We start from the raw sequence: 138001 nt of genomic DNA on the forward strand, positions 1-138001 counted from the left end.
GAATGGATACCCAAGGTTCCAGGAATACTCGTAACGAGATGTTCGAGGAAAGGAGTGGAGGAATCTCAAGTCTTAAATTGAATAAAAATTGAAAGTTGATTGCTCGTTTGAATAGACGTCACTTAACCCGTCTGAGAACTCGCCTGTTTTTTCCAGTCGAGTGTTAATAAATCGTAAAGTTCTTCAATCAAGATTTACACACACATGCATACACATGTACATGTGTATGAATCAGAGTGGGGAAAAGGGAAAAGGAAGAATCGTCACAGCTGTCTGTTTTATCGTTAGGGAATCCGCGCCGCCGCATTACTCACGCAATGCCCCCTCTTCCGTCTCGTCTTTACCATTATTCAACATTTTATTATTTACTCATAATACATTTATCTCTATCTTTCCACATGATCCGTGCCAGAGGCTGGCTATGACGTGAGTTCGGAATTTCTACCTTCGCCCGAGAGAGTCAAGTCGAAAGCGCCTTAAGCTCAAGTTCACTGCCAGCAAGCGGCAAAAAGCGCGAACGCGAGAGAGATAAAGAAACGAGAAAAGCTTGGGGCAAGCAAGCTTTTGCATCAACTGTTTTTACACCCAAAAGCACCAAAATGAGTAACGAATCTTCCGTTAGCGAGACAACACCGCTCCGGCGGCCGCCCAGTCAATTGAGTGCCGATACAGAAGCTAACGTGGCCGACACCAGACAGTCGACGGTTTCGGTTGTTAACAACAATAATCATAGCAACAATAACAACCACTACAGCAACTTGGTCGAGGTGCGTCTCCAGGAGGCAGAAGAGAACCAGCAGCAGCAGCAGCAGCAACAGCAAGAGCAACGCGAAAACATGGACACAAATAAGAGAATCTTGTGCCGCGTGGGTCTGGACATTTTAATTTTACTCTGCGGTAAGCTTGTAGCAGTAGCATAATCCACCTGATCCCACATGTACACAATGTATGTATCACATTTCGACTTGATTGCCCTGAAATTCAATGGGAACGTCTTCAAGTAAATACGGAATGTTTATTTGCTGCCGCAATGTTTATTTTTCTTTCGTTTCGTTTAGTTTTCGTGTTCTCTTGATGTGTATGTAATTGAGCGCAAAAGCTCTCTTCGGCAAAGCAATGCTCTCCTCGCTCTTTTGAACTGCCGTCTCGTGCGGCAATTTTTGTTTTTGTTGTTCGATTTCTTTACATAATTTATAGATTAGCAGTTAAAAATGTGACTCAATATTAATGCGTATTCAACCGCATGTTTAGTAAATATCTATCTTTTTCTGTATTTAAATCATTTGTCACGTCAAACGCAACAATTTTTATTGCTGACTTATGTTTCATTTCCCTGTTTGCACACCGCTGAAGAGCTTCACCTACCTTTTGTTTAAACAAAGCGCAAGTAAACTGTGTCAGCCAAAAGGTGGACAACCTGCAGTGGGGCTGTCTCTTGGTCCGGGGGAGGGGAGCTGGGAGCTCTGTGGCGGAAACGCTGGCGGAGGAGTTGTTGTGCATTTCACAATCAGCAGTTCTCTTCAGCTCAAACATTATCAGCATTTTGTGTTTTAAAATCTAAAAGAAAACGAATATAAAAGACTCGATTTTGGGGCCACGAAGATGTAGACACCCTGCCCATCAATCGTTTCGGATAAATATAAGATGTAGCTTCAGAAGTTACGCCAAATCTGCTGATCAGGAATATACATACATACTCCATGGTCTAAGTATAAGAGTGGCTTGCACTCCACGATTACGGGGTATAAAAAGCAACGACAGCAATGAAAATAAGAGGCAAGAGCCAGAGCTATCAATAGCTTGCATTGTACCGCAACCGGTTTGACTGAGAGCTTACCTGAGAACACGTTCGACCGTCCGTTCGCTCTCCTGATTACCTCCAAGGCGGGGTGGTGGATGGATGATTCACCGCTTACCCAAAACAGATCTGTAGACTTTTGCAGTTGGCACTACATCACATACAAAGTCAGTCGCCATATTTGTCTAACTGATATGCAGCATACACACGAGTACGAGTTGTCGATCGTTCCAATCAGCCATAGACCTCGGCCCGAATTTATGGCCTTATTGTGTTAACCAACCGATCGTGCCCCTGCGTGACACATGTGGCAGGTAGCAGCAAAACTTTCGCAAAGCTTGACTCATAATAAGAGCCTTTAAGAGATCCCGTGAATAAATCCAGGTCCCCAAATGAATCATCCGCATAAGTATTTTGCTCATAAAACAAAAGGAGACGGGGACAATAAAGCCTTCTCTGGGCTATCAAAATAGATTACCCAAAAAAAGTGCAAACACGAATACGAATAGATAAGCTCCAGACAACCGGGGCAATAGCGTCCATGATTTCGTTTCGTTTATAGCATTTTTTTTTTTTTTTTTTTTTGGAGTCTCGTAATCTGAAAAACTCTTGCCGTGCGCATATTGAATTAATCTATAATCGAAAATTCAATTTCCGTTATCGATTTGTTAACTTAAAAGCTAATGGAAAACCTCCGACAAGAGTTCTTAAAATAAATTAATAGAAACCATGGAAACAGTCAACAAACAACAAACACGATACACGATACACGATACACGAAACACTTTGATTCGTTTTGGTTTCCAAATAAATTCCAATTAGTTTAATCTGTTACAAAATACCAAAATATCTGGCCGAAAGTATGCCGGACTGCATTTTGTGGGCCATTTGGAAATCTGGTTTTTAGTGGGTCGACGAAGATGCTTTTCTATCTTCTGTCGTCGAATGATCTTCGGGTGTAAATTGATTCTGACGCTGATAAAGTGATCCGAGACATAGGGAGAGTGTCGGTGGCACTTAGCAAAACAATCCCCAACCACAACCACAACCTCAACCTCAAGACGAACCAAACCCAAAGCGACGACTCCCTTTGACGTTAATTGAATGCGAACGAGCGGTGGCACACACTTTTCCCGTCTCCACCACCTTTCTCCCGGGGGTTGGGGGAGTCATTAAACCCATAAAATATACAGAAATCCATTTTGGGGGTCGTCTATGCCTCTCAGCCGCTTCAATAATTTATTGAGCGTGATTGTGTGGTTCGGTGGGGAAAATTCCTTCATTTCATTTGACCAAAAACTAAGTAGAAAGAATAATATTTATGCAAGGCATTTTGGGCTGCATTTTAGGCATGAGGCAATTGTTGTTTCATTGTTGGTGTTTACCTTCCATGCAACAACAAACAGACACGCACGGATACAGATACAGATGCAGATGCAGGGCAACAATAGATGCACCACAGCACCGATTTAGAGATACAAAAATATCGGATGATGTTGATTTTTCATTGGTTTTTTCGCTACAGTTTTCTTGGACAGAAAAGTAATGAACATTTAATTGCCAGCAAGCCCATGGCCGACCCATGACTCATGGCCTGTCAGAGAAGGGCACTGTCTTCTGTACCTGTGCAGCGGGTGCAGCGGGGGTGCGGGTGTATGGATGTGCCCTGGGAAAACGAGTGTTCCTGGTAATTCCAAAAAACTGCATTGATAGCCAACGGTGTGGCAGTCATGCGGGAAATCGTCTGCAGAACCCAAATCAATATTTCTCATACCTGTCGTCTGTCGGCCTGGGTTCGGGGCTCTGGCTTCTTGATCGATCAGAAGTTATTGTTTCTGCTGAAGGAATAATCATATTTCTTGGAGCTTCTTTCATTGTCCTTTACCCGCCCAATCGAATCAATTAAGGCGGGTAGGGCATGATTCTGAGGTCTGTTGTCCGTCATCTTGAAGCCAATCCGCTGGCCCAGAGTATGCTGTTAGTTTGTCTTCTTTTTTTGCATTAATTGTCTTTAATTTGACTTCCGTCATGTCTAATTAGTCCGACGACTGTGGCAAGTGCAAGTCAGACGCTTTAATTAGACATTTGTCCCCGCTATTGGGGGTCAGATTTGGAGTGGAAAGTGAAAATCGGAGTGGGCGGAGAAGGAGCCACATGCTCAGTCTGATAAGACTCTCGTCAGTGGGTAAACATTTGGCAACTTGAAAGCAAAGTGTGCGGCAAAGCAGCATCTTAAAGATACACAAATGGGGGGCGGCGTACGACGGTGGCTCCTTACATGAAGATGGATGCCGCCATGGGATGGGATGGGAAAGGGGTGGTGCGGCGGGGTTCTAAGCAGGCGGCAAAATGATCTTTTGGTGAAGATTATCCCAAATCTGGATGGGGCTGAGTGGGGCTCAGCTCTACCTCTTTGTTTAACAAACAATTTGTTTATGCCTTGCTCTTATATGTGCTTATATATTTGTTGCTATTGTTGGTTCAATTAGACGGTAAATGTTGTGTGTTGTGTGCTGTGTGCTTTGGCTGTGGCGGCGTCTTTATTATTGAAATGAACTTGACACCAAATGGACAGCAGCGTACCGTTTGTTTGCTATCAAAATGCGGCCTAGGTGAGTTACAATTCGGTTGAATGCAACACACGGGACGCCTCGCATGGTTTCCACTCCACGAATTAAATTAAGCATTTCCGCTGGAGGTGGAAGAGTCACCACCAGCAGGGGAATGAACATGACTGGAAAGGGAGCAGAGTGGGCCCCCCCTATAATCATTTTTAAACGTTTTATGTCACCCTCATAAAAAATGAAGAACGAGAGAAAAAGCATCAACCAAACTATTCTCTAGAGTTTTTCTCTTCCATTTCACACAATTTTCCATAGTTTTACCCCATTTCTCCTTTTTGAAGAATGGTTTTATCAACGGTGCACTGGTTAATCCAGATTATGGAGATGTATCTGGGAAATATCGGCCAGACACTTTCGTTTTCTATGCCGCAAAAGTCATAAAAACATTTTAGTGCTACCGGGTGGCAAGAGCACAGGATTACAGACAGCGAAAGAGATAGGGAGAGAGCATTCCCTCTGGCCAACAATGGGCCACTTGCTGTGTGTAATATGACGCTAATCTCTGCAATAATCCATCCGTATATTGTAATATTCCCAGCAGCAGAAGCAACAGCAACAGAACCATCCCAGAGATCGTTAAATATCTTCAGACAATGCGCCTGATCTAGATTTAGGGACCTGATGATGCAGCTGCAGGCTGAAGAATGGGAAGAAAGACTGCGACAGGGACAGGGACAGGGGGTCATTGTGTCACCCACCTTTGTTGCCTCTTCGATTGGGTTCGGTTCGGGGGTTTTGGACCACAAAGATCGGCATGGCGAAAAGAGAAGAAACCAATTAAAAAAAAAAAGAGAGAGGGGACAAGTTGTCGTCTGCCTCAAGTGCTGGTGGCCAAAGCGTCGCCAACTCTGCACTCGAGATGTCTCCCGACTGCAATTGCAACTGCAACTGCAGTCCATTCCTCCTGGCACTCCATGCCACTCTATGGTTCTGTTTCTCTGCCTAATGAGCACTCGGCGGGACCAAGAACTTTCTCATTTTCCATGCCTCAGTGACTTATGCCAGGGAGGATGAAGCAGAGCAGACCCGAGCAGAGCATTGCTCGTGGCAGGTAGCATGTTGCATGCATCATTAAGAGCTGGAACTAGAGCAACCACAACTACAGCTCCTAATGCAATTTTAATGTAGCTCTCCACCCAAAACGTAAAACAAACATAGAGCAGGGACTCCACTGAGCTGAACGTCTAATCAATCCATCAATCGGGCCCCTCCATCTCCATCTCCGTTGGCCATTTGTCAGCTTGCACGACTCACAATTTGTATGCCCCGTTGATGAGTTATTATTAATGGCAACGAATTTTTAATTGGACAACCGAAGAACCCCAAACATAACTCCTCCCTTTCAATAGTTTATGATCCACATTAAAACCCCACGCACGTTCGGGCTGTCAATCGAGGAGGGGACTCTTCGTTATCAATAGCTTAGGACATATCAGCCATAAGGCAGCTGTCAGCAGGGCCCCCCGCCATAGATATGTGACACCCGACGATGACCTACTAAATATTGATAAATTGATAAATATTCTCTACTACTATATTTTTCTTACGCTTTCAGTTGGCTTTCCCATTCTATTGTTTTTCCTGCTGGGAGATCCCTACAAGCGAGGTTTCTTCTGCGACGATGAATCGCTCAAGCACCCGTTCCACGACTCCACAGTGCGAAACTGGATGTTGTACTTCATTGGAGTGGTGATACCCGTTGGTGTGGTAAGTCGAGGAAACCCAATTGTGGGGGGAGTGAGAGTTAGAGTGGGAGTTGGATGGAGTGGAAATTGTGTCAAGCAGCTATCAGAGATACTTGAGCGAATATTGCGCCATCATTTCAAGTTCAGTTGTCAGCAGTGGAATGGATCTGATGCAAGAACCCCGCGCCATCTGGATAGATGGATAGACGGGCGTCTGTTTACTGTCCACATGTCAGCAATTAAAACTAGAGCAACATGTGTCTGGCCCTAATGCGACTAGATACGGGTCACAGCCCATTCCATGCCAGACGCCATAAATATTTGCATGCGCGCATTTTAATGATTTCCAGAAAACCAAAAAAACAAAGAAAGGGTTTTACGAGGTGTTAACAGGAAACTCTGACAACTGAAAGACCCTCACTCCCACTCCCATTCCCACTCCCATCTTGTTTCTCAATAGTTTCTCACTACCATCAATCTTTCTCTTTCTCTGTATCTAGATCCTCACGGTTGAGGTACTGATATCGCGGTGCAAGGCGAAGCGGGACAATGGCAATGCCACCAGTCGGCGGTATGTCTTCATGAAGTACGAGCTGCCCGACTGGCTGATCGAGTGCTACAAGAAGGTCGGCATCTACGGCTTTGGGGCCGCCGTCAGTCAGCTAACGACGGACATAGCCAAGTACTCCATCGGTCGACTGCGTCCACACTTCATTGCGGTAAGTCGCGTTCTTTCTGGAATTGGAATGGGTTAGCAATTGGTTAGCAATTTTGACATTGCCAATTAATTTTAATCTGCCACATGTGCGACACTCTGACGGGGGGACAACGAAGACAGATTCAATCTCGAGTGCTGGGGACAAAGTCAAAAAGACTCTAAAGATGTGGCGGGGGCAAGGGTTATTAATAGACTGGTCCAAAAGGGGAGTGACTGCAGTTGGTGTGACAAAACTCCAAATGGAATACATACTCTATCAAAGGAGCAGTTCGAAAACGTTAAAAAGGAAAGAGAGATATCTTGAGGGATCTTCGAGTGCAACTCCAAATGAAATACCCTCTCGAAAGCTGAGAGTATCTTCAGGGTATTTCCAATTCAACTTCAACTCCAATTCAATATTGAATCTGCCATTCCCAGTGGTTTTGTTTATTTATGATATTTTGACTGCTTGTCAGGCTATTTCATAAACATTTCTCTTGCGGCAAGTGGCTTGTTAGCTTATCGTTGGGATCGTTTTGGGGGGATCGGATCGAGGGTGCTCTGGTCGGGCTTGGTCTGGTCCCCCCTTCTAAGAGGAGTCGCACAGAGCCGCCCTATTGTTTAGTGAAGTGCGGCAACAGTTGAGCAGCAAAATGCAATGCAGATGCAGCTGTTGGCTCATTTCCATCTCTAATTTGCAGCACATGTGGCAGAGATCCATCCGCAGGGGAAGTCTCTCACAAAGACAAATACTCCACCCATAAGCAGCTTAAGTCGGTGTCAAACTCGTACTCATTTCCGTTGCGATTCGATTACAGGTGTGCCAGCCCATCCTCGCAGACGGTACCACATGCAACGATGCCCAGAATGCCGGCAAATACATCCAGGAGTTTACTTGCCAGGGACTCGGCTCGTCGGCGCGCATGCTCAAAGAGATGCGCCTCTCGTTCCCCAGCGGACACTCCAGCTTTACCTTCTTTGCCATGGTCTACATGGCGGTAAGTTGTCTTTCTTCTTGGCTTTGTCCTCTAGGCCTCATCCTCTTCTCTCCTTTCCACTTGCAGCTGTATCTGCAGGCACGCATGACCTGGCACGGCTCCAAGCTGCTGCGTCACCTTCTCCAGTTTGTGTTCATCATGATTGCATGGTATACGGCTCTGAGCCGCGTCTCGGACTACAAGCATCACTGGTCCGATGTGCTGGCCGGAGCCCTGATTGGCTCCACGTGTGCCTTAGTTGTGGTAAGTAAATGATATTCTTGTGTCCCTTCCCCCACCACCTCAAAAACCCACGGCATGATCCCAGTGAGGGTGATAGTTCACCTCGTTCTTTGGGTAGATTCATTGATGCATCACTTCCATCATCTTTTTAGAGCTACTGTTTGCCCAAGAATTGGTTCGATTGGCATACAGTGTGGCCCTCCAAGGGCAAGGAACAGTAAGACAGAGAGACATCCTACCACTTGCTCGGACATTGTAACGAAGAATTGCAATTAAACCATCACAAATCCAGCATACCCCCGACTATTCATTATCCTCTGGTGGTGGCTATTGGCACTTTAATTGGTGAACGGGAAACATTTTCCAAATTGGCATAACTCAACACCTTCCCGGGGTCATGCGATTGCGTGTGGTTCTGCTGGCAATCAATCCAATCGATGGCACGAAACCGCTTTCGGGTTGACTTTTAATATCCCATCCAATGCAAGCACCAGCTGTGGCATGCAGCTGTCCGGCTGTAATTTCACGCTTCATCAGAGGGGGGGATAAATCGAGCTATGGAGGGAAAAGCGCCCACATTCCATAACGATTCAATTAAACAGATAAGAAGGAAGGAAGCAAAGGCTTTAGAATCATCGCATACTTTTAGGAGCATTTATTTATTAGAAATTCCGTTATTGCAACATGAAGTTTATTTAATTTCCTTTACTTGCAGGCCAACTACGTCTCGGACCTGTTCCAGACGTCCAGCACGAAGCCTTACCTGCCTCGGACCGCCCAAGATATGGGTGCCACGACAATAACAACGCAGTCGCCGCCGCTGGGGATCACCGTGACGACGAATTAACCCCCAGTGGAGGTCCACAACTACCACAAATTCCATATGCTGTAGCTGAAACAGGGATCTGATTTCGCGCATGCTTTTTAGAAAGATGACGAAGCCAAGCTTTCGTGTTTTAATTTATTCTTGAGTTTGCATTTTATGTAGTACCGTGAGAGTTACGTTGCAAGTGCACTTAAATGTCTTCCCCGGAAGGTTGATTTTAATCTTAAGTTAGCGCAATGGAAAGATATCTTTGTGATGATATTTATTGTATTATTCGCTAAGGAATTTTAATACAAATTAGTCTTAAATACGACATAAACTAATTTCACAAACAAGTGACCTTCTGTGGAGCAGCACAAAAGAGTGACTCAAAATGCGAAAAGTATTACTTTAAATTAGGACTAAGAATTCAATGCATAAAGTATTTTATTTATTTGTAAGATGACCATGAAAAAAAAACAATAAATTAGACTATTACTTGAAACTTTTTAAATATCTAATTGCGGGCAGCTGCGAACGTTTTCCAGCACTAATTTGTAATGTGGCAGCAGTCGATAGTATCGAAAGCCAAACAGTTTTCTTCGAATCGGTTTTTGGATCTCGTTTTCGAGACACAATCCAATAAAACGGAGTCTTTACAATTATTCGGTCATGTAGAAAATTGATTCATCAATTGGATAAAATTATGGGTTTAGCTCTGAGGGTTCTAGCTAGCTAGTAATATCAAATGGAATATCAACATCGAGGAATTTGATTGATGCTCATGGACAGAGAATGATTAACCCATTGTCGACTACTGGGTATTCAAATACTCCCAACGAAATAATAAATATTGCTGAATTTTACAGTTTATTGAAAGATTTAATTTAATATTTGTCATTTAATAGGAAGGATAGGATGGATCTACAAGAAGAATTTACAAACAGTTTTATTTGTAGTTGTTCAAGTTTATTAGAGGGGGTTACGTGGGCTAAGTGTGTTTTTCATCGTCCGATAAATCCAATACAAAACCCGGCCTCTTCGCTCGTTTTTCGCCGACAAAAAGGTAAAAACTAACTTAAATAAACCAAATTTCTTGTATTAACTAGTGAATAGTGATAGCCACGACCCCTTGCAACATATTTACCAAAAGACTTTCTCGTGAATTTATCAAATTAGATGTTTCCGCATCCATGACGTGTCACTGTTGATAGGCGTTCTCATCAATTTTCGTGTTTACAACATTTCTTTCAGAATCAAAATGATTACCGACGTGCAATTGGCGATTTTCTCCAACGTTCTGGGAGTGTTTCTGTTTCTCCTGGTGGTGGCTTATCACTACATCAACGCCAACACGGGAAAGTAAGTGTTAATTAAAGGAAATCAAAGAACATGCCGGCATCAACAATAAATTCAATTTTATTTTCAGGTCTAGCCCAAAGGCGAAATGATCGATCATGTTCACGGAAATTACCTATACTTTTATCTTATAATGCTGCTTCATTCGCAAAATAAATAGTTATGTAAATCTAATCCAGGATGTCGTCGATGGCGTCCTTCATGTCCTGCACGTCCTCCAGGGTGTCGCCGGACTGCCTCTCCTTTCGCGTGTTGAACGTACGCATCGTGTGGTGGCCGAAACAGAAGGCTTTGATGTATGGCACAGTCTTTCGCGCTTCCGGCACCTCGTCCACCTCCATGGAGGCGTCGCTCTTCTTGCCACTGCCACTGCCCTTGGGCTTGGTCTTGCCGTGGTCCTGGTCGAATCGATAGTTGGCCGGAAACTTGTGCGTCGTGATGCAGTGGTCCTTGCGCTGTCGCGGCGTGTGGAATTTGGTGCCGCACTCCTCCAGGTAGCAGGCGAACATGGGCTTATCGCCGCGTTCCACGCTGGCAGCAAAGTAGAAATCGTGCTGCTCGGTGATGTGGAGATCCAACAGGTGGGCGGTAGGCAGTGTCCGTCGGCACTCGGCACATAGATAGGATTGTGTGCTGTTTATGTAGTTGTTGTTGTTGCTGCTGCTGTTGCCAGTAGCTTCCTTTGCGTCGATAATGTCATCCGCGTCAACGAGAACTCCCAGCTTCTTGAATGGCGGTAGAACAGGTGAAGGTGGCACCGCCGGCTTCATAAATCCCGCAGCAGGCAGTTCACTGAGCATTTGCAGGATTTGTTCGCTTGTGAAAAAAGAAGACGATGCTGCTTCCGAATCCATTTTGTTTGTGTTTTGAATTTGGCAATGCATGTTTCCACTGACATGCATTTCGGACTTTTTTTTCTTTTTTTTTTTTTTGGTTGCAACTATACATTTTTTTAAATGATTTATTTATGATCAGAAGTATAGAAAATATATATTTTTAATATTAATGTTTTGAATTTGACAATGCATGTTTCCACTGACATGCATTTCGGATTTTTTTTTGTTCTGCTTTTTTGTTTGACCATTTTCGCGAAAACCTCTTTTTACGCCACTGCAATATAAGCAAATGCTTAAAATAAACGCTTGAATTAGAAAATAGATTCACTAATCGGATAAAATTATGTGGGCATGGCTAAATGCTCTATATAGTTAGTAATATTCCACGGAATATAAAAATCGAGAAATATGTATGATGAAACTTGAATTCGTTAGTATATATACGGTATATTTAGGTATATTTCTGAGGTTCGGTCGGTATCTTTTAACGATAAATCCACGGTCACTCTTTCTCTCATCAACTGCAGGCACCGCGTGGTGTTTTTGCTTGAGATTCGCGTTTATTTTCCTTTTTTACGCGTGGAAAATAAATAAAACCATACAAAATGAGTTTGTACAACTTTAAGAAGATAATGGTGGTTCCGCCAGCCAAGGTAAGTGAGGATGCAGCCTTCTTTTGTTGTTATGTCCAGCGCAGCACCCCCGTGGGATGCGACCTAACCTCACCGAATGTGTTTACAAATGCGCAACAAGTAAATAATGGTATAATGTTCCCCATTTAGGACTTTATCGACATTATGCTGTCGAAGACACAGCGCAAGACGCCCACTGTGGTCCATAAGGGCTACAAAATCTCGAGGATTCGAGCGTTTTATACGCGGAAGGTGAAGTACACGCAACAGAATTTCCATGACCGTCTGTCGCAGATCATACAGGACTTCCCCAAGCTGGACGATGTGCATCCCTTCTATGCGGATCTGATGAACGTTCTGTACGACAAGGACCATTACAAACTGGCTTTGGGCCAGCTCAACACAGCCAGGCATTTGGTTGACACGTAAGTACCATATTAAGTCCCCGTTCTAATGGAACTCATTATAACATTGCATGAAACTTCCTCCTTAGCGTGGCCAAGGACTATGTGCGTCTGCTGAAGTACGGCGACTCGCTGTATCGCTGCAAGCAGCTGAAGAAGGCTGCTCTTGGTCGCATGGCCACCATTCTGAAGCGTCAGGCGTCCAACCTCCAGTACCTGGAGCAGGTCCGTCAGCATTTGTCGCGTATGCCCACGATTGATCCCTACTCGCGGACGATCATCATCTGCGGCTTCCCCAACGTGGGCAAGTCCTCGTTCATCAACAAGATCACACGCGCCGACGTCGAGGTGCAGCCGTATGCGTTCACCACCAAGTCCCTGTACGTGGGCCACACAGACTACAAATACCTGCGCTGGCAGGTGATCGACACGCCCGGAATTCTGGACCATCCGCTCGAGGAGCGTAACGTCATCGAGATGCAGGCCATTACGGCGCTAGCCCATTTGAGGGCCTGTGTGCTGTACTTCATGGACATTTCGGAACAGTGCGGACACTCGCTGGAGGAGCAGGTGGCGCTGTTCGAAAGCATCAAGCCCTTGTTCACCAACAAGCCCTTGATTCTGGCCATTAATAAGGTCGACATTCTGATGCCAGAGGATCTGCCCAAGGAGCGGCAGGAGATAATCACAAAGCTGCAGGAAGACAAGAACGTTCCGGTCATACTGATGTCCACTGTCCAAGAGACGGGCGTCATGGAGGTCAAGACCGAGGCCTGCGAGCGTCTACTATCCTATCGTGTGGACCAGAAGATGCGCACCAAGAAGGTGGACAACATTCTCAATCGCCTGCACGTGGCCATGCCTGCGCCGCGCGACGAGAAGGTGCGAGCTCCCTGCATTCCCGAGCAGGCTCTGACCCGCCTTGAAAAGAACGCCGAGAAGGCGGAGCGCAAGCGTAAGCTGGAGAAGGAGATCGAAGAGGAGATGGGCGACGACTACACGCTCGACCTGAAGAAGAACTACAGCGAGATCCCCGAGGAGGAGCGCTACGATGTGATACCCGAGTTCTGGCAGGGTCGCAACATTGCCGACTACATCGATCCCGACATCTTCGAGAAGCTGGAGGAACTGGAGCGCGAGGAGGGCTTACGGGAGGAGAGCGGCATCTACGCCGTACCAGACATGTCCATGGACGAGACCCTCAAGGAGATCCGCGAAATGGCCAAGCAGATCCGCGGCAAGCGTTTCGAGCTGCGCGACGAGAAGCGTCTCACTGCCAGAAAGAACAAGCCGATCATCCCACGCAACAAGCAGCCCAAGGTTCGTGACCGTTCCGTCAACAAACTGGTGCAGACCATGGAGGGCCTGGGCGTGGACATGTCCGGCAGCAAGACAGCCAACTTTACCAAATCTGTGGTGGATCTGCGTCGCGGCGTTGTGGCCGTTGGCTCCAAGAAGAACCCCAAGGTGCCGCTGCTCGACAAGGAGGAATCGGCGATTGTCAAATCGACCGGCCTGCCCCTGAAACGTGCTCCGACGCGCGACACCCTGGGCATCAAGAACCTGGCTATCCGCAAGAAGGCTCAGTTGAAGGCCAGACACGACATTGCCAAGAAGGTCACCAAGGGATGGGGACTCAAGGGCGAGGCAGATCGCTTCATTGGCACCAAGAAGCCGCGCCATCTCTTTTCCGGCAAGCGTGGCACGGGCAAGACCGACCGTCGTTAAGCGATTATCCCATTGCTGGATGATCCAGCCTGGCGTACAAACTCCTCTTCTGTATAAACTAATGAATGTATCGTAATAATCACGTATCCTTCAAATACACGATTGTATTTCCCCCAACACTTCATTGAGTAAATTTTGTAGGGTATGTGGAAACCTTTCTCGTTTCCCCTGGCAACTAAATAGATTGTTTATTTGCCAAAATTTCCTATTCCACTCGGTGGAAAAGTGAAAATCTGTAAGGTGTAGGATCAAACCATGTCCAAAGCAACAACAATTAAGGAGGCTCTGAAGCGCTGGGAGGACCGTGAGCAGCAGAATTCCCTCACCGCCAAGGACATTGACTTGCAGTTCCAGTGGCCGCCCATCGAGAAAATGGACGCCACCCTGGGCACCCTGGTGCAGTGCGAGTGAGATTAGATTGGACATAGGAACTATTGGAATATTACGAAACGTATCTGTTTTCCAGGCGCATTAGCATGTCCACGAATATGATTGAGAAGATCTTTGGTTTGTCCGGGATGAAGTGCCTCAAAGTGTTGTCGCTGTCCCGCAATTATATCAAGCAAATATCGGGTCTGGTAGGTGAAACTTGAATCTATTACTTATGTATACACATGTACCCTCAACATTCAAGGAAGCCGTGGCCGAGACCCTGGAGGAGCTCTGGCTCAGCTACAATCTGATAGAGAAAATCAAGGGTCTCACCACGCTCAAGTGCCTGAAGGTGCTCTATATAAGCAACAATTTGATCAAGGATTGGTCCGAGTTCAATCGCCTGGCCGAAATAGAGTCGCTGGAGGATCTGGTTGTCGTGGGCAATCCCCTCTCCGAGGGTCTGGACGATCCCTCGTGGCGGGCGGAGTGCATCAAACGACTGCCTACCATACGGAAACTGGATGGCGAGCCCGTCGTCAACGAGGAGCCCCAGCTATAATGGAATCCGCTTTGGGGAATAAACTAAACTATTTCTGTCAGTGTCTGTTAATGAAAATGAATTTTTAACAGGGGAAAAACTGTAGTAGCGCTGCGTCAAATGCCAGAACTCGTTGGTGGTGCGCTGGGCGGCACTGCAGTGTAACTGACCTATTGGCCAACTTTTTGGGCCGTCTCTGTTAACGGCAGTGCTCTGTTAGCCGCCAGTTTCAAGGCTGCCCTGTTCTGCTCTTAGCAGCGGCATTCTCCAGTTTCAGCCACACGTGGCGGCATTCTTCGGTGTACGGGGCTCAGTCGCAGTCGCAGTCTGGACGCGTTCGCAGCTCCAACGCTGCCAGCTAACGTTAAAGGTTCTTATCTAGTAGAAGCTCGGTAGAAACGAATCCTATGATATCTGTAGCGGGCAATTAGACGATTGTCGCACGTTGTAATTGCCAATTGCCCTCCAAGAAGCCTCCAAAAGGAAAGTTGGTCGAATGACACCTCATCCGGTTACGGTGCATAAACGTGATGATGGGCTCCGTGGCAATGTGGATGTTGTATGTTGTATTCGTATTCCCTGGATAGTCGGCAGAGAGCCCGCCATTACCAAAACTGAGCCAGACCGTTACTGTGCCGTGTCCCTTCCCCTTTGTGTCCCTCTGTGTGTGTGTGTGTGTGTGTGGGCCTCCATTTTTAGAACACTCCTTGGATCCTTTACCCCAGAGACTGGCTGGAACTCTCGGGCAACATGTGCTTAGGAAGTGCGGCATATTTCCTTATAGTTTTTATGGTTTCTTTAAATAAACGCATAAAAAGCAGATCCCCTCTCCCCCCACGCACGCTGCGCGCCATGCATGCGGTTGCCTATAATAACATAAGCAAACGTTTTGCATATTCCCTCTGTATCTTAGTGTGTATGTGGGTGGGCTGATGTGTGCAAAATCTGAAGTTAGATTTTTACGCTTGGGTGGCGGAAGCAGGACCCATAAAACGCTCGCCGCACACACCCACGAATAAACTACTACAGGACTACTTAGCAACAAGCTCGTAAACAGTTTGCGGCACACATTCCCAGTGCCACAACACACACACACATAACCTCATGCGTATGACTGAAAACAGATGCTGATGCTCCCCCCAGTGTGCGGGGGCGGTTGGCTTCAAATATGCAACAGCATCATATAAATAAGAGACTTAAGGCTAGCCAGATTGGATAAAGGTTGCTCGTAATGCAGTTGCTGTTAACATTGACCTAATGCCAGAGCGTAACAGAGCACTGTTAACGCGAACAGCGAGAGAGTGACAATAACAGCAGAGACAAAGGTGAGGTGAGGCATTCCCTGGTCTTTGCGTAACATATTTCTCTCTGTTGGTGCCGTTTTGCCTGCACAGAGCAGCACAACGGTAACGAAATATGCTACTATCCTGCGAGTGCTGCCTGCGAATGCCTCAGACACCTAGCAGAGACAGACAGTAGTACTGGGCGCATAGCATGCTTCTGCTTTCTGCTGGATCTGGCGTGTTCAGTGTTTGGCGAGCTTTCAGACACGACGCAGGCTCCCCCCATAAATTCCACCGTGAAAAAAGACAACCATGTGTATGTGTTTGAGTGTTTGAGTGTGTGAGTTTGTGTCTGTGTGGCAGAGAGAGAGAGTTCATCAAAGATTCAACAACCTGCCCGACAACAACAACAAAAAATAGTTGAATAAATATATAAGAAAATCAAAATAAAATAAAAAAGTTTAATCAAAATTCTTAATAAATAGCCTAAAGGTGGAAAAGCGTATTAAAAATGGCAGCAAAAAGAAGGTGAATATATGAAAAACAATAAAATTTTTGCGATGAAACAATTAACGGCATAAAAATTGACCAAAGCAGAATAATACTAGTGAAAGGAAAGCAACAGCCATACAGAGCTCCTCTGTCGCCACACCACCGTCTCGGGGTGGAGTATTTTCCGGAGTATTCCCCGAATGTGCCATGCCACTTTGGCTCGTTTGAAATAGTCCCCGAGTGTCCCGTCCCGTCCCGTCCCGTTCTGTCCCGTCCTGACTCTTTCGGAGTATTATGGTAGTACCCGAAATGTAACCGTAACAGGCACAGCCATGTTTTACTTTGAGCACCGCCATGCAAACGTATGTATGTATTTATTTATATGAGCATGTCTGTACATGGAGTTTGCGGCTCTTTTTAGCCCCTCTCAGACCGTGTCGTCAGCCCAGACTCAGCCTCTCAGCCGCTCAGCCTCTCTGCTTCATCTTTTTCGTTTTGTTTGCCTCGAGACATTTATTTGCTCTTTAACGTTTCAGCAGGCCCGTGTTTCGTTCCGGTATTCTTTCAGTCTCTCCTTTTCCTTTACGCACGCTGTTTCGTTCCCTGTATTCCAGCGGAGGTCCCATCTCCCTAGCACCAGGCACACTGGGGTCGAGCACCAGGCTCTGGCTCTGGCTCTGGCTCTGGCAAGGGGTGTGCTAATAATAAGGTATGTCAGCGGCCTCATCTTAAACGAATACACGGTGGCAGCTGCGATTTCAGAGCGATAGAGAGATGCGAGGAAGCTGGCAGCCCAATTATGCTACCTTTACCCTATTATGAATATACCTTGGACCTTGGGTTCTGGCATGTCATGCCGCAAAACAGTTAGTCCAACACTCGAAAGTCTCTCATTCTGGCCGCTGTGTTGCTTTCTGCCAAGTAAAATGCGATGGAGGGAAAATGTAATATAAATTCGCCCACACACACAGAGAAAGAGAGAGTGAGAGTGTCAGAAGGAGAGAGAAGGATGGTATATATGTACATTCAACAATTTGTTGAGCCCCAATGCCTTTTTTTGGTTTTTTTTTTGCTCCACCCACCACTTGGGGGAGTGCCAGGGATGCTGAGGCCAACGTCAACAAGTTGAAGCTGTTGCCGCTGCCCATCTCGGCCCTGTTCCTGTGTCTGTGTCTGTATGTGTGAGTGTGTGTTAGAGTCGGGCTGTGTGAGTGGTGGCGCCCCAAAGTATGTCCGATTTTTGGCAGCTCAGATAAATCATAAGCATAGACGGTCGGACTGTCGCCCGATAAGTACATTTCGATGTATCTCCAACAACAAAATTGATGCCACTCTCTCAGGGGCTAATTGAAAGATTTACCCCGAAAGGGATCCAACCCTGCAGGACCTCTTCTGGAATTAATCGGCAACTGAAAGATGGACTTAATTAGAATTAATGCACAATTAATTGTCAGCTACAGCCACCAGTAATCCTGCTACCACAAAACTATAAACAAAATCCAGTACGAATGTAGTTTATGCATATATATGGTGCGAATAGGTATACGTGTACAGATATATGTATGTACATGCAGATAAACAAATGTTTGGCCAGAGCATAAGCACAGCAGCAGGTCAATTGTTGGTCTTTGAAGTGAAATGTGATTAAGGTGTTTACACAAAGAATCACCTCAGATCGGGGCTAAGTACTACTCGCATTTACTTATCGAATACCCACTTGGCCCCAATTTGTCTCTCGAAAGAATGAAAAATAAATTTACCCACCCACACACACACACACATACACACACACACACAAAATGGAGCTTAAAAGGAATTAGAAGGATGAAAATAATAAATAAAGGCAATTCCGAATACGGTCGATTTCATTTTCCCATTTTCCCTTTTGTGGGGTGTACCTTCCCCTTTGTGGAAAAACTTCAATCGGAGTTCTCCCAGTTGCCATTACACGCATTTTTAATTTGCTTATTGAGCAAAGTCAAGCGAGTTTTTCCGGACTCCAGTCCACTTTAGGCTCCACTTTAAGCCTGTTTGGGACAGGCACTTCGTCTGGGCTAACCATTCATTTAATGCTTGGAGGGAATTCGTGTGGAGAATGACGAAGATGGACATGTCATGGGCAGCTTTTGGAATACTCCTTCTGGAGGGCTCCTTTTTTTTTGGGCTTACGGTATCTCTTTCTGGCACATCAATCTCCTCCGCATACGAATTCGTGTGTACATCCTAGCTGTTGGTAGTCGAAAAAACCACTTGCCGAGTGACTCGAAGCCAACATGTCGTATGGGTAACTTTCCACCAAAAAACCAAAAAATACTCGTACAAAAAAGAACTTGAAACTTTTTCCGATGGATTGGATGCTTAAGCTGGTTGGCTCGTTCATTATAAGCTGCTCGTTCTTTGTCCGTCCGTCTGTTCTTTTTTGCAGGAATTTTCCGGCTTCTCCTGCGTGCTAGGGTGTGTCTGTGAGTGGGTGTGGGTGTGTGCATGTGACATGTCTGACGTCTCATTTTCTGCCATATAAACCTGATGATGGTTTCGGTCCAGCACCAGACGGCAGGCGGTGCAAAACGGTGCAGGCGGCGGCATGCCTTAATTTGGCATTAGGGCGTTACAATGGAAACTCATTTGAAAGTTTTCTTTATGAAAATCTGTGCATAGGCACATCAGCATTTGGGCTTCCAAAATAAATATTTACGTGTGTGTGTGAATGCTGTGTGTGGTGTGTGTGCGTTTGATTCCGGCTGACGGCTGCTGCTGTTGTTTTGTGGGCCTTGAAGCTGGCGAACGCGCCTGACCGAGCAGCAATGCTCCTCAAATGTGGAGACGGTTTTTGTGTGTGGGAATACGGCAGATGTTTAACGGAGCGGCATATACGGAGCGGAATATGTATGTACATACACCCACACTGAGGCATGTATTTGGCAACATATTGTTGTGTTGGCAGGATAAATAATACATAAATATGTACATACACATATACATGCGATACAAAAACATATATCGAAATAAATCTGTATATGGCACCCGGCTTATGCGAATTTTCTGCTACTCGCGAGGAACTTCTTTCACGCACGAACAAAGGAGGACACCGGACGGACTCCTTAATCATCGATATATGTCGCAGCGCAATATATCAGAGGAAAGGGATGTGCCACTGCCACTGACACTGCCTCTACCTCTGCAGCATGCCACAGATTATATGTAGATTGAAAATATACAAGTTTCCCATTGATTTGCCAAGCAAGGCTTTGGGCCAAATGAAATATGAACAGCATTCCGGGATCTTGCCCACCTTCGGTCTAGTCTGGTCTCCCTCTGGCCTTATGCTGATTTTTAAAAAGTGCTTTTAAGCCGACATTGACATTTTCCATTTTCCCAGTGATTTGCAGGCGCATTTCGGCTGCCTAATTGATGAGAGCCAGTGGATGATGCTGATACCTTATGCAGGTTATGCAGGATATGCAGGCCATACAGGATATCGGTCAATAAATCATGGAGGACTTGCATATTAAATGCAAATTGCGGCAGGCCAATAAATCGCATGACCTGCATTGATCTTTGGCGCCCCCCACTGCAGCATTCTCCAGACAACTGCACAAAAAGCCGGAAAATGAGCGGAAAATTGTGCCACATTAAATTAGCCGACCGACAAGTAGCTCTCGTCCTCGGCTTCGGCTATGGCTACGGCTTCGGCCCTTGTCTTTGCCAACTATTTTTTTGTGTGTAATTCAATTGGCTCCGAGCAGGCTGGCAGACAAAATGCAATTAGCATTAACGGGGGAAAACCTCTCAAGGCCTCCGTCCCGCCCCACTTTTGCGGAGAAAGGAAGAGGGAAGGGCGTAAAATGTAGCCGCAATTTAAGCAAATATTTAATCAAACAAAAAGCCACAGCAAACACCCCGAGAAACGCTTAAATCAACATGAATTTAACTGCAGTTTAAAATGTGTTCGAACTAGAATTTTAATTAAACAAAATCAACAGAAAGGAAAGTGAAATTTCCACAATGAAAGTCAAATATGGAAAGAGTGGAGTGGACTAGATATTCATTTCTTGGACTTTTTGAATGGAGTAACATTTCCGGCCATCGAGAAAGGCTATTTCGAACAGGTAGAGAGAGGAAGAGTATTTGGATGAATACCAAAAATGAAGAATGAACAAGGAAAAAGAAAACATGGGAGCTTCGCCACTTCTTTGGGGCCTTTATCGTGGTCGTAGGACCTTTATGGAATTTATGGAAACTTGTACAATTTTGTGGCAATGGAAAGAGGGATGTTCTTAATTTTTATTTTATTAAATTTAGCAAAATTTCAATGAGTGGAGAATACCTTAGTATTAAATTCCGTAGGCATGCAAGGAATGCGCTTTTCATAAACTTTGGTCTTCTGAGGGGGCTGGCCTTGTTCTGAAGTTTTTTGGCCTCCAGCGGAAGTTACCGCAACGCAACACACAATTTAAGGTATGACCCAGTTGCAGGACATTGCCATCCAGGCAGTTTGATGCTTTCATCTGGGAAGAGCACTCAAGAATTCTCTGACGCGACCGCCAAAGTGCGAAGTGGAACCAGAACCAACCGCAGGAGCGATAGTGGAAATAGGTGTCCGACCAGGCTGTCCTTCCCGTCAGGATTCCATGTCATTAGGCATTCATAAAGGCATTCCCTCGTATTCTTTGCGTGTTTGCGGCTTAAAGAGTGCGCTCCAAGTGCTCCGTTCGAGTGCCGGACAGCATTCGCTGTTTAGGTAATTGCAGCAAGCACCGAGCACCTGAAATGGCCTCCCCTCCTGCTATGAATATGCATAAAGTAGTTGCCTCTTTAAAAGTGGATGCTGCTGCTCATTCTCGGCATTCTAAAGGCCAAATACACAGCCAGAGAGAGCGACAGAGTGGCCAACAGAATTCCTCACACATATGTACATACCTGCCAACCTGCCGCCGTGTGGCACATATGCGGAGACACAACAGGCCACAAAATGGTGTCCGAGTGTGGGGAGCGGGAGCGGATGGGTACGTGACGGCAGGTGACATTGACTAACATGCAACATGGGGGACTACATGCACACATGCAGCACAGAGGGGAAGAAGGAGACGCATGCTGGCCAACAATTTGTGGCAGTGAAATTTAGCACGAACAATTTAATTTCAATAAAAACGCAGCAGCAGCAACCAGCAACCAGCAACCAGCAGCGATAACATTCACACGACGCAAGATAAAACAAGTGCTCGTAAAACACACATGTTTGCCTCCCTTTTACTCTCCCTCACTCGCCCTCTCTCCCTACCTCTCTCTCTCTGACTGTGTGCGTGTATTACATGCATAAATGCAATTTAATTTAATTGCTCAACATTTTGAATGCGGACAGTTTAGTTGGGGATTGCCGTGTTGATTTAGCTGTTGATTTGCCTTGCCACACGCGCCACACGCTAATCTGCGGCGCGTAATTCAGGATTAAAATAATATTTAAAGGGATTTGCCCATTGTTTTTGACTCTCACACGGGTTTACCATTAGTCTTCTTTCATTTCCATTTCTATCTCTTAATAGTCGAAAAATGTCCCATAAGCGAAAGGATACCTTCGTTACCGCGAATGTTAATGTCTGTGGCCTTAGTAGAGACTATCTTTGGCATCTGCTGTCCCTGCTCCCTTATTAGTGGTCTTCCTTCATCGACAGCTCTCTTCCCTATTCCCTCAATAGTCGTTTAAGCCATCTCTAGTCAATGCAATTGACTGAAAAACATACATGGCAACGTACAAAACTGGGCAAAGAGGTGTGGAGTGAAATGTCTCTGATGGGAAACGCATGCTGCAAGGTTGCACCATGTTTGTGTTTGTGTTTGTGTTTGTGTTTCCCCTTTGTGCCAGTGTGTAGTGTGTGTGTGAGTGTGAGTGCTATGCATACGCCCGAGTTGTTGCTTGAATGTCAGTTTATATCTCAAGGATAAGCGGCACCCTCCCCTGGCTTGGGGTTAGCCAAGGGGTAACCAATGCTCTGACTTTTCCTCATTTTGGCCACACACATATGTAGATTACTTGTGTCGCTTTCACACATTACGTACACCATATGTACACATGCATATACAGAGCATGTATGTTCATGCGATTCTCGCGTGAGATTTGTGGCCCTTGGCATGTGGCTCTCCCTAATAAATGGCCACTTTAAAGTTTAAACAGAGGCAGGCAAGGGCAAGGAGCGGTGGAAAGTGAAAGCGCGAATATGAAGCACAGAAATTGGATTTTCATTGGGTTCACTTCTGCATTGGCCAGCAATTGGGGCTACCAGACTCTGGACGAAACCCCAATCGATATTTCCCTTTCCTTTCCTTTCCCTTCGATACGCATTTGTGATTGCCTTCGAGCAGAGTTGGCCACAACATCATTAATTTCCACTGAAAAAGTGTCAGATTCGCTCTCACCTGAAATGCGAATTCCCATTTGTCTTTTTTCACATGTCAACATGTCGTATATTAGAGCGGGGGCCAACATGAATTCAATCAATTGGAAAACTGAATTAGGTAATAATTTCCATTGCAAAAGGGATGTCCCTCTTTCGCTGTGTCTCTCATTCTCAAGGAAATATCGAAAAACTACACGGTAGCAACAGTGCCACTCCCTCTCTCTCTCATTCTCCAATTTACCGACACTTTTCTTTGAACAAGAAACATCTAGAAATGAGGCAAACATCTGTTCAAAATCATAATACCCATGCCAAAGGTATACAAATTGTTGGACGAACAAAGAATCGATTAGAATTGTAATTCCCGCAAATGGAATTGCGAAAGGAATTATGAAATTACTAAAAAAAGAGGGCGAACGTTTGGGAGGCGCAGCCACGGCTGCGTTTTTGGTTTATTCGTATCTCCAGAATTGTGGATGGATTATCAAAGGAGTGTGGATGCGAAATTTCGTTGCTCTAGCTCCTATAGTCTCTAAAAACTAGGCCACAAGACGGTCGGATGGTCAGTCAGACAAACAGACGTGGCTGGGGTCAGAAAGGCTTCTTTCACATCCACTTTCCCCAAAAATCTCTACACTCTTTTTGAGTGTTAAAGATTAGATATACAATTTATTAGAGCGCAATATCCTGTTCCATCAAGCCAAGAACAAATATTTTCCCTTGAATTTTAATGTAAATTCCAATGAACAATAAAATGCCAAACAGCAAATGCGATAAAATTGCAGTCCAGAAATGAATTTAAATTGAATAATGCATATTGCTTAGAAAATGCACCAGCTGAGAGTCAGTATCCTTCGGTGTGCTCTCAATTAGTGGCTGGTATTTTATCCCTCGAATGTTAACTGGTAGCTCGTCCCCAAAACCTGGCCAAAACCTACATGTCTCCACCCCACAATTTGGCCAAAAAAAAAACGAAGAAGAAGATGAAGAAGAATGTTGTTTACTCTCGGCTGAGTGAATATTTTGTGCGCAGTCAGCAGTCGACAACAAAGTGGGGGGCGTCATCGTCTCCTCCATGGATTCATTTTGGGGTCGTAATGAGCGTCCGTTAGCAGGAAGACGAGATAAACTTGTTGCAGCGATAAAAAGCCATAAATTTGCGAGTCTCGCGTGGGCATGTGGGTGTGTGGTGTGAGTGTGTCTGTGCCCCTGTATCTCTGTCTCAGTATCTGTATCGGTGAGAGCGTGTGCGAGCGCTCTAATTAATAGCATAACGGATGGGAAGCCACACACATACATAAGCTTCCCTCCTGCCACCATCTGCCACATGGCACTGCCTCTGGCCGTGTCCGCCGCTAAACGCCAGCAATTAAATTCTACTAAAAATGCGTGAGAAACTTTCCACACCAGATGTTGGCGTCTTTCCGCTCCTAGATGTTCTTCCTCCCCGTGCTGCCCGTGTTCCTCGTGTTTTTAGCCAAGTCAAAAACGATGTTAGCCATTACAACACAAATTTTTGGGGCTAATAAGTAACAGAACCCAGCAGAAACAGAACGGAGTAACTTTCTCTGGGCTATGCGAACCGAAGGAAAAGTTCAGCTGTTTTCCACTGTGGGGCCAAGGCCTGTGCACTCCAGTAGACCGAAAGGAGACCAGTGCCCGGTCAGGAGCAGGAGCAGGAGCTGGAGCGTAGCCGACGAGGAGGCCAATTGTGTAATGCATATTTGATTTGTATTTACGCTCTTTGCGTTCGCAAATCGATTGTCATTTGAGTGCTGCCACCCTGCCACACGCTGCCGCCCTACCGACCTGCATCCCTGGCCCCCCAGGCCCTTCTCTGACTGTACTCCTGCGTGAACAAATGCGGCGCCATTACCAACACCAACACCAACACCATGACTGTACCCAACGTCCGAGCAGCGCCAACAGAAACACTTTAAAGCAACAAAAACAACAATATATAGTAAATATTGCACAGTCAGGCATTTTCCCCGCTACGTAGCGAAAGTGTGTTGCTCTTGTAGATGCAATAAAAATTATTGTGTAATTTATTTACCCAGAATTGTTTAGTCGGAGAAGTGGGACGGCCTGGGGCACGATGGGCATGTTGTTGCTATGAAGTGGCATAGGATTTGAGGTGCACCATTTGTTGAGGTTTGTTTTGAGTAGTGTTGTTTTTTTTTTGTGCGACAGGAATATTTAAGCCGTATTTCCCACTATTTGGAGAATTTTCAGACCCTTAACGAGGCACCTAATGAATGTTCTATGAATATCTGAGGAGCCTTCAAAGGTCTGGCTGTGGTATGCTAATGAAATGTATCTGAGTCTTCCAACTTCCCAACAATGGCCAATATTGAATCATCGTGATGCCCGAAAAGTTTTGAAGAGTATCGGAAATCGAAGGCACTCATGACTTTCATTGGAAATTAATGGAAACGATTCTCATTTTTTGCCTCTCTCTCTCTCTCTCTCTGTAGCTCTCTCTGCTGACCTTTCCCTTTCACTGGGCAAGGACATGCCTCCGATTCTGTTACTGCCACTGGGATCCCAATTATGTGTGCCTCCATGCGTATACGCAATATTTCCCCGCCTGATTTCACCCACTCCACTGCTTCCTGCTCACCCTCTCCCGTCACCCTATCCCGTCCGCTTGTTGTTTGTATACAGAAGTATTTGCTGTGTGCACGTATCTGGTGCGAGTACGACAGCGAGTAAATTAAACAAAAAAATTAACCGGAAAAGTTAAAGGTATTTAATTGCTTTTGATTGTTGTTGTTTTGAGGCTGCCTAGACAATGGCACACCCGACGGCCATTCATAAAAATGCCAAACGCATGAACACAGTCGAATCGATGCGGTTCGAATTGGAATTGGAATTGGTATTGAATGGGTCAGAACAAAAGAAGAAGAAAACCGGCGGCAGGGAACGGCAGTAGAGGCCAGCTAGCCACAAGGCGAAGCGGCAAACAAATACCAAGCGAAAACAGCAATGCGACGTGTAAATATTTAGTCCCAGACACCATGTTTATATCGAACCTTCGAAACCAAAAAGAAAAAACAACACCCGAACCATTTGATAGTTTGATTTGTGCCGCAGAACCAGGCTAGAATAGGCAGCTGTTGATGAGGCCAGGGAAGGGATGGGGTGCATGGAGGGGAATCACAGAACAGACTGATTGATGTGCCTGCTGATCCGATTGTGAAAAGTCCATAAATACGAGCTGGCGACTTTGATAAATAAACAAAACCGCGTGCGACTCGGTCCCCCATGGGGGCCATTCGCATAACTCACTCCGCCAATGATCCGAAATTGATCCAATTCGTGTTGGGTCAAAGTTCAAGGCCAAACGATGGCTGTTGTGGCGTGGTGCGAGTACGAGTACGATGGCAGACGCCCGAGAAGATCCCTCGCCAGCCAGCAGACAGCTCATATTTGAACTTGAGCCACAGCATCCACACGAGGCAGCAGAAACGACAGCGACAGCGACAAACCAGTACCAGTAGTAACAACTGCATGCCACAGCACACTCACACACACGCCAGAAAAACACAGATGCGCAGGCAGGGTCCTGAATATGCATGCGTATGGGTATGGTACGGGTATGTGTGTGTCGTCAAACTGTCATCCTGCATTTCAGACGGCGTCTCATCTGGGCCAAAGGCACAGTATGTCGCACCATGGGATCGCAGCATACAATGAGTGCTTAAAATTTGTCCTGTTAGAAAAGAAAGAACGGCAAGGAAAATCTTTCTTTCAAAAGATAGTCTAGGCATGCAAAATTATATTTATTGATGAATTATCGATATGAAGAGATGACAAGATTCGTTGGCTACTGCCACCCATTGTGCATGGCTTCGGTTTACACAGCGTGGCAGTGCCACTGGACGTGGGACGTGGGATGTGGGATGTGGCTGTGAATGCAGATGTTGGTGCCGACCCTTGGACCTGGCGACAGACAGACATTTCTTCACAGACAGTTTTCACTAATTATCTGACACGTTGATGGCTGCTGGGCTGCTGGACTGCTGGGCTGTTCGGATGCCACGGTGCTCCTTCTGTTGCTGTCTTTGCTGCACTTTTCTGAGGTCGCGTACAGCCGAGAGGCAGGGAGCAGGAGCAGGCCCACAGCAGAGCTCGTTGCGGCCAAGGACTCATTTGAATGTGTGTCGTTCTTGTACACACCGATGGACAAACTCTACAAGGAAAAAAAACAACATTTCAGAACTCTAATTTCAAAGGTCGTGCCAGTGCCAAATGAGACACGGAACTGTGGAGCGGAGCAAAAAAAGGAACACTTCTCGGTTTTCAGCTTTCGGACCAGCTCTCGTTCGGTGTCATGTGCTTTAAGCCATGTGCATGTTTTATTTGCCACTCCGGCTTTTGTGTGTGTGTTCGGGTTTGGTCTGTTGTTATGTTGCTCTGCCTTTTATTTTGTGGGCCAGCATACAAACATACATACGAGCATCTGCGAAGGACAGCGGCAACAGCGAGTGGGGGCGTCAATAATTGAACAGCCCCCTTTCCCCCCTCCCAGGCCGAAAACATTGGGCATCTGTGTCGGTGTCGGTGTCGGTGTGGAAGCTGGTGTCGACCAACGGAAAGTTGATTAAATTCAAGCATTCGCCGCCCCGAATGTGCCGCTGAATTCAGTTCTCCTCTCCGCCCCTCCGCCTTTCCCCCTCTCCAGTTCCGTCTCTGACTGCAGCCCGGGGCATTTGCATTTACGATTCCATTCTTGATTTGAGCGCGGGTAATTGTACTGCGAAATTATTAACAATTATATATGTATGTACATATTTATGGGGGGAATACTGTGTGGACTGTGGCACCGTTCTGAATGTGGCATGAAAACGCGGCCTGGCCAGCGCGGCGGATGCGGAATTTTGTGCTTTATTATCACGTCTACGACATGGGTGTCCGGGATATAGCGATAACTTTGTAGCTGTTATTGCATGTCCGGAATGTTAAGTGACATAGTTCTAAATGAAGTTCAACCTTGAAACCTTATCTAAAGGATATATTTCTGCATACCATACATACATTACATATTTTCATGGTATAAATTAAACAAAAGGATGTGCCTGATAAAGTTTTAAAGCCATTAGCCAAATAGCATCCCCCCAATTACGAGACATCTGTTCTGCCTGTCATTGACACCAGGAGAAACACCACTATAAGTTTAGAGGGAAAACTACGAGGACTCGCAAAAACTACAAAATACAATCGCATAAGTTTAATGGAGAAAAAAACTGTCAACTACTTGGCTGAAAAGTTCCCCCGAACCACGCACACACACAAACACACAGAATGAGAAAAAGGCACACAGACACGAGATAACATGTTTACAGTAAGCAACAAGCAGCAGCAATAACATTAACATGCAGCTTAACAGGGTAGATAGGCCTATGTTAACAGAATTTGCGCAGCTCTCTCTCAGTCTCTCTGTTGCGCTCTCTGCCTCTGCTTCTGCACAACTGTTGAGCATTGGTTCTCTGTCGTTGCCGCCTCAGTTGACGGCAGCAGAGAAACGACAGCTGTTGCCGCTGTTAACTATTATTTACATTTGCGGCTGCGGCGGCGGCAGCAGCAACAGTTATAATTTTTGCCTGGCTTCTCTTTATGTCCTCGAATGATTTATTTTGGGATTCGCTGAGAGAGTAGCACGGCCCTGGCTGCCGGCAAGGTGTATTTAATCAAGGTGAGCGCACCTCAGTCTCTGATTAAAAATGTAAAAATATCATCGGTTAATATTCTGGGAATGCCTGCCCTTAAATAAATTTACAATACCCCTTGGACTAATGTTTATGTGAATTTATGCGTGTATGACCTTTCTCCTTCTGCTTTCTCTGCTCTTTCGCTTGTCTAGAGTTTGCTGGGGCGCCTGATGCTCTGTTCGGAGTAGAGATAAGACGCTTATGGCATCCGCTTTTCAAAAACTATTATTATTACAGGAATTTGCTCTGTCAACAAACACACACCACTCTTGTCTTCAGTTTCAATCGGTCCAGATTGCTCTCTGGCTAGAAAATGGCTTACAGCTTAAAGCTGTAAATTGGCTAAACCTCAGAATGGGATCAACTATGAATATTAGATTTCCGCTCGTGTATTTCTCTCTGTGTTCGTTCTGTGTGCAGATGTGCGTGTGAGGAGGGTCGGACTGGAGGAGTCCTTCGGAGGATGGGCCTGCGGCTGGAACTTGGGCCGTTAATACTGTTAACTGAAATTTATGCAAAACTGGCGACTTCAAAAGTTTTTACATTATTCAGCCATATCATTTAATTAGCCCGTGCCACATGGTATTTAGAGGGGCGACACGCCACGAGGCCCCGCCTTGGACATGTTCTTTGCTATTTTTATTTGTTCATATTTTCCATTTAATCATCTCTCTCCTTTGCTGTTGTTGATGGCAGCACCGGCACCCATTGTCACGACCCTTTTGTGTGTCATTTGCATGAAATTCATGAACATGACTGCGCCTGCAACAACGGGCACGACAACGACAACGACAACGTTTACGGCACACCACGCAATGGCGACTACAACGGCTGTGACTATGAACTGCGGAAATGAAAACAATATCCATTTCCATTGTAGGTTTTTATTCGGAATCTACGTAGATATATGTATGTATGGAGGTACTATATATCGCGTATGAAGAGCCGTAGAAAGCGCAATGGAGGCCATAAGGGAGACCGCGACCTGTCGCCGGCACACGTTCTCCCTAGGCCCTCAGCACCAGAATACACAGACACAGACAAACACACACACACTGGGAGAGTGGTGGTAGTAAGCCCAGTTTCAGCTTCGGCTTCGTTATTGATACTACCACTGCCCCCCGCTGGCAGTCCGACCCCTTTTTCGCTCAGTGATGCCCGTTTAGCTTTCGCTTTACTCTCAGAAATTTAAATTTACTTAAATTCATCTCTTTGTATCGCTTTGATTTGTGTTTGGTGAATATTTAGTGCCTGCTCGATAGCCATTTGATTCAAGTTTGAAGGATAGTGAATTTCGAAGTAGTTTCAGACATGACTACATGATATGTAAAAAAAAAAGGAAAATCTTATGTTAAGAATCAGATAAAAAGTAATTTAAAACACGTTTAGATCTCATGGGGAAGAATTTCAATGCCTTAAATATGAATTTTCCAGCAAAAATCTGCTGGAAAAATGCCAAGAAAAGTCGGACAGCACTGAGGCACGGCACTCAACGGAGAATGGCTTTTATGCGTACATATTGTATGACTGTGTGTGCGGGGGAGTGCTTCTGCCTCCCTCTATGTGTGTGCGTGGGCGAGGGGTGTGCGTGCAACAAGTAGAAATCTGTTACACTCATGAATAATGGAGGCAGGCGCGAGCCCGAACCAGGAGCCAGAGACAGAACCAGAGACAGAGAAGTGAGCATAAACTATTGGCAAACTTTTCTCGCCCCTCGCCTCGTCGGTTGCGCCAGTTGTGCGGCCTTGACTATTGATGGGATGGAAGGTGGCTGTGGAAGAGTGGCATGGGATGGTATGGGATGGTATGGGATGGGTATTGGATGGGTATTGGATGGGATGATTGTCTATTGAGTCGTTGAATTGGTGAATCTAATATCTTGTTGCCGTTGTTGCAGGTTCCAGGTGCCGTGTTGCAGCCGCTGCCGGTAAGCGCCACTTGTGAAGCCATCGTGACACACAAAAGGACTGCTCCATTGAAAAGGCAATTGACGAAAAAAAATACGAAAAAAGCAAGAGGTAAACTGCCATAGATAGAAGGGAAACACTGGAACACGAGGAGGAGATGCGACGCTGCCGACGGTGACAGTGGCGCCACACCTGGACACCATCTAGACACCATTCCTCAGCTAGATGACGGGCAGCAGCAGGAGCAGTCAAAGGCACGGCTCGAGGACAAACCGATCAACGTGTCAACGAGAACGTCAACGTCAACGCGTCGAGGAGGATGCAAATTGTCGCAAACAAGTGCCACAGCTACAGCGACGACACCAGCAGCAGCAGCCAGAGAGAGCGCCAACCCATTGAGGAGACGGAGACCCAACGCAGGGGCGCCCACCCCCACCCGCAACATGGCGGACGCGGAGGATAGCAACAGTGGGGCGAGTGGGAAGGGGGGACAGGAGTCGATGCGTCTCCTAACAAAAATAGACAAGGCAGTCTCCACCAACGACATCCTGCTGGACCTGCAGCGCGCCCTCACCTATGAGGCGGTGTTCAGCACTTTGGTGGAGCACAAGATGCAGGCCCTGAAGCGCGACTACGAGGAGCACAAGAGGGCCAAGCGGGCTAAGAAACGGAAGTCCATTGGCCGCATCTTTCTGCCCCGCAAGCTCTTCGGTGGCGGTCGCCGTGGCAGCCGGGAAGAGGACTCAGCCGCAGCGCCCGCGGAGGAGCCACAAACGCCATCTGCCAAAACCATAGCCAAGGCAAAAACAAAACCCAAGGGCAGGGGCAAGGCTCAGGATGACATCGAAGTGGCTTCGGGTTCGGTGGACGCCTCGCTGTGCTTCCACGGGAAGAGCGCAGAACCGCTGGAGGATAGCCTGGCCAGCAACTCGCTGAGCAACTCGTCGGGCCCGGGGCCGGGCCGCCAAGCCATACACAGCCACAGCCTCCTGGTCCACGCCCAGACCCATACCCCGGCCAAGACGGACCTGCCACGACGATCCGGCAGTTCAGAGGAGGAAAACGACGAGGAGGATAGGGTACGCCCGGCCCCCCCGGCCAAACATTCCACAACGACGACCAACGGCGAGTCGACCTCGACGACTGCCACAGCAACTGCCACGGTGATAACTGCGGAGCGCGGTGGCGTCCTGCACAGCTCAACACTGGCGGACGACAGTCTGACCGCCTCGTTGCGCGGCAGCATTGAGAGCCTCTCCTACTCCAGCTCCCGCTGCACCGTCAGCTTTGGGGGCGCGGAGATCATCGCCGTTGCCGGCCTCGATGCGGACACACGGGAGCGGGTGCGACTGGCCAAGCGACTGCGCATCCTGGAGGCCAAGTCGATCAGTGCCCAGTGCAGTCCCATCTTTCCGAGGCACGTGGTGCGCTCGTTCCCGCTACAAGCACCCCAGCAAGCGGTGAGTAATGGTCCACATGTTGCTGCTTCTCCTCTCCCATCTCTGGTATCCGTTCTGAATTCACAGCGCCTGCACATCAATGTTCCCTCCAGTCTGGCCAAGCAGCCTTCGCCGCCACCTCCACCGCCGCATGTGGCCGTGGAGATTGAGACGCCTTCCGCAGCTGCTGCCGCTCCGACTCCTGTTTTGCTGCCACAACGCAAGCGACTGCTGCGCAAGCAAATCTCCTGCACGGATAGCGCCGGCATGGGCGGTGGAGCCAGCGAATTCGAGGGGGCGGCCTACTCGCGCTACTTTTCCCGCCAAAACACCTCGGAGGACAGCGCCAACGTGACCGTGAGCACGGTGCTGGCCCAGAGCGATTCGCAGTCCCTGCACGCCACGCCCAGCTACGCGAACACGCCCACGTCTACGGCCGGAAGGGAACAGGAGCGCCTCAAGTCGCGCAGCACCGGACTGCTGGCCGTTCGCCCACCAGCCATGGGGCTCGACACAGACGCAGTGATCATTCCCATTGAGAACGAGGGGGAGAACAGAGGGGCCAAGGCAGGACCTGCACCGGCTCTGGCCCAGGAGAGGCTGAACCGGATGACCTCCACCTCCACGGGCTCCAGTGTGGCACCCACGGGATGCTGCAGTGCGGCCAAGACGGCGGCATCGCGGGCAAAAGAGAAGCCCAGAGAAGGCCAGAGTCAGAACCACGGCTATGGTCAAGGACAGGGACAGAGGCAGGGATTCAAACCCACGCTGCCATCCTCCGCTGCGACCGCGTCTGCGATGGCGGCTCAGAGCACTGGCAGCGACGACGAATACCGACGACGGAAGCGGAAGTACAGTAAGTGGCAAAGAGCACTTCACTCCCGAAAAGGTTCTTCAATCATTCACCATTCCTCTCTGCTCCTTTGCCCCTCTTAGAGCGCCATCATCGCTGCTCGGATCCTGCACTGGTGTACCCCACGCCCAGTGGTCTCCAGCAATATGTGCACGTCCTCGGCCTCACCCCAGGCTCACAGGCCATGTAAGTTCATGGCGCGCACTAAAGGGAATCGAGTCTCTGTTCCGTTCCGCCTGCTAATGTCATTTATTATCCTCCGCAGACAATGCCCGTACGGTGAGGACTCGCCGTGCGACCTGCAGCTGGACATGGAGTTGGATCTGGACACAGATGCTGATAAAATCGACGACCTTGAACAGATGGTCCCCGGCGGTCATCAGCGGCATCGACGCAAGCATCGGTGAGTCCATGGGGTCCTGTTTGTCCGTCCGGCCGTACCACTTGCCAGTCCAGCTCGGAAATCTCTTTGATTACTCTCCCTCTTTGCCACCCCCTCCTTCTCTCTGGTTAGTCTTTAAATCCTTTCAAGACCCAGGACAAAGAGCTGGCGTCCTTGACAGCCCAAGCTGTCCCACACTCGTACCACCTGCTGCCCCTTCGCATTGCCAATCAGCTTGATTTGAGAAATGATCTGAGAGCATATAAATAATTGTCCCCTTTTTGGGGGACAGGTGCAACAACAACAAATGGCCGATGCCGATGTCCTTGATCTGCACTAATAAATGTCCTGCCGATTGGCCATTGGCCAAATATGCCCCGTAATGTGGCAGCTTCCCTTGGGAGAAAGGGCGGGAGGTAGCTTCGCCCCCGTCCGCGTGATACTGAGCAGGCAAAAATTGATTGACAAGCTTTTGTGCGAACAGTTAAAGGACAGCCGTGCCATGCATGGGCATGGGAATGGGCAAGTGGGTGGGACAATGGCATTGACTGCCAACCCAACTTACAGCCTGCCACCGCCTGCCGCCAGATGTTATTTCTGCTGCTGCCGCTGCTGCTGCTGCTTCGCTTGTTCTCTTTTTCTGTTGCTCCATTGCCAGGAGGCAACTTCCGTTGCAAAAATCCAGCAATGGTTGTCGGCATGTTGTTCGTCGTTATGGGAAGGTGCTGAAGGGGGGAGGAGGAGGGATGGGGGCTGGCTTGGGTTGGGGCAGGTAGAGGGGAAATTGCGGCAGCTTTGTAATGCGGAAGTTTTGCAAAACCCAAACGGAAATAGAGCAAATATGTTTAAGCTTCTGTTGCACATACTCGCATGTGTATGCGTGTGTGTGTGTGTGTGTGGATAAACCGGAGCAGGGATGATTGAGGGTAGCAGGAGGAGGATGTTAACGTGAACTGATTAATTTGAAAATTCTACCCGAAATAACCATTAAGTGATATCTGTTTCTGAGAAAGCTTTTTAAAGCTACCAGTTTTAGTAAACGAATGATTAACCAATACCTACTGTACTTTCAATCACAGGCATCGCCACAAAAAGCGTCATCGGCACAAAAAACCCAAAATACTTGTACAGGACTTGGACACGGAGGTTATTAAGGTAAATGGTAACTGATCTTAATTAAAACAGATGCTAAAGATGGTTTATTTGGTTCAGGTGATTGATCCACACGATTTGTCGAAGCGCGCACGATGGACAATCATTGCCACCGCCTGTTTGCTTTTGCTCATGTGCCTCATGCTGATTGGGGTCACGCTGCGCATGGCGCCGATCATCGATGATATGGGTAAGTGGAAGAACTAGATGACGAACCCAACCCGTAAAGTGTTGCTTAATACTGCCATGTGAATCCCCCTTGAAGACTTTATATTATATTTATACATATATCCCTGCTTGCCGCAATCAATCCCCATTTCTAAGTAGAAACTAAGTAAATGCGATTCTAATGGAACAAGTTACAGTACAATACAATATATAGATACCTTCTTTTGAAGCGCGCATCGTTATTATCCTTGAAACTCGACGCAGAACACGGCATTGTAAATATACATACCTACTTTACTGCTATACTATATAATCGTACTGGTATTCGTATTCGTACATGCATACAAAGACACAGACATACACATACACATACAGATACATAGATATATCCAATATTCGATATTCCTTCCATGCGATACGATCACATATCTAATGCCGTGTGTATTGTATTTTGTTTCGTTATATTTCAAATATAGAATACAAAACGAAATGTAAGTACAAGCACAAACAACAAATCTACCAAAAACCACAACAAAAAGTATTTTACAAAAAACAACGTAGTTTTCTAGATGTAATCCTGAAATCCTGCGACAAAATCTGCAGAATGTTTCGATTCGTAAGGGTTCGTAAGGGTCCCCTCCTATAGGGACTTCTATGTAAAAGCTTTCGAATGTTAATAAAGCTCTCTGCGAAAAGCTGATTTAGTTTTGTAAGCTTCTGTTATACTGTTATATTAAGCACACTGGCCCTGAGCTTTTCAGCTTGCTGGGCTTTTGAGGGCAGCTTTCACTCAAACGCAATCAGGCCTCCTGCCCTCCACCTCTGCGAGCCATTGCCTGCATTTATGTGTGCCATTGTGTTGCATAACAACACAGTAACGGATGCGGAACTAGGACACATGTATCACATGTTGCATCTCACACAAAAACCAATACCAACAGCCACACCAACACCGATACGATACAAACACAGAGACTACTACTATTTTCTGTGGCAGCTTAATATGATAGCCCATTCGATGTGTTTGCTCGATAATTTTGGTTGCGTGGCGAGTGGATTTAAATGCCCCTCCCCAATTATCAACCATCAATCATGCATTTCCCCCCAACTCTCTGTACCTTCATTAAGAGCTGGCGTGAAAATTAATTAGACGTTGATTAGAGCTGGTAGCCGCAACCGCCCCCCGTTCTCTAACCCTTTGCTGAGAACACACCCACATGAGACTGGGCGCCCACTGATTCAGGTCCACGTCAGCTAGCTGCTAGCAGAGGGAAACTTTTGTCGGAAAGGTGTAGTTAAACGTCAACACGCAGCAGCTGCGACTGCTCCCAAGACCAGGTCCTGCCGCTGCCAGATGGATGCCAGAGAGTGCTCCCTTTTCCAAGGCGACGCACTTAATCGGCAGCCCCACTCTGGCTGCAGCACAATGGGGTCCACGTTCACCGCCACAGCGTGACAATGGCTGGTTAAAACTAATTTGCGTGTTGGCTATGGCAGGCCGCGCGCCGCATGTCGCACTGTGGGCCCAAAAGCGCGAAAATACCAGCAAAATGGTAGGGAAACCCAAGAGGTACAGCTGCTGAACGACTCTGATGGAACCTTGACCTTGAGATCACGCAAGAGGGACCAAGCAGGGCGGAAACGGAACTTAAGAAAGGAAGACTTTGCCCCACAGAAACCCCTGCCATATTGTTTTTAGCCAGAATTGTAATTTAAGTTAACAAATATAAGCCGATTATTTCCTGGTACTGTCTGTTAAGATAATTACCTTCGCTTGCTATGGTTTTGCAGCACTGCAAAGCGGATTGATTGAACATGTCCGTCCGATGTTCAATGAAGATTTCTCTTCCTGGAATTCCAATTCCGTGAAGATTCGAGTTTCAACACTTCCCACCCATAGTTGGCTCTGAGTTGGCGTCCCGCCCCCTACAACAATGAATGCACGAGCGCGCTCGCATTCTTCGAAAAATGGCGGCCAGGCGAGGTTTCCGGTTCCTGTTCCTGCTGTACTTCTTCTGCTCCTGCTGGTACCCCGTTCTTAGGCGAGTACATTCATGGTGTGCGCAACATGGAAAATGTGAAATGCAGCTATGAATTTCTTGAGCTAAATCTGCGGCAATGACAAAGCAGCTCCGAGTTACATCCCCGCCCGGTGGGGCGGAGGTTCTGATGACGTCGACGGGCCGCTCAGAAAACTTTTTCCACTATGCACGCAATTTCCTTAGTTTGTTGCTGTTGTTCTGTGGCAGATGTTGCTGTTGTTGCAGTAGAGTCCTGCTGCCGTGCCCGTGCCCGTGCCCGCGGCACTCGCGCTCTGTAGCGTTGTCATTTTTTGGGTTCGCCTGTGTGGCTGGGCTGTTGTTTCATTACTTTGCCGCAAAAAACAAATGCGCATAGTTGCCGTCAGTTATTATCCACTTGCAGCTACACTTTGAGGCTGCCTCGCTGCTCCTGCTGTCATCAGGCGGAGGGAATACCATCCCGAAGAGGAACAATGTGCCCCCTGTATTCCTCAGAGCCAGCAAGTACAGACTTCCCCTCCATTCCGCTACCCTATTTTTGCCCGTGCTTAATCAACACGCCGTCGTCAACGATGTTACTGCGGACCACAAAAGGCATTCCAATTGCCCATGCCCCATGCCCATGGCCAGACCCTTCTCATCCTCCAGCTCATCTCCATTGCTGAGCCGCAAGTATTTCAGGGACCAAATTATTATCATAGCTTTAGCTTAAAAGCTGAAAATGCCGCTGGCCCTCTGGCGCTGGCAAAGAATTAAAAATATTTACAGTATTTTCCAAGTGAGCCACACGGTTCAGCTGAAAAGAAAAGGGCAGGAAAGGAAAGGAAAACTTGGACGAGCCAAGAGACAAAGGAAATGTCCTCTTTCTATGCGCGCGTGTGTGTGTGTGTACCATCTCTGTGTGTGCGTGTGTTGTTAACCACAATTTGAAAAAATGCAAAGCATTCCAAACAAATATGATAAAACATATTTGCACGCAGCCAGAGACAGAGCCATAGCCCAGCACCAGAGTGAGAGTCAGAGCCAGAGCCAGAGCCAGATCCACAGATAGACAGATGGAGGAGTATTGGGATGGGATAAGGAAGAGGGGTAGCAGGACATCATCCATGGCATACGAAACAAGAACTTTGTCATCCTCATTTTCCTTCTCAATTTGCGCAGCAACCAAAAACAAATATCGACAGCTCTACAAAGGCTTATGCCCTGCCCAAGGATTAAGTCCCTCTGAACTTTCCATGATTAATGATGCTTTGAAAAGTTCTTCCCTTCCCCTTACCCTCCTGTGCTTTTATCACCGAACTCTGGATGGTGGAGTGCGGACTCTGCTGTGGAAAAATGTGTGTATTTGCATTAGTCAACTGTCGGCTGTCGGATGTCGGTAGTCGGCAATCATCACATCATTCCAAAGCGATTTCCATAGTGTGCCTGTAATCCTCGAGTGATTGCCTCGAATGGGTCGCGTTCTGGCTCCTGAATAGTTGATTTAATCAAACTCGAGCTGCACTCAGGGGCATTCAGCGAGCATTTAGAGCAATGCACTTTTAAATAGTCACCTCTGCCCCTGCCCCTGCCCCTGCCTCTGCCTCTGCCTCCAACTTTTGCCGCATGCCGCCTACTGCCTGCTGGTCCTTGACTTTCGTTTCGGCTTTCAGAGCCGCGGCAAACTTGACTTAATTGCAGAGAGAGCCCAGTGGAAAAGCCAATGGGAAAAGGGCAACACCAGGCTGATTTTGGCAAAGTGCCTGACTGGGCATGGCCGAAATTAAATTGGCCATGTTTAAGCAGCAAATTTGGCCAGATATAGACAGGCTTTTATAATCACTTAAGGGCTTTGCTCTCCAGCAAACAAAGGCCATTGGAGGAGCATCTAAGGAAAGGTGCTCTAGGCAACACCCTGCCCAGCAATCTGACCCAAGCCCGACCATGTCCATCGGTGTGAAACCATAATGAGATGAATGCGGCACGGAAGAACTTGCGCAAATATTTGGCAATTATTCAGTTTCGGTTTCGGGAGGAGCTCCACTCTGAATTCAGAGCAGACCAGAACCACGTTCCGAGGACTCCACACCGGCATTATTATAATGAATGAACATTGCAGCAAATTAGTCAAAAACAAAAACAAAAAGTTGCTGGTGCGAGATGACAGTGCTGGGAAAATCATCAGAGACGACACCCAAACTATGATGGAGACGAAAAGAACATGAGAATTCCCATTGAAATGTCCAAGGAATTTCTATGATATTTCAACGATGTCTAAATCTCTTTCTGCTTCCAACTTTATGCCCAACAAGGCTAAGGATCTTTCCCTTTCTAAGGATTAGAGTCTCGTTCACAATCCAAGTATTGCCAGGCTGTTGCTATCCTCCGTGTAGGGTATCTCCAAACGCCATGTAGCACATCCACGCAGGCTCTGTTGTGGGTGCGACCCATGGATGGGGGCTAGAGGTGGAGATGGAGGTGTAGGCGGTTGTCATAGAAAGTTGAGTGGGCATTGGGCGTGTCAAAAGACAAACGCGAAAAGTGCTCTGCGGGTTTCTCCCATCCTTGTCTTGTCCGAATACGAGGGTCTTTTAAATACTCATTACAGAATGAATTCGGGAAAAAGTTTTGATAAAAATCGTATTATGAACATAAATAAAATAGGCTGGGGAGGCACGGGTGGGGGCGGTGTTGGTGAGGCAGCAAAACACAGGGGAGATCATAAAAGACCAAGCGGGACCCAACGTTGACTGAACAAACATTCATGAGTAACCAAACTTGAAACGAGAGCGTTGCCGTGGCCGTTGCCAGGGCTATGATGGGACGCAGACGGTGGGGCATGGCAGGAAGATCTGGCGCTAGTGGCAAGTGGATGGTACGAGTAGTGGCAAAGTCAAAGTCAAACAATGAGGCAGCCAGCTGTGAAAGGACGAGCCGAAACTTCATTAGTGCTCATCCACAATGTATGCTGGTGGCGTTGGGCAAGGACTACCACTACCAGTGGCTCTCGGTTTTGGTCCTGGCTTTCTTTCTGGTCTTACACTTGCTCTTGCCCCTGGCGCGCACAACACACACACACACACACACACACATCCTTTCATTCTTCCTTCCCTCCGCTCACAATGGACTTTTTATAGCTTCACGCTCGACGGTTTTTGAGCGTTTTGCCATTCGCCTGCGGTTTATTCTGTGGCTCGACATGAGGCTCCCAGACTCCGACCGGGCCATAGCCATATTCAATATTCATATTTCGCCCAAACGGGAATATTTATTACCTCAACAGACTCACTCACTCACTCACACACTCACCCACTCACCCACGTGTGGCACGAACTTTTCACATGTACCTATGTATGTACTTGTACGAGTCTTTTCCCCTGTGCGGAGGGAAGGGCATGCCCTTTGTTGCCGCCTTCCTCGAACTAGAAATTCCTTGTGGCCCTTGTGCTTGTTTCTGTTTGGCTAACCGTTGGCAGAATTTAATCTCAAACTGAAACTGAAGACATTTTGCCAGTCAACGCTGGAAAAAGCTAAGCGAAATTGCTTTGCCTGCCCATGCCCGTCCCCATGCCCGTGGCCCCAAGGTGATTTGCATAGCCCACACGGGTGGGGGGTGCGCGATGGGTGCAGTTCGCATTTTACCGGCTCCGGGGATCGAGCCGGCAACTGTCAGTCCGTGGAGAGGGCTGGGCAGGGGCAGGGGATGCGCGACTGCTGGTGGCACACACTCAAATTAAAAGACCGCATAAAACCCACAGAATCGAGCCTTAATAATAAATAGTTTGCTCTCCCAAAGACAAACTTAATAAAAGAGTAATAACGTATTCAGGGGTTAACTTCTTACGACCTTTGAATCAGATTATATTATAATTCTGCTGTGCCCAAGTGTTTGCTGAAATAATTGCTCTGAACCTTAAATGCAATATTCGAAAATTCGAATAGCCCATCGGAGCTGATATTTAATCTCCAAGGCGAAACAAATGCACTTGGAAATGCAATTTAATTTCGCTTCACTCTCTGTTTATAATTTATTTAATACCTGTTTAATGACACGACACACACGCCACCCAGAAATGTACATCAGATGCGAGAGCTGGTTGACAAATTGCACAGCATTTAATTGTCGAATTATATATTCGTTTTGTTTGATCGTCAATCGCGTACCCTCGTATGTGAACCCATAGTCCCAGAGACGATAAGAATCTATAGCTGGGGGCCTGCCAGTCATGGGCGAGTATAAAGAGTGCCCGCCAGTGTGTGTCTCGCTTCAGTTTCAAATTCAAATCCGAAAATGAAGCAGTTCGCATTGTTTGGCATACTTTTGCTCATCCTGGCCCTGGGACTGGTAAGAGTTGAATTTTGAGAGGCCAGAAGGCTCACACCGCAAATGTCCTTTCCCCGCCTTTCCTTTCCCTTCCAGTCTGAGTGGCCCCAGCAGGTGTCTGCCGTGGCCCTGGCCCAGCCCCAGAAGGGCCCGAAAGCCCCTCCGAGTGGTGGAAGCGGCAATCAGCAAAGTGGACAAGGCCAAAACGGTCAAAACGGTCAAAACGGGCAAAACGGGCAAAGTGGTCAAAACAATAAGTAGACTGTGAATGCTGTAGTTTGAAAGGATATCAATCTACTGTAATGCATTGCTTTTGTTCGATTTAATAAATATTTTCACCTGCGAAAATACAGCTTGCCAATGGTTTTCGAATATACTCGAAAAATATTGTATGGGCTCCAAGGTATTACCTCTCCCAAGTAGCAATTCAGTTTTCATTCAACAGAGATCCTTCATATGTCTTTCAGGTATATCGTGCACCATTTACTTCCATGCCACAAACATTTTCATTCAATTCGATTCAAACCATTACATTTTTTAATAATTTTACCCAACTGAGGAAAATAGCACCATCCATAGGAAAGGTTTCGGTTTCGGAAAACCAAAACTACGTTTCCCTGTGTATCTAAATTATTTGAAAACATAAGTGGAAGCCTAAAACACAAAACTTTTCAAAGTTTTGGATTTATGTTTTTTTTTTTTTTTTTCTGTTTTTTGTTGCTCAAAAAGGTTTTGTGTTTCCGCTCTGTCTGGGTCGAAAACTTTATTAATAAAGTGCATAAATTGTGAGCATCAGACTCGTATAATACAAAACATGTCCAACAAAAGAGGTCGGAGGGGAGGGAATGATTTGGCGGCCTTAGCGTGTTAAAGGGGGTGGCAGCGACTTCTTCAGCGACTTGGGTACTTCGTTCTGAGAACGGCAAGTGCTTATTACCAAAGAAGTTCCGCCTGCAGGCATTGCATAATTGCATTATGCGAGATAACCCCCCTCCCACTCCCCTCTCCGCCCAATGCCCCCACTAAGCTGCACTCTCTCTCTCTCTCTCTTCCCCTGTTCTTTTGCAACTGCGAGGCAGCCATGTGTGAATGCACCTCCGAGAATAACCGAAAAACTTTGCTATCGCTATCAGTCGTAGCATAAGAGAGCTAGAGCCTGGGGGTTGGGGGTGGGGGTGGCAGGTAGGGAAAGATGGAGATGGGAAAAACAAACACAGCCTTCAATTACCAAATGCTGATGAAAAGCTACAGCTAAGCTCAAAAGAAAAGCAAGGAAAAGCCAGGTGTACGAGTATTCCCATTGTTCGATGGTAGAGTAATACATATCCCGCTCATGCATAATTTCCGTTGCGAAGGATATCCAGCGTTCTCGAACGAGGCCGCTGCGACAGAGCCTTCATCATCATCATCGGCCATAAGCTGGGGGACCGCGTAGGGGCATCGCGTAGGGCGTAGGCAAGCAAAACAAACCGAAATTGAGGAGAGCTTTCACTCGGTCTCAATGCCAGCGTGCAACACGTGACGACACACCACGCGAACTGAGTTCCACTCAAAGCCTTGGGAGCCAACAGCAGCCAAGGATGCGTCCAACATGTTGCTTCCCTTGCGGATGATGCTGCTGCTGTCGCTCTGCTTCTGCCACTGCCACTGCTGCTGCTGCTGCTGCTGCTGCTGCTGGCTCTGTCTCGTGACTTGCGCGAACGAGTGAAACGAGCACGAGACCAAGCCCAAGCCCCCGCCGATGCTTGGCGAAAGCCGAACGAGTGCCAAGGACTTCGGGGGCAACAAAAGCAACAGCAACAGCAACAGAACGAGCGCCACGAGCTGATAAAGCAGCGGCCTCCGGTTGGCTTCAGCCCCAGCCGGAGCTTCGCTTCTCCGGCGGACGCGTCCGTGCCTCGGTCAGTTGAACATTTTCCATGCTGTGATCAAGTTGTCTTTTCCTCTGAGCGCCAAGCGCCGTGCACGCCTTGGACTTGGAACTATATCGGGAAATCGGGAAAACGGGATTGAACGAATTTCAACAGAATCCAACAGTAGCTAAAAGTTTAGTGTGTGTTTGAGTGGGTGTATGCGGGTGTGTGCGGGTGTGTGCGGGTGTGTGCGGGTGTGTGCGGGTGTCCCGTTGTCCGTGTGGCAAGTCTAATGGACAGCAAAATTGTCGCAACAAAGGCGTGGCAGTTAGGTAGAGGGTGCGGTCTGGTCTGGTCTGGTCTGGTCTGTCTTCCACATGCACTTGTTGTGCGTCCTGTACTTGCAGTGGCAGCAACTGCAGCAGCAGTACCACTAACAGCAAGAGAGGCAGCATTCGTCTGCCAGTTGCTGCCACAGATGGGTGCAAAGTTCCGCTTTCCGCTTGCCACTTGCCCAGTGCCACTTTCGTTACTTAATTGGTTTTCAATGTTCGGTGCGTGTGATTAAAAGTGCTTTGTTCATTATTCAATATCCAAATTACAGCAGAATCCCCGCAAAAACTATGAAATAAATAAATTATAGAATACCACAAAAACAAACAAAAAAAATTGTGAAACGACGGACTGACTTACATGCATTTTATTAGTAAATAAAAAAAACCAACAAACCGAAAATCAATACAATTGAAAAACACCAAGAAGCACCGAAAAAATAGAGGCCTCCACAAACATTTTCGCAACTCAAATGAAAAATAAACGAGAACAAAACGGTTTCGCCTCCCGCCAGCACAAAAAAAAAACAGAACAGAAGTGGAGATGAATAATAAAATACAACAAAAATAATCCAACAAAAGAAATTAAAATGAAAATGAAAATTAGAGCGGAAATCCAATGGGGCAGGAATAATTAAAACAGAGAACAGAAACCAGAAACAGAGACCAGAGCAGCGCAACAATTTCCTACCGCAAATCGAATCAGTCGTTATCAGATAACTGTAAACCGAACTAAAGCCAATCGAAATCCAATCGCAAATTCAATTACCAAAAAACAGAGGAGCAAAAAGAGGAAGAGATCGCCCCGCAGCCCCCCTAAAAAGGAGGGAGAAATGAAGTCAACGAAGGCAACCCCTAAGCCCGCCATGGAGCCGAAAATTGTAATGTACCCAAAACGAAAACCAATGAAGAGCACAACTCAACTCAACACAACACAACAAAATAATTGAATCCATATTAAACATTTTAAGACCACACACACTCCTGCACAGACACATGGGAAAACCCAAACTCATGCGACATTGCAACAAGAAAATACAAGAAAATACAAAAAAATAGCCCAATCATTCCCATTTCCCAGTCCCAGTCTTAGTCTCAGCTTCAGTCGCCGAGTTTCCCATTACCATTTTCCTCCGAAGAGCACCAGAGGAGAACCGTATTGAAGAAAAGTCATTTTTCAAAATATTCATTGCTTTCATTCTGCTTTCTTTATTGTCCTGCGTTTCGCTTCTAAACAATTTGACAATGTCTGACTTCACCCCCTCGCCCCCCCACCCGAAAACGCACAATGTCATTTGTAATTTCCATATCATCAGCATTCAGATAAAGCACTCTACATCGGCGTGGACCCTATATACCGTATGTATATCTATTTACCTATTATATGTACTACACGAACTTCCCTTTGTTTTTATGCCACTCTCTACGTATTTGTTCTATCATTGCTGTGCATCTCTTGACGACGCCAAAGAAGCATCGAACTGAGTCGAGTCCGTGTCAAGACCCAGTCTGTCAATTATAAACTTCAAATCAAATTATATATGTACATATCTGCTGTTACACATAATCTGCTTAGGCAGGGGGGAAACGCACTTTACACATTGGTAATTTTTAATGGCTTTAAATTAATGGCTCGAAATAGTCGCGCTCTCATTCCAAATGAGCTATTAATTAATTCTGCATAAAGTAATTGCAATTTGAGGTAGCCTGCGGCGGTAGCGAAAATTCGAATTTGTGAAAATGATGTGGTAATTATTTTTAGTGTCATTTATCACTGGGACATCACTGGGGAATGCCCTTGGGGTTTGGGGAAATTATTGACTTGAAATTCATCTGAAATGTTTGGCTGCTCGTTAAAAGTTCTCGGATCCGAACAAACCAATGCATTCTTCTATCATTAGTATGCTGAATTTATTTCTGAGTTTCCCCTGAATTTTCCAACCATTTATATGCATTTTCTACAATTAGTTTGAAGTTTATTTCGAACTTTTTCGGAAACAAGTGAACAGTAGGGAAATCTGAAGAGTGTTCTCAGTAATTTGTTCGCTTAAATTTCGTTGGATGCGACTTTTGGGATATGTAAAGTACTCCAACTGATTGTTATCTTAGGTATTTGCCTTACAAAAACCCGATCAAAATGGCAGCAAATGAAGCCAAAGCTACAGCCAAAGTCGATGCCACGTCCTCTGCCTTCCCCGTCCATAAGTATGCCATATAATTTGCATAAGTGCTTGTCATGCATGTGGCATCCATGGATGTGGTCGCCTCAAGGGACTGCGCGTCTGCGACTGTAAGGGAGACTCCGTGGTCTGGTCTGGTCTGGTCTGGAGACCACTGCATGCTGTGGTTCAAGTGGGTCACACGAAGTGCCATAAAAATGGGTAGAACCAGGGACACGGACACACTCGTAAATCAGAAGAGCAGAGAGGGCCAGAGGGATAGCTAACCAATAGAGTTAACCATTTTGTGGGTGGTCGCGGGTGAGTGGAGGAAAAACAAGTCAATTTGGAAGCTGGCCAAATCGCTAGCAATTATGTGGCGAAAGCACACAAAACACTCGTTCCAAATGAGTAATATCCAAATCTGTTTATTCCGTGTCACGTCATAACGATGGACCACAGACCCGAATGCGCGCCATTCCATTCGAAATGCAGTTTCGGTGGCTTACCTAACCTCCAATTAAAATGGCTTAAAGTGCATAAACAAGCCATGGCCGAGTTTAAACCTAATGATAGCTTTTTAATTAGTAGTACGGTCCACGCCCACACCCACACCCGACTGCCAAAGTTGTTGCCAAAGTGTTGTGGAGTTACGAGGGCTTTGGCTTAGTTTTATTCCTGTTTCAGTCGCTGTTTTAGTGGCAGTCACGTTTCATTGTTTGCCTACCCCTCCGTGTTAGTTTGTGCGTGTGTGTGTGTGTGTATGGCAGTGTATTAATTAATGCATAGAAATGTTTATTTAAGCATATTTTAAAAATTAATTAATGTAATTTCTATTAAAACTCGTTTACTGCCAGCCAGCCAGCCAGCCAGCCAGCCATCTTCTCTTTGTGCTCTCTGCTTTAACCTCTTAAACAGCCACACAATTTTAATTAGAAAAGTTTGAGGCCAGACCACGCCTATACGCCCATACGCCTATCCGTCCTGTATGCTTACCCGAAAAATATTCTACACCCACATTGGGCTCCTCCACCTTTAGCGGGACACTTTTCGTTGCCTACTTTTTAGGGCTCGGGCCTCAGGTGCAAAAATCGTGACTGCTTTGAATTTCAATTAGTAATTGCATAAATGTTTGCCAACTATCCAACTGCCCCGGAGCGGGAGCGTGAGCGGGAGTGATGTCTGGCACGCTGTCCCTACAAGATCTTTTTGTTCGATTATTAGGCATACACCCTGCGGGGCAGCTGCGAAATCGCTGACCAAACATTCCACCCACAGAAGCGAGTGCAGCAGCCAGCAGCTGTAGGACTGGCAGCACTTTTTTCGTGTTTCTGTGGTGACCCCGCAGACCGCCCTCTGTCACGCCCACGCCCACGCCCGCGCCCGCGCCCGCATCCACACCCACGATGGAATTGATGGAATTATTGTGTGCTCAACGAACCGCAAACATAATCTGAGCTGGCTGCCGCTGCCATTGCTGCCATTGCCGTTGCTGCCGTGTTTTGTTCCTTCCCATTTTTAATACACATAAAATGATGTTGCTTTGCTGCTACACGTACTATTTTCAACTTGTGCGCACTTTTATCTCGGCCACAATTTGAGGCAAAGTTGTTTGCTGCCACGGTCGTGGCAGGCAGCTTAATGCTCGATATTCTGTTTACGCTGCAGGTGTATAACGGCATCCCCGCCTGGCTTTTGCAGTTATTAATTGTCGGTCATCTGTTTTTCGGCCACTGCCAGAGATGCTGGCCATAGGTCGCCCCGCCCCGCCACCTTCCACGCTGCCGAGTAATAAATCAAAGGCCAGAGACAAAAATTAATTATGCCAACAAAAGCTGGGCCGCAATTTGTTATAGAAGCTAAGGAGCCATCCACCTCCGACCGCATACAATTTGTCGTCTTCTCGGACTTTTGTTGCATGTGGAAATTTTCGAGTTGCAAAATGTAATAAAAGAAATTCCTGGCTGCCAACTTGAACTCCAACTGTAGCCGAATCTCGGCAGTTCCAAACGGCACATTCCACAGGCTGAAGAACGGTGGAAGGCTGGGGGGTCGCATTCCAAGAGACTAACAGCACCTGAGCAGGATTCAGAGCAGAAGCTATAGCTAGGGCTGGGGCTTGGGCTGGATTTGGAGCTGGAGCTGGAGCCGTAGCCTGTATCGCATCCCTGTCTGAGCCAAAGGACTGCGGGGCTAATGGCTGGGAATGGTGCACATAGTTCAGGCAGCTATTTTTCAACAACTTGTTCTCCTTCTGAATGTTGCCAGTGATGTTGTTGCTGCTGCTCTTGCTGCTGTTGCATATTTCCAGTTAACAAATTCCGGCTTCAGCTACGGGGCACCGAACACATGCATGGGCACGTTTTGTGTGTTGCTCGTATGGAATTCGCTCATGAATTTCAATTTCCCCTGCTCGTAGGAGCCTCAGTATATGGCAAGTGGCAGGTGTAACGGTCGGTCGTTTCGGTGTGAGGATTTGCCAAAAAACTTTCAAATGGCAGCAAATTAGTGTCGTATTTTGAGTGCTTTTGAGACTAAATGGAGAGTGCAGCCGCATCCCTTTATCGCTCGAATGTCCGCAGCAGGGCCAGAAACGAGCCCGTCGTCCTTGTTACCTGTCAAATAAATATAAACCGCACAATTAAGTCCACCAATCCATAGGACAGCCAAAGGGCACACCCACCCAGAGGAGCAGCGGCAGATCCACATCGAACATGTAGCCAAACACTTTGGCTGGCCTTTGGGCCCGCATGATCATCATCTGCCAGAGGCGACGCCTGGCCGGGGGCATCTGCGACCAGTCGCAGCCGGAGTAGACGGCCAGGGCCACGCCGGAGCTCTGCTGCTTAAGGTACTCCCCGCCGTAGCAGTAGGAGCTCAGCTGGATGAACACTGTCACCAGGAAGGCAGCGCGGAAGGGCACCTGGGAGCTCCAGCCGCTGCGGGTGAAGCGGAACGCCAGCATGCAGAGCTGCAGGTAGCTGAGCATGTACTGCACGAACACGATCTCCGCGAAGATGGCGCTCAGCTCTCGGGCCAGTTCCAGGGCCAGGCGGTGGCGTCGAATGCACTCGGCCAGGTGGCTGTCACTGTCCACCGCCTGCTGCCGTTCCTTGTCTGCCAGGAGCAGCTTCAGCAGCTGGAACTGCGCCACCACGTTGTGCACCAGCCAGGAGAAGAGCGTATCGGCTACTATGGCCAGCCACACGGCGGCTGCCACGCCCAGCACGCCCCAAGCGTAGATGGGCCAATAGAAGCGGGCCTGCCGCTCGTCCAGCCAAAAGTTGAACTCCATGGGCGTGGTCGGCCGGAAGACGCCCTCGGTTAGGTAGGCAATCAGGCCGTTCAGCATGGGGGCTATCATAGAGGCAACAGTCACCGCGTAAGCGGCATTCCTGAACGCTCTCGATACATACATGTCCAATCGGTTCTCCCGGAGGATCTTCTCCCGCTGCTGGGGGCTGGCACAGGCCTCCCGGTTGAGCCCGTGCAGGCGATGCACCAAGGCGCCGATGCGGCGCCGCTTCACGATGAAGGCCAGGAACTTGAGGGTGCAGAGGGATCCCTGCATGAAGACGGCCAGGTTGTCGGTGAGCCGGGTAAGATCGCTGAGATCCTGCAGGCCATAGACGATCATCGGCCAGTTGTGCGAGACCAGGGACAGGATGAGGAGCCCAGCCCACAGGGGCCGTCTCATGTGAAGGCGCTGTGTGCTGGGGTCGAACCCGACGATTTCCAGGGCACGCCGCTGTATCGAGAAGTAGCTGTCATCCATGTCCGCAGGCAACTGAATCTGAGCCATGACTTGGAGCTCAGTTTCCACAAGGAGCTATATATATATACACACAGGACGGGGATAGGGGATGGTCGATGGGGTATGGAGTGGACGGCTAAGTGGATGTCGTTGCCGCCCATGAAATTGTGGCTGAAATATTTATGCTCTCCGTTAACAGGCTACGTGATACGGTTACCCCAACACAGAAGACAAGGAAGTCGGAGTAGGAGTAAGAGTAGAACTAGGGGTAGGGGCAGCAGGAGTCAGAGATCATGGGGCCACATAGCTGCCATGGGTGTGGCATTGTTTTGATTGGAATTTCCAATTTCACACAATAATAGTTTGTTGATTTGTGGGCCGGGCCGTAAATATATCGTATTATTAAATAAATACCATGCCTCGAGGACGTGGGCCGTCCAACTATTTTCTTATGCACGGCAGATGTTTTTTTTTTAAATTAACATATAGAAAACGCATAACTCGGTACTCTTATCCCCGATCCAGGGACATTTCATTTAAATATTTCTCGACACCCACCAAATTGTATCTGCCAGAGGGGGTATTTAGCAAATAATCATAAATCTATATGCGCTTGTTTATTTATGTGGATAGGAATGATATGGCATCCTGTGTGAACGGGTTAAAAAGCGTTAATATTTATTTTGTGGCACGCTTCCGGTTTCATATTTTTCCAAAATATTTTCACCACTTCTGATGATAAAAATATACTCAATTTCAATCAAATGTTGTGTACTCTTTGCCGGAAAAAGCGGTTTCAAAATGGCTTTTAATTCCCCCACACTTCTTTCCCCCTGTACTCCCTTTATTTGCGGCTAATTCCGTGATGGGCTTATTTTCTCACCCCCCCCTGGAAGGATGGTTGAATTTTTAGCGTGAAATCAACAAGTAAATCGAGTTTTAAAATATCCCTCGCTTTCAGAAATTCCTCGACCCCGACCAAATTGAGGGAAATTGCCATTTTCCAAAGGGATCGTATAGCTCCCTCCACATTTTCTTTTGGTTATTTTCGGGGTTCTTTATTTTTTGGGTCACCCGCTTAATGTCACCTCAAATGCTTTCAATTAATCTCGGGGACCCGGTCTGGCCCGTCATTTGCATGATGGTCCTGGTTGCTGTGTCCCCTGACAGCTTTACTGATTTGTATGATTCGTTGGTGGAGTGGCAGCAGCGGTCGTGGCAGGTCAACCGCTGCAGGCGCTTTGCGGCAGACAAAGTTATGCAACATTATTTAGAGTAAGGCAGCCACCGCAGGGCACTTCAGTTAAAGGGAGAGAGAGAGAAAGAGGGGAAGATAAATGTATTATACAATTTATTAACTTGTTGTATTTGCAAATCCAATTTCATTCAGTTTAAAGCCAGCACTGCAGTTAGAGGTCCTCATGTGTGCAGTGCGGCATCAGCATCGGTATATAAAATTGATATTTTATGCAAAATATTTACCCAAAAGCCACAAAGCCAGGGGCGTGGCCAAGAGGGGGAGGGGCACAAGGCAGAGCAGAGCAGACACCCACAGCAGCTGCTCTTCGATAATTTTGACAGCGGTCGACCAATTCGAGGCGTGCCGCGGCAGCCACATCTCTGCTTTTGGTATGTTAAGCTTCTCACCCACCCACCCACAATCTCTCTTTCGCTCACTCTCTCTTTCTCTCTTTCTCCTTTCCTTGCTTTCCCTTCTCCCATCTTTCCCACCCCCGCTGCTGAGGTTTGTAAGTCGTTTTGGGGCTTTGTTTATTTCATTGCTGATACTGTTGCTGCCTTCTGCCACTGCCACTCCCCTCTCTTGCTGCCACATTCCAAGCGTCTCCCTTCCTTTATCTCTGGTTTCTGGTTTCAGCCGGGGGAACGGGATGCAGGTGCGTGTGGCACTGCTCTCTCTCTCTTTTGTCTGTCACCCTTTTTTTTTTACATTTTTTATGTGCCTGCGGCAAGCCGTAAAAAGCATCTTCCGAATGGAGTGGCATGCCAGGCTTAGCCAGTTTACCGTTTTTCGCTGCTCTGAGCCGTCGCATCTACCGTTTAAGGAACTACCAACATATTTCTCATGATGTTGCCTCATTTGTTGCCGCTCCACGGGCGACCAAGGGGGAGACAGGGCGTAGAACGGAGTTATCAGTTTTCCTTTTTGGGTAGTCGAAACAACGAAGGAAGAAGGGTACTCCACAGTGCGTGTGTGTGTGTGTGGAATATACTCTAAGTACTGCCAATTTGTTGGCCATTTTACATGGCCAAAACAGCCATAGGAGTGCGAAGGGAGAGTGCCATAGAGAGCAGATAGCAGATAGTAAGACATCTACTTGGTGTTCCACATGAATGAAGCTGGCAGCCAGCCTCAGGGAATGCAAACCAATCCGCCCGCCCTCTTTCACCTGCAGACGGAGGAGTGGGATGTGTGGTATAGAAAAAGAGCATCCTTCAATAAAAAATTAATAGGAAAACATTCAATGAGCGTGGCACAAAGTCGCCAAAGGGGCGCCCTGGCAGCAGTTAGCCTCCAATCGCATCGCTTTGTGTGCTCGACTGCAGGCAGCAGGCAGCAGGCAGCAAGCAGCCCCTCTTTCTGATGAACCGTCCATACCCCGGCAATACGGGTATCGGCATGGATCCCCATCGCCTCCAGCCACCTGTCTCTGTGCTCGGAAATCACAGGTAATGTGGTTTTACGAGCACTGAGAGACAGGTATCGGTGTTCCCACTCCCCACATCCACATCCACATCTCATACACCCATTCCCACCGCCACTTCCACCCCCTTTGCTCCACTGATAACTGCAGGCAGCCCCAACTTGGTCGTGTGCCTGTGCCTGGCCGCACACAAAGGCGTATAAAGCATGCTAATAAAAACATATACTATGGCATGTCCATGTCCTGTGCCCCTCTGTGTCTCGCCCTCTCTTCTGCATGTGTGTGTGTGTTATGTAAGCGGATGTGCAACACTTTTTTTTCGTATTCCTGGAAGCCCCGGCAGCCAGCCGTTGATTATACTAAACTTGTTTACTTATGCCGCTCGTGTATACTGTAGACACACACACACATACAGCACTATGGGGTATCTGTGTGTGTGTGTATGTAAAAAGTGCAAACTACAGCATAACCCAGACTCTCGTCTGCCAGTATAAATTTCGACTTATCCACGCGAGAGCGCTAAGCAGCAGCAGAAGCAGCAGCAGCAGCAGCAGCAAGAGGATGGCAAACATGGTCACAGAGAGGGGTAGTGCGGCATTTGGGGGTGCTGGTGGCAGTGTGGATGCGCCATGTGGCACAGTGTGATGAATGGTGCCAGAAAATTTGATGATACACGATTAACATAATGATTTGCATGTGCTTAGCGTGTCCTTGCGCATTAAAGATCTTGTAAATTGTCAGACAAAAAAAAAATTCCGCATTACTAAACTGAAATCTTAGTGAGTGAGACGAAGGGCTAGGCCATGAAGGTAAAGGGTGTGCCCGATATGCCAAGCGGCTCTTAAAGAAGGGCAGCGGATAATCTAGATATCGAAGATTTAATCAGCATGCTTAGCTAGTCTTAAGTACTTTTGTTCCAAACTAATTTACTTATCCTCTATTCTACCACATTAAATATGGGTTAGAAGTAGAAGTAGAAGTATCATCCATAGGAAAATAAGGCCTATTTTTGGGAAGCTATATCTGAATTGCATACAATTAAATGATGATATAACCAAATGATAGCACATGTCAACTCTGTATAGTTTTCTTTATAAAAATCGTTAAATTTAAATTTTAAATTGATTTTCCTGCATGCCAGCCAATGAAAAGGAATATTTTTCTAAAGCCAAAAAGCATGCTCTTCAAAATCTCGACAATTTGTGATGTGATTTAAATACCTGTACAGTGTGTAAGGGACCGAACGATCTCCAGGGGAAAGCTCTAATATTTCGTTTGAAGGTTTTGTGCCCCGTCTCGCCCCGCCCGCTCTGCTCCACCATCGTGTCCCCCTGAAATACTCACGACTTTTTTTGTTAACAATTTCATCTATAGAATTTTGTGCATGAACAGACAGAAGAGAACATGTGCACACAGCACACACTTTGCTGGAGCCGAAATTAATTTCCACCAGAGCAAGTATGAAAAGTCCGAGCACCAATCACTAGAATCTTACATATATGTACATGCACCTGTACTCGTAGATGCATTGATGGTCGATTGCCACCCGATGGACGGGACAGGGGATTGTGCGGCAAGTGTGGCCATAAATAAATAACGAAAAAATCGAGCATATACCAGAGGTATTCAACTGTGGCAGCAACAGAAGTAAAACTTCACAAATGCACACACATTGGGAGGGATAGAGCGAAACGGATAAATGGAGGAACGAAGGAACGAAGGAAAAGTTGCAATTGAATGAGCGAAAAGTTCCCAGACGAAATCCAGCAGAATTGATTGCTTATTTGCTTAAAGCTTTTCCCCAGCAGCGAGACAAATCTCAGGGGGTTGGATATACATATCCTCTAGCGTATAAGTATGCACAAATATGTGGTAATTGACTGCCTGCCACACAACAGAGAGAGAGAGAGAGAGAGAGAGAGAGAGAGAGAGAGAGAAAGAGCCGCACAAAGGAGAAGACTCTGCTTGAACCCGATGCTCTCCGGGCGAACAATGAGCTAATTTTAAGCTAATATTTATGCAGCAATTAAAACGGTTCAGCTGAGTTGAGTTTGAGCTTGAATCAGAACCAGGACGAGGACGAGAACGAGAACGAGACCGATGACGACATCCTGCCACGCCCCACTCCCCTCTTTTTGCCGCATAGAAACCAACCACAACAATTGGCTGAACAAACGAGTTCGTGACGGAGGGAGAGATCTCGCTGAATTATAAATGGATGATGAATGAATGCAAACTGCACTCTGGCAAAGTACGTGCCCCTGCCTCCGCCTCTGCCTCTGCCCCTTCTGTAAGCCGCACCAAATCTATTCCACATTATGAATAATATTTGACAAATTTCCAGAGTTCTAGTGGAAGAACTTTGGCCCACTCAAGGGGATTGACTGAAAAGTTAGACCGTAAGCCCATCACAGGGCTCTCTGGCCAGCATCAGTGGCAGGGTGGATCAGCAACAGCAACAGTAACAGCAACATCGGCTTAGGCGGGTGCAGGGGCAGGGGCAGCCAAGTCACATCTTCGAGCCAATAATGCGCCCTCATCTGGGGTATGTGGCATGTGAAGTGTCAGATGTCTCTGACTTTTGCCTTTGACTTGGCCAGCACTTTTATCAGCTCAAACAGACACACACACAACCACTCATCTGCCTAATTGAATTCCTTAACGCTTTCCGTTATGCTCCTACCCGTCCCCTGGCCCCAGCTCATGTTGTTCAAGGAAACTCAGCGAGTGTTTCCTTTTTCCGCTTTGAGTGCCAGTGGCATGTTCGACATGGCAGTGGGGCACCCCCAGCTGGCAGCCACTTTTGCACCCGTCCACTGTTCCGCGCACCCACCGTCAAACTGTCCACCGTCAAACTGTGCGCCTAAGTATGTCGATGTCCATGTCCTCGCCCGCATGCCTGAATGCCAATTCTATGTGTCGTTTTTAATAACTATGTCAATCGCTACTCTCTTTCTCTCTCTCTCTGTGTGTGTGTGTATGTTTGGTTGCAGCTTAGGGGCTAGCCAAAAAAGCTATTCATCAGTGGCCATTAGGGGCGTCAAAAGGAATGCAACGGTTTGGGGGCAATTAGTGACCATGGATTGGTCAGCTATCGTTTCGTGCATGTGACGTGCGACGTGCATTAATTAATCGCAATGTCCGCACTTGTCCATACACTCACTAATTGGCCTAGTCGACTTGTGGACAAGCAGGCTCCCGGTCTCCCAGTATCCCGGTCTCCCACTGCTGGTGCATTCACTGCTGCCGCCTGGCCTCTGGGCTCATTAATAATCAATGTTTTGTGTGTAATAATTGGCCAGATGCTGTGTGTGTGTGTGTGTGTGTGTAATTAGGGTTTCTTCAAGTTGGAAAATAAACAAGTTATGGTCTCTCTTGAGTGCACGAAGATATGGATATCCACCTGTTCTGTTTGCTCCTTCGCTCTAATTGATTTCAATACACTTTTCTCGGACTGGGCTCTTGCCCTCGTGACTTGGCTTGAATGCTTGTCAAATGCCTGACTGCGGCACATGCTGATGCTGACGGACAGGACGCCCCATAGCCCACACACTTGCCACCAAACTGTTTTTCTCATTATCATGCCTCGATGGCTGGCTGACAGGCGCGTTATTTGATGTTTTATTCAAGGCCTTTGATCTTTTATGCGCTTTATCTAGGCTAAAAACGGACAAAAAAAAAATCTACAGAGGGGGAATGAAAATATGCGTTGACAATGGACCCAAAAAAAGTAAAAAGAACGAGAGTATGCGCCCGACCTTGATGCCAGCGATTATGATGATGACAACAGCAACAATGGCATCCAACAATAGCAGCGATGCATTAATCCTTAATAATGGCCGCTAATCTCCCAGGCGAAAGTTGATTAAACAAAACTGATTACGGAGGGCAACAACAGCACCAGTTTCATCAGCTTGAGGTTTAGTTGAGGCTTTAGATACAGCGACAACAGCAGCAGGCAAGGACTTTGGGCGAATGTCAACTGCAGGCCAACGCGTCGTATGCGCAATGTCAGCAGCATCAACCTTGTTTGATGTCGTCGCTTAGCCTCTGAAGGTAGTGTGGATGTGTGGATGGAGGCAGGCTGTGGAACAGGGAAAACCCTTACTGGAGCGCTGGAACACTCAGCGTTTTTCTTTTCGAGTAGTTTTGCCCCGGGGCCAAGTGGAGGCATAATTAACATAAGCGCGCACGCGAGAGGAGCCTCTGCGCCCATTATCAGACCTCTGCCCTCCTGCTCGCCCAATGAGTGTGTGCTTGAAAGCTTTTACCCCAACACACACTCACGCAACACACAATTCAGTAGCCAAAAAAAAGGGGGAGGAAGAAAGAAAGATAACTGTCAAAGGCGCCTGTCGCGCACCCCGCCATCAACAGTTTCAAGTGCAAAAGTTGTTCGCCTTTTTTTCGACAGACATCAATATATACCATGGGAGCATGGGTAAAGGGGAAAGGAAGGAGAGAGGGAGAGGAAAGAACTGCCAACTGCTTTTTTGTCAAGCAATGCTATTAAAATGGCGGCCCTCGGCAAACAAAAAAAAACTATCTATCTGTACGAGTATGTGTATATTTGTGTATGTATTGTATATGCATAAAAAATAAAACTGGCACAATGTCCTCCAGTGGGTGGCGGATGCGAGATGGCGCGGATGGAGGTGGGTGAAGGGTGTGGGGGGTAGAGCGAGGCAGGCAGTCCATTTCCTTGACCGAAACGCAACCGAAAGACAACGTTATCCAAAGCCCTTATTATTTACACCCGCCATTGTTTAAGTGTGTATGAGTGTCTGTTCATGCCCCAACAGAAAACTGCATCTGTGTGAGTGTGTGTGTGTGTGTCTGGCGATAATCATGACGTCAGCTGGCTCTTATCTGAGGACAAAGTAGAACACGTCTAAGGACAACCAATTTTCGTTCCGCAAGCAAATGGAAAGTCGAACTTGAGTCGAGAGCAAATTTATACAAATCTGCAGCGAAAATGAGTTTGAGCAAGCGCCAGGCAGAACCAAGTGTTTGACGATGTGGCACTTTCCTGTACTTTCGCTAGAAACTGCGAGAACTGGATAAGGCAGAAGGAATGCCATCGAAGGCAATATTCAAGAAAGAAAAAAGGTAAGAAATTCAAAGCCAAGGGACGAAGCGCAGAGCGGACAGCAGCCCAGATTCCATCCTGAATATAGGATATAAGAGACATGGATCTTCATCTTCCTTCGTTCCTCCCTCAAACTGTATACAAATAAAACATGTATGGAGAATGCAACAATTGCTGGAGATGCAAATAAGTGAAACTTTCGCGGTATGCATTGCAATGAACGTGCCCTGCCTCGCTACCGTGCCACACCGGATTGAGGCAGCAGCAGTTGCAGCAAACAATCATCTTGCGGATAAGCCTTTTTTTTTTGTTCGTTCCTGTGCATTTTGTTGCATTTGTTGTGAAAACAAAAAAGCGCGAGATGTGCGCAGGAAATTGAGGGTGCAACATCCGGGGGCCAGGCTGAGCTGGGCTGAACTTTTCCTTCTTATGCCACACACACAGACCACGTACCACATGGTTCAAGGGATTCATTTTTGTTCCGTTGTGGTTGCTGCTGGCCAGCAGGTGGATTGGGTTGACTTTCACGACCTTGGCGTGGCTTGAGGCACGCGGAATGAGGCACAGGCACAGGCACAAGCAACATCATCTTCAATCAGCACCGCTTCAACCCACTTGGACAGCCACTTTTCCGCACTTGAACCTTTTGTTTATGCAAATCAAAAACTGTTGCCCATGGCCCACTTCTTGGGATCCACAATCCACCACCGCCACAACCACCACAGCTCTTCCCTTACGTTCCACTATCTCGCCATCTCTCCGTCTCTCTTTCTCCGTATCTCTTTTTGTTTTCGCTTTCTTTGCATTTCATTGTCAGTTTTCGCCTTGGCTGGCTTCCGCCTTCGTGAGTTATTTGCATCAAACATTTTTCTCTTCAGCTTTGGCGCCACTTTTCCCCCATTTTCCCCTCGGCTTTCCCATTTTCGGCCCAAAATTCCGCTGCTGCTCCAAGGAGAGGGCCCAGTTTGCAGCTCTTGCAGCTGCTCTTAATAGCTTCTAGACTGTGTGTGTGTGTGTGTGTGTGTAAGTGTGTATGAGAAGCAATTAATCCTTTGTTTCTGAGAAAAGAAAAGAGCGTACACTCTCTCTCTCTCTCTGTCCCCAGCAAAGTAGTTTTTAATGTTTTACGCGGACTTGACCAGGCCAAGACTCAACAGACAGGCAAAAGACCCATACAGGACATGGACAGGACAGGACAGGACAGGATAGGACAATGCGTCAGTCAAGTTGTTTTTTAATTAGCCAAGAGAGAGAGAGAGAGAGTGAGAGAGAGCAGGAGGCAACTTTTTAGCTCTTATTTACGACCATTGTCTATTTGAGCATGCAATATTTAAGCCTGGAAGTCTCAACATGGCCAAGACAAGCAATTTAAGTCAAACAACAAGAATTTGAGTCAGAAAAGTCAGTCGGTAAAGTTGCGCTCATCTTTCTTTTTGCCCCCGTCTCCTCCGCCCTCTTCGGAACTACTGCTTAACTCAATAAGAGTTGTACAAATACAAGCACGAGAGGATTGTAGTACAAGCCATCTTCAAAAGGAAAGTTTTTACTCCAGCTCCAGCTCCCCCTGCCCCCCCATCCTTTTGTCCGTTGTAATCGGAGCTGCTGCGAAAACTTTTTGTGCTCTACCTCGTACAGTGAGACGAGGGAAAAAGGAAAAGGGGGTGGGGGGCAAAAAAGGCAATAAAATAATTTTTAATATGCATAAATCGCTCCCTCGACTGGTCTTCAAAGGCGGACACGGAGACATGACACAGGATGTAGCTCACACATCCTGCTCACTGAGCAGGAGCTCCGAACTGTCCCTGACAGACCGCTCGTCAAGCATCGCTGACATCCATCCGGCGGAAAACTTGAAAACGGACAAGCCGGAGAGCCACTGACATCAGGCTGACGATTATGATGGAATAGAAGGAATGGTGGATGGTAGATACTGAGCAAAGTCAAACCTTTGGGGAACCTTTGTCCATCAGCCATATCCTCGATTTTGCGGTCAGCTCTGCGAGAATTGTCATTGCCAATCGAGCTGGACATTTCCGCAATCGAAACAATGTTATACTCGTATAGCCATCGCACTGCTGATGACAGGCCACCTACAATGAGCTGCCGCTGAAAATAGAATTCCCCTAGCAGCAGCACCAGCAGCACCAGCAGCAGCAGCAGAAATCTGTCATCGCTTTGGCCTGACAGCCTCCGATTGGCACTTCATCGTTCAATCTCCTTAAGCGCCAGCGCCACAGCTACCGCACTCGTTGTCGGTCGAAAATAGAATATGCACTCTAAACTCAGCAGAACCCAGAGGATGTGCATCACCCCTGTCATGCTGTGACACCAGATTGTTGGGTGGCGCGCATTCTCGTCGGGGCAAGCGGGCACCATCTATTCTGTTTCCTACAGCTAAATTGCGTATACGCCACGTGCCACAGCCAGTCGGTTATTTGCTGAAATTAGCAGGTACAAGTGCACCAGCCAGCAGGCTTGTGGGTCAACAGGTTTGCCAAGCCATTTGAAGGAGTGAGCATAATGATACACATCCATCGACTTCGAGAGAGAGGTCCCTCAAAGTTCGTTCTGATCTGAACTTAGTTTAAAAGTGAAATTTAATGAGATTTGGCTGTGATTTCAACCCTTAAAGCACTCTACAAACTTCAGATGCGACATGAACACTTAAAAAACGATTCAAGAACCTCCTCAGACACACACTCCTCCTCCTCCTCCGACCTTCGTGGCTCACCATTCAGGCGGCCTAAACGTGCCAAAAGTTATGCTACATGGCCTAATGTCATTTGCATATTCCGTCCGCCATTTTGCACACACCAACAAACACGCACACAGACACTCACATGGCATTACGCCCCGCATCGCACATCCCACGCTTATCCCTTTTTTCCAGCGAGGCTGGGAGCTGGATTTTATTTCATTGTTCACATTGTGCACAAGCAAATATTGAAATTAGAATACAAATTAAAAAGCTTTTAATGTAAACAGGCAAAAGGTTTCGGCTCAGCTGGCTACGGGCCTGGCTAGAAGGGCTCTGGGCCAAAGTTATCGTCTGGCTGGGTCATGGTTCATTCTATCGCTGGCTGTTGCTGTTGCCTTTGCCGTTACCGTTGCTGTTGGGGCAGAAATGCCACGCCCACTTTGTTGCCACAGGGCCAAACGCGAACCCGACGCTGCCTGCTTGTTGACTTTGTCCTTGGCGCCGCAGTTGAGGGAGCGGTTGGTTGGTTGGGTGGGTGGGATATGAAATAGAGGCAGACAGAGGCCCCGAATTTATTTCGCATTTTATTTTCTGATTCTGATTTGTGAATTGGTTGGTCGGTTCCCTATGAAATTGGTAGGGCGAAACCAACCGCATAAAACGATATGGGAATACCAGCTGCTGGGGACTAAATTAGTAGAAATTAAATTATAAATAAATTACAGTGGAAAATCGATGTAGAATTTTAAAACAGAGCATATCTTAGAGCAAGGAAAGCATTCTTTATGTGTTGATATATGTATGAGCTAGTATCAAAATACTATATTCTGTAATTTTAGAAGACTATTTTTTTATGGGTAACTTCGAAGGGCACGGAGACCTTCTCAGAACTGGTAAAAATATCTTTGCTATGCTTTAATTTTGAATTTAGAGAATTTTACATTTACTGACCCTCTCTCCCCGCTCCCCTCACCCTCTCTTTCTCTCTCTTTCTGCATCTGTGTGTACACCCCTCTATCGGTATTCATTTTTTCCTGCTCGGCCGAAAGGCAAACGGCAATGCGAAGAGAGGCCTGCCACGAGAACGACTGAATAAACAAGGGAAACCAAACAAACAAAAAAACAATTTTACGTTTCACTTTGCACACAGCGGATGGTGTGTGGGGCAGGCGGGGGCGGGGGCGGGGCATGGGTGCTGGCGGCTGGCGGCTGGCGGCAGCAGCGACAAAAAGACACAAAAGTATTGACCTGCTTTGGTATCCTCGCATGCATGTGTATGCGGCTAAAAGCCATGTATAAGTATGTGTGTGATGGGTGTGGGTGTGGGTGTGCTCTCTATGTGTCCAATATTTTGACAATCTTCAGTGCGACATATGGGAATTGCCCTACACGCTGATGGTCCGAAGGGCTGCGGGCTTTTTTTGCTGCGGCGGAAAAAAGGGGGTGCGGGTGGGGGTGGGGGTGGGGGATGGGAGTAGTGGAAGGAGATGAACAGACAGAGGAGTTTGGTTAGATAAAGAGAGATGGATTCCCAACAGCTGGCATCGCATTCCGGCTGTTGCGTGTGTTTCATCTATTCCTGCAGTACACTTTTTCCGCAGCTTCCCGTCTTCAATACACCCTCTCACTTTCTCCTCTCTCTCCCTCTTCTCCTCTCTCCTCTATGTGTAATTACGAGAGCATAAATAATCCATCAGCATCAGGGCGTAGGAGCGGGATAATGGATATCGTTGCGTGTTTTTGTGTTTGTTATTATTATGACGCCCCGCCTCCCCCATTGCACACGAAAACAGTTGCATAATTGAATATTAATTATTCAGAAAATTATTAAATTGAAAACGGGAGATAGGCTTAATGAGCACAGCATGTGCTCACCCGAGGCGCCGCCGCCGCCGGAGGTCATAAATCAAGAGGCACTAAAGCAATGCCTCCACATTCTGAGCCCCTCTGCCCCCGGTGAGCCTGGAGCAGTTCAATTGGAATCTCTTTGAAAGAAGATGTTGCGCATTGATTGATTAATCCAATCAAATACGATGATGGACTGATGGATCCATCAGAGAGACGCTCTTGCTGCTCCGGACCATCCTCCTGCTTCACCTTCTAGCCACGAGGTTCATCGCAGGCTAACAAAGTGAAATGTATTCACTTCACAGATTGCCCATAGAGCAACTATGCAACCACTGGGGGCGGGGGAGGGAGAGGCAGTCGGCGAGAGGAGGGTAGAATCCATTGAATTCCCTTGCTGATTAGAGTAATGCACTAGGGGATACAAAGCAAACAAAAAGAAACGAGTACAAGTTCGATTATTCCGACAGTGGCTGCAGTGGCAGCATAATGTAGCACATATGAACATATGAGTACCCTGAAGCATGGAGTTGGAAATCGTATCAAGCATTAACGGGTGGAAGAGCGGGGCCAAAGCCACGCCAAGTGCGACGGCAAATACAAATGAAAAGCAACTCTCGAAGCTGTCAATGTGTCACCAGAAACAGAAACAAAAGCAACAGAAGCCAGAGGCAGAGTCTGAGGCTGAGGCCAAGGCAGCAACAACCAAAAAGAGGGTGGAATTTCGGCTTCCGAAGATTAGGTACACTTGATTCTATGGCAGCCTAAAGAAGAATAAGAGTTGTATGGACTAGTTTTACGAAAAAAAAAACCTCCAATAGAAGTAGCGAAAATATTGACAGAATAAGTCACAGAACACCCTTTTGCAAAGTCGTTATACCCTACGCTAGGGTAAGAGAGCAGAGTAAGCAAAAAATCAGGTGTCAGAAGCTGCAGCAGAATCGAGGGCAGAGAGAGAGAGAGAGAGGTTCGTAGGTAGAGAGCCAGCGACATGTCTTTAATTTATACTTGCACTCAGACAGATAGAGTGAGAGAGAGAGAGAGCAGCAGCAGAGCAGCGGCAGAACAGTAGCAAAAAGAGAGCAGCCAGCAGAGGTTCAGTAAGAGCTACATCGAGCAGCTTCAATATCAATAACCATAACGGTAAATGAAACAGAGAGGGAGAAAAAATGTGAAATATGCCAAGCAACGGAATTGATGCAAATGGAAAATGTCAACTATTTGCGTGTGCAGCATAACGGGAACGAACATGAGCAGCGTCGCTGGAAAAGAAAGAGAAATATAATGGAGCGAAAAGGGAAAGAGGGCGGGACCAGGGGAGATGGAGATACATGTGCGGTCGCATGTTTATTTATTCATTACAAGTAATTTCCCATGCTCCCCCAGCTGCCTCTCTCGCTCCCCCTAACACTTCGCTCTCTTCCTACTCCATTCCTTCTCTGCTGTCCTAGACTCAGGGAATAATATAATATTTTTACAAATTTATATTCATGCCATTTGGCAATGTGAATTTTTAAAACAAACTTTCACACAAACACGCACACACACAATGTAGCGGCAACAGAAAAGGAGAGGGGGACTGTATAATGTAGCCCGGGTAATTACGCAAAGAGCATAAACTATTTTCAGTGTAGCCAGGTGCAGCGCAGAGTAGCAGAGCATCAGAGCAACAGAAGCTTCAGCTCTGGAGCTGGAAATAAAAGATAAACTCTTAAGATGCTTTTCGCAAATGGCTTAGTAACCAGTACGAACAAGGAAGTAAATTCAACATTTCAGACATTTTTAATTTAATTTCCTCTGGGGTTGGAAATTAAATAGTATTTGCAGAGTAGCTGTTAGCTTCCAAATCTTTCAATACTAACTGTATTCTGAATTTAGCACATAACTAAGTTTAGTAGTTGTTACCCCTTTCAATCATGCTTTTCCATCTTCCACCGGTAGAATGACAGCCATTGCACAACATCAAAAGCCTCTTAATCTAATTGGTTTTGTAGCTGTAAGAAGCCTTCAATCGTAGAACACTTGTAGCTCCAACTTCCAGAAGGGAACATCCAGAGCCCAGCATGAATGCAGCATTAATCTCTACTGGCTCAGAGGGGCCCAAGGTTGCTGAGATATGCATGTCCGCAAATTGTCGTCATTCAAACGCAATCAAGATTGCAGTACTCTGCCCATTGGCAGTTTATTCATAGATGCACCAATTCTCCCTCCGCCCCCTTGATCCTGCAAACATGACTCTTATCAACGGGGCATCAGTGACTGTAGCTCACCTGCTACTCGTATCAATTGCTATGCAAGTCTTCATTGGAAGGCCAGGGAGTTTTTCAATGCTGTTTTTCCGTAGAATGGAGCCGCACTACATTCCATCTCCGGCCATCTCTGCATAAATTGCAAGTGATATGCATGGTTACGCATACGCTTTGTGCGACCACGCGTGGCAAGATTGCAGGCCATTCTGTGGAGTGGACGGTGCGAGCAGTTGCAGCGGGGCTGGCTTGCGTATGAGTATCCCACAAATTCAAATGAAAAAAAACAAGCTATACATATTTTGACAATCCCTGATATTGGCATTGACGTCAACAAAACGGAATATGTGGGCTGGCCTGGGATCTCTCAGGCAAATAATTCCCAATGCAATTGACAATTTTCGTTGCCCACGTCAATTAATAATGGCACTCTGTGAAAATGCTCATTTGCATTCGGCAAACAGAATTTTCTTTGTGTTGCATTTATGTTATTATATCGAAATGTTCTCGGGCCACACATAGAAACGGAATAATTAATTTTCTTGACCTTATCGGTTATCCCTTTTGAAGGAGACTTTGTGGGAATGTGATGGGTTTCGCAGAGGGCCAGGCAGTTTAGCTTGGAAAACCATCATCATCGTCATCATCATCAAATAAGTTGACCGCCTGCGGTCAATCCCCGGGCTCAAGCTCTCTCACAAATTGAATGTAAACAGCTCCTGTGCGTGATATGGATCCCATGGCCTCTGCCCCAGAGCCCGCACAAACACAAACACATCCACGTCTCGAGGTATACATGAATTTTAAAATTTTCAAATTTTCAACCTGCAGCAGCAGCTGAAATCGACTTTGGCACTAACACACTTCCTCCATACAGCCCCAGCCGCAGCCGCAGCCCCAGACTCGGACTCCATTTCAGACAGCTATCATCTAGACTCCTCTGCGGTCATTGTGGCAGGCCCATTAATATGCTGCCACATACCGAAGAGGCACGTCACACACAGATGGACAACTGTGCTAATTTCGTAATCAAATGTAATTTGAGCACAAATTACATTTCCAACTCGACGCTGAGATTGGATGGCGATGGCGATGGCGATGGCGATGTCGGTGTTGTGGGGCAGTGCCGAGTAGAGCCGAGAGAAGGATTACAATTGTATTACCAATTCTAATTTGTTTCCCCCTCAACTGTTGCCAATTACCATGTAGATGAGTGACGAGTTATGAGTGACGTTTGGCGCATCCTCAGAGGACCAATTGAGATGCCTGCATGAGGCACCCATTCGGAGGAGTCGTTGAACCCGGAGTGCATTGCCTCCCTCCAGCTTCGAGTCGCACGCTCTGAGAATATTCCAAGACCCCTTTGAATGCCATTCGGTAATTGTACATTCATTCGGCTCTAGCAAAATTATTAAACAAATTTACTTTATTCAGTCGAGTGAAACACAAAATACCATAAAAGGAATTATTCGGATTTTCATTGAAATGAAATTGAAAATAATACCATATTTCACTTTATGCCAGCTCTGATTTCTCGGAAAATAGTTGATTTTTTGCCGGATCTCTCCACACGAGTAAAATCCTGGCGTTGTCAAAGTAACGGCACATACGCACTGGACATTGGGCCAGATACTCGCACACACAGATACATTTGCTGTTTGCTTGAGCTGCGCTAATCCTTCGTTGAGGAAAATACCAGGAAAGAAACCAAACTCTATGCTTGGAGTGTAATCAGCTTACACAAACAGCACTAGGAAAATGGCAAAAGAATTAGAATTTCTATCAAAAATGTACAAGCATATGCGTACGTATAACGTATACGTAACATGCCCTGTGGTGGGGGTAAATCAATGAAATTCATTCCGCTCCCTTGCAAATTCCATATAAAGTGGTTATGCATATCCCATCTATATGGCTGGGTTTTTCATTCTGTTAGAGGCTTAAACCTTGTCACAAAATCCTTCTAAACCAATAAACCGTTTCCTAATCCACTCCAAATGTTCGTATCAGTATCAGTACTACTAATAAGTATCTCACCGTCGTAACACACCCCCTACTGGGGCTTGCTTTTAGTCCTAGAGGGGATCCCCATAAGATTTATGCGATTTGCGTGCGGTGCTATTTCTATGCAGCTGCCGCTGATAAACTGCAAGCAGTCCACGCGGCATGGTTGGAGAATGGTTCCGGTGGTAAGATGAAGGGGAGGAGGAGGGGGTCAGGTGAGATGTGATAGCAACAAATGAACATGCCCCATATGATGGAGCACTTGAATGGCACTGACGACACTTGAAATTGTTTTGCGTGCTGGATCCAGCAGAAGACATTCGTCAAAAAACAGGTGGGCGGGGCAGCAGAGAGAGAGATACGACAGAGAGAACAACTTCTGAGGACATTCATCACGTCATTCGTGTCAAGCATCAGTGTCAGCGTTTAGAATGTGCTTACTTCAAGTACGGGGATATGTATCGCACATCCTTACAAGTGGCCCTGCAAAGTGCTTTTCATGTTGTGAATATCCTTCTTGTTCTGCTGCTTATGGCCTTGCCGTGCCAGAATAAGATTAATTAGCCAAGGAGCTGTTTGGAGAGGGTAGGGCAAGGCAGGACAGGGCACCGCTGCAGCGTCTGCCAGCGGGAAAAGGCATTGGCAGCAACAAAGGCCAGAGCAAACACCTGAGATTTCTGCTTCCGCTGGGGGAAATGTTACTCTGTTTCCAACGCAGCCTTGTCCGTCCGCTGCTGTTTGCCTTTGTTTCTGCTTCTGCCATTTCCTGTTACCTTGCCAATATCCGTTCCGTTCCGGGAAACGGCAACCTCTTGTTTACCTGCCCCTGGCCTAATTTATTTATGTTTGTCAAATTATCCCACATAAACGAATCAATAAGGTTCCACAAAACTCAGGTCACGTCCTTCTTCGGTGTCGTTTTTGGCTTCCAATTTTCCAATTTCCACTGCAGCAGCAGGTGCTGCTGCTTCTGCTACTGCGACTGAGTTATTGCGAAAAATTGTGCAGCAAAGGGGCGTGGCACGTGCTGATTACGAGCCGCTAGCCTGCCTTGCCTGCCTGCCACATTTTTTTGCAATACTCTCTCGCCCTCCTATTTGTCTCTGCTTTTGGCAGCATAAATCAATTAATTTCCCCTGTCAGGTTACATTGTAAGCACAAACAACGAAAAACTTTTTACATGATGCTAAAAGAACGCCACAAATCGAACCCAGACGCAAGACGCACACACATATATAGATTTATATTTATATTCACAATATATGTACATATAATGTGGTGGGGCTCTGGCAGCCATTTGTTTGCGGCTCTTATTTACGTCGTGTCATTTAATGAAGTCTCCACGCACTGTGGCACGACTTTCAATGTGTTCCAGTTGGATCCATGGGGATTTTCTGCTCATGGAAATCTCTTGTTGGACTCTATTTATAAAAACAACATCGGAGAGTGCTACTTTATTTATACTTTCCGCCGAGAGCATGAGTAAAAGTCTTTGCGAAAGCTGACAAAAACTTTTCAAATCCTTTCTGGCAGGAAAAATTAATTTTGGAACATTTTCCACCCTGCCCTGTATTTTTTCTCACCTCTTGGCCCGCATGAAATATTCATGGCCTACTTTTTGGGGCTGCCAGAAAATGGCTCTCCTCTTCTTGTGTGCCCCGGCGCGTGCTGCAGGCCAGAGAAACAATTACACAACAAATAGGAAAACATATTAAACAACAATTTACGGAGCAGAGTCCTCGCATAGTCTTGCCACTACGGCAGGCTACTTTATGAATCACCACCCATAAGTTGAGACAACAAAAGCAAAGCGTATGCGAGTCCATAAACAAGAATATAGCTGGTATCCTTGCAGGAGGAAGGCTAACGAAGAGGACCTACCAACCCTCTGGGCCCGGCCAGAACCATGTGTTTGTCTTCCTTCCGTTTGCGTTGCTGTTCTTGTTTCGGTGTACGTCTCCGTTTCGGTTTTTGTTTGGCCAACACAGTCTTCATGTACGAGAATCTTGGGTAAATTAAACTTTATGCCGTGGCCCTTCATTACAGATCGGTTCGTGAGGTGCCCAAAAGCGATAAGTGAAATGGAATGATGGTGAATCTTCTCTAGGATCTGTTGCTGTTTCTGTTTCTGTTTCTGTGGTTTATGGGTCCTCAAAAATCTGTAGAAGAGTACGTACACAGGGTAAAGTTTTTGGATGAAATTTTTAGTTCATTTCTGGAGCCACTTACATGCTTGCTGGTCAACGATTTATCAGGCATGGCTTAGTCGTCTGAGGGAAGAGTGCGCTCCAGGGTTCTTTGATTGGGTGGGAGATGTGGGCCGGCAGCCAAGTGCGGCGACAGAATGTGTATAAATTGTGTCAAAAGTGTAGCAAAGCATTCAAGAATTTGTTGAATTGTGTTTTGTGAAAGTTTTACTCTGCAGTTATTTAATTGAATTTGCCACCGATGGCGCTGTGGCTGTGGCTGTTTCTCTGGCTCTGGCTGCCACAACTGACCCGGGACCCGGCCACTATCCACCCATTCAACCCCCAACCTCCATCCTCCACCTATTCCCCCGGAAAAGTTCATGTTTTCTGTGTGTGTTCGTAATTCCTCGTTTAGATTTCCGTCTCTGAAGCCTGATGGCCGATGTGCGGTGAAGGATGGATGAGGGCGGCCAGAGTTGTTGCCTGCACTCGCCAGTATTTTCGAAAGTTTTTACGATTGTTTATTAAAGAACTAAGCGCTCTTAATAAGCTTATGTACAGGGCGTGGCCCAAACTAAGACTTGAAGCAGTGGCAGCAGAAGAATCAGTAAAATGCTTGCCATCCAAAAAACAATTCAAATTAAATTGAAAGTCCAAAACGCTCAGCGGCCATTCCCTGCGACTTTAGCTTCTGCATTTTTGCCACTGACAGCAGCCCCAAGGAAACGCCTGCAACAATAAAGAAAAGAACAAAAAAAAAATGAGGAGAAAGCTGAGAGAAAGAGAGAGCCGGGACCGGACTCCCCTCTGGAGCCAGACACAGGGACACTGTGATTGTGGAATTTGTTTTAAAATAATATTGCATGACTGCAGGCACTGCTTGCAGCAGTAGGCGGCAGTGGCAGTAGTAGCAGCAGGGGGGGGCATGGAAAAGCTTAAAGAATGGGGAAAACTTTGGCTAGTCGCACGAGGAAAGACACTGCCATAAAGTGTTTACGGGTCACGTTAATGGATATATAAAGAAGTATAATGAAGAGCTTTACCAACAAAAGCTAGCTTGCAAGAGAGGCTCCATAAAGAGAGAAAGTTGAGAAGAAGCAAATTGATTATAAACAATCGAACAGCCAAACGTCTCCCCACAGCCAGAAGCTGAGATTAGATGGATGAAAGAGATGTTTATAAACACCCCAAGGAGACACAAATTCATTAATATGAATGAACAACAGAAAAAGAAGTGGTCGTTCAGCCATTACCTCAAACACTTGTTATTAGATTAAGTGACTTGTCAAATAGTTTTCTCCTGCTCCACACACAAAACAGACAGAGCAGTGAATGAAATTTGGGTTTAATCACCACACTTGTGTGATTCTCTGTCCCAATCACTTAGTTAATTGTTCTCGAATGCAATGCACTGCACTTGAGTATCTCGAGAGCCCCAAAGTTTGTTTAGCCGTAGAAAATCACTTAAAACGGATTTTCCTCATTGGGTGTATAAACAGTTTCAGTTTCAGTTTCCGTTTCAGTTTTCCCCATCGTGTAGAATGCAATTAAAATGGAAAATGGATTAAGCTTAGAATGCGCCTGCCCGGGGACCCGAATCCAGGTATTCGAATCACTTCACTCGGAATCGCAACCTTCGAATTTGAGTGAAGATACCCGGCTGCAGGATAAAGTATAATCAGCAAAAGGAAACCATTATGTGCGTGAGAGAGAGAGAGAGACGGGGGAAATTTAATTGTGCGAGTGGATCAAGCGATGGTGAGGGGGAGGGGGAAGGGGAAGAGACGACGTAGGGGTGTGTGAGCTGGAGCCACGGGAGTTCGCTGCTCCGGCAGCCCCGTCGAGGACATCGCTTTGATGAGTGCAAGCAAACAGGAGGATGCATTTCCTTGCATAATTTTCGGCATTTAATCGGATTACTGCAGGACTCGACAGCAGCAGCAGAGGAAACGTTGAGTTGTCCTTGTGCAAATACATTTATGGCCAGGCCCAAAAGAATTCCGTGTAACCGCGCCCGATTTAATACGATTAAGTGTCATCTGTTGTCGTCGGTTGTCAGCACGTGTTCCTCCGAGTGTTTTGAGCCTCTGCTTAACCAGAAACCAGAGAATTTAATTGCTCACCCTTAACCGAAGTTGTGTTCGTTTTACCACTCCCAAAGCCGTTTCCGCTTACGCTAGCCCACAGCCCACAGCCCACATCCCACTCCCAATTCCATTTGGTCTTTCATTCCCGATTCCCTTGGTTACAGCCACCATCCAGCAGTATCCGGCAGATCCTGACCAAGTGCGTGGGCGTGCGTTTAATGCCACTTTGATTTTCACACTATATCTAGCACCCATCCAGCCACTCACACTGGCCCTCTCGCCCTTAATCGTTTTTCCACCGCCACTTGGGGAGCAGACTGGGGGCGGACTTAATTACGCACGTATGGCTGTTTAAATTGGGTTTACTGGCGGTGTGTAAATGTTAGTTTTATGTTAATTAACTATTGTTTATGTCAATTAAGCGAGGCGTTCCGCGGGCCCTGTTGTGTGCGGTTGGCTGGGGTTGAGGGGCGTAGCTAAATGAGATACAAATTGTGTTAACTTGGGCAAAGAAATGGGAAATTAATATACCGCAAGGTGGCGAGAGACAGCTTAATAGGGTGCTACATTTGAGAACCACTAACAGCAAATAGAGAAGGATCAGATGCATATATGTATTTGCTACAGGACCTGTTTGGGGGGTTACATATCACAGTAGAGCTTTTGACCCTAACACGATACCGAAAAAAATCTCCTTTTCTAAACGGTGTCTAGGATTTGCAGAGAATTCGTCTCAAAACTTAAACTGCTCCGAAATGTGACAAGTCGAGACACAGGATCCAGCCAGAGAAGGCCATGAACAAAGCAGTCACCCTCGACTCCAGCAGGCTTATGTTCGCTCCTTGCCACACTTTCTCCTTGCCACTGCCTCCCTTTGGAAGGCAAACCAGTCACAGAGGTTGCCATTGACAATGGTATATGGTTACAAATAGACGGTACACATCAGATAGCAGGTGCTCCGGTTGCACACTGAGGAAAACGTCTTCTTTTGGGACATGTATTCCCAAGACTAAAGCATTCTTAAAGGAGAGTTAACCATGTCAACAATTGAACTGTTGTGTGCACTTTTCATCCGATTTCTTCGCCATTTTGGGGGTCTAGTCTTGTTTTTCACAGTGCACATAGATTTGTGTACATATTTCTCCGCATAGGCGCTGCCGCCCTGCCCCAACCCGCCCCAACCACAATTCATTTCGCTTAAGCTCCGTTAAACATATTTAAAGTACGTGATGTTAAGTGTCTCCTGGGCATTTGGACTCCAGGCCCCAGGCTGAGCAGTCCTTGCGCGGGGGTCTTTACCTTCTTGCATAAGCAAATTTTAATATGTTTAACTCGTTTTTGTTGGGGAAGAGGGTGCCAGGAGCATGGGGAGTGGTAAGTTTCGAGGGATCGGCAGAAACTTCTGGCGTTAATTTTTAACAAGCTTCGTTTGGGCATCATTTGAGAGCCGAGAGCTTGCCAACGTACATAAATGTCATCCGTGGAGCGCTCATCCATCAATGAGCTTTGAAAAATTAACACTGCGAGTGGCACTGCCAAAGGACTTTCGATCCACGACAGAAGGAAGGCAGGCGGAGAGGATGAAAGGATGGATGGATGGGAGTGAGGAGGCTTGTGGCCTGTCGATTTAAATTATGCAAAACGTTTCGTACGATTCCCCGGCTCTGGTGCCGAGGCTCGGTCTGGGCCTGGGCCTGCCAAAAGGTATGCCTGAATGATGAATTATATTGGCCAACGAGTTAACGCAGTTGGTAAAAAGTAGGAGAGGGAGTGAGGAGTGGGATGGGAGCTGCGGGTTGGGAATTGTGGTTTGTGCAAACGATTCTGGCATTTCCATAGATTAAATTTGATTAGAGTCCGCTACGTGATCAACTTATGGCCAGTCGGCCATCGTAAAAGGGTTGTAAAGTCATGACACAGTGGAACCACAACTAAATGGATTACCGTTTTAATAATTTATAGCAAAATTTAGTGGAGAGAAATTAACATTTTGTGGGCAATGCACAGGGGGACTCGATTTCGGTGATTTAGGTGATTATTATTGAAAGTTCTTATGGGAAACTAATGATTGGATCGTGACAGCGAGCACGTGATCCGCCCTCAGAGCGCAAACAGTGTGCTGTAACAGAGAGCAGCTGTTAAAGCAGAGCTGTAACCGGGAGTAGTAACAGACTGTTAACCTGAGGTGTTAGCACCGATTTGGCTCTGTTACAGAGAACAACTAAAGCGTCAATCACCAGCGAACACGCGATCCGCTCTCAGTGCGCAAACAGTGCGCTGTAACAGAGAGCAGCTGTTAAAGGAGAGAGGTAACCGGGAGCAGTAACAGGTTGTTAACCTGAGGTGTTAGCACCGATTTGGCTCTGTTACAGAGAACAACACAACTAAAGCGTCAATCACCAGCGAGCACTAACAGAGAGCAGCTGTTAAAGGAGAGAGGTAACAGGGAGAAGTAACAGGTTGTTAACCTGTAAACTGTAAACAACAACTAAAGCGTCGAGCTTATTTGTAACGGGGCAACAGATTACTCATGAACAACACTTCTTCACCGACTGATTTTTAGCCCTTCAGACACTTATAATTGACAGCAAACTAAGTTTTATTGTTCTCCAATTAGATAAGATAAGATAATTGACTCGACTCAATTAGCAGCTGCTTTGGCGCATTCTTTTACTCTATTCCACTAATACTCTTGTCCCCCACCCATTTGGTTTGCTTTCCCTCTGTTTTCTGCTACTCTCTGCCCCCCACACACACTCTTGCTGGCTTTCATTCATTCACCTACGATTCTACGATTCTGCACAAGGCACACACACCTTTACACTCGTACACCCCATAATGCATCAGTCACCATCGCCAACCACCGCCCTGCAACCACCCAAACCCTCACACCCCACACCCCACCCGCCGTCCAGCTTGCTAATACTTTTTTACGTATTTCTCTCTTTACTTCTAGTTGTGCTTTTGTATTTGCCAATTTTAATGAGTGTAGAAAGCAAATTCAAAAACTTAAGAAACAGAAAACAAAAACAATAAAATACAAAAAAACTTTAGCAAGAATAACACCAACAACATCAACAACAACACATCATAAAGAATTTTTTACAACAACAACAAAAAAGATTGTTTCAAAAACTCATTTCAACAATAACTACAAAAAGCACGAATACACAATGTGACAATAAAATAGGAAGAGATAGAGAGAAAGAGAGAGAGAGTGAGAAAAGAGAGAGCGCACAAAGAGGAATCCAATTGCACGAACTAGAATGACAAAAATTAACTGAAAAATCATCATCAACAACAACAACAACAACCGCAAGAACACCAGCAACAGTGATAGAGAAACGCACAAGCCAAAAAAGAAAACACCGAAATAAAATGCAAATAATACCAAAATTAATACAAAATTAATACCGACAAATTACCAGCTGCAGCAGCATTTTTCGCTTGTCCTGTCCCTTTGCTTGCCGAATGCCTTTGCACTACCACACTCTCGGTGTTCCCGTCGTAGTGTGTGAGTGTGTGTCTCTCTCTGTGTGTACCTCCCACCCACAACACCACCTCCACCGCCACTACCACCACCCCGCTAGCCACATATGTATGTGTCCCGCATCCGCCCCACGCCAAACCCTCGATCGGTGTACGTTTATGTGCGTGTGTGTGTGTGTAGCACCCAAGTAGTTACCACCTAGAGAAATAGAGCACGCACCCCACAAACACCAACAAATCCACCAATCAGCACCACCTTCATAAACCACCGTTAAGAAGCAGCAGCAAACAACCAGAAGAAAAGCAAAAGCAAGAGAAACCACCAGCACCAGCACCAGCACCAGCACCACCACAGATTGTGGCAGCCTGAAGGCAGGTCAGTGTCGTCGTGTCGGGGGCACGACAGTAGAACCAAACCCGACCCGACCCGACCCGCAACCAAATCAAACCGAACCGAACCGAACCGCTCCAAACCGAATAGAACCATCCACAACCAGTCCTGGTCTTCCTTCCGATCTGCTCCTCCGATATCTGATCCTCTGATACCACCAAACCACATACCAGCACCACAATTGCACATTACTACCATAGATACCCCAGGCAGTACTACTACCGCATGGAGCGCGGCGGCACCAGCGGTGGTCAGCAGCATCAGCAGTCGTCGCAACATCAGCAACAGCAGCAGCAGCAATCGCACCACCAATCGCACCACCAGCGCCACCAGCATGTGGTGGCCGTGCACAGCTATGACCCCTATCTGACGGCGGGAGGGGCGGACGAGGAGCATACCTCGGGCACCTCGTCTTTTGACAATCCCGCCACCAAAAAGAAACCACCCAAGCTAAAGCCAATCCATCGATCCCTCTCCATGGCCATCGACAACTACGCCCCCGCCACGTCCTCCGTCTCGATGGGAGATCTCGGTCTGGACATGGATCTCGATCTTGAGCTCGACATGGAGCATGGCATCCTCATCAGTGAGCAGCCGCTGATCCATCGCTCCGCCTCGCCGCTACCCCTTTCCAGGTCGGCAGTCGCCCTCCATCCTCCGCAGACCCTTGCCCTCCCAGCACAACAGCAACATCTACCCCATCCAGCCCCCGGTATCCAGCGCGCTGGCAGTGGTGCCCTTTCCCCAGCTCTCTCTGCCCGCCAACAACACCACCACCACCTCCTCCAACAACAACAACAGCTACACCATCAGCAACAACAACAACAACAACAAAAACTACACCACCAGCAACAACAACAACAACAACAACAGATGCATCTGCACACTTTTCAGCATTTGGCCGCACAGGCCGCTGCTGCGAGGCATACGCAGTCGCAATCGCAATCGCAATCGCACCACCAGCAATCGCACCGCCAACACCCCCATTCGCATCCGCATTCGCATCCGCATCCGCTTCCGTCGAGCTCACCCACCTCCCACGCGGTGAGCCCGGTGCTCGGCCAGGGCCAGCAGCAGCACCAGCACCAGCAGCAGCACCGCCAGCAGCCGGACATTTATCTGGTCAGCAGCAGCAGCCTGGGCGATGGAGCGGGCTTGGGTGTGGGTGTGGGTATGGGTATCGGTATGGGCATGGGCATGGGCCGCTCGACGTTGGGAGGGAGCACATCCCCCATTCAGTTCATCGATGTGGACGATGTGCCCAACCCGACGGTCGTCGCCGCCCAACGCCCGACGATGCACACCCACCCGCTAAAGAAGAACATGTTCCGGCGCTCCGACACTATTGACGTGCATCCGTCTACCAATTTTCAGATGAAGAAAACGCATTCCTTCCACGCCCAGCAGGATCCCGCCGCCCTGGACCAGATACAGTTGGCCGTGGCCTCCGGATCGGCCGCATCCAGTCGACGCACCAGCTCGGTGCGCGGCAACTTCCTGATGCCCGGTCCGCCAGGAGGTGCCAGCGGTGGCAAGGAAATCTCGCGTTCCCCGTCGCCCAGTAGGCGGGGCTGCCGCTCGCATCGCTCTTTTAACGATCCGGGCCGCAGACCCAGCACGAAACCCGAGTCCGTGGTGGAGTCCCAGATCCGACATCCCTCGCTGAACGACGACCTCATGGAGCCCATGGACGGACGGAATCTCTTCCCCCCCACGAACCTATCGCTGGAGAACGAGCTCTTCGTGGAGTCGCGCTCGCGCAGCAACAGCCACACCAAAATGGAGGAGCTGGGTCTCGCCCAGCTGACTGCCGCCGCCGTGGCCGTGCAGAGGCTGCGCAAGGCCTCTGGCTCCTTCGAGGGGGCTGTCGACGGCGGCCTGAGCAGCCACACCGCCACCCATCCGCCCGCCACCTCGAGCAGCGTCAAGCAGAAACGTGAGCCGCACCCCCACTCCCGCCAGCAGAGCACCCACAGCCTTGAGCTGGACGGCAGGCCCTCGACATCCGCAGCGGCGGCGGCGGCCGCAGCGGCAGCAGCAGCGGGCGGAGGCCATCCCCTGCAGCTCCACAGCGCTGCGGCCGCGGCCAGTGCGGCGTACCACTTCAAGAGAGGGGCACAGCACGGACGCTCGCTCTACCTCTCCCCCAGCAACCTGGAGGAGCTGACCGTGCACCGGCCGGGTGTCCTGGCGGCAGCGGCCGCCTTCCAGGGCACCAACGCCAGCGCGAGCGTGAAGCAGGCCAAGGCTCTGCACAGCGCCAGCATGCGGCTGAGAAGCTATCGTGAGACGTTGAGCGCGTCGAAGAAGTCGAAGAGCTTCATCGGCGACGCGGGAGTAATGCAGGGAGCCCAGGCGGACGACGACTTTGAGCTGAGCTCACCCCACCGACGGAACAGTCGTCCGCTGTCGACGGCAGTTCCCAGTTCGAGCGTGAACCTGGACGAAATCAAGCGCAGTCCCCGTCCCATCTCCATCTCTGCGTCGGCGGCGGCGGCCGCCTTCATCGACGAGAAGCGACCGAGCTTCGAGCGGAAGTCCTCGCTGAGCTTCGACCAACACGAGCTGGCGGACGCAGCCTTCGCCGCCCAGGTGCTGCGACCCTTTCACCACAAGCTGGCAGCCGGGCGGAAAGGCTCCGTGGGCGGGGGCTCGCACAAGCTGAAGAAGAAGTCGCTGAGCGACGAGACCGACGAGGACGAGGAGGCGGATCGCAAGCGCAAGCGCATCGTCTGCATCGTCCTGGCCACCGTGCTCCTGTGCCTTGTATGCGCCAGCGTGTTCGTCGTCGTCGTCACGCTCACCTCCGGCTCGGGCCAGTCCGGAAAGAAGGCGCACTCCTTCAGCAGAGACACCCCGGTCCACTACACCGGCATGCGGCCCTCATGAACTCCAACGCCCACGAGGATGCTGTCGAGAGTAACCGTCGTCGTCGCCCCCCCAAACAGTTGTTGTCCCCACCCTCTGATGAGATTAGACTCGATTTCGTTTGCAATTTGGCTTTCACTTCCGCTTCGATTCCGTGCTTTCAACGTTCTTCCTCCTCGTCGTCGTCCCCCCACTTGGTTCCTGTTGGCAAATTGGGTTTCCTCTGTGCCGTACCCCGGGTCCGGCTCCAGCACCGGCTATCGCCATGGCTCGCACACTGATTCCCCTCAGCCGGATTGCCTAATTGACGTTGGGCCACTGCCCACAGTAGGAGGAGGAGGAGTAGGAGCACCAGCAGCAGCAGCAAGAGCAGGACAAAGCAGCAACAATCGATTTGCCTGTAAGTAGGCAATGCCTTTTGTGTAAGGATCTCTAACCCCCCGATGACAGGGCCACCCGGACACGGTTGTGTTATGCTGTGCGTTCTTGAGTAACTTTTGTTTATTTAAAATATCTGTGATAAATATTTAAGCTTTGAAAGAAAACTAAAAACTAAAATCGTCGGTTGTGTGCCGTGGGGGAATTGAAAGACTTATGCTTTTAAAAATATATTTGTACGTGTTTCTCCGAGTGCATTGTCATCCCCCCCTAGAATCAGCAACAACTTCATGCAAATCATTGAACGAGGTCAGGACCCAGCTTTTGTCCATTGTCATCTATGCAACACACTCACAAACATCCCCTAACACGCACACACACACCCACAGTTACCACAGAAGACAGTGTGACGAAGCATCATGGCCATATGTTCTTATAGACCATAAAGTTGTGCAAATACAAATATGCCAGCATGCCACCATGCCACCATGCCATTACCCCCGCAAAACACAAGGAATTCTCAAATATTGAGCTGGCAAAAGCTCAGCAAAATCCCCGAGCATTACATAACTGACTAACTGGCTAACTGGCTCCTCTCCCAGCCTGACTGCCACACACGGACAGCACGCCACACAGGGCCTTAGCCTGGGCCCAGACACGCACACAGGCATACAAAATGATACTGTACTTACTTTGCCTTGACTTTAATGACTCTGGCTGCAGCAGAAGCCGCAGAAGGAGCCCGGCAGCAGCAACAGCAGCAGCAACAGCAGACAAAGCCAAACTAATCAGCACGTGTATGTGCGTGTGTGCGTCTGCCGTGTGGCACAAACAACGGTAAACCGTCTCCGAGGGGGAGTAAGTGGGTGAATGCGTGTGCGAGTGGCCGAGAGACAGGCCTTGCCGAGGAGGAGGACCTTTCCCTTCGTCATCCTGCTCACTTTTTATGCTCTCGCTTAATAGTTTTGTTTGTGGTATGCGTACCGCCAACCCCACGTGTGTATCTGTGTGTGGGTGTGTGTGTGTGGGGGGGTTTGCAGCATCATTACGGTACGGTACAGTTGGTTTCCTTTTTTTATTATTACACTGGCTTACACTGGTGTCGGTCGTCGGTCGTCGGTGCAGAGGAATATTCCAACTCGTCTCGTACACAGCCTTAATTTTGCGTTGACGACATGGAAACTAGGTTACTTTTCCATGAGTGAATGGCTGAAAGTGGGACTGGGACTGGGACTGGGACTGGGAGTAGGAGTGGAAGTGGGGATGGGAGAGTGAGAGTGAGAGTGAGAGCGTGTAGAATGTGCAACAAAAAAAGTAAAAACTAACAACAATTGTTTATTATGAAAAGCAAAAGGCGAAAACCATCCATGCCAATGACAGTGCCCGCGCTCAGTTGGCTTCAATGGCCTTGCCTTGCCAACTGGCAGCTGCCGCCCCCTGTTGCCACCCACCCCCCTAGTGCCGCATGACGGACCAGTGGCAACAAGCATTTGCAGCACATACCAAAACAGGCAAGATATTGACAGTTCCATGTGGGCACACCACAAAAAAGTCATGGTGCAACCTTTATATGAGGAGAAAAGAGAGAGGGAGTCCCAGTTCTATGTAGCCTCATTGAAGAGTAATCTAGTCGCCATTCTGCATCTCAGATTTTCCTCCTTCCACTGCGATTTATTCTCAGTTAATCAATCGTTGAAGCAGATTACAATTTTCAAGAGCAAGATATAATACATTTTTCTCTTTTCTCCTTTCTCCGCAATAGCAATTAAAAACGATTGTTTTCCATTCCGAATTGAAAGTCCACCTGTTCTATTATTTCCATTCCATGGCTTTGCATTTTCCATGCCATGTTTCTCCAGTGGGTAAAATGGTTCAAATGAAAGCCCATGGGGGAGAGTGGAAGCCAGAAAAGTGCATCAATAAATTCAATTTAAAGGCACAATAGTAGAAGGCAGCAATTCCCAGTCCCAGGCAACTAATTAGTCCTCGCCCTTCATCCGCCAGGCCCAGGTGTAGAGGCAGTGGGTGGGGGTGGGGGGCAGCAGTTGTGGGGCAGCAACAGGCTAGAAGAAGCAGCGCCAACAAAAGCAACTGTCGAGATAGTTAGGCTGGGGAACACAACGGGCGAGGGAGTAAGGACATTGGAGCAGAGAGCTTTTGCTTTCAACACCACATTTATAATTAAACAACATGAAAGACAAAGAGCCACAGAATGATTGAGCGAGACTGAGGCAAACCCCAAGAATAGAAGGAAAAGGGCGACCGAGGAGACAGGGGAGGGTGTGGCAGAAAGTTGGTCGGCAGCATTTATGAGCGCCCCATAATGGCTGTTAACAATTTAACTTGTTTACCTGTGGGAAAGTTATATGTTAATTGGTCTCTCACAGTGCTTCCCCTTCGGCCTCCCCCTTCCCGCCTCCTACACACCAGCACGTGCGCACCGACACGCGACCGGGTAGGCCGTGCTGCCCCCAAACGGACACGCACAGGGCTGAGCAAATGTCCTTAGAGGAACGCAGAATGTGGCTCGACTAGGAGTCACTCTGTAGAAGAAGCCACATGGCAGATATGATAAAAGCGGGCCGTAGTCGTTTATCACACATAACCATTCAACGATAGGTTGTAAAAATAGTTGGTAGTTCTATGGGTAATACCTACAGATTCGAGTTTGAAGACCACGCTGAAGATATCCGTCAGTTAATGATGCTTTAATCTAATTCTAACGACAGCATGGAGCGCCTTTTTAATGATGATCATGAATATGAATACAAAATGGGGACATTATGTCCAGTTAGTCTCTGGTCATGCCTCTGCAGCCGGTGGGGAAGCCAAGCCGAAAGAAAGACGAGGCAAGGGCATTGTGCTGAGTAGCTCATACTTGCCCCAACAGCAGCAGCAACAAAGCAGCCGCAAACAGCACTTGGCCAAGTGAATAATGGCAGGCATCATCACCTGGGCCACCAGGCCCCCATTCTGCCCCTAACCGTACCCCTACCCCTACCCATGCCCCTGCATCTACAGCCCCTGCAACCTGCCTTCCTGGGCATTAACACGTTGCGATTACGCCTCATAGCCTATGCAAAGGCACAAGCACGGGACCGAGAACGGACCAGGGGATTCATGCCTGGACAGAGTTTAGCCATGGTCCTCGTCCCCCACCCTCTCTCCCTCTCGCTCTCTCTATGTGTACTCTATGTGTACGTATGTATGAGTGTGCGGCCTTTGCTCCACTTACACATATTAGTTTGATGACGACAGCGGCAGCCATGTGTGATGCGGCTGCATCCAGACTGCAGTTGCAGCACTTTAAAGTCGCCTTCCGCTCCCCCCTCCCCACTCCACACTCCCCACTCACCATGTGGCTGCCACTGAGGGTGTTGCTGTTTCCGTTGCTGCTGCTGCTGAAGCTTAAAATGTTATTACTAATTTTTGCAATTAAATGAAAGCGTAAATGTTGAAATTACTCAAATGTTTCCACTGTCCTTGCCTCTGTGTGTGTATGCGTGTGTGTGTGTGGGTATGTTTGCGCTTGTGTTTGTGTTGGCTGGTTTGGTGGCCTTTTAGGGCAAGTATTTTTTAATTAAATTTCTGGTGCGAGCTCATTTTGCAGAATGCCGGCAACAAAGTGCAGTGGAAGGCAGGCAAAAAATTAGCAATTCTACAAGGCGAGGGGAGGGACTCCATGGAAAGGGGAAGTGGAGTGGCCGCCGAGACTAAGCAAATCAATCAAATTACAATTGCGAATGTATACTATATATTGTAGGCCCCCCACCCCAGGGTGTGGGGTGGGGAGCACGCTATCAAACTCCTGGATGAACTGAAGCAACAACTGTGACCTGTCTGTAAATGTACAGATACGAGTGTATCTGTGTGCGTTTGTATCCGTGTGCTTGTGATTGATTGGCAAACAAATTTTGACACTTTACACAACACCAACAAGGAAATACTCGTACAGGACTCATCCCCATTCCCGTTTTCCATCGCCCATCTCCCATCTCCCAATTCCCATCTACCAATTTGTTCAGCGTTAATTAAAACTGCTGTAAAATGCACAAAAGCGTTGAGCAAACAACAACCGCGACGACAATCCGAAGGGGGGAGGGGTGCCCAACACAAGGCAGGGGCAGGAGCACGTGACAGTGTGTCCACAACGAGGGCAGGGGTGGGGGGGGAAGACACATGCTCGAACAATACGTACATATATCGTGTCATATCCGAGCGCGATAACCAAAAACAAACGAAATACAAAAAGTGGAAACGGACACGGGAACGGAAACGGAAACGGAAACGGCTGCCGTAACCGTAACCATATCCATAACCGAAACACCGGGAAATGCAACACGAACACACACAGAAATAATGTTGGACTGTGCTTAAAGTAAATAGTCTGGATTGATGAAAGTTATATTCAAGAATTCATCAACAGGCATTTACTTCAACTGCAGTTTAAACGATATGCAACTGGATAACAACGAGCGTGCAGTGAATCTTCGACTAGTATCTACAGATGTCGCATCTGTAGCTTGTTCCATTAGAGTTAGACTTAAGAATTGAGTAGTTTTGTTTTTGTGGCATGCAGAGCCCATTATTTACCCTTCCACTGATACTATCCACTCTATCTTCCTCTCGCCTTCGACAGTCCGTCAGGAGAACGAGCGGAACATTCGGGAGAACATGGAGCGCACGCGGATGATGAAGAACCGAACGGAGCTGATGCTGCAGCGGCAACAGTTGATGCACGTTCCATAACAACCGAGCAGGAGCAACAGCAGCAGGAGCAGGCCACAATAAGCAGGCGGAGGGAAGGAAGTGACACCCGCCGAGTGGGGCAGATGCCACCGGATGAGATACCACAACAAGATGGCTGTGTGTCAGAAGCGGCAACAAGAGTTGTGGCAGTCAAACAGGGGAAGTACTCTTTCCTTCCTTCCTCCAGATACCCTGATATCTTCCCCCACCCCCCTACACACAAATGTTATGCGCACAAAGGTAAAATAATAAAACAAAAACAAAAAAAAAAAACAAATCAAAGGAATGGAGGAGCAGCACTCCGAAGTGCTCGAGAAAAACAAAATGAAGGCAGAAACCCCCCCAAGGAGAAATCACTTGTTTTGTATCTAAATGAGAGGTGAGAGGAGAGAGGAGAGAGCAGCATCCGGTTAGATGCCCACCATTGTTAGACGATCAGAGGAGTCGCGAATTGAACTAAAGTAAACGTTAAACATTAAACACTAAACACTAAACACTAAAGATTAAACATTAAACATTACACATTAAAGTAAAACCAAAAGTGATCCAGTCTAGTGCTAAGTAAGAGTCAATAGTCAAAAAACGTTGTTAGTAGAGTTGCTGCAATGGCATTGTATGTACAATATAGTAAATGTTCAGGTACAGTCCGATCTGGTTTGCCCACGAAAGATTAGTTTGTTCGATTTGCTTTACCGATGATTTTCTTTTGATGTATTCCCAGAACGCACCGGAAAGGACTGTCTTGTTTGTATCGTAATTGTTGTGCTTGGGGCTTGATCCCTCGATGAGGTTGAGGAGCGACGCCACCACTTCCCTTAACAAGAAAATTGAGCCAAGGTTTCGATTGTTCAGTTCGGATTAACAAAATGGTTTCAATTTTTTGTTTGCTCAAGTTTTCCCATTTGGTTTTTCCTCCTCGAACGGGTGGCGTCGATAGGAAAGTAAAGCTGGTCAATAAACCTATAGTTATGTGTATTTAAAACTATGTTGTTAACTGAAACAAGTACTCCCAAGTAAATGTTAAAGAAAGAAGAACACGACACGAATCGAAACGAAACGAAAAGTTTTTGTATTTATAAGAAGAACAGGAAGAGGAACTAGGAAAAGGCAAATGCAAAGGCAAAGGAAAAATACAGTACGAGTATTCCAGAGATACATTTCGAATAAACACAATTTGCATAATGATAACAATAATTCTAATACAATGCATAGCTGGAAAATCCCAAGGGAGCGGAACATTCAATAGTTTCATTCGCATTTGGAGCGAAGAATCGGGGAGAATAATTATTGTTGTATAGCATAACTAAATAACTAAATAGCTAACTAAATAGCAGACGAGTAAATAAATGTTAGTAAATTAGCGGATCGATGTGAAACGGTTACTTAAGTGCAAAACGAGCTTGTTGTCGAATTAATTTTAAATGGCATTACATTAAGTGAAACTAAGCTAAAAGGTTAAATGTTTTTTTAGGTGTTCAATGTTGAAATTAATTTGTGGCCCAAGGGGCAGACTCTCCAATTCGCATTGCCCCTGTCAGGTATACATACATACATACAATATATGTACATACGAGTATATAGTAGTAGGTACTATATATTTTCATATTTCCTATGCTAACTGAGTTGCAGGTTTGACGAAAAATTTAGCTTGAAGCAAATTTCTATCGGTTTCAGCTTTGGACGGCTTGCAAGACCCCCTAGACCACCCCCCTACCCCCCGTCTACCAGTTCCCTTTGAGTGTTGCGCCAGGCGGCAAACATTTTCCAAAGGTTTTGTGTCCGAATCTGTTTCGGGCAGTCAATTAATTGGATCTAAACAGATGAAGAAAACGCAGACGGTCCGCGGGGCTTACCATATGTACATACACATACATATGCATATACGAGTAGATACACACACACACGGACACACACATTGGTGTTTCAGGGGGGAGAGGTGTTCAGCTAAGGAAATGAAAAGCTTTAAATTAGCTAAATACAATTTCAGAAATAAACATTGAAAACGCATTAAACCGGTGTTGAGAGCATTACCAGTGCGATAGACACAAAAAACAACACACACACACACACAGACACACCGACCCAAGCACAGATACAGAGATAAACAGATTTATAAGATTTGCATTTTGATCAAGGAATCAATTTCACATTTTACCAGACATCAAATAATGACAAGACACAACACACAAACACACACACACAGACACATAAGAGAAAAAGTACGATACTTAGTAATGGCATTTAGGGGGATTCAGTCAGGGAAATGGGAAATGGAAAATGGTAAATGGCAAATGGCAAATGGCAGCTGGTTGTACGAGTATGTATTTACTAGGTTTGCAAAACTAATTTAAACCGTGTGCTAAAGCAAACGCATGATGCATGATGCATGATCCATGATTCAGGATTCATGAAGCGAAGAGTCGCCAGAAAGGAAACCAAACAGTTAATAGCTAAAATAAATTGTCTGTAATTATGCGTAGAGCTATGTAAGTGTGTAAATTGTAAGCTGAATTATTATACAACAATAAATAAAACTAACTACAGCCGAGGCGAATCCAGTGAGGGGTACTCGTACTGGTACTCGTACATTCTGGAAATACTCATAACAAACGCAAACAGAATATTAAGTATTACAACAATCAAAATTGTTTCCCGCAAAATCAAACTTTTTAGCCTTTGAACGAGAGACTTTGGTGCCCAAATCCATTTTGAGCAATTATTTACAATGAAAATACGAACACAAAGAAAACACACACTCACACACACACCCACACGCAAACACACACATACTCAAATGTAAATAGGAAAGCGGAAACGGATGGGGAAAAAAACAATAAATGAATACACCGCATAAATAAACATTAAATTAATTAACAACTGAAATAAACAAAAAAAAAACCGAAAAGAAACACAACACATACGCGAAAAAAACTGATAAAACTTCCAACTTGACGCAAAGGAATCAACTTTAACTGTTAATTGTTGCTCAAAATAAACATAAAAGTGAAAATAAATGAAAAGTAAAGCAAATACAATGCATAAATAAATATAAACGAAAAAATGAAGAAAAAAAAATAAAATACATTTGAACGCATTCGACGTTTTATTCATCAAGCAGAAAATGTTGAATCAAAAGCGAAAGCGAAAACTAAAACCGAAATCACAATTGTGTCACATGTGTAGTATATCTCAGAATGTATTTGTAACTGGAAAAGTATTGAAATGCGCAACAAGAATTCAAAAAAAAAATGAAAATAAACTGAATTTACAAATGGAAGAGATTTATCTGGGCGTGTACTTCTTTCTTGGGAGAATATTTGGTGTACTTACTTTTCAAAGGCCAGAATCTCCGTCTTTTAGTATCCGGGAAGGAGACCCAGGATGACGTTAAAGGATTCCAAGATGGTGGCAGTCAGGTTGTTCAACTCCCACGGTCCTCGCCTTGGGTGCCTAGTAGGACTCGCCCAGGTTCATCAGCTTCACGCCCGCGGCGTAGACCAGGCGGCTGGGTGAAGGAGTACTGGTGCTAATAATTGGAGAAATGTCCTTGAAGGGGTTCTGCGAGGGCCACTCACCTTTGCCACAGGACTTGATACACGCGCGTCGCGAGGAGACCGGCGGCACCTGCTCGTGCTTTCGGATCTTTTTGTTGACCACGTTGAAGGCGTTAGAGGCAGGTCGTCTGTGAAGGTCAGTTCCTGCTCTTGAACTCCAGGATCGTGACGCTCTTGTCAAGACGCTCCGAGGCATTGTATATGTCCTGGCGATCGTCCAGCTTGGGTGGCTCGTAGCTGCGGCCTGCGACATGCGCTGATCCTCGCTGTTCCACGTGTTCCACATCTCAATGTGCCAGCGCATCTCGTCGCCCGATCTGCGTGAATCCGCGCTGCAACTTGTGGCCTTCAGCTCGTCCGCCTGGTAGAAGTCCTTCACGCTTGCAATATCGTTGAAACAAACACTTCTTGGGAGGATATTGGGTCTCCAAAATCGTGTCGTATGATGAAAAACCGAGCTTAGCCCATTTACATTCGACACAATGTAAAATAGTCATTAGCGCCATCCATCAGCAGAAATTGGAACTTCATTCCATAAACTGTTAGGTCGTCTGTTGTACTGACTGGCATGTCGAATGTTATGTCGTCTGTTAGCAACAGCAACATTATTTTAAAAAATATGCGTCGTTAAATAGAATCAATTCGGGTATATCTGAAACGGTATATTTTGAAAAAGAGAGAAATATTTCCGAGGGACGGAAGGTATTTGCTTGCCAGCCTAGACACCATGTCTAGCTCATACACCTTGCATACCTTATACTTTTTATTGTATTTTGAGTATTTTCTAACATTTCGTAGTATTTTCCAGTATTTTTCAACAAACGTAAACATTCCGCCCGTCAGGTGTCGCTGCTTATAAATACATCAATATGTAGCTAATATGTAGCACATGTGTAGTTAGAATGTAAAACATAATCTATCCGGGGCTGCGATCGCCTGTTGCGCAGAAAAGAAAATGAAACAAAGTGAACAATCGAATTAATTGGCAATTAGGGAGAGCAAATATAGTGCGCGAAATCGGGCAGGAATGGAATATAAACAGCAGCAGCTGTGCATATAGTTTTTCCCAGTACAAACGGACCAAAATAAACAACAGTGCTGCGAAGAGGAAGAGCAGAAGCGCGAGCGACAACGCAGCAGAAAGCAGAAACAAATTCGAAAAGCAGAACCAGAACGAGTCGCAGCAGAGAAAAACAACAATCCATCCAGAGCAGGTCGCAGACAGTCTCGAAAAACGCTATTAAAATTTATTTTTGTGTTTTAGGCGTGTGTGTGTGTGTATGTGTGTTAGTGGCAGTGGTCGTGTGAGTGTGAGTGTCAGTGCTGCTGGTTTATAAAAATATTTAAACAAAATCATCTGCGCAGGCAGCAGACGAAAACGCAGACGCTCGAAAAGGCTGAGCAGACAGATAAACAACACGGTCGGCGCTTGCTCTCTGGTGACGGTGACGCGGCAAGGTGCTGGAGGTCACTCTCGGCACATTTCGCGCACGGCCGTTCTGTTCGTCATCGGCCCCCCGCAGCGCCCACCCCCGCGCGTACGCCCGGTCGCATCCAGTTCCATCCGCCCGCGTCCGCAACGTGGGGCCGCGATCTCAAACCTCACACCACACCACACACTCACGAGGCGGAAGAGCAAAGAGTGTGGAAAAGTGAAGTGAAGAGGAACCAAAAAGCGAAAAAACAATAGCCACTCACGCGCTTCTCTTTATTGTTGGTCCCCATCCCCATCTCCATTCCCATCCCCACTGATAAACGGCTGCTATCGTTGATAAATATCCGAGGCACACAAACACCAATTATTCCAATCAAATAAACGGCAAGTGCGAATGCGCCCTCGATTTGTATGCCAGCAGCAGCAGCAGCAGCACTCGACCCCCCATTCCCATACCCATAGTCATAGCCATCATACCCATAGCAGCGCCACTGACGTCAGTGGCTTGACTTGGGATCGGAATCTGAATCGGCAGCAGCGTTATCGTTATCCGAACATGGTTGTGCCGGAGGAGCCGGGCTCGGGGGGCTTTAATCAAACCCCACTATCGGAGCTAAGTGCGGATACGCGCAATCAACTGGCCCGCATGCTCAACCGCAAAAAGGTACTCCACTCGGAGGAGGGTTACGAGCGGGACTGGCGGGGCATCGCCGCCCTGGCCCACCAGCGCGGCTTCGTCGAGGAATATGCAAACAATCCAATGGATCTGGTGCTTAGCAGCTGGAGTCAGCGGAATCCAGAAACGGCCAAGGTCGGTCACCTGGAGCACTTCCTGGGCATCATCGATCGCTGGGATGTGTGCGACGACATCCAGGAGAATCTAAGTAGGTGCCGGCCGCAATCTACGTCCCCATGTCCGTCACTAGCTAATCTTAAATGATCCCCCCTCTGATCCGTGCAGCCAAGGACACCAGGCGCTACAATGTGAGGCAGGAGCAGCAGCAGGCTCTGGTGGAAGCCCACCGCCCGCCTACTGTCATAGAGACCAACAACAACAAGAGCAGCACCAACAATACCAACACTAACAACATCACAGTGGGTCAGAGCGTCCAGATCCTGAGCGACGATGACCAGAGATGCGTGCAGATGGGCCAGCCCCTGCCCAGATACAACGCCTGCGTCTTGTACGCGGAGGCGGACATCGACCACGCCACGGAGATCATGAACCACCTGGAGTCCGAGCGATACAATCTCAAGGTGAGTCCCGATCACTCCCATTGTCTGTGTGTGTGACCTCCATCTAACCGGAGGGAAGTCCGCTTTCAGCTCTTCCTGCGGCACCGCGACATGCTAATGGGAGTGCCCTTCGAGCACGTGCAGCTGTCCCACTTCATGGCCACCCGCTGTAATCACTTGATCGTTGTGCTCACGGAGGAGTTTCTCCGGAGTCCAGAGAACACGTACCTCGTCAACTTCACCCAAAAGATACAGATCGGTGAGTGCCGTGCCATGTGCATGCCAGATGAGAGAAGTCCCAATTACAGGTCCCCCTCGTTCCCCTGTAGAGAATCACACGCGCAAGATCATCCCCATTCTGTACAAGCCCGACATGCACATACCGCAGACGCTGGGCATATACACTCACATCAAGTACGCCGGCGACTCCAAGCTATATAATTTTTGGGACAAGCTGGCCCGGTCGCTGCACGACCTGGACGCCTTCTCCATATACTCGACGCGGCAGTTGAAAACGTAAGTTCATATTCCGTTCCCGGCTTGTTCTCAGTAAACCAAAGTACACTACATGCACCGCACAGACCCTCGCCGACGGAGGAGGTGCCGCCTCAGCGGGTGACCACGCCCAACATACGGATACAGATCAACGACAAAGACGTCACCGATTTGCCCAACTACAGCTACAAGGCCATTGAGGAGGACGCCACAATTGTGTCGATGACAGGCGACACCAGTGCCCCGCTGCCGGAGCCAAAGCCGAAGCGGAAGGACAAGTTGTTTGGCAAAATAAAGATTAGTTTTGGCAAGACGCCGCGTAACCTGAACGGCACTACCGGCAAACCGTTGCGGCATGCGCACTCAATTAGCACCATCAATGTCACGGAGCGCGAGCGCACGCTCAGCGCCAGCAGCTCAAACATCTCCACGACGTCGGAGAGCAAGAAGAGCTCCATCAAGTGGCAGCCCAGTATACTGAAGAAGGTGCTGTTCTCGCGCAGCAGCAGCAAGCTGCAGACCCCGGGGTGAGCTCCAAGCGGCTGGGATCAGCAGAGCAGCTCATTTAATTCAGAAATTCCCTATTCTTGCGCCCAGTCCGGGGGTCCAAAATCCAATCCAGCCCAGTCAACGTCGTCACCCTCCATGTTTTAGTGATAATCTCTAGTGTAATCCTAATCAAAGCCAACTAACTTAATATACTTAGACGCACTTGTTAACTTATATAAGACAACAACGAATAAAGACAATACCGTATACATACATACAAACAAAAATGTGCCACAGACAGACAGAACCCTAGATAAAGTATGTATACTAGATATGATGAATGATCCGATGAACAGACAATTGTCAGTGAGGTTAAATGTGCACAGCACAGCGAAACACATTGCTAATCGAAGCAAACAATTAACTGTTAGTCACGCGTTCGATAAGTGACTTACTTAATTCAATTAACTGGACGACACTAACCCCCATAAACAGAACCACAATATGTGCCCCACAACCGTCAGTTGTTCGGTCCATTGCGTTGCGTTGCTGTTCTCGCAACTCGCACAGACCCCCCCTCTAGGCGATGAGTGCCTTATCTAAGATGAGTAACAACCACATATAAACTATACAACTGTACGAATATGTCTACTATATATAGTATATTGTCTGAGCTGTTTCTTTATGCCCTTCTTTGTCGGTTTCTGAATTGCCTGAGCAAATTCTTCAGCTGACTTTTTGTTTTGTGTGATGATTAGGGCCTTAGCTTTAACTGTTACTGTTACGTTACTGATTGTAGCTGATTGCCCTGAATGCGTGCGTGTGCCTCCTAGAAAAAACAGTACGTTTCATAGCTACTGTGTGATTGAAAGTTTCCCCGAAGTCATAGTTGAAATATTACTTAATTACTAATCGTTTATCACTGAAGTGGCCCGACCCGACCTTCACAATATGCGCCTATGAAACGCACTGTAAGCCGTATCGCGAGTATGAGCAAAGATCCCCGAGAGTTGAGCGTGCCTGTGCCCCGAGCAGGCAATAAACTGCTCAATGTTTGCCTCATTAATTTACTGTTGAATATAGACAACCTTTAGTTCTCGCTGATGTTTAATAAACAGTGCGATTCGTGTGTGGTTCCCCTCCCACGAAAAACGTACACAACATGCATATACTCGTTGTATAGTGTGTATTGTATATGCCGATCAGCCGTGAGTTGGGTGGATGGCGATGGGATGTTTATCAACCAGTTCCGGTTAATCTATAAGACAATTTCAAATTCTGTTTAAATTTGTATTTTTTTTTCTCGTTTTATTTATTTTTCGTTTTTATTGTTTAAATCGCATCATAAATAACCTTTTGTTGTTGTAATTTTCTTGTTCATGTTTCTTGTTTTTGTTGTTGTTTTTTTGTTTTTGTAATCGAATTTTATTGTTATTTGTTTTGTTTTTGTTTTCGTTTTCGTTTTTGTTTTGTATTACTTTTATTTTACGTTTTTACTCATCGTGAAATGTTGTTTAATTTTAGTTGATTCTCAATGTTATATGAACTTTTACTTGTGTTTAATTTTTGTTTCGCTTTCGTTTGTTTTGTAGTTGTTTTTTTCGTTTTTTGGATGTGTGTGTGTGTGTGTTTGTGGTTTTCTTAGTCACATGTTTTTAATGTTTATCCATGCTTTTTATTATAATTATTATTATGTATATAACGTAATGTTTTAATAATAGCTCCTATCTCGATTGCCTCGATCCCCTCGCTCATTCCTCGCTATTCCTTTTCGCTTCTCGCCTTTCTCCTCGCCCTGAACTGAAAATTAGTCGTCTCCTCCCTATTCAATTCGATTCGATTCGATTCCTCCCAAAACTTGAGCCCTTGATCTTTAAACTTTGCTTTAATTGAATTCATGATTTTTTTTCTTTCTCAATGTTGCATGTGTTTCTGTGTCTGTGTGTGTGTGTGTGTGTGTATATCGATTTATATATATTTGTTTTTATAAATGTTAATCTGTTATATTTGTTGTTAATCTCGCTTCGTTTCGATCTTCTCTTCTTTTCTTTTCTTTAGTTTAGTTTTATTTTAATGCCTTTGTTTATCGTTTAACAAAATGAATAAAAACAATTTGCAATATGTTTTGTCGTTTGGTTTTCTTCTTTGTTTTGTTTTGTTTCGTTTTGTTTTATGTTTTGTTGTATATGCTAATTGATCAATTTATTCGTAATATTCGCACTATTAAAACAATTTAACGCATAATGTGGCATCATTCTCGGCTGCCTGCAACAATGACTTGACATTCCTCTAAGGCTTATCCTCCTGCCGCCTGCCCTGCCTTCTGGTATGGATATTACATTACCGAGTACTTGCAAAACAGTTGATTGCATTTGGCGGGGAGGAGGTTCTTTCGTTCGTTTCGCTTACTTTGCAGCACATTTTTTGTTTTGTTTGGTTTTCCATTCGTTTATTCATCTTATAAATCTAACTGATTGCATTTACACAGAGTGTGTGACGAGTCTGAGAGTCTGAGGGTCGAGACCGCTCTTCCGGGACGACCTTTGGGGATCAACAACAGAACCTAATCTTAACTGAACCAAAACGCAACGATTGATGGGGAAACAAGATTCGTGTGCTGTGGTGTGGTGTGGGTTTGTCTCTTAAAGCGTTATCCTCTATAGTTAATTGTTAACAATGATTATGATTATGGAAGTCAGTTGAAGAAGTCTGTATCAGTATGGAAGCTGAGTTATCATACACACATGTATACCCGTATGCTGGTGGTGCATATACGATGTGCTGCGGAATCTCTCGTTTTATTCATTCTTATTATGCAATGCTGCTTGGGGCATTTACACATGCATATGTATATGTATATGCCGTATAGGTATGGGTCGATTCTATATATACGCACAAATGCTCGTCGGCACTCGATTTCCACCTCACTCGATCGGACTCCACTGCCACTGCCACTGCCCCTGCACTCCACTCCACTTCACTCCACTCCCTCTGTACTCTGCGGCTTAATCATACAGTATACAGTATACAGTATATATATACATATAGTATATATAGTATATTTGTGTATTCATCTCATGATCATGATCGTGTTTGGGTTGCACATTACGGGCGCATTCGTTCTCGACTTACTAATAAATTAAAACAACGCTAATGAATTTGTTTTCCGTTTGCTAATTGTGAGTTCTCGTTTTGTCGCTTTCGTTCCGGAGCTGCACACAACCGCCATCCTGCTTTGGTGATTTTCTGCTTTCCTGCTTTCGGCTTCCTCCTCGCTCGACTTCAACTTTCCACTTATTATCGTTATCAATTATCAATTTTTCATTTATACATACTAGGGCCTCGCTTTTATCTATGTATATATTTTTCGGTTTAATGCCTAGTTTGTGCCTTGGACAAATGCATGTTAAAGAATCATTTCATTTTATTTCATTTCGTTATTACCTTAGTTTTTCATTGTTCATTGTTCTTTGTTTTATATTTTTGTTTATTTATTTTTTGGCAGAAGACAGATGTGTGATTGATCTTAACTGTGGAAGAGATTGCGTTATTTGTCCATTGTTTGCTTTCTTTTGGTTCTTTATGCTTCTCAAAGCGCACGACCACGCTGTTCGGATCATTCGGAACAGACTTCGATCAGACAACGGAAAGTTTGGAAACTGTGGAGTGTGCGTAAAGGCCCATTGGTACCGAGCGAGATCGTTGCGAGCAGCGTAGACCAGCTACGACTGCTAGGGAAGAGAAGAAACACGATTGCTACGATCGTCACGCGGCATAACGATTGCTTTGGTTGGTTGGTGCTTCGTTTCGACTCGATCGCAGCCGAAAACCGTCTGTACAACTTCGATTTGCATTCGCATTTGCAATAACAATTCTATAGCTTAACCAATGACATCGATACGCTTTTTTCGTCTTACCTAACTCTGCCTATACTCGTATGTATGGTTGTATGTATTTGTATGCTGAGGGGCCACTTCCGTTGCTGCTCGTGACACCCGAACGATCACAGTGGATCGGGAAGCCTAGACTCAACGGGGAACGGAAATGGACATGATCTGGCTATGATGATCTACTACAGTGAGATGTCGGGTTTGGCAGTGTTTTTTTCCTTGATGCACACACATCTATAATTCTAATTTCGATTTGCTCCCTTCTCTGATATTTCCGCCTAGGAACATGGGACGTACATGAATCGGCTACGGGTTGGGTTGTGTTGGTTGGGCTGTGTGTGTGTGTGTGTGTGTGTGTGCTCAACTCAATGTGTGACAATAGGCTACAATATGTAATACTTCGATATCAGGCATTTTCTTATGGTTTCCCCTTGTTTTTACGCTTTTCACGTTTAAATTTCACTTGAACGTTGAACGTTTTACAACACTACAAGTAACGGCAGTTTCGCATGAGGATTCTGAATGGGGGATTATGGGAAAATAACAATATATGTATGCATATATGATAGTATTGAAGGAACTGAGGATCTTCCTACATAGGAATACGGAATACGAGTACAAACAATTCTGATTTACATTTAGAAGATTTTGAATTCAGTTTACAGTTACAGTTTTCTTCTTCGTTCTTTGGTTTTTCGTTTTTTGTTTTTCGCTTTTCTTCTCAACAACAATTTATAGTCTCTGTTATCTTCTCTTTGGCAACTTAGAGTTCACGTGATTTAGATTAGATTTCGACTTATGCAAGTGACGCTCGTAGTCGGAGTCGGAGTCGGCTATATGCATGTATATGGGCTATCCAACTAAATAAGGCTCGTTTGGCATACGGTACACGGAACATGACATGACTTTTATACAACAACAATAACAACAAAGTGGGTGAGAATTTTGGGACTCTGGGGAAGTTACTATGATGGTAGGTATGCAAGTGCTCTTGTTTGGTTGGAATAGTCGCTTCAATATCGCTTTTCCCGTCTTGAGGAATTCTCTCGCTAAGTGCTACAAAAACTGCGTTTACATGGGGGGTGTTGTCTTTGTCTTTCTCTGGTTTCGTGTGTGGATTTTTGGGACTGAACTGACTTTTGTTATGCTTACTTCACTATCGTACAATGTGCGACTTGCATTATTATATTCTCATATTCTCATATTAAGTTATACATATATATATGTATATGTCTGTATGCATTTGTGTGTGTGTGTCTGTCTGTCTGTGTGAGATGTAGCCTCCCGTTTTCCAATTATTTTCGTTTTTCATTTGTAAAATGCGCTAGTTTATTGATACCTCTCTGAGCATTATCTATCTGCAAATGTGTTTATTCTTTAGTGGCTATGAATGGGTTTGCGTTTGCGTTTGCCCGTATCTGGTTGCGTTTAAATTCTATCCTCCTCGTCCTCTTCCTCCTCCTCCTCGACTTCCTCGCCGTTCTCCTCCAGCTCCTCCTTGTAGCCGGGATGCTCAGAAATGGCGTAGTAGTTGCCATTGTAGATGACGCCCAGTTCGCGGAGCGCATCGCCGCGTATTGTTGCCTTTATCGTCCAGTTGTAACAGTCATCCGACTCGGACTCGCGATCCAGACGCTCCACATCGAGTATCTTAGAGTTGAGGCGCTCCAGGATGATGCCGATATCCTTGATGCTGAGATGGCGCTTCTGGTCCACCGATAACTGATCGATTAGCAGCAGAAATTTCTCGGTCGTCGTCTTGTCGTCCTCCATCACCGTGTTCTCCGTCTCGCTCTCGGAGCTGTCCCGCTCTGGGGCAATGTCCAGGAAACGCACGTGACCCTTGGTGCCCGAGGAGCGCCGCATACTGCCGCTGCCGCCCAGCATAGGATCCATAACCGATGATGACATGGCCAGCGTCGCTGCCGGCTGGGGACTGCTGCTCCCGTCCTGGATGGGCGACGTGGCCACGCTCTTGTGCACGGCTATCTTCCGCCCCTCCTCGTGCAGAGCGCAGCAGTGGAAGTCGCATTCCGTGGTGCTGGGGCTGCCGGCCCTGCTTGGCGTATGGGCGTGGTGGGCGCACTCCGGCGTGTGAACGTGCACGGCCCCCACACCCACGGTGCTGTCGAAGGAGCTGCCTTGCTTGGACAGGCGCCTGCTGCCGCCGGGTATCACAACTCCTGGCGGCAGGACCACTCCGCCGGGATGGTATATACTCGCCGGACCCTCGTCGCTGATCACCGTTATTTGGGGGCTGGCGTAGCGCGGCTGCGAGGACTGCGACGACACCGACTTGTTGTCCAGCGAACTCTGTGCGGAGAGGCCCTTCTTCGAGGGCGAGTACTTGTCGGAGGAAAGCAGCCCGTTGCTGCTCCCCAGGCCGGAGCATATGTTGCCGCCGCCAACGCCGCCCCCACCGCCGCCTCCACCACTGCCCCCTCCCTGCCGCTGATCCCAGTGCAAGACGACCGTGACACGCCCTTTGTTATCCATAATCTTCCACGACGGTGTCTCATCATGCAGTTCCAGTGCATGGATCGTCTCACAGACGATTTTCGGTATAGCTGATATGGCTGCAACAGATGAGATTAGTTTGGTTTTCACCAGAGATAAGGGGCAATAAAGGGTCTCACTCACCAGCCTTTATGACATCCACTCCAGTTGGATACCAGCGTTCGCCCTGCCTCAACAGCAACAAGACCGTATTGTTGGCCAGGGTGCGAAAGTATTCGCCATCCTCGATTTGGGTTCCATCGCACTCCAGAACAACGCGCACTGGTTCTGAAGCAGGAACCCCCAACTTGTCCTTGCCGCGCACCAAGAGCTCCTCGAATGTTCCAACTACAACGCCTTTACGCACATTCCGCCAACTGTCCCAGATTTTCAGTGGTCTCTTGCCGCGAGACTCCTGCGAAAGAGCAAAGGAAAAGCAGAGCCCAGATTAGCTTAGTCGACGCAGGCGGCTTACGCGATGAACAGTGGAAGATGTGGAAGATATGTGTGTGGAAGGGCGCATATGTGGGTGGAAGCATGTGTGTGCAGTCGGAATATGGGATATGGGAGTTCCATCTGGGGCGTGACACCTGTGCCACGCTGCGCAGCCAATTCACAAGTGGGTGTGGCATATCAGAGCAGATCCATCCCCCAGGCAGCGTCATAACATCTTCCGCCCACTAATTGTGGTTTGTGCTCGTTAAAAGGGCGCAAATGTCAAGGCCACCCCAGCAGCATGGCGCCGCAGGAGGTCTGGCCGTGCAGTTTTTTTTTTTTTGCATGGAATTGATTGAAGGGATCTGCCAGATCTAGTTTTTCCAACAACAAAAAAACAACAGAAAATGCAGTAAAAAATCCCAATTAAAATCCTCACAAAAAGGAGCAACAAAAGAAGAGGGCGTGTAGGGTGGAGGGCAACGCTACGGCAAACAGCGGGACACAGCTGGGGCTGTTAATCGAATAACAGTAACAGCAACAGAATGGAGGAAGCGATGGAGAATAACAAGATGCAGCAGCAGCAGCAGCAGCAGCAATGCAAATGCAATAACAGCAGCAGCAGCAGCGAAGGAGGCGAAAAAGGGGCGGGAAAATGGAGGATGGGGAGAGTGATAGGGAGAGCGAGGCGAAAAAGAGGCAGCTCCAATGTTTAATGTATTGCAAGGACATGAGTGTGGCGCTCCAGTGACCCAGTAACGAGTGCAGCACACGAGCTAAATAATATAAAAAGAAGAAGCTCTCTCTCTCTCTCTCTCTCTCTCTCTCTCTCTCTGTCTCATTCCCTCTCTCGCTTTCACCCAGCACCACCCATCATCCATCTGTGGCAAAAATAAAATGTTTGAAAAATTACAAAAAATTCATTCTGACATTTTCTGCTCGACGCCAAAAATACAAAACAGAAGAAAAAAAAAAAAAACCAAAATAAAACAAAACAGCGGAAAGTTTTCATAAAATATTTCATTTCTTTCCGTGCTCTCTTTTTCAATGGTACTTTCGCCCCCGTCCTGTGGGATAGGTCAGTGCTGCGCCCAATGCCATATGGCCGCACGTATTGCAGAGAGGGAGGGAGTGAGTGGAGGCAGGGCCAGGGGCAGGGGCAGGCATTATAAAATTTCAAATTAATAAATGAATAAACAACGCCAGAAGAAATGGGGAATACACGTGCCCCTCAACTAATTGGAATGTGAATGGGGGCCACAGACAGTGGGGGTTCCTGTATTCTTGATTTTATTTTTGGCTTTTTTCGTTTAATCTTATCCGAATCGGCGAATCGGGGAACCGTGTGCGTGTGAAATTGGAATTTCAATGAATCCACGGCAATCGATGAATGAATGGATGAGTAATAGTGGTAGGGAGAGTGAGATGGAATCGAACATTGTTACCCCAGAGGACACGCCGCCGCCGGACATCGATGTGGGTCCCGTTGTGATGGCCGCACCACCCACGCCTACGCCAGCCGCAGCCGCCACGCCCCCCTGTGTGACCTGGGCAGCCGCCGCAGCTGCGGCTGCCACTTGTCTGATGCTGAGGCAGTTGCAGAGCGGCTTCGTCACGCCCAGCGTGCACAGGGCGTTCGACCACATGGCGGCGCTGCTGCAGACACTAGTATCCCCCTTCCCAGCCACGTTTATGCCCGGACTCTTGGACTTCTTGGACTTCTTGGCTGTGCTTTGGCTTTCCCTCTATGTGCTATGTATGTCTAATGCGATTTTGATTCAAGGCTAACACTGCACATGGGACACTGCCTTTGATGTGAGCATAAGCATGCTGCTGATTGTGTTCACTCTATCGCTAAACAACTCAATTACGATGCACTTTAAAATCTGTAACTCGATTCGCTTCTCATTTGCTTTCAGAACGAATCTAATTTGCTTTGCATACGCTTCCAATGTCTCTCGCTTCTCTCGCTTCTCTTGTCTCTCTATTCTCTTCGCTTCTTTTCTCTTTCCCTATTCGGTTCGGTTCGCTCCTCTTTTCGATTCTGTTTAAAAACCGTTATATAAAATTGTCATTGGTGCAGTTTCGCGTACGTACACTGTTCAAAAACCGTTGGAAAACTTGATGAAAAGTTTATAAAATTAAAGCTTATTGCCTATTGCCTTATTGTTGTACGGTTAATGCTGGCTAAATGCTTATGTGTTTGCTTTACTTTGGGGGAAAATTCGTTCAAGTTAAAGTTAAACCTAACGTTAAAGTTTCTGTTATTGCCTGGCATACAAATTTAAGGAAAACACACACGGAGACACGCAGACACGCACGCACGTAGAAAAAACTGCACTCCCAAAATGGTTTTAATTTGATTTTTTTTTTTCTGGTTGTAAAAATGTATTTGATTTAATTAACTGTTTTTTTTTTTTGTTTAAGGGCCTCTGCCTGGCGAAGGAGCGGAGGAGGGTCTACTGTTCTCTCGCTTCGCTTTTGGGGCGCGTCGCCTCGTGTTTTGAGGCAGGTCAGGGCGGAAAGCCAGCGCCAGCACCAGCTATACACGGGTTGACCTTCGCACTTTCACTTTACTACGCGCCTGGCGCTCTGCCTTTGCCTCCGCCTCGAATCGTGAAACCGTCGACGTTTTCATTTGGTGGTGCATTCGCCTCGCCTTGGATTTCAGTTTTGATTTTCAATGAATTTCTCCACGTTTTTGTTCACTTTTGATTATTATTACTAATTATGGTACAAAAACACCCTTGCTCCGTTGCAGCTGTCACGCCCACTTTAGGGTTTAAATAGATTTTAACGAAGAGGCAGCGGAATCACGCAGCTGGTAAAAGAAGGTAGCATCCTTGCTGACGATGGCACGCTGCCTGGCAGAGCAAACTGGGAAATTCTTCTGCTGCTGCTTCCGTTGGGGCTGGGACACATGCAGCGGCACGAACGAGAGCGCGTGAAATGCAGCCCCAAAGCTTCCTTCAGACAGACAAAGAGCGTGCCAAAGAGAAGCAGAGAGCCAAGCGAGAGTGAAAGCGAATTGGACTGCAGGCTAAGGCATGGAGAGCTTGAGGAGAGCCGTTTGCTTGGCTCAAACAAACATTAACTTGTACCGTTTATTTGCGAGAACATTTAATGCATTTTTACTTCTCTATTGAAACTTTGCTCAGCCTGCAGGGCTCTCCATGCTCCACGGTCGGGCCACTCTCCTGCTTCAGGCAGTGTTGTTCCACAGTTAACATTTGGCTGTGCTTTGGCCTACATTTGCATCAATGTGATATAATCGGGGCGCGCTAAAGCTAACAAAACGCGCGCGCACCCCACACGAACGCTCCACAAGTATTCCTTCCCCATCTGGGATCGCCATCAGAGAAACCTCAATCTGAATCTGGCTTTCGATTTCATCTGATTTGTTCGACACATCTCTGTTAACGAACGTGTACATATTTATTTTGCCTTAAATCAGAATCGATCTGTTGGTGTCTGTCAAATGTTTGTTCAAGAAAAATAGAGAATTTCATTGCACTTTTTGATTGAAAACAGTATAAGGCAGTCCTGAAATGAGTCTATTGAGGGGGCAGAGGACGGGCAGAGAGCGAGAGTGAGAGAGTAGCTCTCTGCGTTTTATACTAACATTCCCCTGTTGTCTGTCACAGAACACTGTTAACATTGGCACAAATGTAACGTATTCGGCTGCATTTAATTAAAGTAAGCCAAGGAAAGAGGGAGAGAGATAGAGAGAGAAAGAGAGAGGTTTAATTAACATGTACGCCCAATTGCTGTTAAATATGTAACAGAGTCTATGCGCTGCCAGAGAAGCTCCAGGAATGTGTAAGAATTTTTGACAATGTTTGGTAACAAAAAATTCACAAAATTCCTGTCCTTTGAGAGGAGCTACAAAAACAACAATCCACCTTACAGTTACATGGGACAAAGTCTTAGGGGAGGTGGGGGCACATCTGTGTGGGGCGTAAGTATTACCCCAGTTATTTGGGTCAAAGCTATTCACCCGCAAACCAAAACGAAATGAAGAAACTGCATAAAACATGCACACACACAAACAAGCAATACCCTTGCAGTGGGGGGGACACGCACACTGGGAGAAGGACTAATGAAGGCCTAAAACGGATTCAAGCTGTTGCGGACCATCCGCTGCTATTCGAATTTATTAAATTTATAAATGAGACAACATATTTAAATCTTAAGCCCTGCATTGAAAGATGCAAGTTTAATAGTTTAGTTAAGTTTTTTTTCCCAAAGAATCCATCTAATCCAGGCAGTGGCTTTATACCAAAACATAAAACCTCATCCACCTACGCTTAAATATTTTCTTTGGTGAAATTAAAAGCCCACGACAGTAAAAAAAAGCGTCGGTGAAAAGTGTACAGTGTAACCAGCAACTTTGGGACCTATGATAGCGCTCTCAAGCAACATGCTTGCTGAAAGGAGGTTAAAAGAGATGAAAGATAAAAGATAAAGATGTGTGCAGAATGTATGTGTGTAATGGGAGCAGCTGATTGAATAGATGGCGCTGCAAGATGCAGGACCATTTTGGAGCAATTAATGATTAACCGTCTGCCGGTGCATGGGGCGACGGGCAGGCAGCGTTTCGCACTTACCTCTCTGGCCATTACGACATTCTCACAAGCAGCGCCCGCTCAGAGGGTCTGCCATTTGCGCTTCAGCAGAAGCAGCCAGGCCAGCCTCCACCGTGGCGGCGGCTAACAAGAGCAGCAGTAGCAGCAGCAGAAACAACAAAGCTTACACTCTTCGCGCATACATATATATGTACAAGAGTATGTGTGTGAGTGGGTGGTTGTGTAGGTTTGTAAGTGGGCGGCAAACGGGATAGTAGCGAGAGAGAAGGATGGAGCAAATGACAGAGAGAGAGAGTGAGTGAGAGGAATGAGAGAACGTGTGTGGGTGGGCGGTGTGTTTGCGTGTGTGTGTGTGTCTCAAAAATTCTCTACTACACGTTTATTTTCAATCTTCTCTGCCCGCATATCTCTCCAACGCGCCGATGCTGCTTGGTTGGAGCTTCTTGTTCCTTTCTTTCTTTTTTCTCTCTCTGTCTTTATGTCATGCGTTAGTGTGCTTGTGTGTGAGAGTGCGTGCCTGTATATATAGGTGTGTATTGGTATTTGAACAGTATTTATTTTTATTTATCCTAGAATTTGTTTAAACAATCAAAGGAGGCTGCACACTTTCAAACAAGCAAATTGTTTTTTATCTGCGAACGCACACCTAACGCCCACTTTTATAGGTGCGGCTGTCGGCTCATCTTTTGCCAAGAGAGAGCGCATTAAAGTACCGTTATCGCTTGCGGAGACACATTTTCGCTTTTTCACGTACTTTTCCGATTGCGTTTTTGGGAAATAAGACCACAGCACACGCGTTTTGAAACTCCTGCGTTAGATACATATATAGTTAATAACTTTACCAACCACTACAGGCTGTTGAAGGATCACACTCCTACATTCCCTTTGCACCGAGTTTTTGTATTGGTCAAGGGAGACGATGGTACACACGCCTTTACTTGCTGAGAGGCTCCACACACATACGCTTTCGCTATTGGCAGTGCGAATTTTGTAAAGTTAACTCTATTTTAATAACTATCACTAATGGAAGTCTTTATATATTCCTTTAAATTTAAAAACAGTCGCATTTAAACATTTCAAGCCGAGCAGAAATGCAAATCAATTCCTATTTTCGGCAGCACTAGAACTATATTTGCCATTCGCAGCGGGCATACTTTTGGGCATACTTTTGAAGCATACTTTTGGGCATGTATGTCCATGACCGCATGGTCACACTACACTTCATATCGATATCAATATTATAATCAATAACAGTATCGATATCAATCAGCTGCGTCAATTATCGAAGCACTGCCATCTCAATTCGATTTGTGGAGCAGATTTTCAATTTCATCAATCTATTAATTTAATTTTCAATGTTACATAGAAATCCAATAAAAGCAAGTATTTCGAATAGGCCAATCATGTATAGAATTGATTCATCAATCGTACAAAATTGAGTGGGCATGGCTAAATGTTCCATATAGATAGTATTATTCAACGGAACAAAGAATATAAGGAATTGGTCGTTTTTTTGAATCGAATTTGAATTCGCCGCAGTTCGCCGCAGTTCGCCGCAGTTCGCCGCAGTTCGCCGCAGTTCGCCGCAGTTCGCCGCAGGTCGCCGCAGTTCGCTTTAGCAACAATGAGTCCCATTCCATACACAAACATGTTGCTAATTCCATGCACACATACCCTGGGGAAAATGGATGATATAGAATTGCGGAAATGTGTTTCATCCCATGCTCTAATTAATGCAGAAACTAGTCAGTATAAACGATATTTTGCAATTAGTGGTCTACTTACAGAGACCAAGAATTGGTATGGGGATCAGGATTTATATACAAGAACCTAATCGAATGCATGAATAGACCAAAAAAATGCAATCTAAAACAAAGCCTTTATTAATTACATTTGAAAGCAGCTTGGAAAACAGTATCTTTATATAATATTCACGAAATAGGGTATACAAACATCCATACCCTGGTTGACAACAAATGAGTCTGCACATACCAGCAACATTGACATCACAACCTGCGACTATTGAACATTTTTGTTGAAATCGTGTTTTTGTCAAAACAAAAAACATGCAAGTACTTAAAAATAGTTAATCTTGATCAAAATTGTTTCAGCAATCATATAAAAATATCTGGGCAAAAATAAGAGATCTATATAGCTGAGAATATTCAACGGAAGAAAGATTAACCAAGAATTAGCCGTCATAACCGGTTCAGAACAATGAGTCCCATTCCATGCACACATACCCTGGGGGAAATGGATGTTATAGAATTGTGAAAATGTTTGTTATCCCAGGCAAAAACAATTTATTTTCTATATATTTTAATATTAATCATTATTTTCAATATTTCAACGATATTTTAAAGCTTATTGTCTTCTTGCAGAGACCAAGAATAGGTATCACGATCGAGATATATATACAAAACACTCATCATATACATGAATATGTCTAAGAAATGTCAATTTGAGAAACGGTCTTTATTAGTTACGTTTTATCTTCGTATCAATATATATACTTTCATATAAAATTAACAAAATAGGGTGTACAAAGGCCTATACATCATCATAGGCATCATATTTCTGAGGGTCGGACGATATATTTTATCGATAAGATTTTCGATAACCGGTCGGAAGCAACTGTAAACAATAAAATTATTTCATTTGTTTAAAAAAATTAAAATTGTGAAAATTGAAGTCGCCATGGACGACATACGCAGCAGCCTGGACAATATGGTGGACCATTTCAACGACAGCATCACCCACTCGGCGCCCAAGAAGCTACTGTTCAACCGTCTTTCGATTTCGCTGAGCGACGATTCCGCGTCATGTAAGTGCCGGTACTGCAGAAAAATTAGAAGCTACTAAAAATAATATAATCTTTCCTAGTGCCAAAAAAGCGACGCGTGGAGCAGGAGTCGCCGAACTGCAGCCTCAATAGCACCACCGACTCCACCAACAACTCGGCGTCCGACTCGAATGGGACCTGGAAGATGAACAAATTGCGCGCGGAGCTCATCGAGACAAAGGCGCGTCTCAGCCAGGTGCAGGACCAGCTGAAGCAGAACGAAACGAAGCGTCGCATGGAGCTGTCGCTGGCCGAAAGCAAGGTATCCGCCCTGAAAACTCAGTGCGACTTCACCAGCCAGAAGCTTCTGGATCTGACGAAGGATATGGAAAATAGGCGCGGGCTAGAAAACAGCTACAAAGAGGAGGCGCGGCGTGCCAAGGCAGAGTTGGCAGGGTTGAAGCTGAAGTACGATGAGACCGTCAATAAGCTGAAGAATGAGAAGTCGCAGCAGGAGCAAGACGCCCGTGATGTTCAGCTCTGCATCAACAACGAGCTGGGCGACTACCGGCGACAGGCCCAGCGCGCCGAACTAGAGCTGCAGTCGACTCTCAAGGAGCTGGAGTGCATCCGGCAGCGCCACGACGAGTACAAGGCTCGTATGTCCGGCTACGAGGAGTTGAGAGCTAACTTCGAGAAGCAGCAGCAGAGCCTGAAGGTGGCTGATGAGCGCATCAAGGAGCTGGAGTTCGAGATCCAGTCGTACACGGACTGGAAGCAGGTGACCAAAGTCTCGCAGGAGCGTCTGGCCAGCATTCCCGAAATGGACTCCGAGCTGCAACGTTTACGCGTCCATAACAAGCAGCTGAACAAGATTATTGGCGACAAACTGCTGCTCGAGGAGCAGGTTCACGAGTACAAGGCGCGGCTGGACAAGGAGGAGGGGTCTCGCGCCGAGGCGGCCGCGCTGCAGGTGAAGCTTTCGCACACGGAGCGGGAGCTCAAGGAGTGGGTCAAGGTCGCCCAGGATCACTGTCTGGCCAACACTCTGGTCAGTCCTGTGACCCTGCGCTCCCGCATCGAGCAGCTGCTTCAAGGGGACATAGTCCATGTATCCGAGAAATACGCCTCCGAATCGGAGTCCAAACAGATGCGCAATCTTGTGCGGGACTTGGAACAAAAGATCCGGGTCTACCTCAAGAACATCGAGGATCTGAACATGAGTTTAAAGCGGCACAAGAACTTCAAGGACCGTCTACAGCGCAAGCTGCGCACGGTGTCTAGGGAGCGCGACTTTTACAAGCAGATGGTGGACAATTTCGACAAGGATCTGACCATGAGCAATGCAAGCGTGGCTGAGATGACGCAAGACATGCAGGTGCGCTATCGCGTGGATGTCCTGGAGCGCACGTTGACTGGCTACAAGGATCTGTGTACCACACTAGACCGTGAGATCCAGGCCATGCGCGAACAGGAGCAGCTCAGTGATCCGTCTAGCGAGGACTATGAAAACGTGAAGAAGGAACTGGACACGCTGCGCCTCGAAAACGACCGCCTACGCAGGCGCAAGGAAGAGCAGGAGCTGGAGATAATGCAACGTTGTCTGCGCCAGGACATCAGCCCGCCCATTAGCAAGGTGGTGCATCTCGTTGACAATCCCGCCGCCGAGGCCTACGAGTCGTCCAAGAACATGCTCGAGAAGCTGCAGGCCGAGATCGAGCGTCTGAAGCGGCACAACAAGAAGCTCGAGGATGCCAACGAGCAGCACCTGAATGAGACCACCAGCACCAGCACGGGGGGCATGACCATGAACTTCAAGGAGCTGAACAAGCTGCGCGCCGAGCTCGAGTCGGCCAACGCCAAGCTGGGCAAGACGAAGGAATACTTTATGGCGGCCAGAAAGGAGTTCCGCGACGTTGTCTATATGCTCCTCGGCTACCGCATCGATCGCGTTGGCTACAAGAGCAACTATCGGTGAGTCTACAACCCCCAGATCCACTCCCTGTATAGTGACTCATAGAAGATTTCTTTCTGCAGCGTTACGAGCATGTATGCGGAGAGTCCCGACGACTATTTCTCCATCGCCCTAAGCGAAAGCAACGACCTGGCCCTGCTCGAAACCCCCTACTCGGAGACACTACAGCCAGCCCTCGACCAGCAGCTGGCAGCCAATAACTCATTCCCCCCATTCTTCTCTTCCCTCACACTGGATCTGTTCCAGCGAGCCACCGTCACGATGACCTAACGGAGGAACTCTAGATACTTGGCCTTTATTTAACTCTTAGGTTAAATTAGTTTTACCTATGCCTTTGATTTTAGTCCACTTGGGATGGTCTTTGGACCACTTGTCGATAATAAATTCTATATGGCAGTGTAAGAGGGGTGTGGAAATGTATTTGCCAAATTAAAATGAGTTAAATTTGTCTGTGGAAGAAATAAGCAGAGTTTCAGACTAGCCTGCGCCATAGGCATCTGTGCTCATTTGCTAAGTTGTATAATTTCCTTTAATTGTGTGCTAATACTTAATTGATTCCATCAGATATGCAACTAAATAAGATACAATATTATCTATAAGATTAATTAAACACCGCTCGATACTATACAACCCTGATGTACTTATATTTGTGTGCCAGAATAGGGGGATTTTTACAACTAGGAATAAATAGGCCACTAGGCGGTGAGGATGTGGGCCACTTGATCGGGCGTCTTGTGGAGCAGTTGATCCGGCTGCTCGAAGCCATTGGCCGGATCGTGGACACGCTCGTAGATCTGCTTGTAAATGGCCACGATAACGTTGAAGGCCCGCTTTTGGACAGTGGCCCGATGGCTGCTGGACATGATGAGCTGCACCTGGGGCAGCAGCAGCACATCGGGCAGCTCCAGGAAGGCGTCCAACTTCGACGTGAAGATCTTGAGCAGATTGGTCTCGATCTTTGACTGATTGCTCTGCAGAATGGTGTAGATGGGCCCCAGATTAAGGTTGGCCACCAGCGAGGAGGCCTGCTCCGAGGTGAGCGTGTCCAGTTGGGCGTCCGACTGTCCCTGCAGCCGCTCCACGCGCTCATCCATGTACTCGTAGACGGCCAGCGTGCTCTGCATGTGGTACAGGCAGTTGAGAAGATACACGCCCATGTCCACGGTGGGCAGGTGGGCGGCACTCTCCTGCACGGACTGCAGCAGGGGATCGATCACACAGCTCACGATCTTGGTGATGTCCGCCTGGCGACCATCCACCATCGTAGCTACCGACAGGATCTCCTTCAGCATATTGAGCAAACGGGACACGCTCGGCGGTGGCACCAAGTCCCGCTGCGGCGGCTCCAGAGCCATACTGGACCCAGATGGACGCTGCAGCACACTGCGCACCTGAGTGGCTAGGGAATGCAGATAGATTTGCTCGCTGCTCTTCTGCAGATCCACCAGGCACTCCTCTAGGCTGCCGCCCTGCACCACCTGCTTCATGATCTGCTGGTAGAAGCGCAGCAGATTGGAGAGCGTGAACAGTACGATGGTGTCCTTCTCCGAGTTGAGGATGGTCTCCACGCGCACCTTCAACGGATGTTGAACTCCATCAGCTATGTAGCCCAGGGCAGCCTGCAGCTGGTCCGAAATGTCTGAGGAGAAGCCATACATCAGAATGGGAATAGTTCTGGTTTCTTGTGTCCTCGTGCTCACCCTGCTTGTCGCACTTCTTGAAGAGAAGCGTGAGGTTCTCCTTTTCGTAGGGAATGCTCTGGTGCAGCCAGGCGAACATGTCCCCAATGTATCGCTTGGGATCGTGGGCGTGCATCTCAATGGGCTTGGGATTGCCGCCGTGTCCGCCCTCCGTCAAGGCCTCAATGAACAGCCGGACCAGGACAGCGCGCCTGGCAATGGCGTACTCATCAATCACATATCTAAAAGAGATTACTTTTATATCGAATCTGAAGGAACTCCATTAAAAAACCCACTTGAAGAGCACAGGACGATCCTGGAGCCGGCGCATGGCCTCGACAATGAGGGGGCCGATTTCGTTGTTCTCCAGGTTCCGGCAGTGGTTCTGCGTCCAGCGGTAGAGCCGCTCGAGCGCCCCCTCCTGATGCAGGGTCATCTCCTCCATGATGTCCAGGGCCGCGGTCTGGTAGCCGCACTGCATCAGCAACCGGCAGTCGGAATGTATGGATTGCACCCGATCCAGAACTCTGAAAAAGTCGGCCACAATCGGAGCATCCTTGGCGCTGCCGTAGAGCAGCTGGTGCTCCGGCACCGTTAGCTGGAATCGGGCCAAGAAAGCCTGGGCAATTTGTTGATGCACCTCCAGGCGATCCCGCTCCTGCTGCATTGTATTGGTCTGTTCGATCAGGTCCTTGGTCAGAGCCTTGGACGTCTCCAGGTCGGACTTCATGGTCTGCACTGACGTGGCCATGGTGTCCAATTCTGTGCAGACTGCATCCAGCGACAGCTTGACCTCCCGGAAGGCCTTCAGGAAGTTTTCATTGATTCCTACGGAGCGATGCTCGATCTGGCTGCGGAGATTCCGCCGATTCTGCAGGGTGTTCTCGTTGAAGAAGCTGGAGAGACCGTTGAGAGCATCGAGAGTGTCCTGGAATTGAAGGTAAGTCGCACATTCAAGCGCTGTCTCGGACTGGCGGTTAGACCCACCTTATCGGACTCCAGACGGGCCTCCAGTATCTTATTGACCCGCCTCTGTATGCGGTCCTGATCCTCCTTTTTATCCTGTGTGGCGCTCATTTTTATTAATTCCATACAAATTTGTTGACGAGTTCGATTTCTTCTGTTATCGCTGCTTTGCCATCCCTATGGAGTGAGACCAGGGTAGCACTAAGAAATACAAATATCGGGTTTGTTCAGCCCTGGCTTGAGACGGAAAATAAAGAAATTTACGCGCTTTTACCCAAAATTGTTAAGATAAAACTATAAATCCGGAAGAGCCAAGTACTCCAATCCCGCAATCATGGCCGCTCTGGCCAGTTTGACCGCACAGTACACGGACTCCGAGAACGAAGGCGATGCCAGTCCGGATTCCCAAAATTCGACAGCGTCCCAGGTGAGTAACAATCATATGATTTACTTTCCAAGAATTAAACACTTTCCACTGCCAGGTGATCATACCAAAGCGTCCATCGCCCACGCCTGTCAAGGAGGAGCCGCGGCCCAAGAAGTCCAAGAAGAAGACGAAGCGGGCCAAGAAAGTGCGGCGTCTGGTGAGCTACCAGGACGACACACTCATCTCCGACGAGGAGGAAGATCGCGCCCACGAGCCTAGCGAGGAGGAGTCCAGCAGCGACAGCGATAACTCTGGTGGGGACAGCGATGGTGCCAAGGCCACGAGCAGCGCCAAGGGCGAGGGAGAAGCCGAGGAAGCACCCATGGAGGTGGACGACGACTCGAATGTCTACCAGCCCGATGAACGCACGGCGGAGAGCTATGAGAAGGACCCAAAATACGCCAAATACAAGTTCCAGCTTCCGCCAGAGCCCAAGGGGAAGCCGTCACCAGAGCTGGTGTCCAAAATAACCAAAATGTACACGAAAATGCGGCAGACCAACATGGACATGAATCGGGTCATTCAGGACCGCAAGGAGTTCCGCAATCCCAGCATTTACGACAAGCTGATAAGCTTCTGCGACATCAATGAGTTCGGCACCAACTATCCGCCGGAGATCTACGATCCGCTGCGGTGGGGCGAGGAGTCTTACTACGAGGCCCTATCGGCCGTGCAGAAAACGGAGATGGTGAAGCGCCAGAAGGATCGCAAGGAGGTGGACAAGGTAGAGCAGGCCACGGCGCTTGCACGCAAGGTGGAGGAGGAGGCCAAGAAGCGGTAGGTTATGAAGTATGGGAGAAGTTCTTTTTTATTTAAACCACATCTTTTGTAGCAAATCCAAGTGGGATCAACCGGCCTCATCATCCAGCGTTAAGCAAACCCTGCCTGCTCTCACCACCACAGTGACTGGCACCAAGGGCACGGTCATATCTGCTTTCGGCTCTCTACCCAAGAAGCCAGCGGCTTAGATTTTAGCTCCTATTATTAGTATGTTCTATTATATGCATGCAGTACCGTCTGTAAAAACAAATAAATTTAAGATTGCAGGCTTTAAAAGTATTAGAAGTATTAGGTCACATTCTGCTATAAAGGGCATAGAGGGCGTCGGTAGAAATGCACTGAAAACCAATATAAGAAATAGATTTACGAATACAACTATTTTAAATCTATTATTTGTACGACAATCTAAGCCCGAAAAAGATATACTTTTTTGCAAAATGGAGTCTAACAGTGAACGATGATTAGGGTAAACGAATATCTGCTTTATATTATCAAAAGACAATTATATTATATAAAGAAAAATCGTTTTTTATATTATTGTAACCAAGAAAATAATGATCTAAAATATTTCGGTTTTAGTACTCATTTGAAAATAAGGTATATTTCGGTATATTTCTGAGTGCAGACGCTCATAGTCCAACGAAAAAATGAGTCGTAATTTTAAATGGGCTATAGAAAGAGGTATGGACAACAGGCAAAAAAAGCCAACGCAAATTGCAAGGTTCGTACGAACCTCATTCGCGTATGAGCTCAATATACCTTGGAGAAAAAAATCTAATTTTTGTCTTAAAGGTATATTGAGCAAATGGGGTGGATTTTACCATGCATGCGTTTCATTTTCTGGGCCGTTTCGCCTGTTGCCCATACCCTCTTTTTCCTTCCATTATGTAGCAAGCGTGTAGCAAAGGTGTTGTTGTGTAGAAATGTGTTGTTGTGTAGATATGTGATATATCGGTGGTCGCACGAAATTTTCGCTTAAAAATAATAAAAATAAATAAAAATCGGTGTTTTAGTTAAATGCACATGGTAAAGGACCTGCTATCCGACGCATGCGCTATGTTTTGAGACGCGGTGTACGTTCCCCACTCCTCATATTCTGCATTCCTTGCCTCCTTTCCACTTTCCGTACACAACACAGACGCAAGAAAAGAAAAGAGGAGAATTTTTGTGAGCGAGATAACACGAAATATGTATAAAAGATAAAAGATGATGAAGATACCGTACATGTAGATAGTTGTGAGTGCGTGCGTGTGTTTGTGAGTGTTTTCGGTGCGCTGAAACTTTTGTTGAAACAATCTTGGCCGTGCTGCTGTTTCAAGGTGCATCCGTGTGCTGTGCGGGGAGAGAGGCGAGGCTGTTCCCCCTTTTTTAGATGTGCGATCCACTTTTTTTTGCGCCAGTTGCGGCTGTCTGATGCGTAGCAAGGTGTATCGATATGGGGTGGGGTATTCTCGATCAATGAAGCAATATTCGGCTGTCGATCGGAATGCCTCACCTTATTGTTCTGAGCATTATTCGTGCCGTCAGTGCCGCGCCTGCACCCTCCCCTGAGATCTGTTATTTATAAACCGATTGCAGCGGCAGCCACCAGCCACTTACTGTTTTAATCGGGAGCGGAACCAGAGCCCAGTTTTCAATTGAAGCTAATTAATCCAGCTGCAGATTCCCTAAGCACATTCTTTGGAAATATGCATAATTTGTAGCCGCAAATAAGCTGCAACGTGGATGGGCAGCAGCAGCAGAGGTAGAGGTAGCGACAGAGACAGAGACAGCTTCAGCGGCAGAAGCAGAAGCAGCTCTTTGTTCCCGCAAAAGCAACAATTGTAAATGACGCTTGTTCTCTCTTCTTCTGCCTCTTCCACTCTCCCTATCCCTCTCACGGGCTCATCCGCTGGCACGAACACAATCGCGCGTACCCACTCTCACCTATGGAACCGGCCACTTGTTGGCGGTGTGTGCGTGAGTTGCTATCCCCCTTCCCTAGCAAACAACCGAAATCTATTCATTGCTTGCGGTGTATCGGTAGGCAGGGGGGGGAATCGAATAAAAGGGAGAGCTGGGGCGCGCGCATCAGGTGTTAATGTTTAAGTGTTAAACAGTCCCAATACATACAACGGTATCATACATATACATATGTACTTATATGTTTTATTTGTTCAAAGAAAGGTAAACAAAAGAGCAAACACGAAAACGAACGGAATACGCGGACGCGTGAGTGTTTCTGTGCGGCGCCACTTAATAGCCAAAAATATACATACATATATAAACTGACAACTAAGGAAATAGCAACAACAACTAAACAACTATAACAACAACGAAAGCAACAAGGGCATCGAGTGATTCAACGTGTAACTACATAAACCATGTCGGATTCGTATTATCAGGTGAGTGCTACTAGTTTTTATCAGGCTCTAGTTGCTAGTCCCTCTAGCCATCCCTGTCCCTCTCCCTCATCACGCTCCAGTGGCGTCAGCTGTGAAAAAAAAAATCGACTCCATTCTGAGCTATCTTTTTGAGTGGCGGTTGGCCACTCTCTCCGCCACTCTCTCCGCCACTCTCTCCGCCACTCTCTGTCCCCCGTTGAGCACTATACGCACCTGTTGCGTTATGTGAGGCATTTCCGCTTGAGCTGTCCCCCGCAACCACTTGTGGCACATCCTTAGCAATCCCATAAAAGCACTAGTAGCCATTAAAATAGCACACACCGCTAATGACATCACTTTCGTTAGTCGGTCACTTTTCTCGCGTGCACAAATCGTGTTTCATTCCGCATTTAAATCTTTTGCCAGAGAGTGAGTGAGAAGTCCAAATGCCAATTGGCTTGAGTGCGTGACCCGCTCTGCAAACACATAGAAAGAGCAAGAGAGCAGGGGCGTTGGTGGGGGGTCGAAGTCGTAGATACCCTAGCTTGAAAAGGATCCCAATCATATTGGAAAGTCTTACATTTTCTCAGCTGCAAGCTTCTGTGCAAAATTGTACCCTCTGCATGTGGCTGGAGAGTAATCTGTTATTAGGGGGGTTACAATTAGTTTGGTCCAGAACGGCGGACCCAGTAATCAGTTGATGGCCCTCCTAATTGCAGGGTATTTACAGCAAAATAACTGTGCGATTTATAAATAGAATCGCTTCGCTTGTTGCCCATGTTTTATACGCACTGGTGGAGGCGGGGGCAGGAACGCCTTATCGCCGCATTTGCTTATCGCTGTTTCTGTTGCTCTTGCCGTCTGCTTCTGTGGATGCCGCTTTATCGGGAAGAACAGCAGCCGCCCGCCCCATCACGTAGTGGAAAGAATGGCCATTCACACAGACGGATTCAGTACGGACCATTCACCCATTAAGTTCATTCGTCAGCCATTCAATAAAATACAAATGTTCAATGGTGAAGGAGGAGGCGGAGGAGGTCGATGGGTGGGTGGTTATGGGGCTATGTCATTGGCCGTGGGAGGGAGGGAGCTTTGAAGGTGGAAACCATTAAGCTTGTTGTGCGTGCCACTGGCCCCGTTTTGGGCTACCATTTGGGTGGCTTTGGGGTTTGGGTGTTTCCCTCACTTCGGAATACAATCAAAATGGAAATTGAATCAAAACCAGATTCCAGACCACCCCCCTCCCTCCCCATTCGATTGTCATTCCAATGGAACAGGAGAAACAGGAGGACGCTCTCCGCTCTCCGATGCGTCCCCCCCACCCATCTCGTGCCTGCTGCATGCTTCTGCCATTTGTGGAGCTGCTGTTGCTACTGCTGCACCTGAACCGTGGCTTCAGTTTGGAGCCGAGTCTCAGTCTGGCCTGCAGGTTCTCGGTTCTTTCATGCTCGAACCGGTTTCGGATCGGTTTCGGCTTTGAGCCATCTTTAAGTTCTTGTTGTTGTTGCTATTTTGTAGCGGCTTGGCAGAACAGGGTCAGGCCTGTTTGAATGGAAAATCGCTCCAAGGTAGATCTAGGAAGAGCTTGGTAATGATTTTTTTCTTCCACGGGGAACAATTCAATGGCAACTGGCCGAGGCTCCCCTTTGGATAAGTGCTTTACATTCTGTGGCAGAAACTTTTGGAAATCCAGTCCCACTTTTGCTCATTGCATTCTTTGTTTTTAGAGTTGAATTTTGTACCTCTGGCTCTCTGGAAATGTTAATTTGTTTAACAAATTTGCAATAAGCAAAAGGCCTGGACAAACACTTGACCGTGAGCCTGGTGCTGTTGACTGCTTGAGGAATGTTAGACAAACATTCAGCGGCTGCCCTGCCCCATCAAGTGTCACGTGTCTCTTCCTTTGCTTTCCGTTCTGTTCCGTTCCGTTCCCTACCCCCACCTCTGCCTCTCCCCTCTTGTGTGCCCACATCTTGGCCACTGACAGGCTGTCAGAACAAACAAAGGGCCCACACAGAGACACGAGAGGCAGCAGCAGAACCAGAACCAGTGCCAGAGTCCATGCCACCAAGGCTTGGAGCTGCCTCTGTTGTTTGCCATTGGCTCAGACACGGCATCAGGAAAGTGGCTCTATCTCTCAAAGGGAGATAATTTAGTTGCGATGAACCCCCCTCCCGCCCGACGAGTATATCAATTAAAGATTCATTTTTCATTGGTACCCGTATTCCACATACAAATAGATTTAGATACATATGTATTCCAGTGTATTCCATGTATTCCCCTCCACGCAAAAAGTATCTTTCGCTGTTCGTTTCAAAATAGAAATGCTCTCAAAGAGATACGAGTTTCAGATATACAGAAATTCTTTTAATTAAATTGCAAATATTCGCCATTTCCTTTCCACTCTCTCTCTTTCTCTTTCTCTCTCTCTGCTTGCATTTTCCCTCCTTCCCCAGTTATTTCTCTTTGTTTCTGCGATTTTTTGTTTTGCAAAAGTTTTCCTGCAACTCGGAGATGCATTTCATTAAATTCAATTTGTATCTATTAAGTGTGTGCTTCCTCCCTGCTCCTCCTCCTCCTCTCCTTTCCTCTCATGTGGAATGAGATTGCTTCTCCTCCCCCGATGGGAAAGGCTGATAAGCTATCACCGGACCGGGAACGGGAATCGTGATTCGTTTATGTAGATTTTACGCTGCGCAAAAAAACGTTGTACTTGAATGACACCTCATTGGGGCTTTACAGCAGAGAAGCTGGGCAAAAGCCAGGGGTTTCTTCTTTGCCATTCGACGATACCCAACTCCAGGTGGAGGTAGAACCATAGCCTCCATCCCACGACTACAATCTAACTACTCCAATGGCCATATCGATCAACGACGTGCCGCGGCTGGCAGTGGCAAGAGTCAGCGCATTAATTTGCACAATTGAACCCATCAATTGCAGCAATTAAATGTGCCCCAGAGACGAGCGAGCGTCCGTGTGCCATGAATGTTAGGCGTAGGGGCAGTGCACACGGCATAGGGTAGGAGGTAAATAAAGTGTTATATAACCGAGCAACAACAACAGCAACAACAGAAGCAGCAACAGAAAGTTAATTAAATGATTGTCAATGCCCAACGACCCTTTCGTGTAATATTTTCCCTTTGTGTGTCTCGCAGAGAGACAAAAGGAGAGCGAGGGAGAGCAATCCATGGACCTGTCATTGGAAATTCATTGCAAATATTGCCCCCCCTTTGGATTTCACTGGAAATGAAATCGCACGAATATTTAGCAACATTTAATTGCTCAATTTTTGTGTATGTAAAAAAGCACTGGCACTGAAGTAAATCATGTCCGAGGGTCGAATTGATAAGCCGCAGAAACAGAAACAGAAGCAGCACCAGAAACAGAAACAGCAACAGAAAAAGCAGAAAAACCAACTAAATAATCTGTTTACCGATATGGCACTTGCTTGAGAGGATGGGGGATGGGGGCAAACAGCTGCTGCCCCTGTTGCTGTTTCTGTTTCTGTCTCCCGCTGGCAAACAGCCGGAAAAACTGCGCAAAAGAGTGCCAGGCACAGTGGGTGGTGGTTGGGTGTGTGGTGTGTGCTTTCATTCACGGATTTCAATCAAAATATCTACTGAATGGATCGCTGTAGACGTTCCTATATATGTACATAAAATGTATAAAATATTCTCCAAAAGACTGTGAGTCGTTTAAAGGTTCTTAAGTTCTGTTGATCCTTGTGACCCAGTCCCAGAACTTTACTTATCTACGGCTTTAGGTGCCACAGAAATGGGGCACACACAGACACACACAGAGGCCAGGGCCTGATGCTTCCCGAATCTTTGAGAATCCATTTGGAACGGGTTTTCCTGCTGGGGGGAAAACTGGAAAACCAGAATTTGGCACATGCAGGTGTCCCCAATTACCGGCAGCGGATTCCTGAAATTGGGACAACGTTAGTTAGCCAAGAAGTTCGGTTTGGCTTGCAAATTATACGTGTGCCAAGAACCTGGGAGACGCTCTGAGGCTTGCCACAAGGAAAAACCACAACAAGAACTAGTTGTGGAAAGTAGAACTTGTCTAGTTTGACACACACACACACACACACATTGAGGAAGTGGCAGAAGCAGCAGCATAGTCCAAAGAATGTGGTGCACTTCTGTTAGAGTTGAACTTGCAACAGTTGCCACAGTTTGGGTGCATGTGCAGCAGCAGCAGCAGCAGCAGTCAAACAGCTGGCACTGGTTGTTTGTTTGTTTGTTAGCTTGTTTGTTGTTGTCTTGCTCTGGACACCACCACTCGGATCGTTGCCATCCAATTTTCTTTTCTTTGATGAATTTTCATCCATTTTTCTGTGCCGTTATACTACTCGATGCTGCCACTGCTGCTGCGGTGCCATCGATTTGTGTATAATTTTCGTAATTTTCACTTTCACTCGTCCGAAAACGTACAAATGGCAAACCCACAAAACGGCCACTAGAAAGAAATAAACTCCTTGCGAGAGCTCGAAGCTTGCGATACCCTCTATCGAGGGTTACAATAGGAGCTGGTTTGCACAGAAATAGATAATAAATATATCTACCTTTGAAGGGAGAGATCGTTCTCATTTGTTTGGCACCAATAGACCCACTGGCAGGGTATAAAATAGGCATGAGGTGCGAGGGAGGGGGACTGGGGCGCGGGGCATTGCCATAAAGCATTTTTCAATCAAATTAACAGCATGTTAATAACATAACAGAGACATACCACTCGAATACCGATAGACAGAGAGGGAGAGAGAGAGAGAGAGAGCGGGAAAAGTGTGATGGTGAGATAGTGAGATGGGAGGGAGACAGTTAAGTGTGATTGTGATGGTGATTGAGCGAAAGAGGGAGGCCGGGAAGGCAGGGAAGGCAGGGGCCAGTGAGAATATAAGCGTGCCACAGCAATTGTTTGGCCAAACACCTGCAATTGCACTCACACGCTCGTCGTCTCTCGTTCAGCTGCTGATCTGCTCTGCTGCTTCTCTCCTTCCCTCTCTCTCTCTTTCGCTCTAGGCTCGCTTCCTCAAACACTGCGAGTGTGGTTGACCGCTGTTGCTATCGCTGCTGCGTCGCTGCCTCTGGCGCTGCTCTCAAAATGCCGTTGTACGCTGATTGAATGCACTGGGGAGAGAGCCGCCATATTAGAGATGGGACAAAGCTGGGAAGTCGCCTTTCGGGCAGATCGAGTGGGTGGCAAGGAAAGAGGGAAGCGAAATTGTATCCTACAAGTGATATAACTCCATTTCTTACGATAGATTCTAAGCCCACCCGATAGTTGCTCTATCATCTCCAATGCCCAGATCATAGTCGCTGTATGGGTGCGTGCGTGTGTGTGTGTGGAGTCCCATGTTAATCACGTTACGTGTACTCGCGCCTCGGCTAATGCCTTTGCCGATTCTGTGGGAATTGCTCTGATTTTTTATATCTATCGTGTTGCTGCTGCTGTTGTTGTTGCATCTTTAAGCTCTTAATGCAATTAGGTGTTGTTGCTGCAGCAGAAGAGTTTTTTGCAGCAGCGGCAGCAGCAACGAATCGCCTCCAGGCGATACTCCAAATGCTACTTCGACACATCAGAGTTTTCCCACCGTGGTCCCGTCTCCGATTGAAGCCTAACTGTAATGGACATTGGGTGGGGTTTTTCTTGCATTATCAACCGTTGGACGAGGCACAGCACAGGCGCAAGACTCTTCGAAATTAATTAGTCGCGGGTTCGTTGCGTTCGGGATATTTTTGGGATAAAAGGTTTTCGAATAGGGTTTAGCCGTTATTTGGGCCCCTTCGCGTGGCCCTTCAGATGCAAATGAGAGTGGAGTCGACACCCTTCGAAAGATGTCTTGAAACCAGCCAGACGGAACTCTCAGTCGGGAGCGCGAGAGGGGGAGACCTTCCCTCCTGACTCTTTGACGTTGGCCGACACTGTGGGGCCCTTCCCTACCTGTCTAGCAGCTCCCTCCGGCCATAAACGATTCTTCTTGGCAGCCATTGTTGGGCTGCTCCTCTGCCCTGTCATTGTTGCAAGACTCTCGTTGCTGTTGCTGCAGACGACAACACGATGACTTCCCACAGCCGCATCGATGCGACAACAAAACAGAGCCAGAGACCCAGGCAGCGGCAAATGCAGAGGCAGAGGCAGAGGCAGAGTTTTCCCTTTCGTTACGTGACAGCGCCCAACACACAACAATCACACGGCCCGGGGCACAATCCTACTGATGCGAGTACTCCGTACAGAGACAATCTGCATATCCCCTCCCCTAGATCTCTCTCAACTGGCTTTCGATTTTGGTTATCTCTCGGTTTTTGCATTGTTCTTAGGTCTCCCGTTTGCCACAAAAATAATAACGATATAATTGACAGCGCACTCATTTTCCGGCTGAATGCGGCAGCTTTCCCGAAATGAAATATCAAAATGCCATTTTCGTTTTCATTTTGGGAAACCATAAAAACTCTCTTGAAAATGATGCAACCTTTTGAGTGCCTCAAAAGAGAAGGAACCCAACCAAATCTGTCTCGATTCCGTCATACCCATCTTTCCTGGAAGAGTACACATATAATCTTAAAGTTTCGATCGTTTAAAGCTCTGGCACTTTTGATTTTCCGCCACTGCGGTGTGTGGCAGAGTCCGGGATTGCAATTATGATGAAACCGCCTGAATCGATGTGGCACTGAGCTCAGTGCGTGGCACTGTCTGGGGTTTGTCAACCTCTCCTCTTGGCCAGAGGCGTGGGCTGCTGCAGCGCCTCCGGGCACGATGCATGACGCACATTCGAACAGTCGTTCAATACGAAATTCGTTTACGGCTTTTCCGAGAACGAGGAGCGAGAGGGGATTGGCTTATCGGACGCTGCACTTGGCATTGGCAACATGTCGATTTTCCTTCTTCTGTTTGGCTTTTCGTCCATTGCATCCGGCATCCGGTTTGGGAGAAGTGCAATTTCCGTCTCTGGAATGGTCTCTCCCGACAACTGACTCTGCTGTCTGCGGCGGGCACTCTGTGGCAGGTACGTGCCCAAAGCCCTTAGCTGCAACAACCTTTTGAGGGCAGGCGCCCCCGGGTGAGTCAGGGCCGCTTCGTGGGGTCCGAGGGGTGGCTCTCAAAAGAGGTTCGATATCTAATTAGTGGCACATTTGCGGGGCTTCTTTGCGAGAGAAATGCAGGGCCATGGGGTTGCTTCCCAGAGGTTGCGATGTCAGGTGTGGAGGGAGAGCGGGGAGAGAGCGCCATGCTGTGCCTTCCCCCCTCTCTCTCTGCATTTTCCATGGGTATGCTAATGGCGGCTTATCTCCCAGATTCCGGGGAATGAATGGAGTACAATAAACAAAATTCGGGACCGAGGCCAGGTAAAAATGTGTGACAGTTTCATAAAGGCCAAAAAATGCAGGGAAATGTTATTCTTTTATGCCCTCTCCCGCTCCCCCCTCCTACGGGGGCATGTGGCAGCGTTGCCACACTCCATGAAATGTTAATCAAAGATAGCTGTACAATTCCCAGAACTGGCACAATAGATGCTCCCATGATCAAGGGGGGAGAAGAATGCCCAAAGAAAAATCGAGTAGAAGAAGCAGCGCTTTGGGCAATTAAAAAACTTGCCTTGCAGCCAGCTCGAACTCTCTTTCTCTCTTGCTGTGCTCTCTCCCTCTCTCGCCACTCCATGCACTGAGCTACCTGAAGCCCCAGCTACGCTCAAATAAAGCCTCGCGCTTACGCTCTCTCTCTCTCTCTTGAGCTGCGGGCTTTGGGTTTCTGTGTTTTGCTTTGGTCCGCTGTTCGTTGAAGCTCGTCGAAGAAGCCGGTTGTCGTATCCGCTAAACGCGCCTCGCACTCGCGTTTCCTTCGTTTCGGCGTTCGCGTTCACGTTCGCGCTTGCTGCATTTGTTATTGTTTTTGTGTGAAAGTCGCGCGACGCCGCGGTGTGCAGCAAGAAAATTGCATAAATTTTGAAGCCTGGCAAACAAACCGCCCCCCCCTCACCCTTTTGTGTCTCTTTGTGCGCGAATTTACGTGTGTTGTGCCCCGATGACGCATGGGTCCATGTCAATGTCCTTATTCATAAAAGGCACACGCCCACGCGATCCGCTCCGATCCTCACTCCACCCCGTAACCGCTTCGGGGAACGGGATTAGCCGATTTCAGCACTGTGTAAGTGGCTAAAATGATTCAACGACGCGTCGTCGATTTGGACCATTTATTTTACGGCTTCTGCTGTCGGCTTGAGCGGATTTCTAGTTAATAATTAAGACAAAAGGCGAAAGATAAAAGATACACAGATGTACAGATATACAGATATGGATACAACAGCCACAACAGCTCTTGGGTGAAATTCCATTTCTCTTTTATTTTTTCGTTCGCTTCTGCTTCCTCTGTTACCCCCAACTTCTCCTCCTCGTCGAAACGTTTATAAAAAGTGAAAATCCAAGTGACAATCAATTAAAATTCGAGACCAGGCCACAAGCAACGTAGCGTCGCGTCGCGCCGCGCGTTTTGTAGTCCAAAAATCGATTTTCAATTTCAGCCGCAAGTTTTGTTCTAATTTTGTGGCTCTTCTGTCCGCTCTTTCCCCACCCCACCACCACTCTCTCTCTCTCTCTCTCACCATCTCCCTCTCTCCCCTCTCACCTGTTTGGTTGTTGTATTTTTGTTACTCCACGCTTACGGTACTTGTGATGGTGGGGGCTTAACCCCAATCCACTTGTTGCATGTGCTGAATAAGCAAAAGACAGAAAAAAGAATCAAGAATGAGTGGAAGAGGTGAAAGAAGCGCGTCGATGGAAAATGAAAATTTTTCGAGGCTTTCAGTATAGTGATCCATCCAGAAAGTAGAAACCTTCCCTATAAACGATATGAAATCCAATTAAAGACCCACAAGAATTCTCCTAGACCCTTACTAATCTGAAGGAATACCCCTTCTTTATTTTTACGAAAAATCGCAGCTATTTCGGAGGTATCACTGTAGTACCTCTGCACTGTCGCACTGTATGGGTATGGGTCGTCGTCTGGGTGTCGTCGTTGCCGTCGCCGTCGCCGTCGTTGCTGTGGATGTCATGGATGCCTTTCTATGGCTTTGGCTTAATGCCATGCGACTGGGTCAAAACCCATGCCCATAGTCATATAACCCCATTTTGTTAGCCATTTCCCCCCGCACCCACCCCATTGGCACCCCATATCGGGTCGAAGTCGAATTACAGAAGCGTTGACAGCTTCAGTTGTCAACTAACTAAACAAATTCATCAGCCATACACTCATAATACCATAATCAGCATTCTCTGGGCTTCAAATTGATTATAAACACCTGGAAAAGCTAATTTTCAACGTAATTCCACTGCCATTTCAACACTCAACGCTCAACGCTTTGTAATGCAAAATATAGTCAATTCCATTCCGATTTGTGCGCAATTCGTAGTTCCTCCTCCTGTTGTTGGCCTCAGCAGATCACAACAGATCACAACAGATCAAAACAGATCTCAAATCTCACACCAAAATCAAACAGAACCGAAAGCCGCTTAGGCGTTTTGTCCAAAAACAATATATATATACACAATGTGTCTGTAAATAGCAACAACAGATTGTTATTGTTGCCACTTGTGGATGTTGAATGTTGCTGGAGCGGTCTTCTGCTCATAAATGGTCGGTAGCGGTACGTTTTGGAGTATTTTGGTTCGTTTTGGGTATATCACTTGCAGAGGAATGCTCTTCCGACAGTGCTTAAAAGCAGACCATCGGTTTTCATTTATTGTTCTTACAATATTCCATTGAAATTCCAACATTCTCGTCTCTTTTTCCAGGAGGATTGTAATACGAATCCTTGTTGAGAATGTGGTTCCATCCACCTTTGTGGTAGGGTATTCCCCATTTAACAATTGCTTCGTTTTGTATAAAAAAAGTGCGAAATTGAAATCGTTCAGTTGGACGGAAAAAATAAACAAATTCCCGCGTCTCTACACTTGTGCTGTGCTGCGTGGAGGTGCGTGGGCCGATCATCAGGCCCCAAGGGTATCTTATGGGTTGATATATACACACACACACACACACACACACATCTGGGTATCTGTGTATCTGTAGAGCAGCTATATAGCAGTTGTACGACCTTGTTTTCGGTTTGATTCGTTGTGCGTGCGGCAAACGCTTGGCCTGCCGAATACCCCTAATGTCACGATCTTCTGTTAGGGGGGGGGGGGGGGGGGCAAATGACCGATTAGAAATCGTAAGTTTCTATCACAGTACCAGTGCCAGTGCCTCGCCCTTCCACGTGATTCAACTTCAAAGCGCGGGGCGCCACAAGACAATTATCAATTTTGGGATTGCCTCAAGTCCGAATCAAAGCGAACGGTCCATCATCATTAGCATTAGTTAAACGAATCTTTCCCGAACACACACACACACATACACACACACCTCATACGATATGTTGTACTAATAAATGATCTTTCTCTCTCTCTCCTCTCGTTGCAGGTAAATGAATGGAAAATTCTTGAATTATGCGAAGCTCGTTGTAGAATTTTTTCCAAAATAAAACACCAGACAAAAAAGTTCTAGTTCGAGTCAGAGCGATGCACAAATGAACGATGATGTATCCCATAGATACACGCCAGCACATGTAGTATCTATAGCTGTATCTGTATCTGTGTGCATTGCATGCCAATTGAATGCACGAGGAGGGGCAGGGCATGCAGGCGGCAAAATGCTGAAAATTTTCGCTTCTGCTCGTTTTTGTCCGTAATTTTTCTGCGCAAATCGAAAAGCTTTCTAATCGCTTGGCTGCCCGCGCGGAGTCTTGAGGAAAGCGTTTTTTTCCGCCCATTTTCCATTTGCCCATTTCGCATTGCAGTTTGCGTCTTGGCAGCGCCTTGACATTTCTCTGGCTCTCGCAGCGTGTCGTGTCGCTTTTTATATTCAATATATTGTATATCCTCCGATATTGTATACAGAAACAGCAGATATACAGCAGATATGTACATACATATGTGAGCACCCATGTATCTAGATAGATATATCTTTCGTGTATAGTCGTTGATGTGTGGTGCCGCCTCCGTCTTGTGCTTTTCATTATGGCCGAAGATATTTGCCCAGTTTTGTCACAGCCAAAGACATTATTTGCGTTGTGCGATTTTCTTTTGGAAAATGAGTATACGAATTTTCGCATATTTCTACAGTGAGCTCACGAAAAGAAAGAAAGAACGAACTGTCGCATTGCTCCATCGATCAATGTCTCTGCCAAAGTTTAAGTATTAGTTTTATCCGCCCCTAAACAAAATCAAAGTGTACCGCGCATCGATCATGGCTCTCACCATGAATATGGTGTTCCTCAAGGATCTACGCTCGCGCCTCAAAGGATATCTGTATCACGTATGTATTTTGGGGGTGGGGACAAGTCGGAGGGAAATGGTTTATTGGTAGAATAACTTTACTTTCTGGAGTCCATGTAAACATTTAAAGACCTCGAACGAACTATCCTTTGAAATGATGTTTGATGTTACATCAATGGGGGTGTGAAATGCATTCCATATACGCAGGTATACAGGGTATATGCAGAGTCTAAGGCCCTAACATTCCAGTACTCTGTCAAGCCTCTGTTAAGCTTAAAAAAAGAGAGGATCAATAAATGCAAATGAGCTTTTACGTGACGACTGCAGCAGCGTGCTCATAATGTTCTCTGTTCTCTCGCATCTCGCATCTCCCTCTGCCCATTCCCAGCGCAGCAGCCTTGCCTGCGTCATAGCAAATTAGCAGAAATTGGCTCATTCCATTTTGGCTGTGCTTAGAAACTTTCTCAGACTCCCTTTGTCTTGATGCAGCCGCACACCCATCCCATCCATGCCACAATATATGGGCATATTACACTGACTATGTCGTCTGTGCCTTTCAGCAATAGCCTTATGAAATCTTATTGAGGCGTACTATTATTATTTCGAAAACACTATTACTACATGCCGCTCAAATTTCCCAGATAACAAACGTCCTTGTCTTTTTCCACAGTGAAAATGGAATGGAAAGCGGGGCTGCGGTGCAAAATAAAAGGATTACATTGCTTCCACTCTTTCAATTGTTTTTTTTTTCCAAGTCCCTATTGATTTCTATTCGCTTATCTCTAGTAATAATGAAAGTAAAATTAATTAAAAGTGTCACTAACGGCAAACAAGATTGCTAGTGATGTGCCACAGCACCCACTCGCGCCCTCCCCCAATGAACAGGTTCAATCTTGTCTGAGTTGCACTTGAAGAGCCCACGTGTTGCGTTTAGACATGTGCATGGATTCAGGATTCAGGTGTTGATAATATGTGTCGTGTATTCTGGCGGTTCGAGAGGGTTCTCCCATCTCTAGTTGCGTTTGGAGCTTGGAGCTTGAAGCTTGAAGCGAACCTGTTGCTTGTTGCCTGCCATTCGTCATGATTCGGCTCGTTTCGGGTTGTGCCGGACACCGCCCACACACCCCCACCCACACAGCCAGAAGCAACGACATGATACGTGGTTCGATGTTCTAACGTTCGGCTATAGGCGGTCGGTTGGTCGCTAGGTCGGTTGGTCGCGTAGCTAAGAGCGAGTTCGAGTTCCAATCAAGAGGTTCGATTAGCGGGACAGTTGGTGTTACGAGTGGGGTTCGCGCGGCGGCGGTGACTCAGAAAATTCCCTTAAAAAAGTTAAACATTTCATAACATTTGCATAATTATCTGTGAAGTGACGTAAAACGAAGTACAAGCTCCTCCAAAAGTTGTCCCAAAATGCCCCAAAAGAATTTAAATTTAAATAATATACAATCTAAATACCAACGCGGTGTGCAATGTATAAACAAACAAGTTCCTATGGAATTCATAGTTTCTTGAGTAACGTTACGAGACTTTTGACTATTATCAGCCCCGCGTATGCCTCAGAATGCCGTTTTGATAAGAGAACGTTTTGTTGTTATATTCTCCATTTCGCTTTTTGCCCTGTCAGGGTCGTATTAGTTCCAGAAGGGCAACTTAAATCACAATATTACTATAAATTTTACTAAATTTAGTTGGGAAACATTTGCTGCAATATTTTCCAAGGTCTAAGCTGCTTAACAGATCGAGATTAGAGAACATTTCCTTCAGTGAGTCATGGTATCAAAGCTGTTCCAATAGATATGCCACTAGTTCACTGCTTTCTGTTTCTATTTAAAATCTATGTTTAAAAGGGAACTAATCGAAGTTGTTTTTCCTATTCCTGTTTATTTCGTACATGTCTGGATATTGGCCCTGTTCTGTTTCGCACTTGCCTTTTTGTTTGGGGAATAGAATACAATAGAGTACTTGGAAATACGCGAGTCTAAACATTGGGAAACGATAGCAGACTGAGTAACAATGTTGTATGCCTCATTGTGTAAACAAGAGCTTAAGGGGGGATATTAAATGGGGGTGAAAAGCATTGGAAAAGGCACTGCACAGTCGCCCAGGCCCCGCATTCTTTTATTTGTGATAAACGGAAGAAGGTCAAGATATGAACTTGAAAGTGAAACGGAAACAGCTAGAATTTCACCTTATCAGTAGCACAAATGGATAATGTCTTTAATGATCTTTAAAAAGAGTTAAATCGTTGCCTCTTTAAATGCCTCTTTTTTCATAGAAAGCAATCAACCATCCAGCAATTATTCGTCTAGAATTCCAAATCGAACAGCAGCATTCTCTACGCGATCTCGTTCATTCGATGGAACTTTCCATTCAACAATTGAAACTTTCAGTTGTCATTGGATTCCGATTCCGATTCCGAGCAGGAATCCCAGATCGTTAGATCGAGAAAGTCTAATGGCCAGGAGGGAACTGTTTCTGGGTGAAATGACACTCAACTCGAATCGATTTCGACTAGAACTCCAATTTGCATAGCAATTATCTTGTGGCCTCTTGTTGTTCTACGGATTGTTGATGTTGTTTGCTTATCAAACGCTGACGACAATCTCGAGGCGATTTGCGTTTAATGAGAAAGCCAGGTGGCAATGAGTAAAGAGTAAAGAAAGGGTGGGGAAATGCTCGAGTGAGGAGAAAAAACATTTTCTAGATAAACGGTAGATGGGTAGATGGCAGACGGAGTTGGTTTTTGAGTTGGAGTCGTGTGAATAAATGTTTCCATCTTCCCCTCCGCCTCTCTCTTTTTGTATCTCCACCTCGCGGATCCCTAATTACCGTGAACTTGTCAGCTGCCTGTTAAACCGTGAGCCATAAAATGACCAAAGTGTGGTGGTAATCAGTAGAAACCCCTCACCTCACCCCACCCCACCGCACGACCCGAGTGTGCGTCTTAGCGGGAAAACGAGTTGAATTATGTCCAGACTTATAAACCGAATACGCAGCATGATCAATCCATCCCAGCGCCAGCGGGACAGGGATAACGAGTCCGCCGATTCGGTTTCGGTGTCGGTGTCGGTGTCCAGTGCCCCCCAGTCTGTTCGGAGGTTCCATTCCCTGCCCCGCCCCCATCGCCGTCGCAGATGCAGTGGCAACTCCACGGCGAGACGGTCCAACAGCGGCCTCTGGGACCGCATGATGAGCAATGTTTTCGGCACAGACGACGGCGATCAGGGCTACGACGATGATGGAACCCAGTACATTGATTCGGTAAATGGTTCCCGTTACGAGATATCCGGAGATGTGAGTAGGCCCCAAGTGTGTGTGTGTGTGTGGGTGACAAATCGGGATATTATCTATCTAGGATCTGTGGCCATGAATAACACAACATTGTAATCTGTAAAATATCCTGCCTTCCTTCCCTTCCGCAGGGCGAATACATCAAGCATCCCGTTCTGTACGAACTCAGTCATAAATATGGATTCACAGAGAACCTGCCGGAGAGCTGTATGTCCATACGGCTTGAGGAGATCAAGGAGGCGATTCGCCGCGAGATCCGCAAGGAGCTGAAGATCAAAGAGGGCGCCGAGAAGCTGCGCGAGGTGGCCAAGGACCGGCGCTCCCTCAGCGATGTGGCGGTGCTCGTGAAGAAGAGCAAGAGCAAATTGGCGGAACTCAAGTCCGAGCTGCAGGAGCTCGAGAGTCAAATACTCCTAACGTCGGCCAACACGGCCGTCAACAGCAACGGACAAGGTAAGTTGTGCAACAGATGGACTACCCTCCGCCTCTCCGCTTTATTTATATTTCGAAAATCCATTAAAGACAAACACTCCCACCCCCCAACCCCCCCACAAAGCCCAACAACTTTCCCAAAAGCCAATGGTCTTTCGTTCATAAACTGCTGCAATTACACGAGAGAGCGACAGGCGGCAGTAAAACACACGCATTTCCATGCAACAAGTTTTTTTTCGTTGAGTAATACAAGTACAGTGTATTCCCAATAAAACGAACGAAGGAAGGGTGTGCTCCAGGTAGTAGCGAGGCTATAACCCAAACAAACTGGAAATTCCAGTGGAAATTTAGGGAAGTGCAGGTACTAAGCGCTGAAACTGGCATTCTCGATACTCGAGTCAAGCAACGAGATGAGCGTTGTCCCGCACACGACATGTACGTAGTGCACATATGTTGTTTTCGCCTTCTCGGTCCCAGGTCTCCAGTGTGTGCCTTCTCCGGCACTCTCTTTTGCAGCACTAGAGCGTACCCACCCAAAAAACCTCAAGTACCCTTCCACTTGTAGAGTAAAGGCAAATAAAGACAAGTGTGGAAAGTGTCATAGCTCTTTTGGGGATGAGTTCATGCCGTCTTTTACGAGCCTTTGTCACGCACTCGCCACTTAAGCCACTCACCTGTTGGCCACTCTCTCTCTCTCTCTATCTCTCTCTCTCTCTTTGTCCTCCAGAAGTGTTCCATTCAGATCTGATGCTCGTTTGTTAGATACCCCTTCCATATTTCGCTAACAAGCGACACCGAAATGGTTCTTTTTCTCTCTATTGTTGGTTTGAGCTAACTATTGACACAACTGTCATGAAATGGTGCTGCCTCTGACTCGCTTTATTCGTGCTTTTGTCGGTTTTGCTTACAATTTCGAATGGAGACAGCTCGACATTCTATTTATCTGCTGTTTAGCTTCCGTGTTTGGCCCACAGATAGAGACACAGACACAGACACCCGCAGAAGCGAAAGAAGCTAAGAATGGAGATGCAGCAGCATTGTGTGGCGCCGGAGTCGGGTGCTACATATGAAATGATTGACGGGTTTGGCAGCTTCTGCCACAGAGAGCTGCATAACTGCAAACGATTTAGAGCTGATTATGTGTGGCATAAGGCATAAATATCCACACATATGTACATTGAACGACATGCTGAGCAGAAGCCATGACGCAAAAGTGACAGGAGAGAAAGGGAGGGGGCAAACAAGTCGGAAATTAAAGAAATCAACAAAGAAAAACTATCATTCGTCGCCTCAGCAGTCATAAAATATTGAATAAAAAGTTATTCGAAATGCCAACGAAAAGGAAAAAATTCAAGGAGGAAATACAACAGTTTCAACAAAACAGAGGCTCTACTTCTGGGGACAGGAAACTCTCCGCTGTGATACGTTGGTAGCCGATGAAGAATTTTTGTGTATTGGGAGTGGCCCGAAAAAAGTCCCCTATTAACGAGAATCGAGCGTTCATGTGGCGCGTCATGCACACGACATTTATGTTGTTTTGGTATTATTTTTGGGCATTCTCTTTTCAAAAATTCCCTTGTGCGTCCCGGGTCGAGCATCAATATGCCATGTCTTGCGGGAGCATTGATTTGCCGAATCCATAGCCAATGCCTTTTGCAAGAGATCTTATCGTGTTATCGGGTTGTAAAATCCTCAGAAAAAAGCCTTGTCCAGTGGTTAAGATTGATAATTGATAGCCATATCTGAAGGGTGTGCAGGTTCCATTGAAAGTGGAATATAAATGGGAGTGGAAGAGCCCCGTCTGAGGCTCATTTCTCGTTTCTCTGGAAACTAATCCTCTTGTATTTGTCTTTTACAGAATCGATTAATGCCAACATCGATCCCAATGGCGGGATAATTATGGGCGGTGCCCTGGGGGGCGGTGGTGGCACCGGCGCTCCCTCCACCGCCAACGACAAAGTCCTGACGTCGCTGGAGAAGCAGCTGCAGATCGAGATAAAGGTGAAGACGGGGGCGGAGAATATGATCCAGTCACTGGGCGCCGGCTGCGACAAGAAGCTGCTGGCGGAGGCCCACCAAATGCTGGCCGACTCGAAGGCCAAAATCGAGTTTCTGCGGCTGCGGATCATCAAGGTCAAACAGAATCGTGAGCAGGCCGATCGGCTGAAGGCCACGCGCCAGCTGATGGACGATGGCCAGCCGCAGAGCCTGGAGACGACGCTGGAGGAGCGCATCGAGGAGCTGCGTCATCGGCTGCGCATCGAGGCGGCCGTCGTGGACGGAGCCAAGAATGTTATACGAACTCTCCAGACGGCGAATCGAGCCCCAGACAAGAAGGCGCTGCAGGAGGTGAGTGCCTAGACCCCAGACCCCAAAGGAGGGGTAATCCTAGAGTTAATTAGATCTGGCCAGTGGCCAGGTAAGCAGAGCGCGTCTCATATCTGCCTCTCTGACGCTCAGGTGTGTGCCATATGGCCACACGGCGTATGATTCATATACGTACGTATACGTATACGTGATTTCTGTCCACGGAACAAGAAGGAACGAGAAACGAGGCTAATTATGCGGCTGTTTCAGTCCGTTTTTCGTTCGTTTTGGTTTTCATTTAGTATATTTTTTTTTAGTTTCGCCCGCTAACTGTCGTCTCATTAATTTAATGGACGTGGAATGTGTCGCATTTACTTGGTCGGCACCAAAAAACCGAATACGAAAATGATTTGGCAAGTGTGCCCCAGGGCCTGCCCTAATAATTTTCTATAGGGTATTTCGGTTGGGGATTTGTCGGTTTTTATGTGCAGTTTGTCGCCAGCAAAACAGTGCTCTATAATTCAGAAACATTCTCGGTTTCCAGAATAATTCTGAAGGAAAAGAGATCCAGAAAAAACTCCTTTAAGCAAAACAATTGTTGCATTGAAAGATCCCTTTAAGATTTAACAATTTCTTGGAATTAGAAAACTCTGCCCAAAGATTCGTTGAACAAATGTAGTTCCCAGGAATTAATTTGTTGGGCAAATGAATTCCTGGAATTCAGAGCAAGAGCATTCCGAGAGTCACTCGGAAAACTGTGCGACAATTTCCGTACGAGTGTTTTCCCAATTTCACAATCCAAGGAAAGGCACTTCTTCTTTTGCTTCTTTTCGTGGATTTCCCAATGAGCTGTCCGCTGTGTGCGTTTCCTGTCGCGTGGCTCTCTGGGACGTGACTCTCTGGGTGATTTATCTGTCGGCTGTAAGGGGGCTTCCCTCTCCACTTCCGCAACAGCTCGGATTCTGGCCTAAATATTATATTTGTGGCCAGATTCCCATTGCCGTTCCCATACTCGTATTTATTTGTTTTGCGGCTTGTTTGCGGCGACGACTGGCGACGCCTGTTGCATCTGTCGGCTGGAGTTGATCTCAGGAGGAAGTACAGGGCGTTACAGTACCAGCACCATAAGATCCCCCAACAGTGGAAAGATTTCCACACTAGTTGGGCCTATGGCTGTGAAACGCACTGTACATTGATCCCCTTGTCAGACGTGTGCCATCAATGATGGAACTCTGAAGTTTTTATTCGTTCAGACATCACTGAAATGATAAACAAACTCCCTCCTCTTTCAGCCCTTTGGGTCACAACATTTTTAGAACTGTTGCTGCCAGACAGAGAGAGGGAGAGAGAGCGCGCGCTGTCGTTTGGGGGGGATATATCTAAACATCTGTTTGGATCGGGCAACAAATCTCGTCCGAGCGTGAGCAAAGTTCTCTGGCCAGCCGCAGAAAATGTGAAAAATCTCTTACCGTTTCGTTTGTTTCTCTGGCGAATTTTCCCAAGCAGCTTTTCCGCTGCTGCTTTCAGTTCAAGTTGTGTTGCCGTTGACGTTGCTGTTGCTGTTGCTGCCTCTGACGCTTCCCCCGATAGAGATTTTTGTATTATTGTCCGCGCGTTTCGCGTTCCGTGTTCCGTGTTCCGTGTTCGTGCTCGTTCGAAACTCTATGAATATGTAATAATATGAAAATAATAATAATCATGGACGAGATCAAAGAAAACTCCAAGAGGAAAATCAGACCCACACACACACACATGAGAAAACAAAAGAAATGGGAGCCGCAGCTGGGAGCCGGGAGCCGACACACCTGATACACAAACTCAATATTACGCATACGCCGCGTGCACCTGCCAATTGCGTAATTTTCGTTGAGCGGATCATCAGCCTCTGCACTCCTCTCTCACGCCTCTCTCCCTCCTGCTCTCAAATCGTGAGAGGGTCTTTTTGGGGTCATCTTGCAATTGTTAAAAATAAAAATCACATAAATTTAGACACACAATTTTTACAAAAGTCGAAAAATACTCAAAAACGAAAGTGTTTTAAGTTCCACCCCTCGCGTTTTTTGTGTGTGGGTGTGTGTGCGGCTGAATGAAGCTAAAAATACGGAAAAACAAAAGTGAATACAGTCAATAGTGCCTATGAAGGATGGCAGTTGAAAAGTTGCAAATGTTTGAACAAAAAAGGGTTTAAAAATGTATTTTTTCTTTGCAAATTATAGATGTCAAAATTATAGACTCTATAGGCTCTAAAGATGCAGTATTGAAATTAAATATTCATCGGCATGTCCTTCATAGGCACTTTCGACTGTAAAACAGGCGTATAATCAAAGAAAAAAAAAATTAAACAATAAATGTTTGAATTCAGCTTTCGGGCATTTCGCACGAACGATAGAACTATCAAAAACGGTTTCAAGATATGTATTTTTAGCCACCGTTATAAGAATAAAAGATATCGTGTGTGAATATATATACATATGTACATCCATCGTATATAGTGCCATACATACATTTGTGCGTGAGTGTATCCATGTGTCCGATATAGATGGCACCTTGAACAAACAGTTTAGAACCGCAATGTGTTCTGGCAACGAAAGTGCGTAAGGGAGAGTGATGGCCACGCCCACTGCCTCGTTGGCGGCTCCTGGAGCTGCACCGCTTCCCCACGAGCTGACGGCCGAGTGGACAGTGCGTGCCCATCTCACGTTTGCCCGTGCCGGAGAGGCGGTGCACAAGGAGTGCGGTACAGGGCCAGTGCAGCCAGTGCATCCCGTGCGTGTGGTCTACAAGTGGTGCACGCCCTCCGATGAACCCGAAACAGAGCAGGATGTCGACAAGGTAAGTCCTGTGGCAGCGCAGAGCACTAGAGGCTCATCCCACGTTCATCTTGTAGACAGCCAACACGATGGGGACCAGCTTCCGGTCCACCAACTCCTCGGCCACCACCACCAATGCGGACTCGGCCTTCGGCAGTCCCCAGGCGTCGCGTGCCCTCCCCGCGGGGACATCCGCTCCAGGCGGTGGTGGCGGTGGCGCCACAGCTCAAGTGTGCGGAACGCGCTGTCGGAGCACCTGCAACATCATGGTTTCCGCTGTGGCGGACTTCCTGCCGCAGGAAGCGGCCGCAGGACCGAACGAGCCCTTCGTCTACCACAACAAGGTGCGGGCCCAGCAGCTGCGCGATGCCTTCTCGCAGACCAGCGACCACGAGGAGCCGCAATTGGTGGAGCCGCAACAGCGTCGACGTACCGCCTACGAGCAGCGTCGGGCCACCACCGAGGCCCTCATGAACTTTGCCACCAGGCGGCAGGCAGAGGAGGCGAACACCTATGTGGTAAGCCAAGGCTCAAGAGGATGCACCTTGCGCTCTTTCCTAATCGATTGATTTTTGCAGCCAACCTACTCGCCCACGCCCACGCCCACCACGCCCTCGTCCACATTCAAGTCGGCCTCGATGCCTAGGATACCGCCTCTTGGGGGACATCATGGGGGAGGAGGAACCTCTCCGCGGATGCCCCCCAACCTGGCGGAGAAGAAGCCCCGCACCGTCCACATCGATGTGTACTGCACGGGCTCCGAGGGGGATGAGGAGGCGGACGACGAGCAGCAGGCAGATGTGGAGGTGTCCTCCAGCTCCAGCTCGGACTCGGATCTGGCCGGGAGCAAGCGCTACGACCTGGACTCCAATTCCACTCCCCAAACGGTGCTGGACAACGAGCAGATGCTGCTGCGCCATCAGCGGATCTCTGGCGGAGCATTGCCGCGTCGCTTGGGCCATCAGAAGGAGCCGAAGGACAACCACCAGATGAGCCTGGGCCACGCCATCACCAAATGCAGCACCGCCGAGGAGGTGACCGAATCGAAGCAGCTGCTCTTCCGCAAACACATCGGCGACCAGCGGGCAGCCAAGCTGGCGAATCTGCGCCAGAAGTACATGCGGCAGCCCAGCGACGACACCATCAGCAGCACCTACCCGAACTCCTCGCACTCGACCATGCCCCGTGATGCCACCTGCAGCAGCATCTCCAGCGTGGCAGCGGGCACCGACTGCGTGGACTCCTCGTGGAAGGAAACGGACGAGCCGGAAAACCCGTTGGCAGACTTTGGGCTGACCAAATCGGATAGCTTCGACTACGAGAACTCGCTGGATCGCCTACGCATCAGCCAGATGGAGATGCTCTGGTCGCGCCAGCACTCCTTCGACCAGCCCCAGACTACAGCCCCCACCTTGCCACTGCCGCATCCACACCAGCATCAGCACCAGCATCAACACCAACACCAGCAGCATTTGCAGACCATCAAAGAAGTGCAATCGCAGCGCAACTCCTTCCAGCGGAGCGACACGATCCCCTCCGAATCGGATGGCTTCTCCGACACGAATGTGTTCAACACCTACCCGGGCCGTCAGATATCGCAAATGCAGCAGCGCAATCGCCCCGGTTTCCTGCAGTTCTTTGGGCCCTCAATCCATCCCAATCCTGGCCAGCCAACGCCGCCAGTCACGGCTCCAGTACAGCCCGCCTCTGCAGCCAGTGCGGATCCGTTTCGACTGCTCCATCCGAGCTACCGCTGGAAGAGCGAGGCCCGCGATAATCTCAGCGTGCAGGGGGCCTCTGGATCGCCCTCCTCGGAGCGCAGTTCCCCGCAGCTCCTTTCGGCGGCCACCACTGTGCTGCGCTGTGGCAGCGAGGCCCCGCCCAGCACCACTTCGGCCAGCACATTCGGCACAACGGTCGTGACGCCCTCCCCCCTACCAGGGCGACGCTTTGAGATTTCCCGCGACAGCCCGAGCGTGGCCAGCGAGGCCTCCACCGCCACCGTGTCGGGCTACACCCACGAGCACCTGGAGAAGACACGGCGCTTCGGCAATGTGGTGGCCATGCGCAAGCCCGGCCACCATGTGGGACCCACCAAGAACCCCAACTGCCAGTGCGAGAGCTGCCAGCGATGGCTGGCCGAACGGTTCCAGTTGCGCGGCAGAGCCTTCTCTCTGGGCGAGCGACCAGTGCTAAGGAGGCCACAGTAACAGTGGGGTAGTAGAGTAGCAGAGTAGAGGCCTCTGGAAAGAGGATTGCACATATGTGTGCTTTAGTTGTGCTTTAGCACGACATTTAAGCGAAAGAGGCATGAATGGAATAAGTGAGAATGAGGGAGGGGTTTGAGTCAGACACTCGCTCGCATTCAAAAATGTCCACTTGTCTAATTGTGTGCCTTTCGCACTCAATCCACTCTTTTGCTCTATCGCAAAAGTACTTCAAATCGAGCCTCTTAAATTATATCATAAGAGGCTCTCTAAGGATCTTTCACTGCCACAAGCTGAGCTCGGTTTTCGGATCGATTTCGATAGTTTCATATTCGCATGACTTCCGCATGCCATATTTCTTTCATTATATTGGTCCACTGGGTCGGGTCAGTGCAGTTTATTGCACTTTTGTACTTTGAGGCCACGCAGATTTCTAATTTAAAGCTTTCCTTCTCTTGCATTTAACACTCTTCACCGCTCCCGCTCCCTATTAACCCGCAAAGATCCTGGACACACTGGATTGAATTTCTTTCGATTAGGTTTAACCCAAACGCGAATGTTCCTCACACAAGAATACACACAGATTGTGCGCTGAATCAGTTTAATGTTTAATGTTGTAATAAAGTCATCAAATAGTCTGTAAAAAAGAAAGTAGTGTCTTTCCTTTGGTGTGGTCTTACTTAGTATATATAATACATTTATAGTAGATGATTGACTAAGTCATTAATCGCTTTATCCTTTTCGTAGGCCACTGGTCGCTTGTCGGAGTCGTCGAGGAAACTGGATCTCTTGCGATATTCGCTGGATCTGCGGCGCCAGGAGCTGCCAGTGGACTCTCCTGCGGCCCAGCAGCTGAAGACGGAGCTGCAGATCGTGCAGCAGTCGACGTCGCCGGTGCCCGTGACCTACACATCGCTGCAGACCGGGCAGGGTGGCCTGTTGGGGGGCAAGCCCTACCAGTCGGTGTCGTCGCTGGGGCGCTGTGCCAGTGTCACGGGCAAGCTGGAGGTGCGACTGATGGGCTGCCAGGGCCTGCTGGAGGATGTTCCGGGGCGTTCGCGACGCGACAAGGACAACAGCTCGAGTCCCGGCGATCTGCGGAGCTTCGTCAAGGGCGTGACCTCGCGCAGCAGCTCCAAGAGCTACTCGGTGAAGGACGAGACCTCGTTCGAGATCATGGCCGCCATCAAGCTGGACAACATCACCGTGGGACAGACCTCCTGGAAGCCCTGCTCGCAGCAGGCCTGGGACCAGCGCTTCTCCATCGATCTAGACCGCTCCCGAGAGCTCGAGATCGGAGTCTTTTGGCGCGACTGGCGTTCCCTGTGCGCCGTGAAGGTCCTGCGACTGGAGGAGTTCATCGACGATGTGCGCCACGGCATGGCCCTGCAGCTGGAGCCCCAGGGCCTGCTCTTCGCCGAGATCAAGTTTCTCAATCCCATGATATCGCAGAAGCCCAAGCTGCGCCGCCAGCGCATGATCTTCAACAGACAGCAGGCAAAGAACATCCCCCGTGCCAAGCAGATGAACATCAATGTGGCCACCTGGGGTCGCCTGCTCAAGCGAAATGCCCCCAACCATGTCCACATGGGATCGGGCGAAGCCACAGGCGCTGCGGCTGCCCCTGCCCGCGACTCGGAGTCGCCCATTTCGAGGACTCCCTCGTCGGATGCCCTGGTGGAGCCGGAGCCGTATACACCCGGCGAGCAGGCCCAAAATCTGGAGTTCAATCCGGATGCGGGCATGCACGAGCACGTGGAAACGCCCGGCGAGTACCCGGATCCGGCGGCCAGCGGGTTGAGTGGCATGCGCCCACTCTCCATGCACATGCAGGGGATCAGCGTCCTGCCACCCGACACACCTCCCGTTTCCGGCGCCGCAGCGGCAGTTGCCGCTGGCAGACCCAGCTCGCTCATCATACAGATGCCGCCGTCGGCAGGAGGCGCGAAGGCACCAGCGGTCATCGGTGGCCGCACGGCCGCCCCCACAACGGCGCCACCGCCGCCACCATTGCTCAAGTCATCGACCACCACGCCGGTGTTGGACCAGGAGGTGAGTGCTATCCAGAGATTATCTACGTACGACCAGGCCCGTATGCAGCTCAACCTTCTCAATCCCTCTGTAAAGATCGCCATGTACTATACAAATATATAGCTGTGTTCCCGTAGCTGGTTTGATCGTTGTGCCTGCCACATGCCACTGCCATTGCCATTGCCATTGCCACAGCTCCTTTTGCTCAACTCTTATCTCATGTACATATTCACCCCCAAAACCAACCCCACCCCCACCAACACACATAAACATCTGTACAGTTATCGCATCATTATCCCTTGGTGTTGGCTTCTGTATTGTCGATTGTTCATACATACTATACATACACATTTGATCGTACATGTACATAAGCTATAATTATTTACTAGTGTCTAAAGTGGATGCCACACCACACTCCATGCAGAAGCATCCGTGCAGATGGTGGGTTTGGAAGTTAATCGAAAATTCTAGAAGCGATGATCTGGTGTCAACTAGTTGGCAGTGCGAACCACTGCCAAAGGGAGCTCCGGAAACAGTCCATCATCCGGTTGTTACCCGTATGACACTAGCTTATCATTACCTGAAGACCAACTGAAGAATTGTAAGCAGCGCTTGAAAACTTAAAGAAAGTGTCATTCCCCTAAAAATAATAGAAGTCGCAGTATATAACAATTCGTCAGAATTCAGTATTTGGTAGAAGCTAAATTTCAGGGAGACAATATATAAAAACCTTAGGGGAAAAGGGTGCAGTGGGAACGAGAGAAATGCGAGTATGTGCCTTAGTTCATATATGCAATCGATTTGTAATTGTAAAAGTACAACTTGTTGGTCTGAATCAGCTGTGTGTAGTTAGCTGTTCGACTGATGGCATGTCTCATGCGCACACTGTTTGAGCAATTCCTCGACAGTATATAATTATTACACTGAATGTCTTAGATCTTAAAAGTTAGATCTCTGATTGAGAGTATTAGGAGTATCAGTATATTCATATTGAGCTTTATAGCTATTAGGGCTCTTCGAAAGTGTAAAGTGCAATATTCTGTTGAAAATCAGTAAATGTGAGTTAGTGTCATACGGACATAGGAGTTGCGGCTGCGAACTAGTTCCGTCAGTTTCGCACTGCTTGCTCCGCCGATGATCCCCGCCGTTTTCTCCCTTTTTGCCTCTGCCTCTCAATCTTCTCCTTCATTCATCATCATCATCGTTATCCCCTCTCTGTTCTCTGACTTCTCACTCACTCTGTCCATTTCTCTGTGCGAAAGAGAAGCTTTTTCTCATTCTCTTTAATACGCCGCCATCTTTCTCTCATTCTCTCTCGTTGTGCTTTGTGCTTCCCTTCCTTTCTCTCTCCCTTTCTGCGCGCCTCACTGCCTCTGTGTGTGTCTGTGTGTGCCTGTCTCCTGTCTTCCGTTATCCGTCTGTCATGATCTCCGTTAATCGCCGACAGCTGCAGGATGCCTTGCACGAATTTGATTTCCTCTCCGACATGGACTCGCGTCCGACCACGCTGCGGCGCCTGCTGAAAGAGCGGGACATGGAGCAGCTGCAGCTGGACCAGGAGGCGCTCGAGAGCCTGCTGCTGCAGCAGCAGCAGTCCGAGCAGCAGGCCCTGCACCAGAGGCAGCTGCAGGAGCAGCAGAGATTGCAACAGTTCCAGGAGGCCCAGCGTCAGGCCATCCTCGAGCTGTGCGAACAGCAGGAGAGGGAAAAGCAGCAGCAGCAGCAAAAAGATCAGGCGAGACATAAGGAGAAGGAGAAGCAGCTCCAGCATCAGCAGAAGCAACGCATGATCGAGCAGTGCATTGCCGAGTCCTCCGAGTGGGCCAAGCAGCGCCAGAGCCAGCCACCGCCGCCGCCGCCACCGCCACCTCCTCCTCCGCTGTCACCCACCCAGTCAACACTAACCACAGACCAGACACCGCTCCTGAGCCCGCTACCGCTACCGCTCTCGATCTCGCCAGCCAGCCGCCCAGTCACCTACCCCTGCCCCAGCCAAAGTCCACTCGTCTTGCCACCAACCAACCAATTTCAGTTGCAGCCCGATCCTGCCCAGACCAGCAGTCGCTTTGCCGCCGTCGAGGATCTGTCGCGGCCATCGGCTGTGGAACAGCAGCTGCACCGTCCGGTGCTGACCATGCCGCCGGTTGTGCTGCTGGGCTGCCGGGAGGAGGACAGATCGGTACCGCCCTCGCCCCTGGTCGAGTATCCCGAGGACGATGACGAGTATCTGTACAGGGCCGATGGCGGCGGGGGCAGACGGGATCTGGTGCAGTCCAGCCACAGTTCCAGTGCGGGCGATCGTTTCTGTGTGGAGGTTAGGAGGTTTTTCATTTGATTTCTTTTTTTGCTTTTGGTTTGGAATTTGCTTTTTTTGTTGGCTTGCAGGACGGGGTCACCCCGGAAAGTATGCTAGGGAACA

The 138001-nt window shown here is 47.4% G+C and overlaps 15 protein-coding genes across 32 annotated transcripts in view; 11 read left to right on the forward strand and 4 right to left on the reverse strand.

Moving 5' to 3' along the window:
* Nucleotides 1–553: 553 nt before the first annotated feature.
* LOC6592891 (putative phosphatidate phosphatase) lies at nucleotides 554–9163 on the forward strand. 2 transcript variants are annotated; one of them, XM_002018174.2, is made up of 6 exons: nucleotides 554–897; nucleotides 5978–6129; nucleotides 6608–6826; nucleotides 7623–7802; nucleotides 7869–8045; nucleotides 8740–9163. In XM_002018174.2, the coding sequence occupies exons 1-6, from the start codon at nucleotides 600–602 to the stop codon at nucleotides 8869–8871; spliced, it is 1158 nt and encodes a 385-aa protein (XP_002018210.2). In that variant the 5' UTR covers nucleotides 554–599; the 3' UTR covers nucleotides 8872–9163. The 2 variants fall into 2 exon arrangements, with proteins under 2 accessions (XP_002018210.2, XP_026841229.1); XM_026985428.1 differs by lacking the exon at nucleotides 8740–9163 and adding an exon at nucleotides 8177–8320.
* A 920-nt stretch (nucleotides 9164–10083) lies between these two features.
* LOC6592890 (dolichyl-diphosphooligosaccharide--protein glycosyltransferase subunit 4) lies at nucleotides 10084–10362 on the forward strand. The gene is made up of 2 exons (XM_002018173.2): nucleotides 10084–10191; nucleotides 10259–10362. The coding sequence occupies exons 1-2, from the start codon at nucleotides 10091–10093 to the stop codon at nucleotides 10278–10280; spliced, it is 123 nt and encodes a 40-aa protein (XP_002018209.1). The 5' UTR covers nucleotides 10084–10090; the 3' UTR covers nucleotides 10281–10362.
* LOC6592889 (protein lethal(2)k10201) lies at nucleotides 10231–11042 on the reverse strand. The gene has a single exon (XM_002018172.2). The coding sequence runs from the start codon at nucleotides 11040–11042 to the stop codon at nucleotides 10359–10361; it is 684 nt and encodes a 227-aa protein (XP_002018208.1). The 3' UTR covers nucleotides 10231–10358.
* A 551-nt stretch (nucleotides 11043–11593) lies between these two features.
* On the forward strand, nucleotides 11594–13907 carry LOC6592888 (nucleolar GTP-binding protein 1). Its single transcript, XM_002018171.2, has 3 exons — nucleotides 11594–11677; nucleotides 11807–12081; nucleotides 12150–13907. The coding sequence occupies exons 1-3, from the start codon at nucleotides 11630–11632 to the stop codon at nucleotides 13786–13788; spliced, it is 1962 nt and encodes a 653-aa protein (XP_002018207.1). The 5' UTR covers nucleotides 11594–11629; the 3' UTR covers nucleotides 13789–13907.
* A 136-nt stretch (nucleotides 13908–14043) lies between these two features.
* Nucleotides 14044–14724, forward strand: LOC6592887 (dynein light chain 1, axonemal). The gene is made up of 3 exons (XM_002018170.2): nucleotides 14044–14195; nucleotides 14255–14366; nucleotides 14423–14724. The coding sequence occupies exons 1-3, from the start codon at nucleotides 14044–14046 to the stop codon at nucleotides 14720–14722; spliced, it is 564 nt and encodes a 187-aa protein (XP_002018206.1). The 3' UTR covers nucleotides 14723–14724.
* Nucleotides 14725–16457: 1733 nt separating this feature from the next.
* LOC6592886 (PHD finger protein rhinoceros) lies at nucleotides 16458–84643 on the forward strand. 5 transcript variants are annotated; one of them, XM_026985735.1, is made up of 8 exons: nucleotides 16458–16512; nucleotides 30483–31952; nucleotides 32019–32787; nucleotides 32868–32970; nucleotides 33050–33187; nucleotides 34246–34321; nucleotides 34379–34508; nucleotides 81495–84643. In XM_026985735.1, exons 2-8 carry the CDS (start codon nucleotides 30936–30938, stop codon nucleotides 81602–81604), a joined length of 2343 nt encoding a protein of 780 aa, XP_026841536.1. In that variant the 5' UTR covers nucleotides 16458–16512; nucleotides 30483–30935; the 3' UTR covers nucleotides 81605–84643. The 5 variants fall into 5 exon arrangements, 1 of the variants encoding a protein (XP_026841536.1); XR_003408440.1 differs by lacking the exons at nucleotides 16458–16512; nucleotides 30483–31952; nucleotides 32019–32787; ... (2 more) ...; nucleotides 34246–34321; nucleotides 34379–34508 and adding exons at nucleotides 43552–43876; nucleotides 74984–76877 and having other exon boundaries at nucleotides 81495–81558; XR_003408442.1 differs by lacking the exons at nucleotides 16458–16512; nucleotides 30483–31952; nucleotides 32019–32787; ... (2 more) ...; nucleotides 34246–34321; nucleotides 34379–34508 and adding exons at nucleotides 73219–73243; nucleotides 74984–76877 and having other exon boundaries at nucleotides 81495–81558.
* Nucleotides 40777–41162, forward strand: LOC6592885. Its single transcript, XM_002018168.2, has 2 exons — nucleotides 40777–40831; nucleotides 40907–41162. The coding sequence occupies exons 1-2, from the start codon at nucleotides 40778–40780 to the stop codon at nucleotides 41069–41071; spliced, it is 219 nt and encodes a 72-aa protein (XP_002018204.1). The 5' UTR covers nucleotide 40777; the 3' UTR covers nucleotides 41072–41162.
* Nucleotides 47716–48946, reverse strand: LOC6592678 (odorant receptor 45a). Its single transcript, XM_002018167.2, has 2 exons — nucleotides 47838–48946; nucleotides 47716–47769 (listed from the first exon to the last, which is right to left on the reverse strand). Exons 1-2 carry the CDS (start codon nucleotides 48927–48929, stop codon nucleotides 47716–47718), a joined length of 1146 nt encoding a protein of 381 aa, XP_002018203.2. The 5' UTR covers nucleotides 48930–48946.
* A 1815-nt stretch (nucleotides 84644–86458) lies between the features above and the next one.
* LOC6592675 (myeloid differentiation primary response protein MyD88) lies at nucleotides 86459–89100 on the forward strand. The gene is made up of 5 exons (XM_002018164.2): nucleotides 86459–87477; nucleotides 87555–87850; nucleotides 87920–88088; nucleotides 88159–88345; nucleotides 88411–89100. Exons 1-5 carry the CDS (start codon nucleotides 86988–86990, stop codon nucleotides 88853–88855), a joined length of 1587 nt encoding a protein of 528 aa, XP_002018200.2. The 5' UTR covers nucleotides 86459–86987; the 3' UTR covers nucleotides 88856–89100.
* A 4839-nt stretch (nucleotides 89101–93939) lies between these two features.
* Nucleotides 93940–100356, reverse strand: LOC6592674. 2 transcript variants are annotated; one of them, XM_002018163.2, is made up of 3 exons: nucleotides 100242–100356; nucleotides 95344–95614; nucleotides 93940–95279 (listed from the first exon to the last, which is right to left on the reverse strand). In XM_002018163.2, the coding sequence occupies exons 1-3, from the start codon at nucleotides 100251–100253 to the stop codon at nucleotides 94132–94134; spliced, it is 1431 nt and encodes a 476-aa protein (XP_002018199.1). In that variant the 5' UTR covers nucleotides 100254–100356; the 3' UTR covers nucleotides 93940–94131. The 2 variants fall into 2 exon arrangements, with proteins under 2 accessions (XP_002018199.1, XP_026842449.1); XM_026986648.1 differs by lacking the exon at nucleotides 100242–100356 and adding an exon at nucleotides 97080–97280.
* A 2528-nt stretch (nucleotides 100357–102884) lies between these two features.
* LOC6592673 (mitotic spindle assembly checkpoint protein MAD1) lies at nucleotides 102885–105412 on the forward strand. Its single transcript, XM_002018162.2, has 3 exons — nucleotides 102885–103044; nucleotides 103104–104976; nucleotides 105040–105412. The coding sequence occupies exons 1-3, from the start codon at nucleotides 102918–102920 to the stop codon at nucleotides 105245–105247; spliced, it is 2208 nt and encodes a 735-aa protein (XP_002018198.1). The 5' UTR covers nucleotides 102885–102917; the 3' UTR covers nucleotides 105248–105412.
* A 185-nt stretch (nucleotides 105413–105597) lies between these two features.
* On the reverse strand, nucleotides 105598–107783 carry LOC6592672 (conserved oligomeric Golgi complex subunit 6). The gene is made up of 4 exons (XM_002018161.2): nucleotides 107644–107783; nucleotides 106953–107584; nucleotides 106678–106898; nucleotides 105598–106616 (listed from the first exon to the last, which is right to left on the reverse strand). The coding sequence occupies exons 1-4, from the start codon at nucleotides 107746–107748 to the stop codon at nucleotides 105673–105675; spliced, it is 1902 nt and encodes a 633-aa protein (XP_002018197.2). The 5' UTR covers nucleotides 107749–107783; the 3' UTR covers nucleotides 105598–105672.
* Nucleotides 107784–107874: 91 nt separating this feature from the next.
* Nucleotides 107875–109108, forward strand: LOC6592671 (SAP30-binding protein). 2 transcript variants are annotated; one of them, XM_026985223.1, is made up of 3 exons: nucleotides 107875–108049; nucleotides 108120–108826; nucleotides 108882–109108. In XM_026985223.1, exons 1-3 carry the CDS (start codon nucleotides 107957–107959, stop codon nucleotides 109015–109017), a joined length of 936 nt encoding a protein of 311 aa, XP_026841024.1. In that variant the 5' UTR covers nucleotides 107875–107956; the 3' UTR covers nucleotides 109018–109108. The 2 variants fall into 2 exon arrangements, with proteins under 2 accessions (XP_026841024.1, XP_002018196.1); XM_002018160.2 differs by having other exon boundaries at nucleotides 107877–108049; nucleotides 108105–108826.
* A 1883-nt stretch (nucleotides 109109–110991) lies between these two features.
* Nucleotides 110992–138001, forward strand: part of LOC6592669 (serine/threonine-protein kinase N) — a 31942-nt gene continuing 4932 nt past the window's right edge. For 2 of the 11 annotated variants that reach the window (XM_026986464.1, XM_026986454.1), the window contains exons 1-5: nucleotides 125077–125798; nucleotides 125927–126248; nucleotides 128086–128576; nucleotides 134299–135603; nucleotides 137030–137896. In XM_026986464.1, coding sequence (XP_026842265.1) covers nucleotides 125472–125798; nucleotides 125927–126248; nucleotides 128086–128576; nucleotides 134299–135603; nucleotides 137030–137896 — 3312 coding nt within the window. In that variant the 5' untranslated portion in view covers nucleotides 125077–125471. Of the gene's footprint in view, nucleotides 111214–119067; nucleotides 119338–122348; nucleotides 122542–124873; nucleotides 125799–125926; nucleotides 126249–128085; nucleotides 128577–134298; nucleotides 135604–137029; nucleotides 137897–138001 lie in introns of those variants that run through there. The other 9 variants (XM_026986456.1, XM_026986457.1, XM_026986462.1 and 6 more) reach the window with 9 other exon arrangements.
* LOC113565177 lies at nucleotides 131035–134169 on the forward strand. Its single transcript, XM_026986465.1, has 3 exons — nucleotides 131035–131366; nucleotides 131422–131862; nucleotides 131923–134169. The coding sequence occupies exons 1-3, from the start codon at nucleotides 131142–131144 to the stop codon at nucleotides 133552–133554; spliced, it is 2298 nt and encodes a 765-aa protein (XP_026842266.1). The 5' UTR covers nucleotides 131035–131141; the 3' UTR covers nucleotides 133555–134169.

The sequence above is a fragment of the Drosophila persimilis genome, unplaced genomic scaffold (assembly GCF_003286085.1).
Source record: "Drosophila persimilis strain 14011-0111.01,24,50 unplaced genomic scaffold, DperRS2 tig00000002-arrow-pilon, whole genome shotgun sequence".
Classification (NCBI taxonomy): domain Eukaryota; kingdom Metazoa; phylum Arthropoda; class Insecta; order Diptera; family Drosophilidae; genus Drosophila; species Drosophila persimilis.

Bases quoted from the DNA above. Each gene is read 5' to 3' on its own strand.
- LOC6592675 (XM_002018164.2), top strand. From the start codon at position 86,988: ATGCGCCCTCGATTTGTATGCCAGCAGCAGCAGCAGCAGCACTCGACC. The intron at 87,851-87,919 runs GTGAGTCCCGAT...GTCCGCTTTCAG, and splicing joins CCGAGCGATACAATCTCAAG to CTCTTCCTGCGGCACCGCGA. The intron at 88,346-88,410 runs GTAAGTTCATAT...TGCACCGCACAG, and splicing joins TCGACGCGGCAGTTGAAAAC to ACCCTCGCCGACGGAGGAGG.
- LOC6592886 (XM_026985735.1), top strand. From the start codon at position 30,936: ATGGCGGACGCGGAGGATAGCAACAGTGGGGCGAGTGGGAAGGGGGGA. The intron at 32,971-33,049 runs GTAAGTTCATGG...TATCCTCCGCAG, and splicing joins ACCCCAGGCTCACAGGCCAT to ACAATGCCCGTACGGTGAGG. The intron at 33,188-34,245 runs GTGAGTCCATGG...TTTCAATCACAG, and splicing joins CGGCATCGACGCAAGCATCG to GCATCGCCACAAAAAGCGTC.
- LOC6592678 (XM_002018167.2), bottom strand. From the start codon at position 48,929: ATGGATGACAGCTACTTCTCGATACAGCGGCGTGCCCTGGAAATCGTC. The intron at 47,770-47,837 runs GTGGGTGTGCCC...TTTATTTGACAG, and splicing joins ATCTGCCGCTGCTCCTCTGG to GTAACAAGGACGACGGGCTC.
- LOC6592672 (XM_002018161.2), bottom strand. From the start codon at position 107,748: ATGGAATTAATAAAAATGAGCGCCACACAGGATAAAAAGGAGGATCAG. The intron at 106,899-106,952 runs GTGGGTTTTTTA...AATCTCTTTTAG, and splicing joins GATCGTCCTGTGCTCTTCAA to ATATGTGATTGATGAGTACG. The intron at 106,617-106,677 runs GTGAGCACGAGG...GCTTCTCCTCAG, and splicing joins CAAGAAGTGCGACAAGCAGG to ACATTTCGGACCAGCTGCAG.
- LOC6592671 (XM_002018160.2), top strand. From the start codon at position 107,957: ATGGCCGCTCTGGCCAGTTTGACCGCACAGTACACGGACTCCGAGAAC. The intron at 108,050-108,104 runs GTGAGTAACAAT...TTCCACTGCCAG, and splicing joins AAAATTCGACAGCGTCCCAG to GTGATCATACCAAAGCGTCC. The intron at 108,827-108,881 runs GTAGGTTATGAA...CATCTTTTGTAG, and splicing joins GAGGAGGAGGCCAAGAAGCG to CAAATCCAAGTGGGATCAAC.
- LOC6592890 (XM_002018173.2), top strand. From the start codon at position 10,091: ATGATTACCGACGTGCAATTGGCGATTTTCTCCAACGTTCTGGGAGTG. The intron at 10,192-10,258 runs GTAAGTGTTAAT...TTTTATTTTCAG, and splicing joins ATCAACGCCAACACGGGAAA to GTCTAGCCCAAAGGCGAAAT.
- LOC6592885 (XM_002018168.2), top strand. From the start codon at position 40,778: ATGAAGCAGTTCGCATTGTTTGGCATACTTTTGCTCATCCTGGCCCTG. The intron at 40,832-40,906 runs GTAAGAGTTGAA...TTTCCCTTCCAG, and splicing joins TCATCCTGGCCCTGGGACTG to TCTGAGTGGCCCCAGCAGGT.
- LOC6592888 (XM_002018171.2), top strand. From the start codon at position 11,630: ATGAGTTTGTACAACTTTAAGAAGATAATGGTGGTTCCGCCAGCCAAG. The intron at 11,678-11,806 runs GTAAGTGAGGAT...TTCCCCATTTAG, and splicing joins TGGTGGTTCCGCCAGCCAAG to GACTTTATCGACATTATGCT. The intron at 12,082-12,149 runs GTAAGTACCATA...CTTCCTCCTTAG, and splicing joins GCCAGGCATTTGGTTGACAC to CGTGGCCAAGGACTATGTGC.
- LOC6592891 (XM_002018174.2), top strand. From the start codon at position 600: ATGAGTAACGAATCTTCCGTTAGCGAGACAACACCGCTCCGGCGGCCG. The intron at 6,827-7,622 runs GTAAGTCGCGTT...ATTCGATTACAG, and splicing joins TGCGTCCACACTTCATTGCG to GTGTGCCAGCCCATCCTCGC. The intron at 8,046-8,739 runs GTAAGTAAATGA...CTTTACTTGCAG, and splicing joins CCACGTGTGCCTTAGTTGTG to GCCAACTACGTCTCGGACCT.
- LOC6592674 (XM_026986648.1), bottom strand. From the start codon at position 97,280: ATGTGGTCGAACGCCCTGTGCACGCTGGGCGTGACGAAGCCGCTCTGC. The intron at 95,615-97,079 runs GTAACAATGTTC...GCTCTTTCGCAG, and splicing joins GCGGCGGCGTGTCCTCTGGG to GAGTCTCGCGGCAAGAGACC. The intron at 95,280-95,343 runs GTGAGTGAGACC...CATCTGTTGCAG, and splicing joins AGTGGATGTCATAAAGGCTG to CCATATCAGCTATACCGAAA.
- LOC6592887 (XM_002018170.2), top strand. From the start codon at position 14,044: ATGTCCAAAGCAACAACAATTAAGGAGGCTCTGAAGCGCTGGGAGGAC. The intron at 14,196-14,254 runs GTGAGATTAGAT...TCTGTTTTCCAG, and splicing joins GGCACCCTGGTGCAGTGCGA to GCGCATTAGCATGTCCACGA. The intron at 14,367-14,422 runs GTAGGTGAAACT...TCAACATTCAAG, and splicing joins TCAAGCAAATATCGGGTCTG to GAAGCCGTGGCCGAGACCCT.
- LOC6592889 (XM_002018172.2), bottom strand. From the start codon at position 11,042: ATGGATTCGGAAGCAGCATCGTCTTCTTTTTTCACAAGCGAACAAATC.
- LOC6592673 (XM_002018162.2), top strand. From the start codon at position 102,918: ATGGACGACATACGCAGCAGCCTGGACAATATGGTGGACCATTTCAAC. The intron at 103,045-103,103 runs GTAAGTGCCGGT...AATCTTTCCTAG, and splicing joins GAGCGACGATTCCGCGTCAT to TGCCAAAAAAGCGACGCGTG. The intron at 104,977-105,039 runs GTGAGTCTACAA...TTCTTTCTGCAG, and splicing joins GGCTACAAGAGCAACTATCG to CGTTACGAGCATGTATGCGG.
- LOC113565177 (XM_026986465.1), top strand. From the start codon at position 131,142: ATGGCCACGCCCACTGCCTCGTTGGCGGCTCCTGGAGCTGCACCGCTT. The intron at 131,367-131,421 runs GTAAGTCCTGTG...TTCATCTTGTAG, and splicing joins CAGAGCAGGATGTCGACAAG to ACAGCCAACACGATGGGGAC. The intron at 131,863-131,922 runs GTAAGCCAAGGC...TGATTTTTGCAG, and splicing joins AGGAGGCGAACACCTATGTG to CCAACCTACTCGCCCACGCC.